Raw genomic sequence first — 122813 nt, forward strand, 5'->3', positions numbered from 1 at the left:
GCATATTCACTTTGAAGACACGGGATCGAGGTCACTGCAGAAATTTTGTCTCCGTTCATCTCCGTGGGGCCGCTTTCAAATCCTCATCCCCCCCGGCGGAGCCTCAGAGGTGACCCCAGCCGCTCACACACACAAAACCGCAAACCAGAGGGGTTTGGGATTCTACAACAGAGGCATCGGTTTAATACTGTTAATAAAGTAACAAGTCTTATTTGTTCTTTACAGTATTTATTGTACATGCAAACCCATAGGAAAAACGCCAAATTCCCTGCTGGAACCTTCTCTTCCTAAATCAGGTATAAATTACTTTCAGGTAAAGCATGTTTGTGTTACACTTTGGGTTGGGGACAGCATTACGCAGCGGTCGCCTTCTCTTTGTAAGTAGCCATCATCTTCTTGATCTCAGCAATCGCTTTGCCAGGGTTCAAACCCTAAAAGGGAAAAATTTCAGTTAGCTCCTCTGAGAAATCAGCATGTTAGAGCATCCTCCTCCCCTTGCCCCGACCTAAGTCGTAGTAAACTCACAATTATGCTGCTACTCATAAAAATAACTATAGCAGAGAAGGTGTTCAGCACCCGTTTTTTTTTTTTTCCCCCTAAAAGCTGGAGTCCAGCGCAATTTGTGCTTCCTTTCCAACACTGGTGGGTTACAGGATACCGAGGGATAGCTCTGACCAGGCAGAGCCCCGGTTTGCTGCACTCAATTTACAAGGGAAGAGTAAGCCAGCCCGGAGTAGGGACGCAGAGCTGGGAGCTCACCTCCTCTACCTGGAGGCTGAACCAGCAGCGCTTCCCACCGCTTGGAGGAAAAAAAAAACCCCACTCATTTGACTTTGGAGGACTGGTTTTAATCAGCAACGCGAGGATCAAAGAGAAGAACGAGTGGCTGAGCGATAGGAGCTTTTAATAAAGCTCAAGCAGGAATTCAACACTTTTATGGGTGTTTGGAGATGATTTCTGGAGGCAGGAAACTGCCTTGTAAAAGCTCAACGGTGACGGTACAAGAGATGTGGTTTGTCTCCTTGTCTGGAATAAAAAAAGCTGTGTATTGGAGGACACGAGGAAGCGAGCAAGAACATTAAGTCACAAGATGAAAACGCTCCTCACAAAAGCCAGCTAAGCTTTCTAAAGGAGGTTTTTCTACAACATAGACACATCATGTTGCAAAGGCCCTTAATCCTGCAGCACCGCTACCAAACCAAGCATGCCTAATCTCAAAATGAGAGGAGGATCACAACTGCCCTGCCATATCGTCGTGATTACGGCAGCAGTGGTGCGAGACAGACACCGAACAGGAATTACCCGGGTGCAGAGCTCAGCGTGCAATCTTTCAGGGCTGATCAAGACAACAGCCAGGATTAGAGCTTCCGAGTGGAAATGTGTTATTAACCATAGATGTGTCTCAAATTCGAGAAACCGTGCCTTTTCCCTCCACTACGTGCATTCCTACATACAGCCAGATCTTCAGGCGGAACCTTCACCTTTAGCTGAACTATGCTTGATGCCAGATCACGAGCTAGCTGCCTATACAAAGGGGGAATTATCTGTAGTCAGTGAATCACTTTAGAAAAATCCATGCAGAAAAAAAGATAGTCACCACGCAGCGCTCCTGAGCCCTCAGCCCAGATCTCCAGGATCTCCTTTTCCCCACGTCTGTGATCCACTCAAACATTTGCCTTCGCATTATTTCACAGCTCAGGAATTACTCAGGTGCAAGCAAAGGCTCGCTAGAAAACACTGCGGCTGGCAGGAAAGCAAAGCTTGGTTTTCTGCCCAACAACAGGCACAAGGTCATTGCAAGACGAGGAAGAGGCACGCTCTGATTTGGGAAAGCTTGCTCAGCTCTCAGAAGAAATACCAGAAAGAACAGACCAGGAAATGCCCCGACAGCATAAAACACATCCCGCAAAGGCGCCAAAAACTTGTCATAGACTTCTCCATTACACAAGTTGCACAACACATCGGGGGAGCTGCTACCGTTGGAGTTTAAGACCGCGCTGCGTGGGGGTTACACGTATTACTCACGAGGCTCACGCCACTGCTGGGACTATGCAGGACAGACTTCCCCGTACCGTTTACTGGCAGTCTCTCTCACACGCCTGCGCCCTACAGTCACACTCCTAAACCTTGGGAGCGGACAGGTTCTCAAAGCCACAGCCTTGCTCGTGAGGAAGAGATCTTCCTGCCATGTGCAACACAAACTTTACCACGGCCTCTTGTACAATCACCATCACGAGCAAGACTGCTGGTAACTCACTTTTGAGTTGCAAAAGGCTAAACAAGCCAAGCTTGAGGAAAACAATGACCTAAGCGGGCGTTTTCCTGATTGGTTTGAAACGAGGTGTGTGGAAACAAGCCAGTAACCCCACAAGGGGCATACGGACGACGCACACATACCTTAGGGCAAGTCCTTGTGCAATTCATGATAGTGTGACAACGGTATAGAGAAAACGGGTCTTGAAGCTGTGCCAGGCGTTCCTCGGTGTAGTCATCTCTGGAGTCAATCATCCAGCGATAGGCCTGAAAGTCAGAGGCATTTAACACACCAAACGCTTCTGCGAGGTGTCGTAACCAGCGGGAGATTTTAAAAGCAACACCTAACTCAAGAATTTTGGTCCGAGATCTGGAATACATAATGTTATCCCACCTCCGCTCACAAACATTTGTATTGCTTTTAGATGGGGAGCCCCCCGTGACAGGCGGGATCCATCCTTACCTGCATCAGTACCGCAGGACCCAAGTACTTGTCCCCGTTCCACCAGTAACTGGGACAGCTGGTGCTGCAGCAGGCACACAGGATGCACTCGTAGAGTCCATCCTGCACAGGGGAGGGAGACCACAGTCAAGCAGAAACCCACAAGGAAACCTTAAAACCTTGAGCTGACGAAGCGTTGCCGAAGAAAGCAATTCCTACATGCATGTCCTCTGAAACAAGACGCAGGCAACCCTCCCAACTTGACCACTATATAATAAACAGGGGTTTTTCTGTGATTAAAGGGGGGAAAAAAAAGCATTTAACTGAAGAAAAAGCATGAAAATTGCTCGATGTCCCTGCATTCTTTCCTTCCGGCCTGTCCCAGTAAGTGGCTGAGGAAAGGCAGAGATACACAACTCATGAACTGTTACAGAAGAGAAGAAAGAGCAAAGTCTGCCCAACAGCCTAGGGGTAGAAGAGCTCGTAGTTTGGCACGTGCTTTGAGAGGATCCCCAAGCTCTTTCAGAATGGGAATGGTGTGAATCTTTAGTCATTTTACCATTTTTACAGAAATTAAGGCCTTTTTATTTTGGGCACTGAAGAAGTCAAGACCAACATGGAAGCAACACCAGGCAGAAGACAGTTAAACTCTGAGGAGCAGAGGTCTCCCAGGTCTCACAGCTCAATTGCTCTCCCACCACCTGGCTTAAACCACGTATCTGAAAGTTGCTTTTGGGGACAAGAGCCTCATTAAATTTAGTTTATAAAGATTCCCGATGTCAAAAACTCCTGGGAGCTTGTAGCAAGTCTACAGCTTTAGAGAGGCTGCTCTAACACACTTTTGGAAAGACTTGCCAAAGGTATTTAAGTCAGAGTTACCTTCTCGCTCCAAGTTTGTTTTATTTCTCATTATAATATTTCAAATGATTGGCGATTTAAAGGAAAAGGTGGGAGTTTTTCAGCTGACACCAATCCCAGGTTTCTCCTGCCATTCCCAAAGCAAGAGAAACTTCAGCAGCAAGGTAACAAGCAAGTTTACTAGTTGTCAGAAAGATTCAGGCAGCTCTTGCAGCCACTTTTAGGTTTGCTTATTTCTACTTGAATGAGAAAGTGATTTCAAGGATGCCGCTTTATGAAAACCACCTGAAGGGAGAGTGCCTTTAGACCTTACATCTGGATCGGATAACATTCTGAAGTGGTGCAGGAGAACTAACCGTTGCCTTTGGATAAAGATTCTTTCAGACTGTAAAACCCTGCAGTAGTTAAGACGTCACAGCGCCAGTCGCGTGGTGCTGCCGACAACTCCGGCACATGACCCGTCTATTCATCAGATGTTAACTTCACAGCAAACACGCAATGGAAAACTTTCAAAGACCACTGCAGAGAATTAGACTGCAGCTCACGTGTTTTCATTGAATCCCCTTTAAACAGCCTTCCTCTTCGCTGTTCATATTCGCCTCTTTTTTACCTAGGCAAGAACTTACCCCCACTATAAACTTTTTCTAAAGCCATTATCTCCCAGCGGTTCAAATGGTTCCTCACCCTCCAGCTTTACACAGAAACTTTGGACCAACACCACTACATTCCCAGAAAATCCCCTCAAAAATCACACAGCGCTCAAGATGGACGCCCAAAGACTTGCACTAACACATCACGCTTGTGCCTCCACATCCAAAAGTGAAGTTTTTAGAGCTGTAAAAATCCAGCAAGCAGCAACAAGAGAGCGTCGTTTAGCATGCTGCAGCTCGACAAGACAGCGCTGAGCCCGACAGCCTACGTGCCAGCATAAACTGCAGTGCCTTATCTCCGCTGGAATATTACAAGCCTGTAGCCTGCAGAATGTTTTTACAAACGCACATGGTTTCGCAGTGCAGACGGTGGAAATGAGATCAGAGTCCCCATCACAACCACGACTGCATTTCATTAGCAAACGTTACCCCTAGCAATGCAGGCATGCCATGACACTGCATTTCAGCGAGCAGATTCCACCCACGTCGGGTTTTGCACCAGACAGCTTTGTCATTAAAGGAACCAGAAGCTACTGCATGTTAATGTTTAACTCTGGTCTTATCTGGAAGGGACTTCAATGGTAGAAAAAAAAGCAGCAACCAGTTTCTGACGGTCTTCTATGGACTGCAGGTACTGCTCCTTGCCCTGTTTCGACTCATCCTTCTTCTTCAGGTAAGGCTCGATGGATTTGTATTGTGCGTAGAAGTTACTCAAGTCCTAGGAGTCAGAAGGCAAACAGGTCACATTTAGTAAGCCAAACTGATGCATGAGGGATTGAACTCCAACAGAAGGCGGCATTTTGTACCTCAACTGGCCACATTCCTTCAAATGAGGACAGATTTAGTCACTGCTGTGAAGCTCAGACCCACCCAAACCAGAAAACACCAGCCGGAGTAACATGTGAACTGTGAGACCTGATCTTGTGGCACCTCCCGACGTTATCCCTTCCAACCCAAGTCCGAACCCCTGGAATGGCGTTAGCCCTGGTCGCAAGCTGACGGAGGCAGATACTCACCGGAACAAGGTCCTTCACCACATACATGTGGGGGAGAGGGTAGATTTTAGTGATCTTGTTGAGATCAGGGTCAATTCTTTTGATACAGGCCAGCGTGTTGCCGCCAGCAATGTTCATAGCACAAGAGCCGCAGATGCCTGAGCGGGAGAAAAAGAATAAAGCGTTAGCTCTTTACCCTCTTATCCTACTTGAGGAAAATCCTCTTGGCCCCAAACGCAGCCCCAGGTTGTCTTCAAGAAACTCTGTACGTGACAAGGAAAACGCCAGAAGTTGCCATTGGGCCAAACACGTCATTATTTAAATAAAGAACAAACACAGGAGTCACTTTCATTAAAGCCTCAACACGCTCTCAGTGCGGAGCTTCCTTCCACAGCAGAAAACAAGTGGCTTGGACACTTCATCCCTTTCGCATCATTCATTACTTTTTCCACGCTACCTAGGGCGGGGAAAACCTAAAAAAGTTTTGTTCACAAGTTCGAAGCACGAGCTCATATCGATGGGAAAGCAGCTAACGCAAAGACGGTAACATGGGAGCCAGGCGCATCCCTGAAGGTCAGGAACATCAAACAAAGTCTCTAAGAGAGAAGCTTCTCTCCATGCCTTCCGCAGCAGGGCAGACTGGTGCCATAAACTGCATTCATTAACTCCCAAAGGTGAGAGGACAGACGCTCACCAGAACAAACAGCATATAAATAGCTTAACAAATGGATTAAATGACACCGTTAATGATCTCCCAGTAATAGAAGGATCAGATGAAGCCCGGGAAAGGCCAAGGTTTACAAGAAAAACGACTGCAGAACTGTCACAGATACTGCTCAGGTCAGGAGCTCGGGTATCCGATTCAGACCGATGCCTAAAACATCATATTAGAAAGATGACAAGTGTCACAAGGGCAAAACTCTAATTTCAGAGGATTTAACACATATCAATTGATACGAGTCAGGGAAAAGCCACTGCTCCTCACGCTGATGAGCTAGTCTGCCTCAGCGCCTGATGCGCTGGCCTTCCCCTCGCTGCCAGATAAACACTGGCACTTGACCAAGGTTATTCCTCCCACTCGAGAAGCAGTGACAAGTATTTTCCAGTCAGCTGGAAAGGGAACCGGGACCGCAAACATGGACCCATGAGCATGCAACAGGAACATGTGTCATCAGGATTTGTTTTTTTTTCCCTTCATGGTAGAAAAAGGGGCAAGATTGAACCAGCCTAGCTTGAAAATCTGTCTTCAGGTTCTCAAAGAAAAGTATTCAGGGCAATTAATTCCAGCAGCTCAGGAACAGTGTTGACTACCTAAATATCAGACACCGAGAACAACATCATATGAAATTCCTCCGTCTGCTATGTGGATCCTACAGGAAATGGCTGTGTTAAAGCGTGCTTTTCATTTACAGCCAAGTCAAAACATCTTTAGGCATCAATCGCACTCAAATTTCTCCTACTTGCAAACCCACCTAATTAAATCACAAATCATTCCATAAAGGCATCCTCCCTTCCTGCATTTCCACCACTCTCATCTTCAACTTGGCATCCCAACATTACCCATGAATTAGGATATTTTTTTTAGAGGGAAAGTCACCTGGACAGGTAAGTTTTAACACAGTTAAAGAGACACGCTGGGTGAGAACCGGCCGGCCGCTCTGCAATGTAAAACCACCAGATGGCCTTTTCCTCAATCAATCATTTCGCTTAGTCAAAGGGCCAAAAAAAGATTCCTGAAGCTATTCCTAGAAGTCATAAGTACTCTTCCAGTTACACCCTTTTTTATTTCCACAGCAGCACCAGATAAAGCAGCCCCTACAATTCATTCCCATTCACCACGTCTTCCCCCTCAATTTTGCTGTTGTAATCTCTCCGGCTCGACTTCCCTACGCAGCTCGTCACTGGAGGGCAGCAAGATGAACAAGATTAGGACAGAAACAGGAACAACTGGGGCTGTTTAAGCATATTGCTCATCGCTCAGTGTTTTGCGATTACGCCCTGCGAACATGAGCTTTATTACTTGATTCACTGAGGTATTTCATACGCAACAGCTAGAAGAGGAGAGTGGTATGCTGGCATCTACCCTGAAGTTTTCTAGTGGTCACACGTATGCTGTCAGCGATACACAAGTTTAAGGGCAGTCTTCAGTTTAGCAGGCTGGAAAAATCCTTCTTACCTTCCCTACATGATCTGCGGAAGGTCAGAGTGGAGTCCAGTTCATTTTTAATCTTGATCAGAGCATCGAGCACCATAGGCCCACATCTGTAACAGCAAACAGAATCAGTGAACTTGCATAATTCCTCCTCAGCCTCCGCGCTTGATCTCTGGCACCCCAGCTAAGCAGCACCTAAAAGGACTTTGATCAACTACAATTAAAATTACACTTTGCTGGCCAATTCCCAGCCAAAAGAGAGAGATATCGAGTGAGCAGCATGACCCATTCACCTCGGCACGCCCCAGGGTTGAGGGTGGGGGAGAAGCCATTTCTTCTCCTGGCGCCCAAAGATTTGGCTCAGCTTGAGAGGGTTCAGACAGCACAACTGAAAAATGAGCGCCTTGCTACCGGTTTTCTCCTTTTGGGTCAGGTTTTGACAAGTCTGCCTGTCCTCATTAGTCACAAGAGGCTGTGCACAAAAACAAACAGTCTTGGACAACTTATGTAATTTTCTATACAGCAGTCAAGGCAACACCCAGAAATTATTAACTGGTGCAAGTCCCACAAAAATTTGAGTTTATCACGTGCTGCTTAAGCAGAGAGCTGCGTGGCTTTGTGTCTGAAGCTTTCAGAAAGGACTGGAGGTGAATCCTTCTGGCAAGAGCACAGAGAAATCGAGGCACACGTGCCCATGCAAAGGTTTCTGCACAAGCATGCAGGTGGTTACGACAAGTTTAACACGACCTGTAAATCAGAAGTAACTAAGTGTTAAGAAAACCAGGAGAATAGTTGATAAAGCTTCACCTTAGCTCACAGGTCTGGCACTGTGAGCTATACAACAGTTTCCTTTTGGAACGTGCCCCAAAATTTGCTATATAAATAAAGCTTATTAAAGCAATGAACGCATTCAAGTATTTAACACAACTCCAGGACGCTGGGAAAACCCTCACAGAAGTCACAAAACAAAGCGATCGTTGTACTGCTGACAGCTATCAAGATATCGGCACTCAGAGTACAGGGTTTGTTGTTTTTTTTTTTTATTTGCCATGCTTAGCACTGACAGGTGAGGGAGGGGAAGATAATCCCATGTGATCACAGTAAGATTTGCTTTATCACAAAATAACACCGCTGTTGCCTGTGCTGAGGACAAGCTGCTCTAACACAGCTGAGGCATCACCTCCCTGGCCACTCCAACAAGGTTTCAACAGTCCCCGAGGCTTAACGAGACCGCTGACACCTTTAGCTGTCAGCTCAAGTACTCCTCAGCCACCCTCTATTATCACTTCTCTGATAACCTACGTGCACATGCAGCCCCAGTACAAAGCCTCTCCCTAATGGGGCACACACTCACTTATTCAAATCCACTTCATACGTCTGCATGCGGGGCTTGTCCCCAGGCTTATCGGGATCCCATCTGTAGATGGCAAACTTCTTGATACGGGGTGCCGCCGCGGCTGCCGTCTGCGCTCCCCGACATATCTGTATTCAAACGACAGCGAAACAGCCTTTAGGAGCCTTCGGGTGGCTCTTAGCAGCAAAAAATAAAATGACCTGAGGCCGCGTGCTTCGGGGCGATTCCTCAGGACCCATCGTTTGTATTTGGGCACTCGTACAGCTTTTGGAAAATCCTCCCAAGGATTTGCCGGAGCTGTGCACGTGGGCCCAGGCAGCCACCTCTGTCCTGGGGCTCCCTCCTCCTCCCCAAGGCAGAGGGGATAATCCTAAAAATAACAGGCAGCCCACGGGTGCTCCTGCAGTGTCCGCCTTTCCTCCACAGCCCTGAAGACTCTCCCTGTGCCAAAACTGCCCTCGGAAGCTCCCAGTCACATCTCTAGCCAACTCCAGACGAACAACTCTCTTCTGCACCTCCTGCCTCGCCTCTTCCTCCGTCACTCTTCAACCTCTTATCTCCCCCTAAACTCTTCCAGACCCTTTCCTGCTCCTTTTGGACCTCCAGACCCACCCCAGCACCTCCCTTACACATCCTCTTGCCCCCAAAATCGACCCCTCCTCCCCTTCTCCTACCCACTCTGAACCTTCTTCCCAACCTGTACTGCATCCTGGACCCCCTCCTGCCCCCCAGCTTCCTCTGAGTGCCCCCAGCTTCCTCCAGGCCCCCGTGTATCCCCCCCAGCTTCCTCCCAGCCCTCCCTGCACCCCCACAGCGCCCTCCCAGCCCTCCCTGCATTCCCTCCGGCCCCCTCAGCCCCTTCCCCTCTTACCCAGCCCCAATCTTGCCTGCCACACCCCCGCCCCACCTCAGCCCTCCTCACCCCCTAACTCCCTTTCACACCCTCTCCAGCCCCCCCCAAGCTCTCCGCCCCTCGCACCATGCCTCCCCCGAGGGCCCCCCGCCCAGCTGCCCGGAGCAGGACGGCTCCAGACCCCTCACCGGCCGCGGACCGGCCCGCAGGAGCCGCCCGGGGACGCCGCGTCTCAAGGAGACTCCCACCACGGCCGCCGCCATCTTGGCGTTACGCAGATCCGACCCCGCTCCCACCCCGGAAGCGGAAGTAACCTCCCGGGCCATCGTAGAGCGCGGCTTTAAGAGGAAGGAGGGGCGGGGCTCTGGTGGTCGCCATCTTGGGTGTGGTGGCGGTCGCTGAGGAGGCGCCATGTGGAGTGTGGCGCTACCTGTGGGATGGCGGGGCCAGGACGCTTGGATCCCCCTCTTTTGGGCAGGTGGGAGACCAGTACGGCCCCCCCACTAATTCCCAGCCGAATTCTTTCTGCAGGGGAGGTGCCCAGGCCCTCCTGCCTGCCCCAACACCAGGCAGGGCAAAATGGAGGGCGCCGAGGGGCAAAATGGTGTCCCCCCGCCTCACCCTCCCTGAGGGCTTCCCTCCCTTTCTCTCACGATTATTACCTGTTATTATTTAATTTCCCACCTCTTTCCTCACAGCAAATGTATTTATTAACTGAATTGCAAGCAACACACGCTGAAAAAGCCGCCGGGGGCGAAGGTGGAGGGGAAAGGAGGCCCCGCTATGGCATTACGTGCCACCATTTGAAGGCGAAGGGCCGTCGCTGGACGTTGGTGCCACAGCGAACCTCCCCGAGCCTGCCGTGGTAGGAGGCCACGTCCTCGAGGAAACGGCAGCGTAGGCCCAGCGGTTCCAGGAGGGAGCGGGTCCGTCGCTCCAGGCAGCATTCGCCCCCCACCATGGGGCCGAAGGGTTTGGGGATACCCAGGTCCTTGGCCAGGATGATCATGGTGACCTGTGGGGTGACACAGGAGGAGCCCAGTGGCATCGGGACCGATGAAGCCGAAGGAAAACTGCCGGCCACCCTCCTCCATTGGCCTCACCCCGAAATGGGGCATCGACGCCGATTTTTGCAGCCGCCCTCCCCCAGACCTGCAAATCCATCATTGTTTCCCCCTTTTTTATCATTAAAATGCCCCCCACGCCTTGCAGTTTCACCACTTTGAAAGGTTTTCACCTCAGAACTACATAGTTTAACCCAACCGCAAGCAAGACGAAGCCACAAAGTTGTGGCAGACCTGGGCTTATCCAAACCTGGCTGGAGATACTTTCTGGGCAGCTGTAAATATTCTGCTTTTTTTTTTTTTTTTGACAATTTTGGGGATTCATCCTGGTTGAATAAGCTGTTTTTTGGGGAGGACCCAAGGAGCGGGGACCCCTCTCACCATGTTGGGGAAGTACGGCACGGCTTTGCCCTGTTTGTCCAGCTTGAAGAGGGCTGGCAGGTCAATGATGTCCTCCTCCATCAAGCCCAGCTCCTTCTTGAGGACATCCCTGTTCCAGTCGATGCAGCGCTGGAGGAGATCAAGAAGAGCAGGTCAAAAAGGGGGGGGACACAGGTGGACATGGTCCCCAAAACCATCTCACGCGGGAGGAGAGCCAAAAGGCAACACCTTCCCTTAAGGGTTTGCACCACCCTGGGGTGGTTATTGCAAGAAATATTAATTATTACCAGAAATATCGGTTATTACCTGGACATACTGGTTCTGTTGCACCAGGATGTCGTTGGAAAGGACCTTGTTAATGGTGATGCGTTTTGTGTCTGCCCCCGAATACCCTGTAAATGCAAAACCCCCCTGTCAAAATGAAATGGTGCTGGTAGGAGCCTGGCTTAAAACAGGGGCACAGAGATGGAAAAACCCCAAACAAACCCAAAATACCGATTCCCTGAGCTTGACGTTCAGGCTGCCAGGAGTCCCAGTTCTTAGTTTATTGGGAAACTGGGTGGGAGGAAAACCTCTGCCCATTGGAAAGAGCATTGGAAAGGTTCTATCATCATCCATCCCACAGGAGCAAGCAAGCATCCCCTCCGTGCAGAGGGCTTTATCCCTCCCGTCCCACTCGTTTTCCCAAAATAGGGCTTGAGGAGGCTGGGTATGGTGGGCAGGCATCCCGCTTGCCAGCCGTGAAGGACAACCGGGTGGGAAAATGTCCCCACGTCCCCCCGATACCCGCACGTCGGTCAGGCGCTGCCGCCCTCGGGCCGGCTGCTCTGCAGGGTGGCTCCGGCTGTCTCGAACAGCCAACATCAAAGCTCAGCTCAAGCTGCCCGCTGTCCCCTTGCCTTTGAACATGGTGGCTTCGCCCTGGCCCTCCTTCTGCTTCTCCCGAAAGAGCTTGTAGCATGCCACGGGGCTGGCCATCAGCATCCGAAATCGCTGGGGCGAGACAGGGGAGAGCAGTCACCAAAAATGCCTTATCCAAAGCTTTGGGGCACCTCAAGGGCTTATTTTGGCAAGGAGCTTGAGCTTAAACTCTTAAAATTAGGTCTCTGCTGTTATTTAGTGCCTTTTTTTAACACAGTGCCAAGGGAGTAGGTCTGAATGAGGTGTGGTGATTTATGCTGTTGGCAAATACCCACCTAACTGTCCCTGAGGGGTTGAACCACTGCTGGGGCAGGGAGGAAGACTGCAGCCTGGCTGCAGCTGGGTCCAATCCTGCCCACCCCAGGTGGGGTATGTAAAGGTGGTAGGTGGGGAGTTCTGCTGTTGTCTAGGTTGGTGTTGTAATGAGGAGAGGAATAATAATGATGCTCTGGTTTCTTCAGAGTAGGCTAAAAATCAATATTAAGGTAATTCTGTGGAAAACTGGGAACTGTGAATTTGCAGGAGCTGAGCCCTGTGTGTCCTGGCTTGCTTTGCCCTAGCAGAAGTGGTCTCCTTGGAGGAGTGTGGGAGGCTGCTTGCTGCAGTCTTGAGGGCATCTCTTGTAGGACCTCAGCACAGCCCTGGGAAGGGCAAAGGCACAGCATGGAGAGTTTGGGGGTGTCTGTGCACATAAATGCTCCTTTTCTGAACCATCTAGGTCAAGCCATGGTTTCCCCTTGGGGAGAGCAAAGTCGTGTCAGAAGAAATGAAATCCATGTTGGAGGAAAGAGCTAGCTTCTGAAAACCTCTGGGAGATGCCGAGCAGCTGTGAGCCCTGGCCAGTCTGTGTGAATATTGAGGTTTAAATTTCTTGGACTACCTTTGCAGGCTTTTTTTTTTAATTTCTCTGTGTTATTACCTCAGCAAGTCCCTTTTTGTGTTCAGAGCTCTCATTCTGGGGACAGGGGTGAGAACTTAAGGAAAAATCTGTCTGCTACTGTCAAGGAAAGGAGCTTTGGAGGCTTCCCTAGAAGGGCCCCAATGGGATTAGCTGCTCAGAAGAGAAACCACAGAGTGGTGTGGGGTTTTGGGGTACCTTTGCATCGGAGGTGGGCACAAAAGTGACGAACTCGTCAACGTGGCCGGCGGCCAGCCAGTCGGAGTAGAGCTCCACGGGAGCCTGCACTTGCTGGGCGTAGAGGAAATCCCGCACCACTCTGGTCATTCTTCTCCCTGCGGATCTGGGGGTGAAATACCCCCGAGAAAGGGAATAAGGGGAGTAAATACTTATGTATCGATATGTGTGTACATATAAATTGTTACCAAGGTGGAGGAAAGAAAGAAGAGTGTGAATGTGAAGATAGAGATTAGATGTACCCACTCCATAGGGGACCAGATTTGCAGCTGGTCAGGGAATGGCTAATTAAGGCCCTTAATATAATTTTTTTAATGATATTTAGGGGCAATCATGGTTCCTTTGCTCCCCAAAATGTGGGTTTCCTATCTCTTACATGGGAAAGCTGCTGCCGATGAGGATCCTCCCCAGGGGATACTCCTTCCCTGCCACGGTCACAGGTGGGCTGACCTCCAGGTTGCCGAAGGAGTCGAGGCTGTTGATGGTGTCGAAGAGGGGTTCTCTGCTCACATAGCCAAAGTCGGGGCCCTGGGGAAAGAGAAATCACCATGGGCTTTGCCCTGAGTTCCCCTTGCCTCTGTGCTTTTGATTTTATCCCTCCTGTTGGGCTTGGACCTGCTTGAGTGAGTAAAAAAAATATCAGGAGTGAAGCCTGACCTTGGATGGGGAGAGGCTAAAGGAAAGGGAAGAGGATAAAGGTCTCTGGGTCATCTAAGCTCAGTAATAAATGGCAAATGCCAGGGGCAGAGCTGGGGCATTGAGCTGTGGAGAGACCTCCTCTGCTATCCTGCAGCCAATGTTTAAGTGTTTGCATTAAGCTAATTAGGTGCTGGGGGAGCCCCGAAGCTGAGTTTCTGAATGGCTCTTGTTGAGAGAGATGAACTTCAGCCCTTGAGGGTAAATCTACCCTAGGCAGAAGAGCCACCCAAAGGGCTGTACTTCACTTAAATCCTCTTTAAGCTCTGATTTTCAGGGCTTAATATATTTGGGATTTAAGGTGTGGTGCATGCAGGGGTAATTAACCCTTGGTTGTGATTCGCCAGGGTCAAATGCCCCAGGGAAGAGATCTCAATGCTAAAAATGGGGCAAAAAAGGCAGTGGTGGGACAAAAATCCTGCTTTCACCCTGTCCTTGCTCTCCAGTTCAAGTCAACCTGGGCTTGGAGCTTGCAGCAGCCCCTGGGACAAGATCAAGTATCTGTTCGGCTTGCATTCAATCCCAACCACTTATTAGTGTTGGGTTTCCTTAGGGATAAACCAAATATACAAGTCAATAAAAATGAGCAGGGATGACCTGAGGGTGCATGGCTTTGATCTAGAAGTTGCTTTTTTTTTTTTTAATTGAGGGTGTTTGGAGAAGCTGGGATAGAGAGTGCAGCAGGGCTGCCTTTTCTCCAAAGCTCCCCATGTATTTTTGGGGAGGATGGCTGGGGGTCAGATCCTTTCCCCGGGTGCTACGGAAGGGACTGAGCACAAAACACCTGCTCTCAGCTTATTTCAGTTTAATAAACCATGGAGCTGGTACGGTTTCAACTGTCGAGGCGCTGGTTCATCCCAGGTTTGCGGGTCGCATCCAAGTCCTATCAGTTCCAGATTGATTTTGAGGGGCTAATTCCCTCTCGTCTCCTTTTTCCCTGGCGCAGGGTCCCAGGGGCTTAGAGGACCCATGCGTGTTGCATTTGGCTAAATATTTCTAGCTGGAAGATGAGATTGGAAAGATAGGACTGGGGATTAGGAGAGGCTTCAACGCAGAAATCGGAGTATAATGTGTTAGCAGCTCCAAAGGCTGAAATTGCTTCTCTAAATATGAAGCAAAGCAATTCCTAAAGAGGGCAGATAGGAGCAGTTGCCCGTCTTTTTGGCGAAGGAGCAGATCAGTGCGCTATTCCCATCCTGTCTGATGAATCCGGGACTGCATGTACTCATTTCAGGCATGAGAAAAGATGTATTTCAATGCTTTTAAAAACGCTTAACCTTCTCCAAAGTGGCATCTGGCAAAAAAAGTGAGCTGTCCTCTTCTCCCATTGCTGTCGGAAAGAAGACCAAGGCTGGGACTGCTGCCAGGGCCTGGCTGGGTGTATGGGGCAGAGATTCAGTGGCTACTTGGGGATGTCCTGCCCTTTCTGCATGGCAATATCTCAAAGGGGTCATTCAAGCCATCTTTTTCCCATGCTTATCTCTGCTGGGCTCTCCCAAAATGCCCTGCCCAGGGTCACTGCTCTCCCAGGCCGCTTTCTTTGCCCGCCCTGCCCATGGTTGGCCCTTTGCCTTGGCAGAGAAGCCCCACAGGGATGTTTTTGGCAGCTGGCTGCATCTTGCTGTCTTCTGACCAAGTGAATTGACTCCTCTCACACTTTCCTTTCCTCTCCTGCTTGGGAGCTGCCACATATTTGCAGGTGTGGAGGAGGAAAGGAATAAACGGCCCATTGCTCGGATACTCAGGAGGAAGAAATCCACTCCTGTCCCAGAGCTTGTCAGGAGTCTTTTGTTCCCAGAGGCGTGAGGTCCTCCTTGCCCCTCTCATCCAGCGCTTTCTGGATAAAGGGTTTTCCAGATGGCTGGGCTGTGGATTAGGCTCTTATCCTTGGGTTGAGGGAGGATGAGGCTGTTGGTGTCCTCCCAGCTGGGAGCAGACGGGGTATATCTCCATGCAGTTGCATGCAGAGGTGTTAAACTCTCATTTTTCAGGCAATTCATAGTAGGGCTTTCCAAGGAGCCAAGTGCAAGTAGGGTTTTAGGACTGGCAAAATAGGCTAAGCATAAAAACCCATAAGCTCAGGCAATGCAAGTGACTGTCCTGCTCTTACCAGCAGCTCCTTGACAGGGAATTGCTCCAGCCCTCCATCTCGAGGGGAGTCCAGCACCACTGGGAAGCTTTTGTGGGGTGCATGGGTGTAGCCAAACTCAATCTCTTCCTAAAAGAAGGGAGGAAAACCTGCATGGGGCACATCAGCAGAGAGAGAAAGCTTTGCCCCCTCTCTGGTGCCCACCTACCTGCATCCAGCGGTCCCCACGGTTGATGTAGCCAAAGCAAACCTTCAGCTCGCATCCAGCCTTGTTCACCAGGTTTTTTATCTCCTTGACAAAGAGGTAGTTGTCCTTCATGCTGGGAAAGCGGATGGCAGGAGGGAAGGGGATGAAGGGCTGCTGATGGATGGATATTCTCTACAAGCAGCTGCCTTTCCCTCTGCCCATTGCCTCCCCAGCCTGTCTCTGTGGCCTCCAGGGAGAGGCTGCGGGGCTGATGCTGGTCTGGCTGGGAAGGCATCATCCCTTGGCCTTTACCTGCAGACGAAGACATTCACCGGTGCCAAAGTGTTGGGGGTCATGATCCATGGTGCTACCTTGAACACTACCGTGTCAGTGAAGATTGGTGTATGGGGGATACCCTGGGGGAGGCAAGCAGAAATTGGGGACTTTCCACACCCTGTTTACCACTATTCCCCCCGCAAATTCCCTACCCTTGAGGTCATTTTTGGGGTAAATGAATGGGGACTGCTCTCCATTCAATCCCCTTCTCCATACTCCTTGGGCTGTTGCAGCCTCCCATCTGCACTCCTTCCCCGGAGCCCCCAGACCTCAGCCAGGGTCTCCAGGACGCTGACATGGATGGACACCAGCCCTGGGAAGGTGTCATCGGGAAAGCGGAGCCCCTCAACGAAGAAGTCGAGCTCGGCAGCCCCACTGGTGTATTGCACGGTGTGGTACAGCTTCCTCTGGCCCAGAACGTGGACGTAGCGCTGCGCAAAGAAGGGATCTACAAGAAGAGAAAGGGGAAGGTGGACAATTTCCAAAGTTATGGTGGTGGTTTCAAGCCCATTTTGCTTGTGTGCAAGGAGGTACCGCAATCCCTCTGTGCTGGAGTTTCTCTGCCTCTGTGAGTGGATACAACTTCATCTGGTAGAAGTACCTTAAAATAAGAGTTAAGGGGCTTGCAATTTTGCTATCATGCACAAGAAGGGTGAGGAAAAATGTCTCGGCCTTTCCTTGGATGGAGCAGTCACTGGGAAGATGTTTTCATGGGGTTTTTGACCTTGCAGCCCCATCTGACCTGCTGTGGGATGACAATGCCACCAACCCTGCTGACAGACTGCCTCTGCGTGGAGAGACAAGACCGAGCTACTTAACGGCACGTTTCTGCGCTGGATGGGGCGGTTTTGGTCCCAGGGAATAAACTGCTGTGCCCACAACAAGGAACAAGGAGGGGAAAATGTGTTGTAGAGTGTGTTGCCATCATGGATAAAGCACCTGGGTGTCAGGACACATGGCTTTTTTTTTGCTACTCCTTTGCTGGATGACCTTGGATAAATGGCTTTATGGCGCTGTGCCTTTGCTTGTTAATCTGCAAAGTTTTCCAATCAATTGAGAAGAGAGAATACTCAACATGGGAAAAATTTGGAGAAGGGATGCTGAGGGCGTGACTTGCTTCAGAAGTGCTATTGAAGAGCATGGAGAGGACAAGGTCAGAGATGGAAAGAAAAGAGCTTGCAGGGATATCAAAGCACCACAAATGAGGAGGAAGGAGGCAGAGCAGGAGGCGAGGAAGGACTTACTCTGCATGTAAAAGACCCCAACTTTGTCGGCATCGGAGACAGGAATATAGAGAACGATTTCATAACCCCGGGGCAGGCGTTGTGGCCCTTTGGTCCTCAAGACCATCCGAGACATGTCCAGCAAATCTGGGGTGCAAACAAAAAAAATAGTTGGTTGATGGGTGATTGCACAGTGCAGCTCTGGCTGGATTGCATGTTCCCTCTTGGGGTTTGCATCTCCCATGCCAAGAAATCTGCTCTTCCCTTGCTACTGGCCTTTGCAAACTGGAAAAACAACCTGCAGTCCTGCTAGCGAAGCTTGTGGCTTGTCCTTTGAAACAAATGCCCTTTTCTTTTTTTCCCCAACAGCCCTGGCACAGCCAGTCCCTGGCCTCAAGAAGTCGAAGGGCACCGACTCCGCGTGGTTTTAGTTTTCCAGGAACAGGCAGGTATTCCTGGCTGCCGGCTGCATGCCTTGCCCCGAGCTCCTCTCGCCTGCGTGGAGCATCCCTGGACCAAGCTCTGCTGTCTGTGGCACCTCTGCTATTTTTCTGGCTGTGCTACATGCCCCTGCTTGACTGCAATTAGTTTACGTGGCATTAAAAAAAAAAAATAATTCCCATGTAGGAAGCTTACTCAGCAGCTTGGTGGAGAGCAGCTCATGGGCAGTCGGTTCCCAAGGAAAATTTCATCTCCAAAAAGGTTAAAGAAGGGGAATAATGGAGCATTTTTTGCTTTATATGATTTTTTTTGTTGTTACCTTCTTTGCTGAATACCCTTTCGTCGTCACAGTCTGATGTCGGAGTGAAGGGGCTCTCCTTGTCGCAGCTGACGAGCAGGATGGCCCCGTGTCCCTCGGGACCCCAGGTCCAGCTTGCCTAAAACACCCCACTGGGGCTTAGCGAGCTCAGGCTCTTACAAACCCATGGACTTTCTGTGTGGTGGAAGAGGCTGAATTACCTTGTTGGGATTGTTTTTTTCCACCACGCCATCTCGATCCGCGTCGACATCTAGAGAGATCCCTGGACGGGCAGACCCCACCATCATCCCAGGGTACAGCAAGGTTGGGTGGGTGCAAAAGCCCCCCCAGACCCAGCAAATCTGGGTCTGTCTCTGCCCCCACATCGAAACACCCTGCTCCAAGGGCCCAAAGGGTTGCAGAAGCCTTCGTACTCACCAATGCCGGTGAGGAAGACCCCAGCTTGGTTGATGGGCTGCCCTCCCTCTGCGTAAAAGCTGACCGTTACCTGCAAACCCCCAAATCCCTGGTTGGGCAAAGGATGCTCTCCCTCTGTGGGGGTCCCGCACTCCACTTCTTACCTTGTTATCATTGACCTCAGTGCTGGCCCGGCTCATGCTGAACCTCAGGACTGTCCCCTTGTCCAGTGGCCACCGTGTCCCAGTGCTGGGGACCGACCCGACCTCGGCTTGGCCCTGGCACACCACCTCCACGTTCACCCCCTCTGTGTGCTTCACGCCGAAGGAGACTGCCCCGGCCGGGGCCGCCCTGCCAAAAATGCTCTGTATTTTTAGAGGCTTGCACGGAAAACACCTGGTTCTCAATGCAATTAATTTCACTGCCCAAAACACAGCCAAGACTGGGCACGCTGGCGTCTCCACGCTCACCGCTGGCACCTTTTTGCCCTTTCCTCCCTGCCTGGGAATGCTTTAAGTGTCTTATTTTAGGGCAGAACACACTATTTCAGCAAAATGAGTCTATTTTGTAGCCATCAGAGCAGATTACGATCTATAATAATCATAGCCAAAACAGTTAGTGCCCCTGGAACTGAACTTGGGTTTGCACTTCAGTGGAGAAATCCATGTTTATTTTCCAACTGAGGCAAAGCTGTTATTTAACAGCTCATGGTAATGGTGCAGCAACCCAGCTGAGAGCCTCTACCATGGGAAACTAATTTTCAGGGTGATTTTTATCCAACCCCAAAGCAGCTGGTGTTGCACCGCTCCCAGTCCGATGTGCCCTTGCTTTTTTCCATGCATCTCCTTCCCTTCCCTGGCTCCTTGTTCCTAATTTCCCTGTCTTTCCAGGGTTATTATTTTTGGGCTGCTTGCACCTCCTGAGGTGCAGACTCTCTTTGAGCATGCGTGATCCCAACACCCGAGAGCTTGCACCGTATCACTGTTACAGCATCATTTATTGGGTTTCTAGATGCCGGCAGCCCTGCCAAACCCGCACCGGCAGGGGGAGAGGAAATCTGAGTGCTCGTTTGCTGCTGCCCGGGCGTTTCTTAAATTGTTAAATTACATTTAATTATGTATGGAAAAACTGGTTTGGTTTCCTTGTTTCTGGGTTTTGGGAATCCCACCGGGAGGAGATTTGACCTGGAGAGATACCAGATGAGTTGTAACTGCGCTGCTTGGCTTGAATATCAAGGGTGAGATTTGCAAAAGCAGCACAGATGAGAATGAACCATGAAAGGAGCTTTTAAACTTTTTCCTTTGGGGGAATAATTTTCTTGCAATGTGTTAAGTTGTTTCTAGGGGTGCAGGGCTGGTGTTGTGGGGACTTCCATGCTTTCCCAAAACACTTTGATCACTGATCCTACTTTCTTCCCTTCTCCCAGCTGCATCCCCTCCTTTGCAGCCCATCCCCATCATTCCTGCTCATCCCTCCGCTCTCCGGCACCTTTCTGAGATGACACTGGATCTGTTGACCACAAATGGATCAAACCCATCGCCATCACAAACCCAGGGTAAATACTATATCGTGCAAATGCGGATGCTCGAAGCTTTCCTGGAAATTGTGCAGATTCACAAAGCCCAGGGAGGACTTTTCCCACAAATTGCATTAAATCACAGTGTCAAGGCTGTGGGTTTTGGGGGAGCGGGAGGAAAAACTGGGAGGGGGGATTTGCAGAAGGATAAACGGGGGGGTAAACATGAGGAGAAAGGTGGAGGTGCAGAAATGGAGTGGGGAAAAGGAACATTGGGGCATCCCACTCACCCGTAGACGTCAGCAGAGATGCAGGTGCCCAGCACGCACAGGGCCTCGATGCGGTTCCCGTGCTGCAGCCGGAGCGTACGGTCCCCCGGCATCTCCCCGCGCAGCAGCCTGGATGCCCTGACGATGGGCACGTGCACCCTTCCCCACCTGCTCTGGGTGGCACTGACCCCCTGGCAGTACCCAGCTGCTTCTCCTTCTTCCCTGGCACGTTTCCCTCCTCCTCCTTGACTGTCCCGGGAGCAAATCAATCTGCTTTTGGAGCTTGCAAAGGTTGGGATGACAACTTTGTGGCCTCCACCCTGATCTGAAGGGAGGGGGCACTTGGATTGGACCCTCTAAAGCCACATGAAAGCGATCTCCAAGGGGAGGGAAGGGATGGAGAGGGAGGGCAGCTGGCCGGAAGCCTGGCTGACTCCCAGCCCTGTGCAAGGAGCTCCCCCAGCTGTCCCCAACTCCTCGTCCCTCCAGCACCTCTCCCACCACAAACAGGGACAAGCAGCCCAATGGGGAGGTGATTTTGCAGTGCAGAATTGGATTTTGGGTGGTGTTTGCACCTGTGGGGCTCCATTCTGCTCTCTAGGGAAAAGCACTGACTGCTCTTGGGAGGAAGAAATACAATTTTCCAGCCCTTAGGCTACAGCGGGATGCTCTTTTTTTTTTTTTTTTTTCTTCCCCCTTGCTTATTTTCAAAGGGAAGCTGGGTAGTGAGATGCTGATGAGGGGAAATCGGAGGTGGTTTTACACAGCGAATCCGCCGCTTGCTGCCCCGCACCGCAGCAGAGCACTTCGGGAGCAATTGCTGCCCACGCAGGCATTTGCATTATTTATTAACATTGAGCTAAATATTCATTTTAAAAACCAAACTTCTGCCTCAGATTTTGGAAGCCACAAGCAATTAGCGAGGAACAGAAACATTCAGGTTGATGTTCCCTATTTATATCCCTTTTGGGCTTTTATTTTTTAGTACTCTTCCCTCTGTGGCCAGGGTGTAGGAAACAAGCTCAAATCCAGTTTCCCATCTGAAGCAGATCCTGTTTTATTTTGCTGTGACCTGAGCAAATGTGAGCGAGGGCTTTGCAAACTCCTGGGAATAAAAAAACTAATGCAGTTTTCCCGCTTTTCTGCACGTGAAAAAATGAGGTTTGTAGTGAGGGGGGAGATTTTATTAAAGACTATAGATGTTCTCCCCTAAGAATATAAGAAAATGTAAATCACTTTGTTCCCAGACTGTGCCTTTTGTAGAGCATCGTGGTCTGGGCAGCACCGCTGCTGTGCAAAACGCGATGGGGACTTGGGTTATGTGACTCCTGGTTTAGATTGACCTCGGAGCTGACCTGCCAGCTGCTGGAAAATGCTCCTTCTGAGAAGCATCATGATTTATCTATTGAATTCCTGTCCATTTAACTCACCAGTAGTAAGAAATACTGATAAAAGAGGAACCAGAAAGAGAAATAATTTAAAAAGAAAAAAAAAAGAAACCAAAACTGCATCATGTTTGCACAAGTGGGCTCTGTTCACAGCTTTGCACCTTGTGAGACTTATTTTTCCTCTTTTACCCCAAAGCAGAGCCAGCAGCTGGCATTGCATGGAACGGGGTGGCCTCACCTCCCTGCTGGGACCCGTGGGCTAGGGAAACAGAGGTGTAAACCCACCAGTTTGGAAGAAAATGAGCAAAAAGCAGCTCCCTTTTTACCATTTTCACTTCCCAATTCCTGTGCCTGAGGATTTAGTATTTCAGTTGTCAGCGAGGAAAACACACACTATTTAAAATCTTCTTTTTCTCAAAACTCCACTCCCAAACCCCAACCCCAAATCCTTCCCATCTTACAGAAAGACTCCAAGGTCACCACATCGCTTGTGATTTTTAAAATCAGCAGGAGTATTTCTAGCTGGTCATGGGTTTGTTTTATACATCTATATATAAATATGAATGGATCTATATTCCCCGTGGTCCAGCTGGTGCGATGGTGCTGGCATGGGCAAAAGCCCCTGGTACTTGCCAGGCAGAAGGAAACCTGTGGACCCTTAGGAGCAAGTGTTATCCCCTAGCAAATATGGGATTGAAACCCTGGTGGCTCTGGGGATTTTTTGAGGGTCATGGGGTTTTTTGGGGTGGCCCTGGCTGCCCAAGGGGCTGGCAGAGGCCGTTTCCCCGCCACTGCACAGGTCCCTGTCTTTGAGGGATTGGTGTGGAAGGAGGATGGGGTCTTTGCAAGCTTTCTGCGGTTTTTGGATATCAGGTTTGGTCTTTGCAAGCCTTTGGGGGTCTTTCAAACCTTCTTGGGCTCTTCGCAAGCCTTCTGGGGTCTCTCAAAGCTTCTTGGAGTCTTTGCAAACCTTTAGGGTTCTTTGCAAGATGTGCAGGGTCTTTGTAAGCTTCCTGGGTTCTTCGCAAGCTTCTGGAGGTCTTCATGGAGCAGCTGCAGCTATGCTAACAGTGGGGAAAATACTAAATCCTTCTTGCAGAGGCTTGGGCAAAGCACCCAGCCGTTGCAATGTCTCATTTGGGGAGGAAGGAGAGAGACAATCACACTGCAGAGAGGTGACTTAGGCATTCTCTCCGTATCTGTGTCCAGTGCTGGGGACAAGTGTGAGGACCTGCCTGTCCCCATTGCAACAAAAACCTGGGCAACTCCCCCTGTGAGTTGCTAAATAAACCTTGGCTTATGCTGCAAGAATGGGATTTTTCAGGAGGCAAACATGGTATTTGTGATGCAGGCTCTGCTCCATGCTATCAGGTTGGAGATCAGACATGGTAAACCATCACAGGACATATATATATATATACACACATGTTGATGTCTGGAGGCTCGTGGTTTTGTGGCTATAGTCAATCTGGTCAGAGGAGTTCTCTCTGTTTTTTTTTTTAAATCAGATCTGCCAGATTAGGAGCTGCTCTGCATAAACTTCCCCGCCACCAATGGATCTCTGCCTGCCCTAATTTCAAGGACCCAGGAACAGATCCCAGCGCTGGAGCTTGCAAACAACCCCGACGAGCTGATTCCTGAGGGTTTTCACGTGCGCATTGCTCAGCATCTCCACCCTCCGGGGAGGACCGAGCTGGTGGGTGCAAGGGGGTTTTAAGCTCTGGGGGTCCTTGGTGAGGGGTTTTGGGGTTGTTTTGCGGCTCCCTTCCGGCAGGCACGTGCCTTTTTGCAAAGAGTAGGAGGGAAATGTTCAAATGTTTCCCCTCGCGGCATCCTTTCAAGCTGACCTTTCACGTTTAGGAGGTGCAAACAGGTGCCCATCCCAATCAAGCCATGAGGCGCTGCCCATTCCTGCCCATTCCTGCCCGCGCTGCCTTTATTTTGGAAGCGGCAGGCAGCTTCGAGGAGGCGAAACAAACCCACCGGCAAGGATGAAGGAGCTTGGGTGAAGCTGAGCCTACCCATGGCTTTATTGCTCTCCGTGGAGGCGGCATCCCGCACGCCCCAGTGAGGGAGATATTTATAGGGCAGCAAATTTAATGCAAAGCTGGGGCAGAGCGTGGGCAGGGAGAGTGCTGGGGTACATGCATGGCTCCAGCCCTGGGGGAGAAAGCAGTTTTATGGGGTGCTTTGCTTTTGGATTGCCAGATCTGAAGTCTCTCAGCAGGCAGACGCCTTTATTTTGGGGAGAAGAAAGGATGAAGGGGGATTTTTGGCGCTTTCTCACCCAGGAGAAAGCGGTTGCAAAGCTAGGATGTCTTACCAGGTTGGGGACCAATGTCTCTTGGGTTTTACTGGCTTTAAAAGCATTTTTTATTGGTCCAAACCAGCCTCTTGCCATTCTTCCCTGGCTTCCAAGCTGGATGTGGAAGGCAGGGCCCCAGGAGGGACTTGATGGCTGCCTGGGATGCTCCTGCTATGCTGTTACAGCTCCGTACCTAAAGAAAATAAACCCTCACGCAAACCCAAGCGGGACTTGATAACTGGTTCGATGCCTTACCCTATTGCAAGTAATTAGGCTGACATGGCTCTTAAAAGTTCCTGCCTGCAATTACACATGCAGAGTAATAAATAAGGTGTAATTATTGGCTTAGGGAGATTATCAAACTTTCCTTGACAGAGTGGCGGTGCAGGATGGGTGAGAAGGAATGCCCCGAGGGGGTCTGGGCTATTAATGGGGTTCCTGGGGAGCACTGGGGGGTCTGGTCTTGCTCCATCATGGCTAGAAATAGGCTGAAATTAGGAAAAAGATGAAGTGAGCCCCAAAACCCAAGGCTGACCAAGCTCACTCAATCTGATGGAAAGGCGGGATCCCATCTGTCATGTACCAGGGATCTTAAGAGCAACTTCTCAGGACAAGGTGTTATTAGGAAGAAACACTCAGCTCTGAATGGGCCAGATGACTTAAAATCATCATTCTCCCTGTGCACGGGCATGTCGGCGCTAATAGCAGGTGGAGTAGGAAGAAGAGGTGAGTGTAGTTACCACCCAACGAAGACGAGGTGTTTTGGGCTTGAGTGAGCATCTGCAGTGACCATGGTGGCTCAAAATGCCATGACTAAACTTGCTGGGGAAAAAAAAAAAACCCAAACCCAAAATGAAGATGAGGTTTCGGCACGATCTCCCCATCCTTTCTGGGAGTGGATGATCCTGGATGGGTTTGGAGAAGCACATGCTCTCAAACCCTCTGCTAAAGCCTTCACACTTACTGGGAGCCTGAAACCACCATCCTCCACCTCCTTCCAGATTACAGACCGTACCAGCCTGACCCCGTGGGGATTAAGGTGTGTTCCCTGTCCGGCACAGGGCTCAAACCAGCCGAGCAGGATACAATGCTAAAATCACAGCAGACGGCAAGGTCAGCACCATGCCCAATCCAAACCAGCGCGACCAGCAGCCGTGAGTGGGAAATCCATCTTGCAGGTCTCTTTGGTAGAGATGCTGCCATGGCCAGACTCTTCCTCGGAGGATGCAGTGAGCTCCTCACGCACTTGTGCTGGCTCTACTGTGCCCCAGCTCGAAGGGTTTTAGCTATGCATGAAGGCTTGTGCTCTCCTGGGAGGGCTTGAGAACCAACAAAATTCACAAGTCTATGAACATCAGGAATTTGGCTTGTGTGGGGTTTTGGGAAATGGGGTTTTATCTAAAATCTCAAGCAAAGCGAGGTCCTGGAGACCCTGGAAATGCCGCTAGCATTCCCCACATGAGCATACTGGCCACCCCGGCAGGTTCCCAAGATCTTATTAAAGCTGTGCTTGCGTACGAGACGTGGTGCTGTTGGTTTTTTTTTTTCTGCTGCAATTAAAGTCGGAAGGAGGCCTTTAATGTAGACTGGTTGGGAGATGTTTAAAGCAGCTGGTTTGATCTTGCAGGGGAAGGTGCACGCAGGTCGCTGCTCCTCCAGCTGAGGACATGTGGCTCGGTGCAGTGGTGAGGACCGGTCCTTCTGGCTCCACCGAGCCTGCTTTTTGGTTTGCAAGGGGTCCTGCCGCTCACTAAACTGTGTTTCTCTGGGCTCCAGCCCTGTCCTGCCCACTCCCCATGAGAATGGGGACCACGTTGCCCCGTTCCTCCTTGCTACGAGGATGAACCTTGCAGCAACAGGGCTGTCGACGTGCTCTCCGTCCCCACACTGCCTTTTTCCTCCATCCTAGCTGCTGCCTCCATCCCCAAGTGTGGCGGAGCCCTCCTTTCTGGCTTCAGCGAGATTAATCTCACCCGGTTTCCCTCTTTGCAAGCAGGCAAAGTCTCCTGGGATGGCCCGGATAGAGATGGCTATCTCCGATAGATGACATCTTCCAGCGATGGGGATGTTTCCCGTGGGAGCTTTGCTGCATGCTCAATAAACCCCAGTTCCCCTGAAAGGCAAGGTCCAAGTGAAACACTGAAAACTTTTAATTTCCACTGAAAGCTGCTTGTTGTTTTGTTGTTGTTTGTTTTTTTTCCCCTTCTCTGCCTGCCAAATAACCAGTTTTCCCTGCACCCGTTTCTGCCCGTCGCGCTCCTCGGGAGTTGTTATGATGGGAAGGACCGACCTGAACAAACATTTCCTTTTGTTAGGCTTTATTCGGACATTGCCCTAATGGGGTAGCCGAGGCCGTGAGTCACCTGCGGAGAGGCTAGATGGAAAATTTGGGTCATTTTAAAGAAAATGTTTTATTTTAATGATACCATGTATTGTAATAACCCTAAACAACCACATTGTGCAACAGAAGGAGTTGAAATGTTTAATGCATCAAGCTTTGGAGTCCTTTTATGGAGCTATAAGGGAATAAAAAGGTGAGAATAAGCCCCAAAAGAGCTCGCTGCCAAGCATCTCGGGGCAGGGCTGGGTGTCACCCACCCCATCCTGCCCCTTTGCCTCATGTCCCCTCCCCGGAGCTGCCTGTCCCCCCCCCCAGGGGCTGCCTTATCGCCTCCATCTCCCCGAGCGGGGCGGCAGCTTGCTGGGTGGTGGAGGTGGAGACGGCAGGGTCCCCTGGCTAAACCCCGTCATCGAGGGAAGGAGGAGTTAAATTCCCCTGCCTTTTAATCCAGTCGTGCTGGTTTACCTACAAAGCCAAGCAGCAGCTTCCTTCGCATGCGGCTACCGTCCCCGGCACATCATGCCCCAGCGTCACGTTGTTCAGATGTCCACCAGCCACGCCAGCTACAGCGTCTGCGTGTTGGGTACCGAGGTCTTCCTTGATATGCGCCGGTAAGTCTTGCGATCGGAGTATCCCCATTGTTTTCCATAGGGTTGATGGGTTCTGGGAGAGCCCAACGGTGGTTTTGCTCTTCATTTGGAGGAGAAATAGGTGCTAGGAGGGAAATCAGAGCTCACTTTGAGCCCTCACATTGTGAGTTCATCCAAGGATTTGGCAAGCTTGTTCGGTGCATGGGGGACACATCCCACTGGGTCTGCTTTAGGGGATGATGTCCCATGGGGAGCTGCGCCCAAAGGAGGGACATCAGCTCTGGCAAACGCAAGGCGTCAAAGCGTAGCCGAGCCGTGACGATTTGCAGGCAAAGCCCATGCACACCCTGGCTGAGTGGGATCTATTTCTGGCTGTGAAAACATTAGGCAAGAGCAATTCAAGACGAGCAACTTGGCTGGAGCTAAAATGGAGAAAAGAATAAAATGTGTGGCTCAGGCAGAAAAAATCCACCAGCGGGATTTGCATGGGCGATTTCACAAAAAGAGATTTTCCTGGCATTAAATATGGGGGTTGCTTTATTGGCCAGATACGAGGCTGTATTTACCCTGCTGTTACATTGTCATTATTTAATAAATTACATTTATAATGATAGAGACTACAGGACAAGCCAGTCGGCATCGCATCCGGGGCAATTATTGGGGTTGTGTGTTGGAGCCAGGCCAAGACGTGCTGTTGTCCCCCCAAAGGGCTTCGGATTGAGCTTTAGCTGCCCTAAAAAAGTATTATTTTTCCTCTCAGCCAGATAGAAATATATAAACCCTATTATTTGCAAATTCTTCTTCCTGGATTTGGACTCAAAGCAAGTTCAGTCCCATTTTAACATGGAGCCTGAGCCCCAAAATGGGCTGATTTGGCTCCTTGGTAGAAAATTTGAGCTTTGGTCCAAAAAAGCAGATGGAAAATGCTCTTTCACCTAAAAAAAAAAAGGGATAATTTTGTTCCCAGAGAGTGCTGGCTGGGGGGAGCTCGGTGATGGATGCGTCAAGCTTAGACTGTGGTTTGGGGCAGAAAATGGAGCATGGTGGGAATCCAGTGGTGATGCTGAGGTGTGAGGGCTGCAAAATCAAGGCAAATAAACCCCAAATTGAGAAGTCATAGCGTGCAACAGCGTGCAGGTGGATTTACAACATTGCACGACGTTAAATATGAGGGGTGACAAGCAAGATGACACTTTAATCTCCCCTTACAAGCCACTGCAGGCACCAAGGATGCCATGCCAAGAGCAATACAGGGAATAAATCTCTTCTATGTTTTTTTGTTGTTGTTGTTCTCACTGTTAAAATTTACCAGCCTGTCCCCTTCTGCGTGCGACTGGGGAGTCTGGCTCCCGACAGCAGACAGGTCGGAGCACTCGTGCTCCTGGGATGGAGGTGCTGGGGCTGTAATGAGCAGGTAGGAAGCACTTCAAAGGCAAGGGATGTCATGCAGGTGGGGTGCCGGTTCTCCATGCTCGGATTCAGGCTCCACTCCAGTTTGGGCATCTCTTGGGTCAGAGTATGGTCCCATGATAACCATCTGCCCAGATGGTTGACATGAAAAATTGTCCTGGCTCTTTGTTGGGGTTTTGTTGTGGGATGCTGAAATTTTGGGGGTTTTCTTGCTGTTGTGGAGGGAGGTTGGATGCCCAAACTTCAGCGATTTGCAATCTAGGCTTAACCACGGACGGACGTGCTGCAGCTCCAGTGGGAGCTCTGCTTGCTCAACACCGCCACAGAGATAATACACATAAAATTCAGTTGATGCGTTTCATCACCTGAAGATGGTTTCTGAGTCCTTTCCACCCAGTTAAGGCTGGATTTTAATTCCAGGTTTAAGCATTTGGCTTCACAGGGGAGAACAGGAGGGACAACTTGGTCTATAACTCAACGCTGCTGTCTTTCAGATCTACCCCCAAAGGTGCCACGTCATTCGATGTCCATGCCACCTCTGCGGTTACGGTACACATCATCCACAGCCCCATGACAAAACCCATGATTAACTCCAGATGGCCCCTGGATCCTGATATAGAGGTTGTCGTGACCATTGATGTCACGAGCAGGACCATCAATGACAATAAGGTTAGTTGCTTTTTCTGTACCGAAACTGGAAAAATAAGTCAAGCTTCCAGGAAAGAAGGGAGGATTGTGGGCAGGCTTGAGCATTTCTAAGTAGAGCTGACATCAGACTTCAACTTAAACAGAATTGTGTAATTATTGCCTACAAAAATGGAACTGAAAAGGAGAAGGAGATGACATTTTTTTGCCATAAAGATGAGATAGCAGTGGTTGAAAAAAATGGTGTCAGAAACTCCATGACAGGCAGCCAAAATACTCCAGCCTTGGCTTTTTCCATGCCTGTTTTTATGCTGAAGCAGGCAGAAAATATTTGGCTGAACTATGATTAACGGAGAATGGCTTGGATGAACCCTCTGAGCACTAGTTGTATAGCGTTGGTTGGTCAACCCAACGAGTAGGAAGACCTGCTCAGCATGGTGGGACATGGGACTTGGGTCATGATCTGGTGACGTCTTCGCAGGTTAAGATTTCATACTACGGACGGGAAGGCAATGAGCTTTCGGTGGCTTGGTTGTATCTCACCTGCGTAGGTAGGTATTACGGCAACGCTTGTTCAAACCCGGCCAACCCTTTCCGATGCCAAGATATAGTTGGGTTCATGGGATGGGAGTTAAGTGGGGGGCGCGGGCTGCCCATCTGTGACGTGCGATGAAGGTTTGGGTGTTGACTGATGCTGACAAGCAAGAAGGAAATAATTAAAATGTTATTATGCTGCCTTATATGGTGCAAAAAAGACACAGGCTGGGCCGTGTCCCCACCCAACACATACACCGAGCATCCTCCTCCGCTTGCCAAGACCATTGCGTTGGCAGAAGAGGATCTAAAGGAGACCATCTTGCCCAAGTTTGGCCGGTGTCCCCCTCCTCAAACTCCGTTGCAGCTATTGGGGAGGAACAGGCACCAAACTGTAGTTGTCTGACCTATTTTAGAAGTTTAGGATGAGATGAATCATTCCCTTGAAATGGCTATTTTCCTCTGCTGACTACAAAGGGAGTCTAGACAACCAGTCTGGATGCAGAGCCTTCCACTTGGATGGATTAATTACCCTAAATTTGAGATTTTTCTAAAGCGTTCACATGACAGTCAGACCTGTGTCCTTAAGTCATGCATATGCCTCCCAAAATTGCACCTGAAGAGGCTGATGGTTTCCCACATCTCATGACTGATGGGCTCCACTGGAGCCATCTGGGGCCACCGCTGTCTGCAGAGCTTCCACCTCACAAGTGCTCTTTGCTTGCTTAGATATAGGCCTTCATTTCCAGCTTCTCCACGTCCTTCTCCCTGCATCAAGAAAGACAATCTTTGCTTCAGTGCCCGTGTTTTCCATGCGCCGTATATCCGATTTGGAGGAGTATCTGTTATAAGACAGGCTTAATACAGATTTAAGTAGGGTTTAGATGAGGTTGCTGGTAAACCTCCACTTTATTGCAGCAGAGGCAGAGATTTGGGCCGAGAAGAGCCCTTTAAAGGAAAGTCCTTCTGAAACGTTGCATTTATCTGTCCGCTCCCCCATGGTGAAAAGACTTTCATACCATTTTGGCTTCACAAAAAACACTTGAAATTGGTGAAAACACAAAATATGCCATGAAGTAGGTACGTCTCTGCTGGGGGAACCAAAATAGGAGAGGATAGCTGGAGACCGAAGGGGGAAAAGCCATGAAAAAGCCATCAGGTTGGCTTTTATATCAGTGTTTAGTTGGAGACGTTGGGTCTGGAGCAACTTTGGGACGTGAAGGTGGGGTTGGTGTTGGGTGACTCATGCTGAGGACAAGCCCAAAATGCCACCGAGAGCTCGTTCCCTTGCCACGTGGCATCCTTTTCTCTCTTGATGTTTCAGATGTATCCCTGGACGTGGACTTGAGCCGTAATGGCAGAGTGAAGAGCAAAGGGAAGGATAAGGTAATGAGAAGCTTTTGCTCTAGGCAATGTACAGGGTGCAGCTGTTTGCAGTCTCTTCCCCAAAAATCTCCAGGAGGGAGAGGGACTTGGGTGGTGTCGCTGGTGCCCAAATTAGAGAAAATAACACGGCAGATTCTCAACCTACTAATTGAGGAGGAAAAGACTTTATTTTCTTATTCCATGCCAAAATCTCCTGCCTCTCCAGGCCAGAGCCAGCCCCAGGGATTATATAGGAGAAAATACTCTACCTTATTTTCTTTTATTTCTTCCCCCCCCCCTTTTTTGGGCTTGAAACATGCCACTAAGTGAGTCAGCTGCAAGTTTTGCAAACAGCAAGAGATTTACCCCTTTGGCAACAAATCTGCATGTGCCCAAGCACTTACACCCGGGTAATTTGCGCTGCCGATTGGGCTGCAGCTAATTGTACACCGAGATGAGGTGCATTTCTAGAAACGGCATAGTGTTGTCCAGATGAGGCCTGGCAGATACTCTCTGGCTTGTTAGAAGATAAGATCTGTTTGAAATAGTCTTTGCTGGCTGTGCTAGAAGCTGAGATTAGGAAATTTAGTGGCTTGAAAGCATCGCTGCTGTCTCTCCACCAGCCTTGACTGCATGTTGTGGGTTGTCCTCCGAGCATGGCTGTGGTGGTGGGATTTTCCCCGGTCTGGGAGGAGGCTGGGATGGGGAAAATCTTGTTCCCACTCCTTTTGGGTGCTTCTCCTCCAGGCCAAGTGGACATGGGGTCCGGATGGGCAAGGCGCCGTGCTGCTGGTCAACTGTGACCGGGACAGCCCCGGTGCGGGAGGGATGGACAGCAGTCAGGTGGACATACGGACCACTGCAGGTAAGGTGTCATCTGCAGTGTGAGGGGACCCAAAAGATCTCACCAGGGTGTTTCCCACTTGTAACACCTCCATCCCCTCTCACCACATCCCCTCTCTCCATCTTTTCCCCACCGTAGACCTTCAGGACATGTCCGTCATGCTGCTGCGGACTCAAGGTCCCAGTGCTATCTTTGCTGAGTACCAGGTGGTCCTGCACGTCCCCGAGTCGGACGCGGATAAAGTGCGGGTTTTCCATGCTATCCGTGAGTATTTCTTCCCTCCTTCCTTCCCAGATATTCATGCGTGACCTCGAGGTGGGTGAACACCAGTTTTTTTGTTCACTGTGGTTAAGGACTGGGCACCCCCAATTGCTGGAAATACTCACTTATCCCCAAAGCTCCTCTGCTATTCTAGAAGATGGGTTTATATGGGAAAAATCAAGGGAAAAAGGATAAAAAAAGGTTTTTCTCAGCGGGGTTGCTGAAATTTTGACATTCCCATGGGGCGGATAACTCCCACGTGGCTCCCGGCACCTTTTCGGCACGGGTGATGACCCAGCTGCCAAAGCGGCCCATCTCGTCGGACAGCGCATTTTGCCTTTGAACACCGCGGCAGCTGGATCCCCAGCAGTTCCCCGACGAAAATCAGGTCAGGGAACCCAAGTATATCATTAGATGCTTAACTCGAGCCACGCACCTTGAAAGGGTTGGACCTGAGGGTATAGAGTCCTTTTTGTACGAGGAAGATCATGTTCCCCAGAGAAGAGGAGGCACACCTGCTCCTCTGCAAACCATGCTGGCATCAGCCACCTCCTCGCTGGTGCCTCCTTCCAGCCCGGTGGACAGGTTGGTCACCCTGGCTTGGGTTGGGTGTTTCGGTGTTTCTCCAGGGAATGACTCGTACCCCCACTACAAACCCGTGTTGGGGCCAGACAAGCTCTCCTACGTGCTGGACCATGTCGGTGGTGGAGAAAACACTTTCTACGTTGAAGGGTTGGCTTTCCCCGACGTGGGCTTCTCTGGGTTGGTTTCCTTCAGCGCCAGCTTGCTGGAGGTCCCCCATAAGGTACGTGAGGTTTGCCCCATCCCCTGCAAAGTCCCCCAATGGTGGAGTTTTCAACCACTGCTTCCCGTTTTTTTTTGCCCCTCACAGAATTCGCCGGGCACCCCAATTTTCACGGATACGGTGGTTTTCCGCGTGGCGCCCTGGATAATGACGCCCAACACCCAGCAGCCTATGGAGGTTTTTGTCTGCAGGTAGGAAGGACATCAACCCATCACTCTGCTGTCTTGGGGGACTTTCCAAGGAGGAGCTTTTGACCCTTCCTTGGTACGTAGCAGCTATAGGGTGAGCCAGGCTGTATGTATGTTATGATGGGGGCAGTATTTGGGTAGGGAGCCCGCTGGCACTGCTGCGCTCATTGCAACCCCTAGGAGAAAGGCTGGAGGACTGACTCCAGGGTCTAACCTCATGCAGGACTATTCCGCAGTGCATTTAGGAATGAGGAATGGGCTGTGCGGTTGGGGTTGGGGGGGCTTCTCTTGATCCCCCCTTGCAATGTTGACTCCTTTCTCTCCCTCCAGCATCCAGCGGGGCTCAGACTCCAATGAAGTCTTTCTAGAAGGGCTCCAGGTCCTGCTGAAAAAAGCCAACTGCAAGCTGACCATCTGCTCGGAGGTGGAAACCCGCAGTGACCGCTGGATCCAGGTCATCAATTGATGCTTGTAATACACGGCTCTCCTGGTCCCTTACAGGCTCGTAGGGTGTCCCCAACGTTGTTGGCACCCCTGGGAGGGATGAGCTGCAATGCTCAGGGAAGCACCTAGGTGCAACTGTGAACTAAAGCACAGGGAAATGCTGCTTGTGGTGGCAACCAGCACACAGGGATGTTGTCCAGGGACCCAATGGGTCATTGTGAGAGGTACCCCATTGTAAGAAACCCCACGGGACATCGCAAGAGAGGCCCCATTGCAAAAGGGACCCCGTGGAGCTTTACAGGAGGGTCTCCACTGCAAGAGGGCCCCCATAGTGCATCGCCAGGAGGACATGGAGTATGCCACGTGCTCCCTGCAGCATGCCCAAGCCCTGCCGTCCCTGCCCCACTTCCCTGCCCGTTGTGGCCACACGTTGCCTCCCAGGGGGGTGACCCGTGCCAGGCGTGGCAGTGCTGGGTGGGGTGTCATCCCCCGGCAGAGCGAGGCAGCTGCCTCCCTTGTGGTTAAGGGCAACAGCCAGGCTCTGCCAGGTTTGCCCCATTTCCTGCTCCACCCTCACCGCACGCCTCACCGAGATGGCTATCAACCTGCCAGGAACATTCCTCTTCCCCCTCCTCTTCCTCCTCCTCCTCTTCTTCTTCCCACAACAGGATGAGCTGGAGTTCGGCTACGTGGAAGCACCACACAAGACGTTCCCTGTTGTCTTCGACTCGCCGAGGAACAGAGGCTTGAAGGATTTTGCTTTTAAAAAGATCCTGGTATGTCATTGTATTGCCAACTCTCCTTCTCCCCGCCGAATTCTCCACCTGGGGGGTCCTCATCACCGCTCCCCCCTTCCCCAGGGCCCCGATTTTGGCTACGTGACCCGCGAACCCCCCGGGAAAGACATCTCCAGCCTCGACTCTTTTGGCAACCTGGATGTCAGTCCGCCGGTGACGGTGCGAGGGAAGGAGTATCCCCTGGGCCGGATCCTGATCGGCAGCCCCCTGCCTTGGTGAGATGCTGGAGAGCTTGAGCCCTCTCTCTGGGATGCCGGGGAAGCACCAAAAGCCCTTGCATGAGACAGGGTTGCACCCTTCAGAGTGGAAATTTGGGGCTGGTTCCCATCAAAATGGGAATTTTTTGGGCCAGTTCCTCTCAAATCCCAGATTTAATGTGCATCGCTATTCCTTCATCCCTGATTTTTACCCCCTTCCAAGCCACTGGTGCTTTTGCTCCGATCCTACAATGCCGTAAGCATCCAGGCTATTTTTTTCCTCCTGCCAATTAAAAGGAAAAACAGGGGAATCCAGGAAAGGGTAAAAGCCTGAATAACTGGAAATTGTTTTGCTCTGGGCAGGCAGTGCTAGGCAGCCCTGTGGGAACAACAGCGTCCTGCAAAATCCGCCACAAAGGAGGTTTTTTTCCCTAGAAAAAAAAAAACCACAAAACCAACTGGGACAAATCCAGAAGGGGTTTGATCCGGGATAATAAACGGGATGCTCCGACCCCAGCCACGCCGCAAGCTGGGGAGCTTGCTTTGGTTACGGCGGCAGGGAAATATAATTTTCCCAGCCTTGCCGGGACCGTAATTATCCCTTCTTACAAGAAGTTTAATTAATATTTTCCCAGCCTGCTGCTGTCTGTCTAAGAAAACTTCACTCTTGCACGAAGTGCTGTGTAAGGAGCGATTTAAGATTCACAGGGATGGGGGAAAATAAATCCAAAGGTGCCTGAGCAGAATAGGGGATGTGATGCACAGATGCCTATAGATATATACAGATGAGATTATATCTAATATAGATATATTAATATATGGATGGGGGTAAATCTTGCGGAGAGATGTGATGGCCGCTTTCCTCCTCACTCTGCTCCCCAGGGCCTCCGGCCGGCGGATGTCCAAGGCGGTCAGGGATTTTCTTTACGCCCAGAAAGTGCAGGCGCCGGTGGAGATTTACTCGGAGTGGCTGAGCGTGGGCCACGTGGATGAATTCCTCACCTTCGTTCCCGCTTACGATAGGAAGGTACTGGTCCCCGGAGCCACCTCTGCTCCTGCACAGGGTGTCTTCTGCAAATGCAAAAAAAAAACCCCCAACGGAACAAAACAACAAAAAAAGCCCTTTTTGCAATTGCTTGTCCTCCCCATGGGGGCTGGGTGATGCACCTTATTTTGGGGTGGCTTCCTGGAAAACAGCGAGTCCCTGGGTGGCATCCCGTGCCCCCCACACCACCTGTGGCTGGGTTTGGAGTCAGCGCGGTGTCTCTTGGCAGGACGGTGGGATAAAATATCCCAGCAACAGCAAAGCACGAACCCCTGGGCTCTCTCCCACAGGGTTTCCGGCTCCTCTTGGCCAGCCCCAACGCCTGCTACAAGCTCTTCAAGGAGAAGCAGAGGCAGGGCCACGGTGAAGCCACGCAGCTTGTCGGTAAGGAAGCGGGTGAGGGCATCGGTGGGGACCACTGGCATCCCTCACCGGTGTCCCTTACCGCTCTCCTACGGTCCCCGTGCAGGGATGAAGGGCACTGAGAGGAAAAGCATTGATGAGATCCTGTCGGATGAAGCGCTGAGGAATGACAACAGGCATGTGCAGGTGGGTCTTTGCACCCGTGGATTCGCTCTCCTCACTTGCACATCACTGCTGGGTGATTTGTGGGTGCGGGGAGCGTTTTTAGAGATCCTGGAGAAGAGCAAGAAACCGTGGCCTGAGTTGCACCGTGCGATGTGAAAGCAGGCGGGCAAGAAGAGCAGCCACGAAGGAGCCAGGCACCCTTGGATGCTGGGTCACCCCAGCCCCTTGTCCCACTGGGAGATGACTGGAGAGGTGTCAAAATCGGAGGAAAGAGGGTGCTGAGGTTGGGGCTGGGTTCAGGAGGTTGCTCAGAGGGGTGGGGTGGGATACAGTGGAGCAGACAAGGACCAGGCAGGATGCAAGGGGTCTGTGCATGGGACCTGGGGGCCTGGGGTGGCAATTCCAGGTCCCCCCTCTCCACAGCGCTGCATCGACTGGAACCGCGACCTCCTGAAGCAGGAGCTGGGCCTGAGCGAGCAGGACATCATCGACATCCCCCAGCTCTTCATCCTGAAGGGCTCCCGTGCGGACGCCCTCTTCCCAGACATGGTGAGCCCCCCACGCCTCCTCCCATCCCTTTTTTTCCATCCACACCCGATACAAACACACCTTTTGGGTGGAAAACACTGGGGTTTTTTTGATCCGGCTGCAGGTGAACATGCTGGTGCTGGGCAGGCACCTGGGCATCCCCAAACCCTTCGGACCACTGGTGGGTGGGCAGTGCTGCCTGGAGGAGCGGGTGCGGGCGCTGCTGGAGCCCCTGGGACTCACCTGCACCTTCATCGATGATTATTTCTCCTACCACGTCCTCTCTGGTGACGTCCACTGTGGCACCAACGTCCGTCGTAAACCCTTCACCTTCAAATGGTGGCACGTGGTGCCCTGAAGCACGGGCTTGGGTCCTGCAACCGGAGGATGAAGGTGCATTTGGTGCATCAGAAGATGCATTAAAATAAATGGTTTTGCCAATAAATCTGCATCAACACTGAGGGCGCAGCTCTTTCCCCTCTCCCATCCTTTCTTCCTCTGCTGTTGGGTTGAAAATATCGTTTGAAGCCTTTTTTTTAAGCACATGGTTTGTTATGGGAACGGGGGCCTCGTTGGGAGCGTGGCACATGCAAGTCAGCCGGCAAGGAGGCTGCTTTGGGGGTTTTGAGACCCCATCCGACTGCTAAAGGGTCTTACAGTCCCTTATCCCAGGTTTGTGGCTAATAATCTCAATCTCAAATCTCAAAATCTCCTATATTGGCCAAAAACCCACCTCCCCCTGGGGAGAGACCGGCTCTTTGCCCTAGCACAGTGTGGAGGCAGAGTTTTACACCTTCCCCAACACAAAAAACTTCCTTTTCCCTTTGCAGCCACCCCGGCTGCTCTTTTTCTCCCTCTTTTCATTGCAAATGAAGCGCGGCATTTCCTAGTACTGACCTGGCACCCCTGCCTGTCTCTCCTGCCTGCACTGCCCTCACCCAGCGAGAACTGGCACCAGGAACTGGAACCCATCTCCTGCCCTGGGCATTGCTTCGCCCTGTGCAACCCCAGGACCTATTATGGGGCTAAACCCACTTTTTTTGGGCAATTTGCTTTTCTAGCAGTACTTTTTGAGGTATAAAAGTGTATCTGTGACATTGCGTTTGCAAGCGGTGCTAGAGAATCAAGGGGGATGCTCCCCAAAAGTGTCTTGCGTCCCTCTTAGCACCCTTTTTTCTAACCAAAAGGATGATTTCTAACCCCAAAACTCCCCTTTCCCCACAGTTACGGCTCTGCTGATTTCCCCCAGCCCCACAGAGCGATATTAAATTCCAGCAGCGCATGACCCCGTAGGGAGTTGGTGGGGGAACAGCTGCATCGGCAAAGGGCTCTCCCACGCCGAGACGAGGACTTAATTAAAAAGAAGGACCATTAAAGCCGTGGTGGGGTCTGCTGTCCCCACCGCAGGTGACATACTGACCCCCCACCCCTGCAGTACCCAAGGGATGGGGCAAGCACCCAGCTTGCACCTTCAACCCCCCCTCAAAAGAAGAATAAAAGCCATTTTTTTTTCAGCTGGACAAATAAAACCCTTTAGGAGGAGAAATAAAACCCCTCGGAGCCTGGCGCTGGCACGTCCCCAGCTTGGCTCCGGTGTCACGCTGAATATTTTACAGCGTGGGTTTAGGGGTGGCTGGTCACATCAGTGTCTCTTTGTGCTAAGAGGGAGGGGGGGAAAAAAAATACACCTCTGAGCTTCTTAAAAAGAATTTAAACCCCCCCACTTGTGGGTGTCTTGGGGTGCTTTTCCCCCCCCCCCACTGATTCATGCTCCATTACTGGGAAGCACGACCGGGCACCGCACACACACCCAGCCCCAAAGCTGACAGCCCGGAGGTGGGATTAAGCCGGGCTTCGGTTAATCCCCTCCCAGTAGCCAGGCTTTATAAATCCCCTGGTGCCACCCATCTCAGCACCCAAGGGTGCCCCGGGGGCGCGCCGGCATGGCCCAGCAGCGCCGTGTCCAGCTCTCCGTCCAGCGTCCCACCAGCACTGTCTGCGTGCTGGGCACCGAGCTCTCCCTGGATGTCTGCGGGTAAGCGGCCGTGACTCTGGGTGGGGAAAAATACAAAAAAATCTTTTCTTTTTCTTGCTTTTATCCCATTAATCGAGCTGATAAAAATAGCTCGGGGTGGGATGGGGACAATGCCGCTGCTTCGGGTGATTTTTTCAGGGGATGCCGAGCCCCGCGAGGAAGGAGATGCTCCAAATGGCGACGCAGCGGCCTGGCAGTGACCCCTGCAAGGGGGATTTTGTAGGTTTTTTGGGTGCAAAAAGCCCCCCTCGGGAGCTTTAAACGATGCTCTGGGCTGAGGTTCACATCCTGGCGAGGGGCTGCTGCGTCCTCCTGCAGAATCGAAATATTTCCTCGTTTCGGGGGAACGCAGAGAGTGAAACTGCCACGGCGCTGCTGGCCGGGGCGTCACCTCCTGGTACCGGCTGTTTTAGCTGCTTCGCTGGCCGTGGCCCAAATTCAAGTGCTTTTTCAGCAGCAGGTTTTGTTTTGGTTTTTTGTTTCCTTAAAGCCGCTCTCAAGCAGCATCTTGGGGTTTTATTTTCCTTAATGCATCCAAACCCACTGCACCGTCGCTGCCGACAGCGTCGCATCCTCTCCCGCTGGCCCCGGGGTGGGTTTTTCCCTTCCACCCCGGGGATGGATCCGTGTTTCCCTCCTTGCGGGTCAGGATTTGTGCTCCTTGGTCCGTCGCCCGTGGTCTTTTGCACCAGGGTGGAGCATTGCGAGCTGCAACCTGCCCAACTATTGCAGCTTTGCTTCGCTCTTAAGGGGATGCAACCGGTCAGGGATCGCTGCCGGTGCTGCCATGGGGTGAAATGCAAATATTTGAGCAGTCCTATGCCAAAATACGTCCTCCTCCCAAACAGCTCCGGGGTTTTGCTGCTATGGAATGTCACAAGATTTGTTGCAATTGCATTTTGGAGGGTTTGTTGTGTTTTGCAGGATTTGTTGCATTTGTATTTTGCGGGGTTCGTTGCAATTGAACATTGCAAAATTTGGTGTGTGTCGCGGGGTTTATCGCAATTAATATTGTGGGGGTTTGCTGCAATTTCATATCGCAGGACTTGCTGTGTTTTGCATCAACCGATGCCGTTGAACGTTGCAAAATTTGGTGCACGTTGCAGTCTTTGTTGCAATTAATGTAGTGGGATCTGTTGCGTTTTGCAGGATTTGTTGCCTCTGGCAGGATTTGTGGTAATCACCTTTTGCAGGATTTGTTGTAGTCGCCTTTCGTGGGATTTGTTGCAATTGCCTTTTACAGGATTTATGGTAATCACGTTTTGCAGGATTTATTGCATATTGAAGGACTTGCTGCAATAGCCTTTTGCAGGACTTGTGGGTGGAAGGACTTGTTGCAATTGCATTTTGCAGAATTTGTTGCATTTTGCAGAATTAGTTGAATTTTGCAGGACTTGTTGCAATTGCACGTTGCAGGATTTATTGCGTATTACAAGATTTCTTGCACGTGGCAGGATTTGCACCACCTGCGAATGACCTCACACTGTATTATTCCACCGACGCCCCTCGCGTGGGGTTCTCACCGGGTTTCCTTTCCCCCCAGATCTGCACCCAAAGATGCCGTCGCCTTCCACGTGCAGGGGACGCCGGGCGTGAAGCTCTACGTGGTGCACGAGACGCAGAGCGTCAAGTTGCCCTCCAGCGTGTGTCGCTGGCCCCTGGCCGCCGGCACCGAGGTGCTGCTGGCCATGGATGCTCTCAGCAAGGACGTGGGCGATGAAAAGGTGGGTGCTGGCACGCCGGCAGGATCCGGCCCTTCTTTGCACGGTGGCGAGCACCCGCTCCTCGTTGCAGGTCAGGATTTCTTATTTCAGGGAGGCCGGCGGGGTGCCTGTGGGCAGAGCCATGCTGTACCTCACCTGCGTGGGTAAGTGTGGGGGGGGTGACCCCCAAATTGTGGCACCGCTGGGGACGTTTCCCCCCACCCCCCCCAGCATCCCTTTCCCCGCAGAGGTCTCGCTGGACGCAGACACCAGCCGCACCGGGGCGGTGAGCAGGACGCTGCTGGATAAGGTATAAAGGGGGGGGTCCCACCCCCCCGGACCACTGTGGGATGGGGGGGGGAGTGTGATGGCTGACACCCCCAGCCCTGTTTTACTCCCCCCACCTCCAGGCAACGTGGACGTGGGGTCCTGACGGGCATGGGGCCATCCTGCTGGTGAACTGCGACCGTGACGACCCCGAAGCCAAGATGCCGGATAACCACGACACCGCCGTCCGCTCCTATGCTGGTACTGGCACATACCATACAAGAACCCCCCCATTTTCCTATTTTTTTTTTCCCCCAAATTTTCCTTTCTGACACCCTTTTCCCACCCCAGACCTGAAGGACATGTCGCAGATGGTGCTGCGGACCCGAGGTCCCCGCACCATCTTCGCCGGCCACCGCCTCCTCCTGCACGTGGACTTTGGCAACGCTGATAAAGTCGGCGTTTTCTACGGTGGCAGTGAGTGCACGGCGCCGGGGTTTGGGGGGGGACACGACAGACCCCCCCAAATTATCAGGGTTCACCAAAATGCTTGCAGCAGAGCGGGTGCCACTTCTGCAGCACCCAACCTACATCCCACGGCTGGGGGGGGCTTTAGCTGATGTGCTGGGTGATTTTTGTTCCCCCTTGTGCGCACTCCACAGGATCAAATGTGCCTTTTTTGCAAGGTTTTAGCAAAAAAAAAAAAAAAAAAAAGCTGAAACGCTGCAGAAAAGGGGTCGGCTGTCTGAGGGTGGGGTTGCACGGTGCTTGCACCCGCAGACAGCGTCGCGGTGGAGGAGTACAAGCACGTGCTGGGGGGCTCGAAGCTCGCCTACACCGTCAAACCCGGCCGGCATCAGGAGGAGAGCGTCTTCTACGTGGAGGGGCTCGCCTTCCCCGACGTCGGCTTTTCGGGGCTGGTGGCTTTCCATGTCACGCTGCTGGAGAGCCCCGAGAAGGTACCGGCCACGAGGGGCGTTGGGGTGAGCCCTAACGAGGGGCAGCGGAACCCGAACGCTGTCCCCCCCGCCACCCCAGGGTTTGCTGGAGACACCGATTTTCACCGACACGGTGGTTTTCCGCGTGGCTCCATGGATCATGACCCCCAACACGGCAGCACCGCTGGAGGTTTTCGTCTGCAGGTGGGTGCTGGGTGGGCGGCTGTATCCTGCTGGGTGCTGGCTCAGCCCCCCCTCCACATCCCGTTTTTCTTCCCAGTGTGGACAACAACGAGGATTTTGTGGCGGCCGTGGGCGCCGTGGCTGAGAAAGCCAAGTGCCCGCTCACCGTCTGCCCGCTGGTGGAGAACCGCCAGGACCGCTGGATCCAGGTAGGTGCAGGATGATGCCCAGCCCCGTCCTTGCTCTGTCAGCTCCCCCCATCTTCCCCATCCCTTCTCCAGGATGAGGTCGAATTCGGCTACGTGCAAGCCCCCCACAAGACCTTCCCCGTTGTCTTCGACTCGCCCCGCGACCGGGGGCTGAAGAATTTCCCCGTCAAGAGCATCCTGGTACCTGATTCCTTCTTCCTTTCTTCCCCGGCAAGGCGTAAAGCTTTGCAAACCCATAAAAAAATAGACTAAATCTATTTTTTTCTTGCATTTTTGGGAAGGAAAGAGCCAGCACAGAGGGTGATTTGGGAGCGCTGCATTTTGGGTCCTTACGGCTTTTTTTTTTTTAACTATATTATCACCTTTTTTTTTTTTCTCCCATCCAGGGTCCCGATTTTGGTTACGTGGCCCGGCAAGCGCCAGAGGGTGCTTCCAGCCTCGATTCCTTTGGTAATTTGGAGGTGAGCCCCCCCGTGACAGTGCAGGGCAAGGAGTACCCCTTGGGCCGCATCCTGATCGGCAGCAGCTTCCCCAGGTGAGATGCAGAATGAAGGGATCAAAGCATTGCGGGAAAAAAAAAAAGAAAAAAAAAACCAAACAAAAAAAGGATTTTTATGCACCATTTGAGGCTGGTTGCAAGCAGAGTATCACCTTGGGCACCCTAAAATGGCAGCTCCTCCCCTTGTGCCCCCCCAGATTCGGCGGCCGGCGGATGGCGAAAGCCGTCAAGGATTTTCTCTTCGCCCAACAAGTGCAGGCGCCGGTGGAGCTCTTTTCCGACTGGCTCCAGGTCGGCCACGTAGATGAATTTCTCAGCTTCGTCCCCGCACCCGATCGGAAGGTAACGAGGCCCAGGAGGGCAAAAAAAGCGGGGTGCAACCTTTATATCCCCCCCCAAATCATCCCTTTCTCCCTCCCCAGGGTTTTCGGTTGCTCCTGGCCAGCCCCAGCGTCTGCTACCAGCTCCTCAAGGAGAAGCAAGAGGAGGGGTTTGGCGAGGCGGTGATGTTTGAAGGTAGGATGAAAAATGGGGCTCGATGGGTTGTTTTTCCCCTTTTTCCTGCAAAATGCAATGGGCTGGGTGGATGCACAGCACCCCAAACCCCAGCTAGTGGCTGCCAGCAGCAAGGATGGGGGCAGAAATAAGCAGAATTAATTAAAAAGCTGCACAGATTTTCCTGGGTTGGGATGGAGCTTGCTGCCAGTGACCCCCGAAACACGGGAGCTCCTGGCTCAGACCTGGGAGTCTCATCCCAAATGTGGTGGGGGAAGGATTCCTGCCCGGTTATTTGTGCTGCAGGGCTGGAGCAGGTGCCCAAACCGACGATAAACGAGATTCTGGCTAACGAAGGCCTCCGGAAATTCAATAATTACGTCCAGGTGAGGAAGGGGAGCCGGGGGTTCCTTTCCGTCCTTCTGTCCGGCCCTCCATCCACCCACCCATCCCTTTCTCCCTCTGTCCATCCACGCATCCCTCCCTCCGTCCATCCTTTCATCCACCCCATCCCTCCATCCACCCCTCCATCTCGCCATCCCTCCGCTTACCCATCCTTCCACCCACGCCTGTTCCTCCACCCATCCCTGCGTCCCCCCGTCCGTCCCCCCGCTGACCGCTCTCCCCTCCTCCAGAGCTGCATCAGCTGGAACAGGGACATTCTGAAGCGGGCGCTGGGGCTGGCCGAGCCGGACATCCTCGACATCCCCCAGCTCTTCCGAGGCAACGTAGCCAACGGCGCCGAAGCCTTCTTCCCCGACATGGTAACCCCCGCCGTCCTCCCCTCCTGCCGCAACCCCCCTCCCGGGGGTGAATTTTGGGGTGAGATTTGCATTTTCACCAGTATCCCCGTGCTGCAGGTGAACATGCTGGTGCTGGGCAGGCACCTGGGCATCCCCAAACCCTTCGGACCACTGGTGGGTGGGCAGTGCTGCCTGGAGGAGCGGGTGCGGGCGCTGCTGGAGCCCCTGGGACTCACCTGCACCTTCATCGATGATTATTTCTCCTACCACGTCCTCTCGGGGGAGGTCCACTGCGGCACCAACGTCCGTCGTAAACCCTTCGCCTTCAAATGGTGGCACGTGGTGCCCTGAAGCACCGACGCTCCTCCTCCTCCTCCCCAAATCCCTCTCCCCGTCCCTTACAAGTGCCTTCAGCGGCGGTGGGTGGCCCTCGGCCCGAGTTTGAAATAAAAGAGGGCTACAGCTTTCTCCTGGCCTCCCTCTTGCTGGGGGCAAGGTTTGAAGCTTTGTTTTCAAGGGGACGATGGTTTTTTGACTCTCTGGGCGACACTTCGTAGCGGTATGGCACGCGGGCATTGCTCTCCCAGCCCAGGAATTAAAATGCTCAAAGGAGGGGAAAAGAAAAAGCACTGAGTGGGGTCACACAGTTCTCTCTCTTGCTGCAGTGAGGCATATTGAAAAATGCACGTGCAAAAACACACACGTGCGTGCCCCGAACCACACACACTGCAAAGCTATGTGCACGTGCAGCTACGCGTGCACAAAAATAGAAACACCCCCCCCCCACGCGTCTACAGAAAAGCAGGCACGCACGCGGATGTGTGCACCGAAATAGCACGCGCACGCACCAAACCATGCCTGCATGTGCAAAAATGCACGTGCGAGCACAAACCCCACACGCTTGCCCGTGCAAAAATCCACGTGCACGCGCAAACGCGTGCACCCGCGTCCAGAAATGCACGTGCAAGCACGAAAAGCGCGCGCACGCACAAACCCACGCGTGCGTGCGTTAAAAGACGCAGAAGTGCGCGTGCTGCCCTGTTTGCACCCTGCCTGCAAAATGATAAAGGGGAAATAGTGGGAAGGGGGAATATTTTGGGATGGAGGGTGCTGCCGGCAGCAGGATGGTGCCCTCTAAAGGCTGTGGATTTGATTCGGGGGTGCTGGGCGTGCAGCACGGGGAGGAAAAAGCACCCCATGCCCTTCCCCGTGCTTAACTGAATTAAATAATGAAAAAATTAAACAACCGGGGTGGATAAAGCGAGCGGAGCGAGGGGCGTACACAATGACGTCGTTTATTTAAACATTTACTCCAAGAAATATAAAAAAAACCCCCCAAAACCCAACCCCAAACCGTGGAGAAGACAATTACAGCACTAACCCAGGACCCTCTCGGCTAAAGGACGAGTTGTTCCGAGACCCTCGGGGTTCAGGATTATTTTCTTCCTCCAGTCTCCTCCTTCGCTCGCCCGCGGCCGGGACGGGGCGGCCGAGGCGGGGAGAAATTTAATCAGGCTAAAAAATATTTTGCTGGCGGCCGGATGAACCAAAAATGATGCTTTTTTTTTTTTTTTGGGGGGGGGGTAAAAGATTTTTTTTTTTTTTTGGTGATTTCTTCACCCCCCGTTTTATTGGGGATGCGGCATCCGCTCGTGCCACAACCCTCAAAAAAACGAATATTGCTAAAAAAGCGGAATATTTGACTTTTCCGCCCAGCTGCTCTCCCTGTCCTGGATATTTTATCTCTAATACACCCCAAAAAAATCCCCCAAAATAACCCCCAACCCCAAAGCAAATAAAACCCCCCCAAAACCAAACAAAAACACCCCTTTTTTTTTTAAAAAAAAAAAAACCTGCAAAACTCCCCGAACGGGGGCGAACGCCGCTCCCGAGCACCCAGCGCGACCCGTCGAGGAGAGCGGAAAGGACTTTACAATTTAAAAAAAAAAAAAAAAAAAAAAAAATTAAAATAAACCCTAAAATTAAAAAATAAAATAAAAAAAAAAAAAATCACCCTTGGGTTGCGTGGAGGCAGAGCTGGGCTCTGCTCAAAAAGGCACCTCGTTTCTCCAGCACAGTGCACAACGTCGTAGGAGGGATTTTGGGTTGATACCAGGCAGAAATAATTAATAATAATTAAAACAAATTCAGAGTAATTCCAAGAAAAAAAAAACCCAAACCCAAACCCGAAACAACAAACCACCTTAATGATGCTTTAGGGCTTCCCCCTCTTCATACCTGAGATCTCCCTGGGGTGGGCGAGGGCTGCGATAGCGGGGAGGGGGGGGGAACCCCAAAATGATGCTGGGGATGGGTTTGGCCCTTGGGGGATGTGGGGTGATGGTTTTATCCTGAATCCCTCCGGGAAAAGGGATGTTTGGGGGGGGGGGGAAACGACACCCCCCCCAAAATTATAGCACCCAAAGCGGGAGGTATTTGGGAAAAACACCAAAAAATTGGAATATTGGGGGCAAAAAAAAAAAAAGAGGCATTTTGCAGCTGCTCTTCGGGTCCCCGATTTTATCCCGAGCCCGCGGATATTTGTAGCTGGGAAAAGGGGAAACAATACAAAACCAATGTGGGGAAAAATAAAATAAAAATAATTAAAAAAAAAAAAAAGCGCCCCCCAAAAAAATAAGCCTGGCTGTGCCAAAAGATCCTGCTACGGTCGGGAACTCAAAAAGCCGTGGGGGGGGTGTGGGGGAATAACCCCCCCCCAGGGCTTTGGAAATGGGAGAACAGGTAGTTAAAACCGCGGCTGGCTTGGAAAAGCGGGGTTTGGGGGGGACCCCGGGTCCCGGCGGGGAGGGGGGAGCCCCTCAGATGGTGCGGGGGTTGTATTCGGGCAGCTTGCGGAGCTTCTCTTTTTCGGCGTCGGTCTCGTCGCGGGCGATCACGAGCGAATGGGCGTAGCCCATGGCCACCTGGGGTAAGGGCAGAGTGGGGAAACTGAGGCACGGGGCCACGCGCTTCGTCCCCCCGCTGCTCCCGCCCCCCCCTTTAATCCAGGATCACGTTTGAGCACCCCATGGGTGTGATGAGTTGTGTACAGCCTCAGCCACCGTATTTATTTAAAGGGGGGGGGAACCAACGCACCCTCCCTCCAGCACCCCATGGGTGTGATGAGTTGTGTACAGCCTCAGCCACCGTATTTATTTAAGGAGGGGGCCAACGCACCCTCCCTCCAGCGCCCCAGGGGTGTGATGAGTTGTGTACAGCCTCAGCACTGTATTTAATCGAAGGGGAGGGCTCCACCCGCCCTCCCTCCATCCTCTGCCGGGGTCCCCCACTCACCTGCTCCGTGTAGATCCCATCCAGGGTCTTCACCTCTTGGGCGGCCGTCGAGGATTTGGGCTTGTGGTCCCCGTAACCCTGCCAAGTGCATCCCACGGAAGGGGGAAAAAATCAACACGGGGGGGGGGGAGGGGATGGGAAGCAGCCGGTCCCTCCCGCTGGGGGGGTGGTTTCGGGGTGTCGAGGGGTTGGGGGTCCCCGGTAAATCCTTCTTACCAGCTCCCCGAAGGTGGGCGAGGGTCCCCAGCTGATGGTGCTCTCATCCGCCGCCACGATGATGCTGCTCTTCCTGCAGCGGGGTGCAAGGCAGGGTGACACCGTGCCCCCCCCCCAACCGCCCCACAGGCAGCTGCACCCCAAAAAGCTGGGATATTGGGGGGGGGTTGGGACTTACCCACAGGCCAGGCTGCGGATTTTCCAGCCGCAGAGGTCCTGCACGGCTTTGGGGTACATGGTGGACTCCCGGGAAGTGTTAGTGGCACCCCAAAAAAACAAGCCGCCTGCAAAGCCCGACGTCGCCAGTCAAGCTACGGCACCCCCGAGCATCCCCAAAACACCCCAAATACAGCAAATCTGTCGTTAAAGCACCCAAATCCCCACCTGTCTCGCTGACGGCGAAGGAGCACGTGTAACCGGCGTAGATCTGCGCCGCCCCGCGGCCCGGGAAGTCGAAGAGCTTCACCAGCCGAGGCACCATCTCGTCCTTCTGCTCGGCGTGGCCCAGCCGCCCGTAACCCCCAAATCCCCAGGAAAAAACGCGCTTCTGCGAGTCCAGGACCAGCTGGGGGTGGAGAAATATCCCCCCGCCCCGTCTCCATCAGAGCTGAGACCCGACCAGCTCATCGCTGGGAAAGCCGCAGCAGCCCCAGTAAATGCCATCGATTGCGGGGCGCATTGCAAATGTTCAACGCACCCTGCACATCTTTATCCTTAAATGCACCCTGCAAATCTTTATCTTTAAATGCTCCCTGCACATCTTTATCTTTAAATGCACCCTGCAAATCTTTATCCTTAAATGCTCCCTGCACATCTTTATCTTTAAATGCTCCCTGCACATCTTTATCCTTAAATGCACCCTGCAAATCTTTATCCTTAAATGCTCCCTGCACATCTTTATCTTTAAATGCACCCTGCAAATCTTTATCCTTAAATGCTCCCTGCACATCTTTATCTTTAAATGCACGCTGCAAATATTTATCCTTAAATGCACGCTGCACATATTTATCCTTGTATGCACGCTGCAAATCTTTATCCTTAAATGCACCCTGCAAATCTTTATCTTTAAATGCTCCCTGCACATCTTTATCCTTAAATGCACCCTGCAAATCTTTATCTTTAAATGCTCCCTGCACATCTTTATCCTTAAATGCACGCTGCACATATTTATCCTTAAATGCACCCTGCAAATCTTTATCCTTAAATGCACCCTGCACGTATTTATCCTTGTCTGCACGCTGCAACTCTCCATCCTTAAATGCAATTTTTTTTCTCCTTACATGCACCCTGCAAACGTTCACCCTTAAATGCGTGCTGCCGATCTTTTATCCATCAACGCACGCTGCGGGAATTTCAGGTTCCTGCGTACCGTGTGGTTGGCCCCGCACGCCACGTCCCGCACCACCACGTTGGGGACGGGCAGGATCTGCCCATCTTTGGTCTTCTCGATGAAGATGGCCACGCGACGCGGCACCAGCTCGCAGTCGTACTCTATCCGCTGCGCCCGGGCGATGAATTTCCCATCCGAATTATGCCCTGTGGACGAGCGCCGGGATAAAAAAGGGGGTGCTCCCCCACGCCCCCCCCAAGCACCCCGTTATTTCCAAGCCAGAAACCCCCTCTCCTTTTGCAAACTCCCTTTTTCTGTGCGGCTCCCACCCCGCTATTTCGGCCGGAGGTAAAGGGGAGGGATGCTCTGATTGCCCTGATGGGGAAACTGAGGCAGGGAACACCCCCCCCCCCCAAAAAAAAAACCCCGTAATAGCTCAGAATTGTAGTAAATCACCCCAAAATTGCACCGTACCCAGCTGCCCGTACTCGGGGCACCCGAAGGAGTAGAGGTTTCCTTTGCAATCCATGATCATGCTGAATTCGGCCCCGCAGGCCAGTTTGGTGATGGGCTGCCCGTTGTACATGATCTGCGGGAGAAGCAGGAAAAAAAAGAGTTAAAAAAAAAACAACAAACCCCCCAAAAAATCGAGAAAAAAGGGAAAAAGCTGAATTTCCCAGGGGAAACCCTAAAATCCTCAAATCTGGGGTTGTATTTTAAATTATTCTTGCATTTATTTGCACCGAAGCTGCGAATGAAGCGGCATCCCTGCGATCCTCTTGGATCCGAGAGGGGTTTGGGCTCTAGTAGAGATTTTTTATTTTTTTTTTTTTTTTAATGAGAAACCCCCAAATCTGCCCTTTTTTCACCCCCCCAAAAAATGAGGGGAAGCGCGGAAAGGAGCGGCGATACCTGCGTAGGGCTGGGCACAGCGTCCGTCTGATTCCCCAGCCCCAGCTGCCCCATTTTATTCTCCCCGAAAGCGAACACCGAACCACTCTCTGCAAAAAAAAAAAAGAAAAAAAAGAGGAAAAAAAAGAGAAAAAAAGAGAAAAGAGAGAAAAAAGAGAGGAAAAAAGAGGAAAAAAGAGGAAAAAAGAGGAAAAAAGAGGAAAAAAGAGGAAAAAAGAGGAAAAAAGAGGAAAAAGAGAGAAAAAAGAGAGAAAAGAGAGAGAAAAAAGAGAAAAAAGAGAGAAAAAAGAGAGAAAAAAGAAGAGAAAAAAGAAGAGAAAAAAGAGAAAAAAGAAGAGAAAAAAGAAAAAAGAAGAGAAAAAAGAAAAAAGAAGAGAAAAAAGAAGAGAAAAAAGAAAAAAGAAGAGAAAAAAGAAGAGAAAAAAGAGAAAAAAGAGAAAAAAGAAAAAAGAGAAAAAAGAAAAAAGAAGAGAAGAGAAAAAAGAAAAAAGAAAAAAGAGAAAAAAGAGAAAAAAGAGAGAAAAGAAAAAAGAGGAAAAAAAAGAGGAAAAAAGAGGAAAAAAAGAGGAAAAAAGAGGAAAAAAAGAGAAAAAAAAAGTGGTGTTTTGGGGCAAAATGAGCTGATTTCAGACAATTTGCCCAAAACGCGGATTTTTCCCCCGCTCCCCCCCTACCTGTAAGCGCCAGCGTGTGGTTCCGGCCGCAGGCTGCCACCACGATGGCTTCGCCCCCCAGCACCTCGATGAGCTTCGGGGCTTCCACCCTCTTCGTGTCCCCGTGGCCCAGCTGCCCCTTTTCATTGCGCCCTAACCAAAAATCGCTCTTTTTTGCAGCAAAACGAGAGGACGAAGCCTTCCGGCATCACACCATGATGCAGCCGGGGGGGGGTGGGGTTTGGGTTTTTTTTTGGGGTGCTGTCCCCTCTCCCAAGCTCACCCCAGCTCCAGAGCTTGCCCTCGGCGGTGATGAGCAGGCTGTGAGCGGCGCAGGGTCCCGACACCACGCTCCGCACCTGAATACCTGAGAGACACCCGTACCTGTGCGGCCCCCACAAATTCTGGCCCAGATTCCGATATGCAACTGTATTTTAAAAAAAAAAAAAAAAAAATTAATTAAAAAAATTTAATTAAATAGAAATGCATTAAAAATAAGGAGGGGAAAAAAATTAATTGAATATAAACGCATAAAAAGCAAGCGGTGCGTTTGGTTTTGCTTTGCAGGAGATCCGGATGCTGATACGCAAGCGTTAACTGCTGCCAAAATTAACGAGTTAAAATACGTAATTAAATATAAAGGCATTTTAAAAAAAAAAAAAAAAAATCAGCAGCAAAGCTAATGAAATATAAATACGTGAAAAAATAAGCAGCGCGTTCATTTTGCTTTGCGGGAGAACCGGCGCGCCCCAAGTTCCGCTGGGCAACTGCAAAAAAAACCACCCCCCCCCCTTCCAAAAAGATGAGTTCATAAAAATATTAATTAAATACAAATGCATTAAAAATAAGCAGATAAAAATATTAATTAAACAGAAAGGCATACAAAACAAGCAACGCGTTCATTTTGCTTCGCAGGAGACCCGGCGCACCCCAGGTTACGACACGCAACTGGTTTTAAAAAAAATAAATAAATAATAATTAAAAAAAATCCCAAAATATTAATTACGAAAAAATAATTAAAATTAAATATAAAGGCATCAAAATAAGCTGGAAAAAAAAATGGCATTAAAGTAGAACGGCGTGGCAAAGCGGGGAGCTGGGCTTTGCGGGAGCCCCACCTTGCTGCTTAGGCACTTCTTTGCGGCCGATCAGGTCCCAGTTGGTGGCTCCGAAGATGAGGAGCTGCCCCCGGCACTTGGAGCCCTCGAGTTTCTGCGGGGAGCCGGGAAACGTCAGCGGCACGGGGACACACGGGGACACGGGGGGACATCGGGGACACGGGGGGTGCGGGGGACACCGGGATCATGGGAGGTAGAGGGGATGTGGGGGGATGTCGGGGACGTGGGGGAGATGGGGGACATCGGGGGTGCGGGGGGCACGGGGGACGCTGGGGACACAGGGGATGTGGGAGGGACATTGGGGATGTGGGGGACATCGGGGACATGGGGGGACATTGGGGACACAGGGGATGTGGGAGGGACATTGGGGACATTGGGGATGTGGGGGACATTGGGGATATGGGGGGACATTGGGGACACGGGATGTGGGAGGGACATTGGGGATGTGGGGGATATGGGGGGGACATCAGGGATGGGGGGGACATGGGGGATGTGGAGACACTGGGGACATGGGGGATGTAGGGGTCATCAGGGACATGGGGGGACGTTGGGGACACAAGGGGTGTGGGAGACGTGGGGACACCAGGGACAGAGGGGGGGTGTGGGGGGACATCAGGGACATGGGGGACATCGGGGACACGGGAGACATGGGGGGGACACAGGGGATGTGGGAGGGACATTGGGGACATCAGGGATGTGGGGGACATTGGGGATATGGGGGGACATGGGGGACACAGGGGACATCGGGGATGTGGAGACACTGGGGACATGGGGGATGTAGGGGACAGCGGGGGCATGGGGGGACATTGGGGACACAAGGGGTGTGGGGACACAAGGGATGTGGGAGACTTGGGGACACCAGGGACGGGGGGGATGTGGGGAGACATCAGGGACATGGGGGACATCGGGGATGTGGGGGACCAGGGATGTGGAGACACTGGGGACATGGGGGATGTAGGGGACACGGGGGGACATTGGGGACACAAGGGGTGTGGGAGATGTGGGAACACCAGGGACAGGGGGGGATGTGGGGGGACATCAGGGACATCAGGGACATTGGGGATGTGGGGAACATGGGGGACACGGGGGACACTGGGGACATGGGAGACATCGGTGGGGTGGGGGGGACATTGGGGACACAGGGGATGGGGGGACACTGAGGACATCAGGGACGTGGGAGACATCGGGGACATCGGGGTACATCAGGGGACGCGGGGGGACACTGGGGTACATCAGGGGTCATGGGGGGACATTTTGCAGTATCGCCCCATTAACGCGCCCGATGCCGGCAGCACCGTGCCCCCCCCCGCACCGTGCCCCCCAAAAAGGGACGGGAAGCCAAGCGCTCCCCTGGTTTTTAGCAACCCCTTGCAAAGCAAAACAGGGTTGGAAAACTGGGGGGGGCTTTGCTTCCGGCCCCCCCAAAAGGCGACCGAGCGTGCACGAAGTCAGGGGGTGTCCGATAACGGGGGGCAGGAGGGATGCGGGGTGCTGCTGGATTCTTTTTGCCCCAAAAAAGGGGGGAAATGGGAGCGACGCAAAGGGGGCGCAGGGTGGGGGGGGGGGTTCCCCCACTTGCGCACCCCAATATTGAATCTGGGTATTTCTCACCTCCCCACGGGGTTAAAAATCTCCCCCTCCCCCCAAAAAAAGCCCCAAAATGGGTCAATTCTGAAAAAACAACCCAAAAGGGGTTTATGGTTTCCCCTTGGCAAGATTTAGGACAAAAGGGGGGGCTGCTTCCCCCCGCCCCCAGTTTGGGGGTATGGAGCTGGGGGAACGATTTAGGGGGTGCAAATGGGGGGACACTTTTGGGGGGCAGTAAGTGGGGGCAGCGTTACAGGGTGCAATAAAGGGGGTGTGACTTTGGGGGGGGGCATTTCAGGGGCATAATTCGGGGGTACATCTGGGGGGGCTGGGGATGTGCAATGAAGGGGTGCGTTGTTGGGGTGTAATAACGGGGTGCAAGGAAGAGGACAGTAGGGGTACATTATGGGGGTGAACTGGGGGTGCACTAAGGGGTGCAATGATGGGGCATATTGGGGGCGTTGGGGGGCATTAATGGGGTGCATTAAGGGGTACAATAACGGGGTGCATTAAAGGGGCGTAATTGGGGGTGCATTAAAGGGGTGCAATGAGAGGGGACATTAAGGGGTGCAGTGGGGGGTGATGGGGTCACTAAGGGGTGCAATGGGGGGTGCCTTAGGGAGTGTAATGGGGGTGTGGTGTGGGGGTTCAGTGAGGGATGCAATTGGGGGTACACCGGGGGTTGCAGTGTGGGGGTGTGATAAGGGGTGCGTTAGTGGGGGCAATGGGGGTGCATTAGGGGTGCAAGGTGGGGGTGCGGTGGGGGGGTACGTCAGGGGGTGCAAGGCAGGGTGCGCTAGCAGAGTGGAATAAGGGGGTGCAATGGGAGGGTAGAAGAGGGGGTGCAATCGGGGATGCGACGGGGGGTGCAAAGGGGAGGTACATTAGGGGGTGCGAGGGGGGTACAAGGTGGGGGTGCAATGGGGGGATGCAATAGGGGGGTGCAAAGGAGGGGGTGCAATAAGGGGGGTGCATGGGGGGGGATGCAATGGGGGGGTGCAATGGGGGGGGTGCATGGGGGGCCGCCCTCCCGCCACCCCGCTCACGATGCGCTCCTTGCTGTGCTCGGGCTCGCAGATCACGACGCTCTGTCCCCTCGCCGCGCCGCCTCCTCCTCCTCCTCCTCCTCCTCCTCCTCCACCGGTTCCACCGACTCCCCCACTCCCGGTTCCTCCGGCTCTGCCCGGTCTCCTCCCTCCGGGGCTGCCGTCCCGCGGCCGCCGTTCTCGGGGCGCTTCTTCCTCGCTGCTTCCTCCGCTGCTCCCTCCACCGCGATCGGGCCGCGGCCTCCGCCTCCCCCCGGCCGTCGCCGGGCCGGGCCTCCTCCTCCTCCCCGCCGCCGCCGCCCCGTTGCCCGGGCCCGTGTCCCAGGGCGGCCCCGCCGCTTTCCTCCGGGGCATGGCGCCTGGGCACACGGACACGCCGCCGTCACCCGCCCGGCGCCGCCCGGCCCCCCCGTACACCCCCCCCACACACCCCCCCCCTTCAGCCGGGGCGGGGGGACACAAAGGGGAGGGGGGGGGGGGGGGCACAGCCACAAAAGCCCGGGGAAGGGGGGGGAAGGGGGAGAGCGCGGGGTGACCCCCCCCCACCTTCAAGTGCACTTGGGGAAAGTTTGGGGGGGGGGAGATTGGGAAAGGGGGGGTAAAAGGGGGGGTAAAAGGGGGGTGCAAAGGGGGGGTGTAAAAGGGGGGACTGTAAAAGGGGGGTTTAAAAGGGGGGGCAAAGGGGGGGTGTAAAGGGGACTTGGGGGGTACAAAGGGACGGGTTGTAAAAGGGGGGTGCAAAGGGGGGTGTAAAAGGGGGGGGTTGGGGGTGCAAGGGGGGTGTAAAGGGGAGTTGGAGGGTGCAAAGGGGGGGTGTAAAGGGGGGTTTGTAAAGGGGGGGTTTGTAAAAGTGGGGTTGCGGGGGTTGCAAAGGGGGGGTTGTAAAGGGGGGGTTGAAAAAGTGGGTCTGGGGGTGCAAAGGGGGGGTTGTAAATGGGGGGTTGCGAAAGTGGGGTTGGAAAGGGGGGTGCAAAGAGGAGGTTGGCAAAGGGGGGGTTTGCGGGGGGGTACGGGGGGAGTGCGAAGAGACTCTTTGCAAAGGGGGGGTGCAAAGCGGGGGGTGCAAAAGGCCGATTCGCAAAGGGGGGGTGACAGAAGGGGAATTCACAAACCGGGGGGGGTCGCACGACGAGAAACCGGCCCGGAGACAAAAACCCGCCCCCCCCCAAGGGAAGTGGGGGGGAACTGTGCGGGGGGGGGCAGGGGATCCCCCCTCCCTTCTCACCCCCAAACCCCCCCGCACCCCCACACCTGCTCTGGGGGGGCCCCGCTCGTTCTCCTCCTGCCTCCGGCCTTTTTTATTTGCCTGTTTGTTTGCGGGGGGGGACACGGGACTTTTTTTTCCCCCCCTTGGAGGGGGATGATATTTTCGGGGGGGGGGGTGTTACAAAAAACCTCCCAGCCCCTTGCGCAGCTGGGGCCGCCCCCCCCCCCCGACTCCATCCCCCTCTCTCCGTCTGCTCCCCCCCCCCTTTTTTTTTTTTAAAATCTCCCTTTATTATTGCTGCTGAACAATGGGATCTCTGTCTGGCCCCATTACACCACGTGGATCCGCCTGCCCTTTTTTTTCTTTTTTTTTTTTTTTAAGCCCCCCCCATCCCCTTTCCCCTCCTCCTCCTCCCCCCCCCAATTCCCTCTGTTCCCCCCCCCCCCCAATTGCAAACCTGGTTTTAGGGCGAAGGGTGCAGCATAAAGAAAGCAACAACTCGGGGCCTTTGCAATATTTTTGGTGGTGTTTCCTGTTGCAGAAAAAAGGAGGTAAATTTTTTTTTTTTTTTCCCTTTCCTCCCTTAGCGCCCACCCACCAGATGCACTTAAAATGTAAATATGAGCCTCCAGAACAAATGCTACAATACAAAACAGAAACACATGTATGGGCAGGAAAGGGGAAAAAAAAAAAAAAATCATCCTGTTTTAGAGAGGAAGAGGCTGCAAAGTCCAGCTCGGTACACACAGCTCCATCTTTAGGACAGGAAGACTCGAGGAGGGTGAGAGCAAAGGAAGAGGGCGAAGGGATTCCCCTTCTGCAGCAGCAAGGATGCATGCCCTCCCCTTCTTGCTAAGGGATTTAATTTTTTTATTTTTTATTTTTTTTTTTGCAAAGGAAAATGCATGCTTCATTGTAAAGAATAATTAGGATTTTTTGCAAGAGCGAAACGCGCTCGTTCCCCTCATTGCAAAGGGGTTTTTTTCTTTCCCCGAGGAAAAAAAAAGGCACGTTCTGCCTTTCTCGCAAAGTGTGGGGTGGGTTTTTTTTCCCCGAGAAATAAATGGATAGATTCCCGTTATTGCAAAGAGTTTTTGCGGAGGAAAGGTGCATTCCTTCTCCTTCGAGCAAAACAAGATTTTTGCAGCAGCGAAGACGCAAAACAAGTTTTATCCCAGGAGGAAGACGCGCTCCATCCCCCCAAAAAAGAGATTTTTTTTAATTTTTTTTTTTTGGGAGAGAAAACGTGCTCGCTGTCCTTCTTGCAGATTTTTTTTAACCAGGAGCAGATTCCCTTTATGGCAAAGAGAAATTCTGCAGGAGGGGAAGACGCGTGCGTTTGCCGCGACCCTCCTTAGCGGCTCCGGTTTTGCTGTCCCCGTGCCGCCGTCCTGTGCAGGCGCGCCGGGCTGTGATGCAGCTGCGATACGCGCTGCGCTTACGACGCGTGATGCATTTGCGAGACGCGATGCGTTAGCAATACGTGATGCAATCGCAATCCGTGTTGCGTTTGCGAGCCGGGGACCTGCCCCCGCGGGGATGCTGGTGGGCACCATTTGCAAAACCACCCCAAAAATGCGAAACCGCTGGCAAAACCCTGGTGTTAGTTAAGAAAAAAAATAACCCCCTCGGTGCTTTAAAGGGGGTTAAAAAAAAAAAATTAATATATTACTTACTGAATCATCCGCGAAGCATCTCGGCGCCGCGACCTCTTGTCCCGCCGATGCTCCGGCAGGATTTGGGAGATCAAAGGTTGGATGCAGAAAAATACGGCTGCTCTGGGAAGGAGGGAAAGAGGCACCGCGGCCTCAAACCGTCAGCACCCCCCCCAAAAAAAAAACCAAAAAAACGTTGGGCTTTTCAAAGGGCTTTTGCTGAGGAGGAATAATTTGGCAGTGATGATTCCCCTCGCTGCCGGGATGGGTTTCGGCGTGCAGCCCGAGCGCCCGGCCCAGATTTCCCTCCCGTTTACCTGCTATCGACGGCAGCCTTAAAATTTGGGCTCTTTTGGAGGGGGGAAGAGTTCTGCAGCTTTTCGCCCTAATTCTGGTAAAAATGAAAAATGAAAGCGGCGCTCCCAGGAGCGGGGAGGAATTCGGTTTATTTAGGGGTTTTCCATGATACCGGTAGTAATATGATGTCATTAAAATGCTGCTGGCACTGGAACCTGGCCGGTTGTTCCTAAAAATGTAATTTTTTTCCCCCAAAACGCTGGCCGGGTTATACAGGGTGGATGGGAAGATTTTTTTTTTTGGAGGTGATTTTTGGCAGGTTGCGTCAGGCCGTGGGTTAAACTGGTTTTTCCTGGGATAAGGAAAAACTGGTCTTACCTGTTAATTCCCAAGGGCGCCTGGGATGGGGAGCGACTCACCTTGGATAACCTTGGCCTTGCTCTGCCTTCCCCGATCCCGGATCCGGCCGGGGCAGGGGGGGGTTTGCATCCCCAGCCGATGGTATTTGGGGGCGTCCCTAGGGATGGCGATATTCGGGGTGCACCCGTAGCCATTGGAAAAGGGCGTTTGCAGCGAGACCCTCTGCAAAACTCACCCCGGCCCGGGGAGGGGTGGCGTCGGGTGCAGCGTGGGAACGGGTGCAGGGGGATTTGCATGCTCTGCCTGCAGCGAGGGAGCAAAAATCCGGCTGGTGCATCCGGCTGGAGATCGGCTGCAATAAATGCGAGTCCCTTTTTCGTGCTCTTTTTGCAGCTGGGTTGCACCGCCGGAGTATCGAAGCGAGTCGCTGAAGCTCCGGGAGGTGGTTTATCCTCCGGGTGATGCGGACGTTGAATTTTCCCAAGCGTTTAGCGCAAGTGAGAGGGGAATTCAAGGTCTGGCTTGCCTCCGACCGGCGGGACGTTGTTGGCAGATGGAGTCTCGGGAGGGTTTTGCTGCCAAGAACCCTGTTTTGCTGGGAATTGCATGGCCGGGAGATGCGGAGGAGGCAAGAGATGAGCTAAAAAAAAATAAATGACTGCATGCCTTGCAAGCTTGCACGCTCACCGCGTGCAGCTTTGGGCACCTCTGAGGGGTTTTTGGTTGGGAGACCGGTGAGCAAAACCAGCCCAGCCGCTCTCTCGCATCCTTGCGCCACGCACCAAGAGGTCTGGCGTCTTCGGCCGGGGTTTTTAGCGATGCCGTGATGCCACGGGCATCAGTTTTTGGTGCTTCCCTGCAACGTCTTTCCAAAAAAAAAAACCAAACCCACCCAAAAAAACCCCTTTGGAGAAGTTGGGAGACCTCTTGGAGAAGGTGTCCCAAAGCCTTCCCCGGGAGGGTGCCAGCAGAGGGCATCCCCGGACCGGCTCCGTCACCCCGAGTGCCTAGATCTCTATAAATATACAGGTATATATATTCGCATGGAACGGTTAGATTTAAATAAACATCATCCCTCCGCGCACGTCGCTTCTGCCCCGTATCGTACACCAGCACACGGCGACTTACGCAGATATTTAAACGCCAAATATTTAAAGTTCCTTGAAAAAGTCTCCGCTCACGCCCACGAAAACAGGTTTATTGAGTTGGCGATGCATTATATATTGTAAAGCTTTATGGGGAGGGCATAAATCCGCGCAGGGAGGGGGGTTTTGCATTTTTTGCAGGGGCAGGGTTCACGCTCGGCGTTTGCATTTTAAACCAGGCGTCGGTGGTTCTGGCAGGGGGTGGTGCAGGATGAGGCCAGCTGGGCTGGATCTGCGGTGCTGGGAGAGGAGGAGGTGGGGGCTTCTTTAGGGGCTGAGCACGGGTGGAGGCCGTTTGCTTCCTCCGATAGCCCGGGGGGGTCCTTTCCTGGAGGGGCGAAGGGTCCGGATCCTTCCGGATCCTTGAATCTTTGATGCAAGAAAAAAAAAAAAAAATTAAAAAAAATAATCCCGCTGGCAGGCAGGATTAAATCGCCGGGACCACGGGTGGGTGACCCCCATTCCTGCACCGAGCGCCCCCGAGTTTTTGTGAGTGGCTAAAAGCACGTTGCTGGAGTTGACAGACTTTTGTGGGGTTTTTTTGGCTAAACTGGGGGTTGCCCTGCACGTGAACGGGGGGTGCGTGGAATCGTTTCCGAGCAAAGAGCTGGAGAAACGTCCTTAATCCCTGCCGGTGTCTGCGGTGCTGCCGCACCGTGCAGGGGGGGTTTGGGGGGGCTCTCGGCTGGTTGCTGCGGCCAGGAGCCCCCTCGGCTTGCAAAGGAGATGACCTGCAGGGTGATATTTCATTTTTAATTGATTTTTCTTTTTCTTTTTTTTTTTCCCATTCATTTATTTCTGGGGGTTGTCGCAGCACCCAGCACCCCAGGGTAGCCCGGCCCTGCTGACGCCGGCACCCAGCCCCGGCTGAGTCAGTGCCGCCGGTGCCGACACGCCGGCCGCGAGTGAGCAAATCCCTCGTTGCTCCTATTTTTCCTGAGCACAGGGTGAGGTGTTTTTTTTTTGGGGGGGGGACTGGGAGCACCCTATGGGTGCCGGGGAGGTTAATACTCCGGGGTGCGTTGGTGCACCCTTGCAAAGGGGGTTTGCAAAGCACCGCTGGGTGCGTCGGGCGCCCGGTGAGGGGTTGCGTGCGTGCGATTCGGGGTGCGCGCCAGCTGAACCCCTTGGCCAACGCAACCGTGCCGGCAAGCCGTGCGATCGCCGGCCGGCGCTGGCTCACCGGGACGGCCCCTGTACGTCCGTGTCGACGTACGGCGGCACGACCCACGGCTGTGGGTGCGCCGGGACCTCTCCGCTGGGTGCTGCGTGCACCCCACGGGTGCGTTTCTGCAAAGGCACGGGGGGGCTGGGGGGGCTGGGGGGCTCTTTGCTCCCTTCTCGCTCGGTAGGGCCTTTGCAGGGCTGGTTTTGGGGGGCAGTAGCCCCTTCCGGAGGGCTTTACGTCCTCGCCGGCAGGTTTCTGGGGTGGGGAACGGAGGGTCGGTTCCCGGTTGAAATGCAATCTCATTTTGGAAACGGACTGGAAAAATAACTTTAATTTCTGGGATTGCCGCTAGCGATGGTCTTGCTGCTACCCAGCCCCCCCAAAAATGGCCTGCGGAGGGTCCCCTCCCTCCCAACATCGGGACAGCAAGGAGAAAGTCCCCTCCACCACGACACTTGGGTCTTGGTCCCTCTCGCAGCGAGGTTTTCGCGGCAGGGCTCAGCACCTCCGTGGGCAGCGGTACCATTACCCAGAGGAAAACCTGTTGGGTTTTCGGGGGTTTTTTGGGTTTTTTTGTTTTTTTTTTTTTTCCCGGCTGCCTGCGAGTCTTCCGAAGGGCACTGGGACATATATATATTTTTTTTTTAATTTTTTTTTTTTTTTTTTTTTTTTGCTGGGCTTGTCGAGCTGGTTTGGAGCTGTTATAAACCTGGCAGTTATTTAGTTTGTTTGCAAGGGGTGTTTTCCAGCAGGGCTGGGCGGCAGCAGCTGGGGTGTGCCGGCAGGTAACAGCCGCAGAAAACTCCTTCCCGGCAAGAAAACCAGCCCCGAACACCGATGAAATAGGTAAGACGGGGCCAGTTTGTCGTGAGGATATTGCATTTAAATAAACGCATGCGTGGCGGGGGGCTCGCATTGCTTTAACTTGGGGTTTTTTGGGTTTTTTTTGGCTGTACACTGAATTTTCAGGGGGTTTTAGGGCCTAAAAAGCTGGCGCGGGGGAAATCCCCTCGAAGGGGGACGTGGAGCCATGTTTTGGGCCCGCCGGCTGTAAAACATCCCGGAGCAAAATCCTCTTTGCCTGGAAATTTTGGAAACCCTCGTTTCAAACCCCGGGGCCGTGGCGGCGAGAGGGTTAACAGGTCGCCCCGGCGTACGGGGGGGTTAAAAAGCAAAGCGGGGGGCCAAATCCTGCTGGGGGGGTGCGGGCGTGTATTTCTTAGGTTTGGGAACACCAGGGGTGTAAAGCCGAGTTGACTGGGAAGAAGAAGAAGAGGAGGAGGAGGAGGAGGAGGGGGGGGAGATGCTGCCCAAAATCCCGGCATCCCTCGGTGCAGCCGCTGGACCGCGGCTCCCATCCGGCTGCGAGCCCTCGGCCGCCGGGATCTGGGGGGGTGTCGGGGTGGGTGAGGGGGTGTCACCCACCGTGGGCACCCGGGTGGGATTAATCCCCATCGCATTGGGGTTTTGGGGTGGGGTTTTTTGATTTTTTTTTTCCCACCCCCTCATCCTCCCTCCCGCCGGGGGCCTGCTCGGCCGATGCGGACACAAAGCCGGAGGAGACGCGGCCTTCCCAGGTCAGCACCCCCCCTGCCCGTAAATCCATCTCTCTCTCTCTCTCGAACGTATATCTATACGTTATCTCACCCTCCCGCGGGGGGAGGAGGTCACCTTTCGCCTCCCCCGCCGCCAGCGATCGGGGCTTCTGCTATATATATATATATGTATATATATATTTATTATTTTTCTAATTGCTTTTAAATATATTAGCAAAAAAAAAAGCAGGAATGGGGAGGGAGGGAGGAGGTGGGCGTCAGGGCATCAAGCTTATTCCACACCCGTTCTTGGGCTTTTTCACCCCATTTTCTTGCAAACTCTGCAACGGTTGCAAATCCCTCCTGGGTTTTCCCGGCTGGGCTTTGCAGCCCCTGCGAGAAACTGCAATTTCGGGGGGGGTGGGAGCTTCCTCCAGGAGAATTTTGATAGCAAATAATGGCAATTTTCCCCCTTTTTAGTGATTTTTTTAAAATTTTTTGTTTTGGACATTGGTTGCATTGGGGTGCAAGGTCGCGTTGTGAGGGTTGCAAAGGGGCTGAAATATTGGGTTTTTCCCCCTCTGTCTGCACCAGTTAATTTATTTTTTCATGCATTAAGTGTGTTTTAGCAAAATGCCGGGTTGCAAAGAGGAAGTTTTGCCCCCAAAAAACCAGCCAATAAAAAAAAAAAAAAGTGAATTAATGCATCTGCGGGGTGGAAACCCCAGTAATTTATGGGGTGCTCCAATAGGCATTTGCAAAACAGGGAGAGGAATTCAGAATATTGGGGAGGGTGGGTTCAAGTTCATCGGTGTCACCACCCGACGCTGATTTCTTTGGGTCGATTTTCAGGCAAAATAAAGTGACCCCGGAGCATCAGCGGGAGGAAAAAAAATCACTTGCAAAGGGTGGGAGAGGTTTGAATTTGAAGCAAACCCCCAAATTGTTGGGGATTTTGAGCTGGAAATGCTAATGGGGGGGAAACCCCCCCATTTTTTCTGCTTTTTTTGTTATTTCTGATTAAAATTCTTCCCCTTTAAAATTCCTTTCCGGGGTAGTTTCACAGTGCGTGAACTTTGCAATTGCTTTGCAAAGCGTTGAAAGGTCGAAATTGGGATAAGTGTCAAATTGGGGAGGTTTTGGGCAATAAATAAGGCTTTTTCATCACTTTTGGGGTCTCTGCAAGAAATCTTTGCGAAACAGGCTTTTTTTTTTTTAATATAAGTGCTATAATTCTGATTTTTTTACTGATTTTTTTTTTCCCCTTTCCCCCCTGCATTTGCACTTCTCACGGCGCGAGCTGGACAAGGGATGGATTTTTTCCGGTTGGTCGGCGATGTTGAAAAGGAAATTAAAAAGGAAAACGGCGGCAGTTTTCCAGGTCTTGGGTTTTTAGCTGGAATATTTGTGGGATATTTGCCCAGAAGAGCCGTTTCGAGGTGAAAGAGGGAAATGCCCTGTTCATGAAGAGCTTTCTGGCAAGGGTTTCTATAAAAAAAAAATCATCACAAAATTGCCTAGAATTTGAATTTTCATGGATTTTTTTCTGGGAAAACCCATTTTTAAATTTTTTTTTCTGGGAAAAAAAATCCATATTTTGAGGTTTTTTAGGGGAAACCTCCATCTTTTTGCTATCGTTTCATTCCCACCGCTCGCCGAGCCACCTCCACCAACCTCAACCGCATCGAAACACCCAATTTGGGGCGAATTTGGAAGACGTGGGATAATTTTTCTTCATCGGGATAATTTTTCTTCACCGGAGCCCTCGTTCCTGCACCATCACCTTCAAACCTCCGCAGAGAATTCCTTGGAAAATTGGGAAAAACACTGATAACAACCTGCACCAGCCCAATTGGGGCTGGGAAAAAAAAATATCTCACCTTATAGCAAATATTTGCTGGTTTGTTTTTTTTTTTTAAATTCTTATTTTAAAGGACGAGGATTTGGGGGAAAAATCATCCCTGCTTTGCTCCGGGGACCGCGCCGTTCTCCCTGGCAGCCCGCGCGCTGGAAATAATCTGAATTAATTCTATTTTTTTTGGCCAAGGTGATGGTGGAAAAGCCCCCAGGTGGGGCAATAAGCTTTGGGATGCGGAACCGTCGGCGGGAGGAGTGAATGAGGAGTCGGAGGAAACTCTTGGGAGACAAACGCTAATTCTTATTTCTAACCCCCCCACCCCTTATAAATAGCGCCGGGGTTATTTATAAGGAGGGATTAACGAGGCGGGGCTGCGGAGAGGAGTGGGGGGGATTCCCAGGGTAAATCCTGGCTGCATCCCTGCTGTGATATTATGGATATTTTTTTAATTATTATTTTTTTCTTTTTTTTTCATTTTGCGACCCCCTGTATTTAAGGAAAAGGGGGTCAGCGGGATGGGGCGGGGGATGCTTTAACTGGGGACCAGTCCCCCGGGGCTGGCAGCCGTCCCCTCCAGCTGGGACCTGTCGCTCCGTCGCCGCGGCTAAAAATAAACAAAATAAAGCCAAAATAGTTGCCAGCTTGCTAGGCAAAGGGTCGGGCTGGGTTTAGCAGCTGGTCCTGCTTTTCTGCCTTTATTTAGATCTAGCTCTATTTATTTATTTTTCCTCCCGGCCCGGGTTGGGAGGGAGACGGGGCTGAACCGCAGGTCGCGATGCTGCCTGCAGCCGTTTGCCGGCAGCGGGGTGAGGACCCGGCAGCTCGCGGGGGCTTTAAATCCGAATTTCCAAGGGCGATAGCGTATCCCTACAGCCGCCTTGGATTCTACGGCGTCTCCGCGTCCTCCTTGGATTATTCCGCGTCCCCTTCTCGTTATCCCGCGCTGGTCCAGGGGCAGCTCGTCCCCACCAGCTTTTCCCCCGTCCCATGGGATGCGTTTTGCTCCCGGGATGTTCCTACCCCTGATAGCAGCTTTGCTATGAAAAATTATACAAAATAACCCTTTTTTTTAAAAAAAAAACAACCCAAAACCCTTTAGTTATATCCAGTTAAAGATCGGGGCGGGTTGTTTTGGAGAGTTGGTAATTCTCCTCGGCGGCAGACGTGCTCGCAGCCAGAAAAATAAGCAGCCCTGGGACAAATCGGGCTGATGGAGCTTATGTCAACTGTCAAAATGGGAAGTGACCTTCTCCTGCGCCGCTAGCGGGATAAAATCGGGACCGAGCCGCAGGGCCCGGCTGTGCATCGTCCTCCCACTCCCTTCTCCGAATGCAGAAGCCGTTGGGTTACTGGAAGGGCGAAGCAAACCAGTAAGCAAACTGGTTTCTGGATAAAACCATCGGCGTCCCTCTGCGGGGTTTGGTTTAGCCAGGCGGTGGTCTTTTCTCCTTGCTTTCCTTTTTTTTTTATTTTTTTTAATTTTTTTGGAGGCGTCGCTGCAGAAATATGTTTTGGTTTTTGTCCCTCATGGTCCCTTGGCTCCGTCGCCGGTTTATCGTGGATTTATGGCTTGGTTGGTGTCGCGTCCATAGGGATAAAAGCGGGGAGAGAAGGGAATCGCCCGCTCCCGTGCCGATGGGAAGCAGGTTGGGTGATACATGAGAGCAGCCTTGGCTGCCAACTGCTTTCCGTTCCAAGGGTCGGGAAAAGAGTTCAAGGGGGAGGGAAAACCAGCATTCCCAGTTCCCTCTCCCAAATAAATCCCTATTGACGTGTTTATGGAGGCAACGGGCTCGTCGCAAAAGCGCCTGGAAGAGGATTATTGCGGCGGTAACGCGGGTCAAGGAGGGCGAGAGGAGTTTTATCGGTATTTTTTTGGTTTTTAGGGCTGGGGAAGGGTCGGATGGGTTTTAGCTCGATGCTTTTTGGGGGGGGGCGGTTTGCAGCGGGACGGGGTTGGGGGTGCCGAGCACTTTGCAGCGTGGGCTCGTGCACGTGTGCTGTGATTGCACGGGGTTAGAGCTCGTTTTTCGGGGGTAAATGCAAATGTGGGAGGTGGTCGCAGACCTCGGCTCCCTCCTGCTGTGCTCTAGACCTACGGATGTGTATGTACGTATATATACGTATATATTTGGCCCTGGAGCTGTACGGCTCGATGCAAACCCACGTGGGGCAATCGCACCCACGCCGCGCTGCAGCTCGAGGGGGTTTTGGCGCAAGGAGAACAAATAGACCGAATTAGCAGAGTTTGGCCCCGTTTCACTCTTTGCAGCCTCTCGGGCGTCGTTTCTCTCCGTCGCGTCGTCCCTCGGGCGCGGGGGTCCTCGCTCCGTCCTTCCTCTTCCTCTTGGTGACCTTTCGGGGTGTCGTGCTGGGTGTCTCTGGTTACCGGAGCGGATGAGCCATCGATAGCAAGGAGGATGCTTGGCGCTTCCCACCCTCCGAGACCTTCAGGCTTGGTGCTCGGGGTGGATCTGCCGTGCACGGGGTGGATCTGCCGTGCAAACTGGATCTGCCGTGCAAACTGGATCTGCCGTGCACGGGGTGGATCTGCCATGCAAACTGGGACCCGGGAGCAGCTTTCCCGCTTCCTTGCGAGGTTTTGCCGGAGCTGGATCCATCACACCTGGGGGCTTCCCGTGTCGCCTCCTCTCCCGGGGATGGATTTTTTTGGGGGGGCTGATGTCCTCTCTCAACCCGTTTCTCCTTCTCTCCCACAGGAAAGCCTCGGGGAAGGGCCCAGGCAGAGCATCCAGCCCCCCCACACCATGGCTTCATCTGAGCTGCCCCCCCACCCCGCAGTAGGTACTGTCACCCCTCCCGAGCTGCGGTTCCTTTTTTTTTGGGGGGGGATGACACACACCCAGCCTTGGGCAGCAAGGGGGGTGCAATCACCTTGGGGGCACCCTACGCATCCCCGCCGGAGCCTCTCGGGGTGGTGAAAACACGGAGGGCTGTTGCGTGTTGCGGTTTTTGGGGGGGTGATGCTTTCTCCCGTCCCCCCCCCATTCCTCCTTGCTGGGGAACAGCAGCGCCATGGCTGGGTGACACCGTTTCTGCCCCCAGGTGACCGTCTCGTCCCGGAGACCCCCAGCCCCCTGCCCCACGGGGAGGAGGACCTCGGCGAAGCCTTCGACTTTGAGGACAGCGAGGAAGAGGAGGAGGAGGAAGAAGACTCGGAAGTGGTGCTCCGGGCACCTCCTCGCAGGCGGCGTGCTGCCAGCTCCGGCGTCGGTGAGGGGGGTGGGTGGGGGGGTCCCCAATGTCCCCAGCGTGTCCCCTTTGCACCCCCGGGTGCCAGCGCCCGTTCTCTTTGCTTTTCCTCTCTGCAGACGGGCTGGTGCCGGAGACCCAGGATGGGTACGTGGGGATTTGGGGGGATCTGGGGGGATCTGGAGTGCCTCAAAGGGGAAAACACAGCTTTGGGGTTTGTGTGTTGCCCCCCCCCCATTTGGCATGTTGCAGCCTGGCGCCGTGCCTCAGTTTCCCCAATGTCTCCCTGTTGCTTGCGAAAGGGGCCGCAAGTGGGAGAGCCCCGGGGTTTTGGGGTGCACCCTGCAACCCTGGGGTCTGGGGGGGCTTTGGGTACCATCGGGGTTCTTTGGTTAGCCGGATGGCGGGGGCTGCCTCCCGCCCTGGGATGGGTGTTTGAAGGCGGCTGGTGTTCGCCCCAGCTGCAGATTTGGGGGGAAGAGATGCAAATTTGGCTGCAAGGAGGGCTTGTTGTCCCCCCGCCCCCCGCGGAGCACACACGGGGCGCAGCGAGAGGGGCAGGACCCCTGCCAGGGACGGGGACCCTCTCCCCGTGCTCCCTGATGCCAGCCAGCAATCTGAGGCTAAAAAAAGCCATTTTGGGGTCTTTTGCATTGTGACCCTAAAACCTGGCTCCCCCTAAATCCACGAAGAAGCGGACGTGTGGTGGGGGGCCATGCTGCAAGCTTCATCCCGTGCTTGTGAACCCCTGTAATGGGCGGGGGGGGTGACGGGGGGGTGAGGGGTCTGGGTGCACCCGATCCAGGGGGGGTTGGCGCCCCGGGGTGCTTCCTGACCCCCTTCCCTGCAGGCTGCCGCTGGGGGTGAGCAATGGGGAGGCTGGTGGTGACCCCCACATCGGTGCCCAGACCTGGAAGAGGAAAAGCAGCCGCAGAGGTGGGTTAAAACATTGGGGGGGAAAAAAAAAAAAACCCCAAAAAACCCCTGCTGAGGCTTGGGAGGGAGTTCTGCACCCTGGGCTGATCCTCGGGTGCTGACCTGAGATCCTGGGGTGGGGGTTTGTCCCCCCCAAAGGTGAGCGCTTCGAGTTCCCGGCAGTGGAGGACGATGTGATCTACGATGACGTCCCCTGTGAAAACCTCGATGCCGAGCAGGACGGTAGGGACAGAACTTCCCCCCCCGCCCCGCCCAACCCCCAGGGTTCCCTAGGGACCATGTGCCCATTTTCCAGCCAGGCAAACTGAGGCACGCTCCGGGAAGGGGGCGGGGCAGGGATAACCCTGGGAAAACCACTGGGATTTGGGAGGGATGAAGGCGGATGCGTTCCCAGAGGGGTTGCAAGACCCTGAGGATTTGGGGCATCGCCTGTGGGTCCCTGGGGAGGGGGATTTGCCTTTCTGGAAGGAAAAGGAGCCGGTTTTCGGTTGCCAGGCCCGGGGACGGAGCGCAGCCTGATCTACGAGGAGGTGCAGCGCGGCGAGGGGCCGCGGGCGGGCGAGGATTTGGGCTGGAGCTCCAGCGAGTTCGAGAGCTACAGCGAGGAGTCGGGCGAGGAAACCAAGCCCGAGGCCGAGCCAGCCAAGCAGCGGGCATCCTTCCAGCCCAAGGTAACGCTTGAATTTATTTATTTTTTTTAAATTATTATTATTTTCTTTTCTTTTTCCCTGGGTTTGCTTGTATAAAGGCACCGGAGCATCAAGCCCAGCTGCTCCTGCAGACGGTGAAGCAGAGGACGCTGCGATTCCCGGGGTGACCCGGTGCAAAGCCAGCCCAAAACTTCCGGAGTTTCTTTTCTTTCTTTTTTCTTCCCCCCCCCCCTTTTTTTTTTTCCCCTCCCTTTTCCTTTTGCATTTTGGCATCGCTGGAGCGTGGCTGCTGCTTTTCCCCACGCTTGCTCCCTTCCCCGCTCGAGCAAAGTCGGATTTTGGGAAGATGCTGCCTATACCGTGCTGCTTTGGGATGATTTCTCCTCCTTTTTTTTTTTTTTTTTTGTTTTGTGGCTGCTTACCTGGATCTCTTCTCTGCCTTCTCTCGCCTTCTCTGCCTTCTCCTTGCTTTGGGCTCAGCTTTCTCCAGACCTGAATAGACTAAAGGAGAGATACGCCAGGACTAAGAGGGACATCCTGGCTTTAAGAGTTGGGGGGAGAGACATGCAGGAGCTGAAGCAGAAGTACGATTGGAAGGTACTGTCCCTCCTCCGTCCCTCGTCCCTTGTCCCCCAAATTTCCTGGGGAAGGGGGAACCCTCCCGGAGTTTATCCAGCCTGAATTCATCCCATTTTATCCCCCAGATGAGAAAGAGGAAAAAAAAAAAACCCCAAAAAATTGAGTTAAGCACCACAAAGCTGCCTCTCACGTCCATCTGTCTTGCAGCTCCCGGTCCTCCAGCTGCCCAAACCATTCGCTTTTGGGTGTTTTGTGGGGTTTTTTTTGGTTTTTTTGTTTTTTTAAGGGGTGTTCGGATGAAGCAAAGTCACCCGTGGGATAGATGGATCTGAGAAGGTTTTTCCCCCCCCCGATACGGGGTGGAAATCAGGTGGGGAAGGAGATTCTTGGGAGGCGTAGAAACTTAGCGCAAAGCCTTTCGCAGCCCCCCGCCGCGACCGTCCGGATCGGCTTTTTTACGGCCAGTTTGGGCTGGGAAGGCGACGCCGATGGCAGCTTGGGCTAAAAATGCTGCGATTCGAGGTGTGAAAGGCCACCGCCACCCCCCCAAGCCTTCGCTCTCACCCCGGCCCTGAGGAGGGGGACGGAGGCGCTCGTGCCTCCCTCCCCTCCCTCCTCTTTGCTTTCGCTGCACGCTCCCGCTTTGCTCGCGCCTGCTTCGCACGCAGCCGCGTCCCCGCGGCGGGGAGCAGGGGAAGAGAGATGCTGGAGCATCCTTCTTCCTCGGCCGCGCGCCTCCTCTTCCTCCCTGTCGGGTACCGTGGGAAAACGGGGCCGCTGCTGGGAAGGGATGTCCCCCAGGGGATGGGACGTCCCCCAGGGGATGGGACCGCCCGAAATGGGGTCCCGGTGCTGCCTCGAGCCTCCCGGTCCCTCTCGTCCCCCTGCCCAGATGACGCAGCTGATGAAAGCAGCCAAAAGCGGCACCAAGGACGGCTTGGAGAAGACCAAGATCGCAGTGATGAGGAAGGTGACGTTCCTGCACCGGAAAGAAGTGCCGGGTAAGCGGGGAAACCGCCCCCCCCTTGCTTTTGAGAGCCCAAAAAAAGGCCTTTTTGAGGGTATTTTCTTTTTTTTTTAAATTCTGCATCCTTATGGCTTTCAGCTTTTCCTTTTGCTGATTTATTTTCTGCATTTTAAGCTCTTATTTGACTTTTTTCCTCTCTTTGCATCCCTGCGCAAGCTCGGTCGGTTTGACTCGCTCCTTGCTCCAAGCACCCACGTCCTTATGGGGACGGTGACCCCCACCACGCCAGCACCCATGGGTGCCCCCCTTGGACACAGGGCAGGATTTGCCCTTAAATACCGATTTTTAATTTTTTTTTTTTTTTTTTTGGGGGGGGGAGTGGGTGGGTGTGTTTTCCTAACCCTCCCGCTGTCACGTAGGGGATGGGGAACAGAGGAGGAGGGAGGCGGAAAAGCAGCCGCCTGCCCGCTGGAGCTCGAGGGTCTCCCTGGAGCGTCACGGGGGAGGTAGGATCCCGACGGGCGGCCTCGCGGCTCGGCCGGAGCTCCCCGGGGGATCCGGCGTGTGTGTCCCAACCTCGCTGCACGTCCCCGACGCGGCTTAACCTCGCTGGGGTTGGGGGCTTAAATGCTTTCGGGGTCCCCCGTGCCGAGGGTGGGATGCCGGAGAGCATCTCATCCCGTCCGCCCCCCGCCAGCTGCTGGAGAGCATCCCACCCCCCGCGGGCATGGGAGAAGGATCTCGAGGAGCCGGCAGCCGAGGGCGGCGATCCTCCCTGCCATAATTAGGGAAGGAAAAAGGTCACCCGGCTGCCAGTGCCCTCCCCTCCAGCCCAGCCGGTCCTCCCCGGTACCGGTTATTTATAGGCGCCGGGGATGGGGCCGGGGCGGCCGTAGCGGGGCGTTGCGGCCATGTGGAAGAAGCGGCCGTCCCCGCGTTGCAACGCCGCCTTGGCTCGCTCGCCCTCCTCCTCCTCCGCTGCTTCGGCCTCGGGTAAGGGATCGCCGTGCCGGGCAGCGGGCGCTCGCCTCTCGCCTGCCCCGCTTTCTCCGCGCGCTGCTCTTAGCTCCTTTTTTCCCCCCATTTTCCTTCTTCGCACCCACCCTTGGAGCGAGAACAGGAGGGGATCCCCCCCCGCCCCCTCCTTCAACCAGGGTGGATTTTTGGGGACAAGGGACCCCGTTTGTTGTCCCATCCCCGTGGGGACCTGGCTGGGTCCCCGCTCGCAGCCTGACTCACGCCGGTGTCCGGTGACAGTGGCCGGAGCTGGGGCACGGGCACGCGATGCTGGAGGACGTCAGGCTCCGTTTTCCGCAGCATCCCAGCCGAGCAGCTGAGGGGGTCTAAAGAATTGGACCAATAAAAGTCTAAAATCTGGGCGTTTTATTTGGTATTTCGTTGTTTTTTTTGGTTGTTTTTTTTTTTTTTTTCTGTTCCCTGCAGGGGACTCGGAGGAGGAGGACACGGGTTTCCTGGAGGTCACCGTCTCTGACATGAAGCACCCGCCGCCGGAGCTGGGCCCCATGCCCGAGGGGCTGAGCCCACAGCAGGTCCATGTTGGGGGGGTTTGGGGGGGTGGGTTTTGGGGAAACACGGCTTCCCCTTGGTCCCGTGATTGAGCAATCAAGGAAAGGACGAGTCAGCAGAAAGCGAAACCACCGCGTCAGCACTTCTGCAGCACGCTGTGCCCGCGTTGCCCACCCCACCCCCCCAGTCCTGGGATTTTGGGGAAGGGGGACGGGACGGATGGGGATGGCGGCTGAGCCCTGGCGTCGTTGCAGGTGGTACGGCGGCACATCCTGGGCTCCATCGTGCAGAGCGAGCGGAGCTACGTGGACTCCCTGAAACGCATCCTGCAGGTGGGGAACCCCCCTTTTTTTGGTGGGGGGGGGCTCTAGTGGGGAGCGCAGGGATGCAGGGATGCTGATGCGCCGGCATCTCCCCCAGGATTACAGGAACCCGCTGATGGAGATGGAGCCGAAGGTGCTGAGTGCTAGGAAGTGCCAGGTGGTGTTTTTTCGGCTGAAGGAGATCCTGCAGTGCCACTCCATGTTCCAGATCGCCCTCGCCTCCCGCGTGGCCGAGTGGGACTCGGCGGAGAAGATCGGGGACCTCTTCGTGGCCTCGGTAGGAGGAAAAGTCGGCGGATCGCTGGCAAACCTCCCCCCCCGGACCCCTCTCAGCGATAGCGGGGGCGGGTTGGAGGATTTCAGTGGTGCAGCCCCAACCTGGGGTACCTCCAGCATCCTCAGTGTCGCTCCAAAAATACACGAGCACCCCCACACTTTGCCGACCCCCCCCCCCCCCCCCCTTTTTGGGGGAGCCCCACGCCATCGCTGCTCTCCTCCCGCCTTCTCCCCAGTTCTCCAAGTCAATGGTGCTGGACGTCTACAGCGACTACGTCAACAACTTCACCACTGCCATGTCCCTCATCAAGAAGGCTTGTCTCACCAAACCTGCCTTCCTCGACTTCCTCAAGGTCAGCAGGACCCAAACGCAGGTGCGCGGGGCTGCCGGTCACCGTTATGGGTGCAAACTCCTCTTTTTTTGGTGTGGTTTTTTTTTTTTTGTTTTCCCCCCTGCAGAAGAGGCAGATGGCCAGCGCCGACCGGGTCACGCTCTACGGGCTGATGGTGAAGCCCATCCAGAGGTTCCCCCAGTTCATCCTGCTCCTGCAGGTACGGGCGAGGGGTACCAGCACCCACCTTGCTTTGCACCCCATTTTTTTTTCCAGCCTGGGTGCTGCGGGAAAGGGTTTAGCAAGGAACACGGATTTGGGTTGGCAGCTTGGTTGCAGCTTTGGGGACCTTCCCCACAAATCATCTTCCAAGCTTTGATTTTAGAGGCGCTGAAAGCGCTTCCAATCGTAGCATCCCCAATGGGACTGATTTTTTTTTTTTTTTGGGGGGGTGGCTTTTGTCCCCCATCCTTTCCCCTACCCCAGGACATGTTGAAAAACACCCCCAAGGGCCACGCGGACCGCCTGTCCCTCCAGCTGGCCCTCACCGAGCTGGAGACGTTGGCGGAGAAGCTCAACGAACAGAAGCGCTTGGCCGACCAAGTGGCCGAAATCCAGCAGCTCAGCAAGAGCATCAGCGACCGCAGCAGCCTCAACAAGGTGGGTCCTTCAGCCTCACCTCCTCATCCTCGTGACGGGTACGGGGGGCGGTCTGGAGCTGGTGGTTGAGCTTCCACCTTCCTCTCCGCGTCGGGGGTTTCGGGAAGCCAGAATTCCCTTTTTTTTGTTGTGGGTTTTTTTTTGTTTGTTTTGGTTTGTTTTTTTTTTTTGTTTTTCTCTCCGAAAGGATGTTGGGCAAAAGTAAATCCTGAGGCTGGCGCGGGGAAACTCCCCTCCTGGGGAAAAGAAGGACGAGCTGCTTTGTCTCGTCTGCCTGATTTTGCAACCGTTGGTGGAAAAAAAACCCAAACCCCACACTCAAACCCTTCCTAAATAAAGCTGTTGTGACACATCCTGGGCTGGGACCGGCCGTGGTGGCAAAAACCGCAGCGGGGCACCCGCCAGCCCAGCCTTGGGATCACGATTTAGGGCCAGGGGGTGAAGAAACCCCCCCCAAAAAAGGGGCTGCAAAAAGGGCGCGCTGGTCTTTGAGGGCTCCGCTCTCCGGGTGGGTGGTTGGACGTACGGGGTGCAAAGGGGTTTTTGCGTCGTGTGGCCTCGGAGCGCGTTGCAGAGCTCGGGGTCGTCGGCGCTCCCGGCTGGAGGAAACCCCTTGGGATAAGGGAAAAGCAACCCACCTTTTGGGGCAGGAGGTTTGCGAGAGCCCCCAGGCTGAACCCCCATCCCCGCTCCGTCCTTTCTGCAGCTGCTGAGCTCGGGGCAGCGACAGCTCCTGCTCTGCGAGACGCTGACGGAGACGGTGTACGGCGACCGGGGGCAGCTCATCAAGTCGAAGGAACGGAAGGTTTTCCTCCTCAACGACATGCTGGTCTGCGCCAACATCAACTTCAAGTACGTGCCGGCAGCCCCGGACCCCAAAATTGCTTTGCAGAGCGTTGACGTGGCGACCTTCCCCCTTCCCCGCCTGGATTTTGGGCTGAGTGGGTTTTGCTAGCTCTACCCCAAAGGCTTTTAAACCCGCCCCACCTCGTTTGGGAGGGGGAACCCCCCCGCTTTGGGGTTGCTTTGCCCCCCGCCCCCTGGGGTTGCTTTGCCCCCCGCCCCCCCGGCTTTTGGCATGTCTCCCTGCAAAACCTCCGTCCCCTGGTGCTGTGGGGTCCCCGGGTCGGTGCGGGGGCCGGGAGCCTGCTGGGACCCTCGGGGTTTGGTGGAGATTGATGCCGCGAAGGGGGAAAAAAAACCCAAACCAAACCCCAAAACCTCCTTGAGCTTCCCGTCGTACCTCGTTAGTAATCATTTTCCCCTCTTCCAGGCCGGTGAACCCAGGGTAGGTGCCGAGTGTGGTCTGCTGTGGCTGCGTGCCCCGCGTTTGGGGGTGCAGGCATGCACCGGTGCACGACGGGGGGTGTGTGTGTGTGTGCAAACGGGGCTGGGCATGCGAAACGCGTTTTGCAAGAGGGTGCAGGGCGAGCCCCCGCGCCCGCTGATTTATTTACGGCGATTTTTTTGCATCCTCCCTCGGCAGAGGCCAGCTGGAAATTAGCAGCCTGGTGCCCTTGGGTCCCAAATACGTGGTGAAGTGGAGCACGGCCCTCCCGCAGGTGCAGGTGGTGGAGGTGGGGCAGGAGAGCGGCGCCTACGACAAGGACAACGTCGTCATCCACAACGCCGGCGCCAAGAAGCACGCGCCAGCCGGGCAGGCTTCACACAGTGAGCACCCGCCCCTCCATCCCGTGCTGAGCTGCTTTCGGTGGGGGTGGGATGGAGCATCCTCCATGGACCTCGTGTCTCCATTTCTCCATCCAAGATAAAGTCTACCTGGGGCCACCGCGGCTCTTCCAGGAGCTGCAGGACCTGCAGAAGGACCTGGCGGTGGTGGAGCAGATCACCCTTCTCATCAGCACCTTGCATGGCACCTACCAGGTACCTACGTACCGAAGCAGGGGCGGACGTAGGGTTTGGGTGGAACCAAGCTCGGGCGCTTTGCTTGGGTTCCTTGGGGACGGCTGGACACCTCATCCTCCAGAGCCCCACGGGGGAACTTTGGGGACGATTCAGGCCTGTTTTGGAGTCGCTTCCATGATCTACGACTTTCCTCCCCAGAACCTGAACATGACGGTGGCCCAGGACTGGTGCCTGGCCCTGCAGAGGATGATGAAGGTGAAGGAGGAGGAGATCCACTCCGCCAACAAGTGCCGCCTCCGTCTCCTGCTGCCCGGGAAGCCGGACAAGTGAGTTTGCAGGTCACGGGTGGGCTCTTCCCACCCCAGGGAGGAGGAGGAGGAGGCTGAAGATCGACCTGGTGATGCTTTCCCTGCGCAGGTCTGGCCGCCCCATCAGTGTCATGGTGGTCTTCATCACCCCAAACCCCCTGAGCAAGATCTCCTGGGTGAACCGCCTGCACTTGGCCAAGATAGGACTGCGTGAGTAGCCCCACGGCACGTTGGTTGCCATCACCCTTGCTTTGAAAAGCCAAATTTGGGAGCAGAGGGGGGATTTGCGTCGCTCAGAGCATCATGACACAAAACGGGGCAGGAGAAAAAGCGCAGAGCGAGGGGATGGAGAACGTTTTGGGGGTTTGCATGCTGGAAATGACAGGAATTGGTAATTCTGGCTCAAAAAGCTTTGCGTTTCGCTGCTGTTGGGTGGCATCTCTGGGATGGCGTGATGTGGCGATGGATTTCTGTTGCCTCTCGTGCCGACGGTGTCGGTGCTGACCCGTTTTCCGTTAAACGGGATGAATGAGCAAGGGAGGAGCTGGCCCTGCTGCCACTTCCCTGTCCCTGTTCCTATTTAACTCCACCAGCCGCTGCAGCAAAAAAAAAAAAAAAAAAAAAAAAGTTTAATGGAAGAAAGTAAAAAAAAAAAATCATTTGAAATCCGATTTGAGTGCTCAGATCTCCCCGGGCTGGAACGATTTTTGATTCTCTTGTTTTTAACAGTTTATGTGGCTGTTTTGGGGTTGTTTTTAATCTGGGATGCCTAGGGGATAATCCTACATCCGTGAGTTAGAAATGAAAACACATTAAAGCCTAATGTGAAGAAATACATTAGGATGGTTTGTTTGGGTTTTTTTTTCCCCTTTATATATAAACTATTCGGGTTTGGGGGCTTTTTTTTTTTGCCGCTGCTCGAGGCGGCCGCGTGCTGCGATAGTTTGGAGGAAAGGGGTGAGACGCACCCAAAGACTGCAGATGACGGTGGTTTGGGCTTGGAGATGAGCACCGCACCCCAAATTACTAATTTTGGGGTCTCGCTGGGGACGGAGAGATGCTGGGGGATGTCTCGGTCGTCCTCGATCTCCTCCGCTCGTCGCAGGGGAGGAGAACCAGCCGGGCTGGCTCTGTCCCGACGAAGACAAGAAGAGCAAAGCTCCCTTCTGGTGCCCCATCCTCTCCTGCCACATGCCTGCCTTCTCCTCCAAGGCCCTCGATCTGCAGGTAGGAGCGATGGCCAACCTCTTCTCCAACCCCCCCAATACCTCCTTCCCCTTTACTTCCCTCTTTTTCGGGGGAATAGAGACGGGAACCCCGCAGTGGGTGGGTTGGATGGGGTCACCAGGCTGGTTGCGAAGGTAGAAATTGGTGCAATCCATCCTGAAAAACTGAAAATACAAGTTGGGCTTTGGATAAATCCTGATTTTTTAAATTTTTTTTTTTGGGGGGGTGGGTACGCGGCGATACCTCGCACACGTTGGGGTAATTTGGGGGCGTCGTACCCCCGGTCTTTCCCGCAGCTTGGCGCCGCAGTGCACAACCCCGTGCAGTCCTCGCTGCTGGGCTTCTCCGCCGTCAGCACCTCGCTGCCGCAGGGCTACCTCTGGGTGAGCAAAACGACCCCGAAACGGGGCAAAACCCGCCGGGTTTGGGTCACGCCGGCTGCAAACCCCCTCTCCAGTGCTCGTAGCTGGTGCCGACACCCATTTTCTGGTCCCCGCAGGTTGGGGGGGGCCAGGAAGGCGCAGGGGGGCAGGTGGAGATCTTCTCCCTCAACCGCGCCGTGCCGCGGACGGTAAAATCCTTCCCAGTGCCTTCCCCGGTGCTGTGCATGGAGTACATCCCCGAGGCGGGCGAGGGGGAACCGGGAGGCAGCCAGGAACCCCGACCGACCGCCGAACAGCCCCCCGCATCCCCTCATCCCACCGTCTGCTTGGGATTACGGGACGGCAGGTGAGCTCCACGTCTTCCGCCTCCGTCCTTCCGTGCAATCGCCAGCACCAAAACCCGGAGGACCGGCAGGACCTCCCGCATCTCCTCCCCGTTTCCTCCCCAGCATCGTGGTCTATGGCAGCGTGGACACGGGGACGCAGTGCTTGTTGACCTGCAAAAGCCCGGGCATGCAACCCGTCCTCTGCCTGAAGCACAGCCCCGAGTACCTCTTCGCGGGGCTGCAGGATGGGACCGTGGCCGCCTATCCCAGGAGCAACGGTGAGGGCACCCCCGCCCCCCGCGCGTGCTTTCGGACAGGCTTTTTGGTGGGACACCCTAAAAAACCACGGAGCGGGCGGTTCTTCCCGCCAGCGAGATACGCTGGCTGCTAAAATGGTGATAAATCCCCATTTTTTTTTTTTTTTTTTTTTTTGTTTTTACCCCACTATTTCGTTCCTCCCCTTGCAGCCCGGGGTGGGGGAAGACACTATTTTGCATTGCCAGGGTGAACGCGAGAGGGGCTTATTTTGGGGGAAAACATGTAGAAAACGGTCCTGGGGAGGGGCTGATCCCGCAGCAAAGAGTTTACTTGGGGGGGTGGTCACGCTCAGGGGGGCCGCGGGAAGGGTCCAGCGCCGGGATGCGCCAGGACTCCGAGCTTTTGGCTTCGAATAAATCATCTTTTTGGAGCTGACCCCCTCCAAACCCCATCCACGCAAAAGCCCTCTCCTTTATTAGCTCGATTTTGGGGTTTATTTTCCCCGGTTCCAGCTCAGCCCAAGGCTGCGGCTTGCTGAGAGCCTTCCTCCCCGGGGGACTCCTCGCCGGGGCTGTCGAATACCTTTCCTTCATCGCTAGAGGGTAGGAAAGAGCCTCCAATAATGCGCCGCGTTGGCCTATTTTTGGACAAAACCCCCTCATTTCCTCTGAGATAACCCGCAGCGAGCGGCGCTCAGGCCAGCCCCGAGCTGGTAAAGCCACTTAAATTGCATTTTGGGGTGCTGCGCGTCCTCTTTCCCACCTCGTAGCAAGCGGGCGAGCCAATTAATGAAGTGGCTTTAATTTAATCTCGATTGTATAAATGGGCGTCGAAGGTAGCGAGCCGCTGGCAGGGCTGCGGGGTGGGGGTTTTTAATCTTATCCTCATCTTTTTGGAAGGAAAAAGCTTTCCTGAAATAATAGTTCATTTTTTACGGGGGGGGGGGGTGTGGAAATTAGGATTTACTGAAAGACGGCTCGGTTTGAAACTCCTGCTGATGGGAGCAGAGGTCTGAGCCTCCAAAGGGCCCTTTTATCCTTCGGATCTTGTGGTTTTATTTAAAAATAAAAAAATAAAATATTGCATTGGAAATAAGAAAAGGAGAGCAGTTATCTATTGAAGCTGCTCAGGTGCCGCTGGGGGTGAATTCATCCAAATCCAGATTGGATGCTGTTCACAGAGACACTCCAGATCGGCCCCGGATGAATCGGCTCTGGAGCGTGGCTTCAAGAGCAAATAAATCTCAAAAAAAAAAAAAAAAAGGAAAGAGAAAAGGGAAAAAGAAAAAAGAAAAAAGGAAAGAAAAAAAGGAAAAAGAAAAGAAAAAGAAAAAAGAAAAAAAGGAAAGAAAAAAGGAAAAAGAAAAGAAAAAAGGAAAAAGAAAAGAAAAAAGGAAAAAGAAAAGAAAAAAAGAAAAAAGAAAAGGATAAAAAGGGAAAAGAAAAAAAAGAAAAAGACAAAAAAAACCGGGGGGAGCATTTTTGGCTTTTTCCAGCAAGGAACGTGCCCGCGTGTTGCAGGCGGCCGGTTGTTTGCTGCTAAAAAGCCGTTTGCGCAGGGGCAAAGGCTCCCCCCCGTCCTTTTGGTTGTGGCGTGAAGATGCTCGGGGGCACCCGAGGTGACGCTGGGGACGCGAGGGGTTTGCAGCTGCCCCCGGCAGCCGTTCGGGGTGCTTTCAGCTCTCATCGAATGCCGCTTTGCCTTTTTCACCGAGCACCCTCTTGTCTCACACCCCCCCCCTCCAACCCCCCCTCCCCACATCTCCGCTGCAGGGGGGCTGTGGGAGCCGGCGGAGCAGCCCACCCGCCTGGCCGTGGGTACCGGCCCCGTACGAGCCCTCCTGACGCTGGATGAGACCCTCTGGGCCAGCTGCGCCAACCAGGTCACCGTCCTCGATGCCACCAGCCTCCGCGCCCAGGTAGGGAGCAGCGCCGGGACCCCCGTGCCGTGGCCGTTGGCAGGGGGGGACGCGGAGGTGGCTTTGGGGCGGGGGGGTCGCGGCGGATTGAGCCCCGAAGGATGCAGGTGGACGGGGGCATCCCTGCCTGCGCCGTGCCCAAAACAACCTTTTATTGCTGCTTTTTTCCATCGCTTTTGGGCGCCTTCCCTCCGACGTTGGGTCACAAGGAGGAGGATGCTGAACCATCTCCTGCAGCCGCATAACCAGGGAATGCTGAATAGTTGCTTTTTTCTTTAAAAAAAAACCAACAAAAAAAACCCCAACCAACCCTCACCCTTTCTCCCACCTTTAATTTTCACATTTAGTGCTCAAACTTAGTTTGCATGTATTAGCTGTCGTAAATCCAGCCTAACGGCGGTGCCGGGGATGAATAATGCATCGGGGACTGGATTCGTTTTTCAGTCTCCGATTTTATTTATGACAGGAGCCGGGTGGGAATTTTTGCAGAACAAAAGTGATGGGGGAGGAAAAAAAAAAAAAATAAAATTAAGGGAGGGGGATACTGGGGGATGGTGTAAATAGTATTTGATGGAGAGCTGTGTAACAGGGTCTTGGGTCTGCCTGGATGGGATCGGCGTCTCGGGAATAAACCATCGGGGAGTGAATCCCACCTCGGGTGGGGAACAAGGGGGACACCACCACGAAGTGTCTGTTTGCCCCCATTTTGTGCAAGTTTTTTGGGGGGATGCTCTATGCCGGTCCTCTCTGGGAAGGCGATCGATACCTGCTCCTTTTTTCTTTTTTCTTTTTTTTTTTTTTTAATATATAAATCGAATTTTTAAGTTTAAAAAAAAAAAAAGGTTTCAAAGCCATAGGAGAAATGAAGGCAAAGTTGCTGTGTGCAGGTTTCTCCCCCAGTGATTTAATTCTTCGATGCTAATATGAGGGGTTTGGTTTGGGAAATCTGCAGCAGGGGTGATTTTTGATGGGGAAAAAGGTGGTTTTTCCTGCAGTTTGCATCCTGTGTCTGACAGGGAAATGCTCTGACGGGGAGCTTGGGAAGCAGCTGGACCGGTCCGTGATGCCCAGATCGCTCTTGCAGGGGGGCTGAGCCTTCAGTTGCTGGTTTTGGGGGTAGGGGAGAAGCAGGAAGATCTCGTTCCATCTTCAGATGGGTTTTGCAGATGCATCCAGTTTAGCGAACAGGTCTTTTAAAAAAGAAAAAAAACCAAACCCCGAAACCCTGGAGGGGTGGCAAAGGCTGTGTTATCATCCAAAAACCCCCAAACAACCCCAACCCAAAACCCAAGAAGGGTTTGATGATGGGTTGGTTTTGGGATCCTCTGCCCAAGCTGGAGCTGGCGGGGAGGGCTGGGACCTCGAGGTCGCTCTGGTCCCCTCCTCGCGCATCTCTGCAGCCCTGCCGCAGCTCCCGCGGAGAGCCCGAGCCAGCGGTGGGTTTAGGGAGCAACCCTTTCATCTCCTTTTTGCGCTTCCCCCTCTCGGCAGCAAACCTTCGAGGCCCACCCGGACGCGGAGGCCAGCGTCACGCACATGATCAAGGCGGGCAGCGGGGTCTGGATGGCCTTTTCCTCGGGCTCCTCCATCCGCCTCTTCCACACCGAGACGCTGGAGCATCTCCAAGAGATCAACATCGCCACCAAGACCACCTTCGTCCTGCCGGGTGAGCTGCCCTTCCCCCCCCCACCCCGGGCTCTTAATTGCAATTAACGGGCAAGCTGGGGCATCGCGTTGCTTCGCTTTGCGGCCGCGCTGATGTGCAGAGAATCCGCGCGAGGAATTTCTCTGGCTGATGGCGTAAAGGTTTGAGCTTGGACCTCTCGGGTTTCCCCTCGCCGCCTGCGGAGATGGAGCTGGTGGCATCTCTGCATCTGCGCGTGCATCCACGCACCCCACCCTTGCACCTCTGCTCCTGCACGGCCCCCTTATCCCTGCACCCCGTCCTTGCACGTGTACGTGCATCCGCTCAGCCCATCTTTGCACCCGTGTATGCGTCCGTGCATCCCATCTCTGCGTCTGCGCAGCCCGTCCTTGCACCCGTCTTTGCACCTGTGTGTGCATCCGCGCACCCCACCTTTGCACCTCTGTGCGCCCCGTGCTTGCACATCTGCGCGCATCCACGCACCCCATCCTTCACTCGTCTTTGCATCTGTGTGCGTCCTTGCACACATCCACACACCCCATCTTTGCACTGCGCGTGCACCCCCATACCCATCTCTGACCGGTGCCGGCATCCTTGCACCCCATCCTTGCACCTGTGTGCATCCTTGTGCGCACCCGTGCATCCCACTTTGTGCCTGTGTGTGCATCCTTGCACCCCATCCTTGCACCTGTGTGCATCCTTGTGCGCACCCGTGCATCCCACTTTGTGCCTGTGTGTGCATCCTTGCACCCCATCCTTGCACCTGTGTGCAGCCTCGTGTGCACCTGTGCATCCCACTTTGCGCCCGTGCGTGCATCCTTGCACCCATGTGCATCCTTGTGCGCACCCGTGCATCCCACTTTGCGCCCGTGCGTGCGTCCTTGCACCCATCTTCACCCCATGCATGCATCCTTGCACCCCATCCTTGCACCCGTGTGCACCCGTGCATCAAACTTTGCGCCCATGTGTGCATCCTTGCACCCCATCCTTGCACCCCATCCTTGCACCCATGCGCACCTGTGCATCCCACTTTGCGCCCGTGCATGCGTCCTTGCACCCATCTTCGCCCCCGTGCGTGCACCCTTGCACCCCATCCTTGCACCTGTGCACGCATCCATGCCCCCCCCCCCGCCATTGCCCCGTGCCCCCCGTTCTCCCCAGCTTACCCCCCAGCACCATCTCCCGGCCGCGTCCACCCATCGGGCTCAGCACCCCGGGGCTCGCGCAGTCGCCTCTCCCCTTGTTCCAGCAACTGGGCGACGTAATTGCGTAATTAGTTATAAGCCCGATACTCATGTAAGGCGCTTTTTGCTTTTCTTTTTTTTTTTTTCCAGGGCACGTTAAAATATTTATCACTTCCTTTTCTTCCTGGGCGAGCGAGCGTTGGGTATTAATGCGTTTTTGAACTTGCGCTCCCTCATCCTTTTTAACTCGACAGGCCATTAATAAAGTCCTCCTGGAGAAACCGGAGTTACATCTCCGCAGATATATTGCTTCGCCGAGTCCGACGCCACGCAGCGCTAAGTCCCGCTGATAAAATATTCATTTGCCATTAGAAGCCTCACTTCCCCCCCCGCTTCTTTTTATTTATTTATATTTGTAGCGCTCTCCCCGGCATGGAAACCTTCGTGCAAAGGTGCTGCTTGGTTTTTTGGGGCTTCTGGAGCGTGTTCTCCATGAAAAATCCACCGCTGTGGGGTTGTCTGGGAAGACGCTGCTGCAAAATCACCCTTTGCCTTTTGTTTTTAATTTTTTTTTTCTCTTTTTCCCCCCTCCCCCGTCTCGCAGGTCAAAAACACGTCCGTGTCACCAGCCTCCTCATCTGCCAGGGTTCGCTCTGGGTGGGCACCGACCAGGGCATCATCGTGCTGCTCCCCGTGCCCCGCTTGGAGGGTATCCCCAAAATCACCGGTGAGCACCCAAAAAAACCCCTCCCCACCAGGATGCAGCCTTATGTTTGGGCTCGTTTTTAGCAAAACCCCTCATTTCTTTTTTTTTTCTTTTTTTCCTTTTTTTTTTTCTTTTTTTCTTTTTTCTTTTTTTTTTATTTTTTATTTTTTTTTCTTTTTTTTTCTTTTTTTTTCTTTTTTTTTTTCTTTTTTAATTTTATTTTGTGGCAGGGAAAGGCATGGTGTCCCTCAACGGGCATGGCGGCCCCGTGGAGTTTTTGGCGGTGGCGTTGAGCACCCTGGCCCCCGACGTGCTGAAGGGCGACCAGGAGGAGGAAGAGGAAGGTGAGGAAGAGAAACCCCCCGAGCTGGATGGCCCCCCGCCTCGAGAAATGAGAAAAAAAGGGATTTTATTGCAATATCGCCTCCGATCCACCTCCCACCTCCCCGGGCAGCTGCTGTCGGTGCGGGAAGCGCCGGTCGGCGGCACGCCGGCGCACACCGAGGAGGACGGTTCCATCTACGAGATGGCCGACGACCCCGACGTCTGGGTGCGGAGCCGCCCCTGCGCCCGCGACGCCCCACGCAAGGAGATCTCCTCGGTGGCCATCGTTTCGGGGGGACGGGGTTACCGTAACTTCAACGCCGAATCGCCGCGCCGGGGTGGCGACGCTGACAGCACCCTGCTCATCTGGCAGGTCCCGCTGATGCTATAGCACCCTGGGACCCCCCCACCACCACCCACCTGGCACCTACCTCAAAAAGCCACCCAAAAGCTGCCGGGAATGGTCCTGCCCTGGGTGCGTCGCTATTATTTTATTTTATTTTTTTTTTTTAAGGAGGACAAAAACTGAAAAATGGGCTTTTTTCCCCCCCCCCCCAAAAAAAAACCACCACCAGCTTCGCGCATGGGGAGAAGGGAGTTTTTAACGGCGGGAGCGGTGACCTCCCTGCGGGCTTTGGAGGTGCCGGCTCTTTGGCCGAAGGAGTCTGTGTGTCTGTGTGTGAATATCTATATATATATAAAAATTATATATATATAAATATGATGTATATTATTACCTGTATAAAGAAGGAATCTGTATATATTGGGGCACGTGGAGATGCAGAAATAGCGGGGGGGAGCGCTCAGCGGGTGCCGGCTGCGCCGAAACGGGGGTTTTGGTGAAATAACCATTTTTTTTTTGACTGTGAATCGAGGCTATTTGGTACAAAAATTCCCTGTTTTGGGGAGCTGAGTACGCACGGTTTCCGGAGGAAAGGAAATTTTGGGAGCGTGGAAATAAATCCTATAGGAATCAGCGTGTTTCCTTGCAGTGTTTTGTAACTGGGCTTGGCTCGTGCAAATGTTTTTTCTTTCCCTTGCTTCGGTGGCAGCGTCCCAAGGGGTTAATATACCCCCTTGGAGAGCTGCACATGCTCAAAAATCATTAGGAAACCCCCAAATTCTCTTTTTTTCTTCCCCCCCCCCCCCTCAGAAATGGTGCAGGATGGAGGGAAGATGGGCAGCAGGATGGAGCCCATCACCTGCACCTCTGGTACCCAAAGTTCTCTCCATCCTCGATGGAGAAACCAGGGGCCGGGGAGGTGGAAACTTGTCCGAGGACTAAATCAATTTATAATGCGATTCTCTAACCGGCTTCAATTTGATTTTCATTTGTAGCATTACAATTATCAGATTGATATTCTCGATCATTCAACCTTGAAATGGGACGGCGTGGCTCCTGCTGCCACGGAGCGAAGATTAGCTGCCTCGCACCGATTTCTGAGTATTTTCCTAATTAGCCATCAAATGTGCTTTGCTGGGTTTTTTTTCTTTCTTTGCCCTTAAAATCTTTTCTGATGAAGTTTTCTCCCCATCTTAGTTACATGACACAGGGGTTGCCAAGCGTCCGGACCAGCCGTGCAGCGTGCCGCAGCCGAAGGACCGCGAGCATCCTCGGCACTATCAGTGACGCCGGTGGGAAGGGTTTCAAGGAGCTCGTGACTTTTTCCACCCATTTTTCCTATTTTCCTTTGCAGTTTTGCTGCCTTTAGGGTCGATGTGTGGGAAAGCAGCTGGTTCTCAGGGGATATCACTCCGTGGCGTGGTAGGGAGTTCCCGTGCTATGTGATTGCAACCGCACAGTTAAAAAAAAAAAAAAAATATTTATTGCAATGCTGTATGTAACGCCAACCATGGAGTTTGCACTTTATTTAGCAACGGGATGTTATAAAAACAATTTGTGGGACCCCAGACGCCGTCCCTATGGGCTCACCAGCCATCTGAGCTACGATTTCATTTAAAATACCCCAAAACGAGGATGCTACATCAAGCCGTGCTGCTGCTCTCAAAGCCCGGAGGAGATGCTGCTGCAGATGTTTTCCCCCCACGCATGGCCCGACGGCACTGGGAGGCTGCTCTACCACCTTGGAATTTATTTATTTTTTTTCCCCCTCATCCCAAATTAATGTCCTGTAGCTAACGAAGATGTTTCTCGAGCTTCCTGCTCACGGTGGGTGTTGTGCCCCTGAAAGGAGACGGGAACCGTCAAAGCCAAGGGGACTCGTTGCCGCTGCCTTAATGAGCCGCGTTAATAACCCAAGCGTGGTCTGACCCCATCCCACCCCGTTTAGGGACAACCCTGGGCAGAGCCACCACCTTCTCCCACGCACGGACGGCAAATCTTTTCTGTTTTTAACTACAAAGTGCACTCAAGGCTTTAAACGCAAATATTTCTACGCCGGTACCCTTGAGAAGATGCTTTTTTTGCAAGGCTTGAGCCCGTTCCCCCTCATCCAAGTCCTGCACCCTCATCTTCCCAAGCTTCTTATTTTATTTTTATTCATTATTTCCCTTTTTTCTTTTTGATGTTCTCTGTATCGATCCCTTCCTCCAGCCTCATTATCTCACCCGGATGCTAACGTGCCAGGGCAGCCGGTGAGCTTGTTGCAGGCGATGTTTGCAAACTCCCAGCAAACGCCGTTAAGCAGAAGGCTCCCTTTAACGACTCTGCTGACAAAAACGAATATATAAAACTCCAAGGCTTTGGTTTAGGCAAGAGTTTTTGCTTATTCTGTGAAATAATTATCTTTTTGATTATTCTCTGCTTGGAGCAGCCCCCCGGCTCCAGAGAGTTTGCAGGGAGGAGTTTGGACTTAAAAATGGAGATTTTTTTTTTTTTTTTTTTCTACTTTGCAGGGTTGGTGTGGGGGGTTTTGGTGGGTTGGTTGGTTTGGTTGGTTGGGTTTTTTCCCTTTCAGATGTGTTTAAGGAGAAACAGGCTCGTGACCCTCATGCCGGGGGGATGCATCGCGCGTGGAGCATCTGACATGCAAGCATCCCTGCAGTCGCTTTTGCAATGGTCCACGGAGCATGAGAAGAGGCGTTTGCTGTGCCAGCATGGCCAAAACCAGGTAAGGACAGTGGGGACCTTCCTCCATCGTGCTTTTAACCCCTGAGGATGCGGAAGCCTCCACCCAAATCAGGCTCTTTGCCCATCCGTACGCAGCTGGAGTTCTCTTTCCCACCTTCCTCTTCCTCCATCCTCTTCGGTTGGCACCAAGCCCTGCCCAGATTCCGGTGGCTGGGAGTCTTCAGCCCTCATCCGTGTTGCAAAGAGGATGGAGAGTGATGGCTTCATGAGCAGCCCCTGTCCTAAATCTCCTCCCGAGTGATTGAAGAAGGTCCTCCTGGTTTGGGCTGGCCAGTGGCCAATGCCACACGGCTCTCCCTGGCCAGGGGATTAAGTATGTTCCAGTCGTGCTCTTGGCTGAAGCTCAGGGGATGAACTATCCGTGGAGCATGGCCTGGAGTGTACCTGGGCAGAGAGTCATGGATGTGCCATGGCCCAGGTCCTGTGGTGGGACTGTGGCTCGGCCACCAGCCCAGAGGTTGGTTGTAGGCCCTCGGGATGAGATCTTGCTATGGGAAAAGGTGTGGGGAGCTCAGTGGGGTCCCTTGGCTTCCCTGGAGAGCTGCTGTGGGGAGGACGTGTCCCCAGGGCATGCCATGGTGATATGTCTCAAAAGTCCCCTGGTGGCATCTACCAAGGCTGCTGTGGTGGCACCTCCAAGGGTTGCCGTGGTGGCATGTCCCAAAGGTGTCCTGGTGGCGTCTCCCACGGTTTCTGTGGTGGTAGGTCCCAAAGAGGATGGAGATGTGAGGCTGTGATTGATGGAATCTCTGTGGCTTTTTTCTTCATCTTAAAGAACCTGCTCTGCCAACGGAAGGTCCCCTCGCAAAGGGAAGAAGCGTGGCTGGAGCAGCCGCGTCCAAGCAGATGGTGCCTGCACGGGCAATAAGCTGGGTTATGAGACACCTGAGCCGGCCGTGACCACGGGAGGACAAATTTCCTTTTCCCCCCAATATTTTAGTGTGGAAAACAACTCTGCGAGGTCTCCAGGAGGGGTACGTGGTCCAGACATGGGGTTGCAAGGTGCAAGCAGCCTTGCTGTGCTTTCCCTCCTGGATTTTCCCCCCGCTTCCTCCTTGCAACTTGCGAGTGGAGGAAAAAAAAAAAGTAGAAATAAAATCATCATCATCATCATCATCATCATCATCATCATCATCATCATAACAAGCAGCGTGGGAGCCCTGGGTGGGAGAAGGAGCAAAGGAGAAATTGCTTTGAGCTGCGAAGGCAGGACAGCTCTGAAGATCTCAGGGCTCGCCTGAGATTTGGGATGAGAAACCTGCCTTGCAAGGAGCAATTAAAAGAGGAAAGCAATTAAATCGCCGCAAGAAAAGCGGGGTGCAGGAGCTGGCGGGGGGATGGAGAGGGCTGGGGGGGTTGCATTGGGTGCCGCAGCCCTGGCAATGCTCCTCGCTCCTGCGTTTAGGAGCGTTCAAATAATGCGTGTACATGCATTATGTATTTTATATGTGTATATAAATATTTTTACAAAAGAGATATATGCAGCAGGGAAGGAGAATATTATTTCCATGGGATGAATTTAAGGTTTTTCTGAAGGTGTTTGGTTATTAAGTCCTGAGGAAGTGCGGCGGCCGGAGGGTTTTCGGTGTGGAAATTATTCCATCAAACGCAACAAGTGGCTGCTGGGCGGGATGAAAGCAAGCTTTGCTTAAAAATAAACACTCGCCAAAGCAGACCCCGTCTGTAAATGTTCTCCTGGCTGCAGCAAGCGATGAAATCCCTTGGGCTCAGTTTCCCCTCCCTGCTCGGCCCATGCCCCCTCCTCAGCACCCGTTGAAGGGTGATATTTCCCCCTGGCTGGGCATGGGAGGAATTTAGGATTTAAAATCTTTCCTTGCTATTAAAATCTGTTTGGGTTTGGGCTTTTTTTTTTGTTTTGTTTTGGTTTTTTTGTTTTTGTATGCCCCCTCCTCCCCTGGTTATAGGGCAGGGGAGGCTTCACTTCCCCCCCCGCCCATCCCTTTGCTTTTGGCGGGTGCAACCCCATCTCTTTATTTCCGAGGGTCTCTTTGCACTAATAAGACCTTAATTATAGAATAAATTAATCTTAGGTTGGGCTTTCAGCCAGCTTCTCTCCCCCATGCTGCTTGGGGCAAGGAGTTGGGAGCCGGTATATATGCATCTATAATTATATATATTTATGAAAAAAACCCTCGATTTGGGACATATTTGTCTAGAATTCACTAAATTTAGTGCAAATCCTCCAGGATCCTGCCCTTAAACCCCTCTCAGGCCGGGCTCTGCGGCTGCAGAGGCTCCAACCTGCTTTTCGCAGCAGCCCCGGTGGGAAGGACATTGCCACGCACCTGCTCCCCCGCACGGAAATGGGGATTTGGGGTGGTTTACGTGGGAATCAGCCGGGTTTTTTTTAAAAAAAAAAACCAAAACCCATATCTGAGGAGTGGTTACATGTGTAAAGCAGCACTAGAAAGGCTTATGCAGCACTACCTCCTCCTATATATATATTTTTATATATATATATACACACACATATTTCCCATGGCCATAATGCACAAATGAATCGGCTGGCGATTGTCACTCCCAGGCAGAAAAGCTCAGAGAGACTAGTTTAACTGGGGGGGGAGGGAAAATCCCTTTTTTATTATTTTTTTTCCTGGAATGGGAGCTTTGCTGGGAAGGAAGAAATTGCATTTTGTCTCCTCTCCCTCAAGCTCATCAAAAAATAGGTCAAGAAAGTTGCAGCAGCCCTAATTTACGCCTTCGCCCGGCTCCTTTGGGGGTGACAGCCCCGACCCCCCCGGTGCTGTTCACCCCCACCCGTGCCTTCCCTGCCGTAACTTAAACGGCAATGATTAGCCAAATAAAATTTCCATCTGTTGAGGACTTTCTGGGAGTTATTACCGGCAATAAAACCCATGCGAGGCAAATGGTGTATCCGAGGGGTAAGTGCCTCCATTACGAGCAAAAGTGACTTTTAAATAAGGTTACGGGCTTCTGTATAAGCCTGAAAAACACCATTTTGGACCACCTGGAAGGGGCGTCCCCTAAATCCTGGGAAAAATCCCCCTGGGAATGGCTTTCCCAGCTCAGCCGGGCTGGATATAAATGCGAGGAATTAATTGCTCCAGCTTGTTGGAGAAGGTTTTGGGTGCCGGGATGCTGCTGCAGCTCTGGGCTCCCTTGGGATGCGGCACCTTTTGGGACGGGAGCTTGCAAACCGCGGCCACGAGCATCACTTCATCCCCTGAATCTGCTTTCCCTTCAAACCAACTCAAGGAGCCGGCGTCCTTCCTTCATCCCTTTTGCTCATCTGACGTGATTGAAGCTGCTGGGGTTGGACGTGCAAATCCTCACCCCCCCCCCCCTTAATTGAAGCGGAGGGTTAACGGCTGCGGCTCTTTGCACGCTCTCCCGGCGGGGAAATGGCTGCCTGTTTAAAAAAGATGGGATGCAGAGCTGTTTTTTCCAACCTCTTCTTGCTCTAAACGAGCTGGTAGGAAAACACGGTGCCCCAGAAGGGTGGCTGGACGCTCCCGTTAAAGCCTTTTTAAAGGAGGAGGAAGGATTGCATGCAGCAGGATGGGTGCCAAGGTGCAGAGCCGGTTGCAGGTGGATGGCTGGACGCTAAACCCAGCTGTATTGCAGGGGAATTTGCTGCCCTGCAGCAAAAAAAAAAAAAAAGGGGGGGATATTTCAAAATGCAGCTGCATCTCTGGCTTATTTTCCCTCGCACGTGCGGCCGGCTGCTGCAAACGCCGAGCCGTGCCCCGGTTGCATCGGTTTGGTTTGCAAAAACCATCGGGGTGTTTGCACAAAAAAAAAACCCTTCAGCAAAACAAAGCCGCGGGGGGCAAGGGGGGAACTGAGAGCGAGCAGCGGGACGGAGTCGCCTCCCGCAGCTGACAGGCAATATTTGTGCCCTCTTAATTCCTCCAAGTGAATTTTTTCCTCCGCAATTTGGAAGGATTAAACCCAACTGAACAGCAGGTAATAATCCCAATGCTGGCGAGCGCTTAACCGGCCGCCGGCAAGTCGGGGTTTTACCCTGCCCAGGGCATCTCCAACGCAGGTGAGTCGCATCCCGGTTCGGCAGCAGACAGGAGTTGGGGGGCAGCTCACCTGGGGATGCTTAAATTCCCCGGGATGCTCTTTATTCCCTGAGGTTTAGCAGTGATGGGGAGCAATTCCGAGCGCTACGCCTTTATTTTCTCACCTTTGTAACCGCTGAAGGGCAAACACGCTGCAGCATCACCCACGCAGGGCGGCTGGGGGGGCGTACCCGGCACTGCAAAAGGGACAGCGAAGGGGTCTGGGATTTGGGGTTCGTCCCCTCGTCCTGCCCAGGAGGTAGTTTGGCAACGGCGGGGGCTTGCAAAAGCCGCGCTGCGGCTCGGCGTTAACCCGGTTTGGATTTGGCTGCCAGCCCGGCGCCCGGCTTAGCTGGGATGGCGTTCAGGCCCTGCTCAACATGCTCTAATTGCCTCGAAACTGGCTTTAGCCTCCCCCTTGAGCCGGGCTTTGCTTTCCTAAAGGAGCTGGGTCCTGCCCAAAACGCCCCGTTTCCTTCTGCTGTGCCACGCACGTTGTTTCTGCTGGGGATAGAAAAGCAGTTGGGGCTCAACCCAGGCTGGGATTTGAGGTTTTTAACCCAAAGAGGGGGGAAAAAAAGGGATAAAAAGCCGTGGGAAAATTTGGGAAGCGTCCATGCACCTTCCTTGCCGGTCTCCCGCCGAGCTGTCAGCCCTGCCAGCGTCCCCGGCAAGGTATTTATTTGGGGTTTAATGTGCTTGTGACACCCGAATGGATCTTGCTCTCACCATTGCCCTGCCCGGGACGTTCCCAAAGCCTCTTTAAGGCAAGATTTTTCTTTTTTTCATTTACCTCCTCGCGGGCGACGGGGAGTTTCCCTGCGCGGAGATGTGTTACCGCTCTGCGGGCAACTGCAAGGAGCAGTTTAGAGGAGCGAGGAGCAAAAGCAGATGCTGGTTTTTGGGTCCCCGGAGCCGCGGAGTCAATCTGGAAGGGGTTTCGCTAAATGCCGGTACCTATCCCCGGCTTTTGCACGTCCCCGCGCCTCGCATGCTGAAATCCTCTTTGCAGAGGGACGACCTGGAGCTTTGCTCGATGCTTTTTGCAGCTCTTGCTGGGTTTTGCGCCTGCTGCTGGGGTTAAGGCAAGGCCAAGCGCCGCTTGCACGGGGCGAGCGTGCTCTCCTAGTGCCCATAGCCGCCGAAACAAGCTGCGGGCATCGCCGGGAGCAAACGCAGACGAATTTCAGATGCAAAATATCCCTCGTGGTATCTTTGTCTCCGGCTTATAAAGCAAGCAGGGGAGCTAGCGACCTGCCGGGCTGCGGTTTTTGGTATCAAAGCCCAGCTACACGGCTCCGGCACAGAGAGCAGCCATCTCGATCCTGGGAGCGATGATAAAAAAACCTCCAGAAATTCATGTTCATTCGCGTGCTTTCCTCCGGGCTCTGTCCCCTGGGAGCCGACAAGTGAGAGACATCAAATACAGCAGCAGAGAGGAGCAGAGCAGAGGAAATACGCTCTTGTGAAGCTTGAGCCTGAGTTTGGGTTCAGGCTTAGCAAAGCTGATGCACAGACCCACTGCAAGAGCATCGCGGATGGAGATAGGGGCGCTGGACTAAAAACCAGGATTAAATCCTGCTCTTTGTCCCCACTTTTTTCAGCTTGGTGCTGTGCAGCAGAGCATCCTTCGCTGCAAGCAAAATAAATACTATCCGCTAATTGCTTCTGCAGTGCAATACTTGTATCCGAACCTTAACGAGGTGACTAACGCTGGAGCAGCGGGACAGCCCCAACCTCTGCTCCCGGTTGGCTCCTGCCATAAATGAGGCATTGAAGGACATCTTCAGCGTGACCCAAGCTGATGGCTCTCGTTTTATCACTCGCCGTCAATTTTCAGAGACACCTGACCACCGATATTAACCCTCCCCGGCTCTTGTGGCTTCGAGTGGTTTTAATTTAATTAAGTGCAGTAATTGGTGCAGAGCAGAGGTAGGAACGAGTTCTCATCCTGTGCACTGGTGGTTTGCTCCTCTGGTTCTCCTGTCCCAGGTCGTGTGGGGTTTGCAGCCCCATAAGTGGCTCCAAGGGAGGGATGGAGATGGGGGGGTGATGGGGTTGTCCCTTTTCACGTCACTTTTGGTGCCTCAACCGGCTGCTTCTCAAAGCAAGGGGAAGCCGAGCTCCGCTGCTCTTATTTTGCTCTTGGCCGAGTGTTTGAGCTTGGAAACAGTCACCTTGAGTTGGGCGGAAGGGAAGCAAAACACTTGAGACATGTCAAAACACGGGCTGTTCAAAAGTAATTTGCTAAACTAACAATTTGGGCTGCGAGAAGAGCCGTGATTGCCCTCTTCAGATATCTTGGATGGGTTTGTTTTTCCTCCTGGCTCCACGCCCTCCAAGCAGGATTTCAATTTCTGACTCCTCCCAAAACCATGGGGTGGGGGGGAAAGGGACCCCAATTTCTTCCCTTTTTAGCCAATAGATAAAGATGCCGAAGCCTCCGTGGCCGTCTCAGGTGCTCGTTGGGGATATTTCACCCGACTTTAGTGCTGTCCCTTGCCCTCGCACGGCCGGGGGATGCCTCTCGCAGCATCATGGGGATCGAGCGACTGTTAACGACCTTGGTGGCACGCGGAGGAGCGATTGCAACCCCAGTGGGGGTGATCCAGCCCCAGGGGCTTAAATTACCCTAAAAAGGAGGTTTTTCTGCTCCCGTGCTTGCTTGAAACACCTCGATTTGCTGAGCTAGGGGCTGAGCACTTATAGCCGGCTGTATATCGCTACGAGGGCAGTGCTACCTTTCCTATAGGTGCTATGGAACGTAGAGTTGCTATAGGCGCCCTGCCAGGCTCCGAATTTGGGTTGGCAGGTTAATTTCAGGGCAACCCTTGTTCCTGACTTGACCAGGGCTATTGGGGCCGGCTGCCAAGGATGCCGTTTAATAACCGCGCATCTTTCTTGAGTGGCCAGCTTGCTAATATCAGGTGCCATTAAATGGCACTTAAACGCTTTTAACATTTCACCCTGGCACGGCTCAGCTGCTTGTTTGCCCGTTCATGCTGACAAACACGACTAGTCTGCATCCAGCCAATTTCATGGTCTGATTCCTGCGCACAAGCACAACACAATAGCGTCCCCGGCTAAAAATAATGCAACGTACGCTATATTAAAGGCTGATTCATGATGTCTCTATGAAGCGGTTGCTTCGGTACCTTCCGTGCAAGGAAGGAGCTGGAGGATGGCGCGATAGCCGGAGTGTACGCGACTCGTGTGGTCTCGTCCTGGGCTTTTTTTAGCAGCGATACGGGGATGCTGAGCAGAGCCCGAGGGTTGTCCTGCTCCTGGCTGCTCTTTTGGAGGACGCGCTTGCCGTGCAAACACCTTTCTGCTGCCGTCCGCCGTGCCGGCGGGCATGCGGGGAAGGGCAAGATGGACCTGAGATGCTTCACATCTTGTTTCAACAGGAGCTGGAGCTGCTGGGAAGAGTTTCCCCTTCCCAGGGCAGGATATTAGGCAGCTGCCTTAATCAGGCATCATTGTTTGCAAGAGCTGGACCTCCGCACGCGTTGCTATTCCTGGGGATAGGGCTCTGCCAGCAAAGGTTGCCAAGAGAAGTTGGGTGAGCTGAGAAGTAGCTGCTGCCTTTGGGGAGCTTTGCTGCAGGCAGAGGTTTGGGAAACGGGGAGGGTGAAGCCAACCCTCGCCTTCAGCTCCGCTATTGCTGGGGGTCAGGATGTGACCCTGGCTCCTGGCAGTCTCGTCCAAAGAGGTGGCAAGAGGTTTGGTGATGCGCGGCAGGGCTGGTTGCATCCTACGCAGGACCAGCTCCTGCGCTTTAACCCCCTGGGGGTCATTGCATTCACAGATGGTCACAACTGGGACCAGTAGGGCTGGAGAACTGGGCTGGAGAGCCTGGTGATAACTCCCTGCTTGCTGAGCTTGCAACCCCAAAACACTGGGATCCGAGTGCTTAAATCCACCCAAGCCAAGGACCCGCGGCTTCCCTGGGTGAGCTCCTCGTACCCCTGCCGAGAAGGAAAAATCTAACTCAAGAATGTATTAGTCTAATTACATTTTCCTAATGCGGTTGACCTCAGCCGCTCAGCGGAGTACTTATCAAAGCTGCAATCTCCCAGACATTATTGGACTCTTAATAAGAGTCAATCGGTTGCCGTTCCTCGTCGGGTTGGACGTAGCTGTCCCCTGGGAACGCGGTCGCGGCGGCGGCTTTGCTTTGGCATCGCGGTGCCGATGGAAAGGGCTGCGGAACTTTGCAGGGGAACGGAGATGGTCCTGCTCGGGGGGAGGGGTGGGGGCCGCGATGCCTTGCAAAGGAAAGAGGGCTTGTATCTCCCTTGGGTATGGGTTTGGGGGTCCTGGGTTGCTCGCTGTGGTCTCATCCCCGGCTCAGGGATGTAAACCACCCTAATAGGATTGCAGGCTGCGAGCGGCGAGGGGAAAAGTGCTCTCGCAGGAGCCTCTCGCAGAAACAAGGCTTAAACGCTCTTTGTGTCAGAGCTTTTTGAAGTCCTTGTCAAAAATGACAATTTTCAGGTTGTTAGCCAAAACCCCCCTCCGACAAACCCCAATCTGTCAAGTGGACACGTCCTTCCCCAGCCGCCTCGACAAAGCCGTTTTGATCCGCTGCCGGCGCCGAACCCCGAACGCCTTCGCTGGAGCAAGATGCTGCTGGTGACGCTGGGTCATGCCGCATGGTGGGAATATTTTTTTGGGGGGGGGAGACACAAAAAAGCCATCCCCAGGAGAAGATGGAGACCTGGGGGTGAGGACGTGCCCAGGCTGAGCTGGGACGCAGCAGGGCAGGCACCTCCTTGGCAGGGATTTGAAGCCCTGGGAAGGTCAAATCCTGCTCGAGGCAGGAAAAAACCTTGTTTGAGAGCGGCCAGGTCCTTTGCCCTTTGCTAATGGCGATGCTCTGCCCCCGTTTGGGGTTGAAGCGTGGCGGGGTTGCACCCCTGATGTTTCCTTTTGCATCCTATTAACCCACGTTCAGGCCAGAGGTTAATGGGAACTTGAACCCAGGGCTGAGCGTTGCGGCTTTGCCTCCTTCCAGTCCTCTGCAATTAAAGCTGGAGGAGCAAACGAAGACGCTAATGCAATAGGAAAAAAACCCCAAACCCCTCATCAAGGCTGGCGTTAATTCCCCAGCATGGGGATGGTGGAGGCAGCGTTGGGTTTGGGGCTGCGTCTCCCCCTTCTCTGCAGCTGAGGGAGGGGAAAAAAGTGATTTTTTTTTTTTTTTTTTTTTTTTTTTTGGTGGTAGCTGCTTTTTTTTAATCTGCTGACTCGTTTTCAGGGGTTTAAGACTGCAAAGATCCCGCCTGGCTCAGTTTCAGGTTGCCTGACAGGCTATAATCTCCTCTTCTCCAAACAATCGACAATCTCCGAAACGGCACAAAATAGCCATCTGCAACTTTCGAGGGGTGCTGGGAGGGGGAATTTTTCCCTTTTTATCCCCCAAAAAGGTTGTTTGCTGGGGGCGGGTCTTGCTGTGCACCGAAGCCCGGGGAGGGTGGACTCATCCGCTGCCTGATGGCTGTTTAACTGGTTTATAATGGTTTTGGAGAGTATCGGTCGGTAGATGCTGGCTCCGAGTCCTGCTCCGGCTTGTGGAATCCAACCACATCCCCTTTGGCTTGCTGAAAAAGGCTTTCCTGCCCCCAAATCCCGCTCCTGAAGGGTGTTTTGGATGTGGTCCTGGAGCAGCTCTGTGGGGCAGGATGTGGCCCTTTGGGGTGGAGGATGAGCGTGGATGCTCCCATCCCACGCCTGGCCGCTCGCGTGGGCTTTGCAGGGGATGCAACAACGCAGTGGTGGTGATGAGCGGCTGTTTCGGCCTTTTGGGGCTATTTTTATCTCCCTTCTTAAGCAAAAGGGCCGTGGAACAAGATGTGATTGAATTTGCTTCCTCCGGGCTGGTTTTCTCCCGTCTTTATTTCCCTGTCACTCTGATCTCCCTTGAAACCGGCTTTAAGGCCAGTTGCTGTCCGAGCTTAAACTCTCACAAAGACTTATCCCTCCCGTACTCCCGTTTTTGACAACTCTTTCAAGTCACGCAACTGCTCCGCATCTCTCTCTTTCCTAGATAATGAGATTAATTACAGCCAGATTTATGTTCCCTGCACTGTTTTTTTGGAGGAACCAGTTATATATGTTGATGGCTTTGCGTTCCCCCTCCTTCTCTCCCCGGCTTTGGGCTCCTTAATAACTTTGCTTGGAGCTAATTAGTGACCAGGAGGGTGGAAGATGATGGTGTAAAACTTCAAGGCTGGGAGCTGGGGGAGTTTGGGGGGTATTTTTGCAAAGCAGAGCAAAAAAGCTCTCGGATGTTGGCAGGGGATGCTGGAGTCATGGCCATGCCACTGGGCAAAGCCAACCCATAACAATGCCGATCCGTGGCAAACCCGTAACGATGCCGATCCGTGGCAAACCCTTAACGATGCTGCCCCAACCATCCCATCGTGGTACAGCGCCAGCGGACCCTCAGGGATGCAAAACAGCTGGTCGGTGGGACGAAGGTGTCCCCATCCCATCCTTGACCTTCAGGACGTCCAGGTCCACCTTCAGCCCCATCCTTGCGCGCCCTTGTGCTCTAATTACGACCGCTGTGTTCTCATTAAGGCTCGAGCCCAAGCTATTTCTCGGCACCGGCATCCGAGCCGCGTGCAGCTGGGGAGGAGGTTCGCCGGTCCATTCATAATTACAGGGCCAGAGCCCGCGTGAACATCAAACCATTAGTCTAATTTGACTATCTAACAAGGAGCTGTGATGTTTTATGCATGGCACCTAATTTTACCCTCGCAATCTCCTGCTATATTTAACATCATTAATCATTTATTCCCATGGGGCTGGAACCCTGATTAGTGTCAGATGTATTATGGGAGGAAAGGGATTTAAAATAAAACCCCTCGCCTTTCTCCTGGGGGAGATGAAGCCGGTTCACCGGTCCTTGGCTCAGTTGAGTCTACGAACGCGACTGGAAGAGATGGGTCCTTTGCTGGGCTTTTTGATGACGTTTTTAGGGCAAGAATAGGGGAACGCAGGCAATGTGTGACCATTTCCCCCACTCCGCTCCCTACCCCGGTCTTATTAGCTATGTTTACATGGCAGGGATGTCAAGCGATTAATTTTTAATGACTTGGTTTATTGCGGGTTTGAACGGTTTATTGAGTAATTCCCACATTTAAGTGATTAATTCCCCAGGGTTGGGAGCGACTGGTTAGTTTTACATTAATCAGCCCGTCTGGATGCCAAAGGAGGGACGATCGATCAATCCCCACTGCCAGCAATGGGGATGTTGAAATACCTCAAGGTGCAACGAGGTTAAGAGAAAGGAGTAATTAAGACTCTGAGTCCCCTTTACAAAGCTGGTCCCCGGCCAGCAGCCGCCTGCTCCCGCTTTCCTCCCGTTCTCCGAGCAAAACAAACCCCCCCTAATTAATTCAGAGCCCCAACGTTTGTCGCTTAATGTGGTTTTGTAGGGTTGGTAACAAGACCGGGGGGTTTTACGTGCGCGTGGGAGATCTTGCCGCTATCAAATCCTCCAACGCCTGAGCTGAGATCGATGCGAAACCTCCTCAAGGTCGAGCGTTTTAAGTAAATGACACTAATTACGGCGAGAGTACTTCTTCTTCTAGTGCTAATTGCAGCTTGCCGGTGACGTGCCAGTGGGATGGGGGGGATGCCACGATAGTTTTGGGGGGGGCAACCATCTTCTGCAGGCAGCTGGTCCTCAGCCCGCTGCCGTCTTCTTGAGTCGACCGCCCATGAGGATCTGCTCTGCCAAAATTGTCCTTGCAAGAAATAAATAGTTTGCAACGTGGGACGGCGGATTGCTTGGGGAGACGCTGAAGACTGGTTTAGTCCTTCAAATTTGATTTTCTTTCTCCGTGTGCATGCAGAGATGGGGGCTTGGGTGGTGTCTATGAGCCTCTTCCAGCTTGCAGAGACGCCAAGGTCCTGCTTTTCCACCGCCCCACTTGGTTTGAGAGGTTTATTCCTCCTTGTTTAGCTCCATCCCCCTGCTATTTAGCGCGGAGGCAGCCCTCTCCGCTCCCGCACGCTCTTTTCTTTTTTTCTCCCCAAGCTGTGCAAAACCCACCTGCGAGAGAGGTGGCAAAGCAGCAAACAGGTGCTTTGCAGCAGATCTCCCATTGCTCCGGGGCTGGCAAGCAAAACAAATGACACAGGTTTATTTATTCTTTTTTTTTTTTCCCCATTTTATTTATTTTTTTTTTTTTTAACACCTCTGCATGGAAAAGGAGCCGTTTGCTGCCAGCCAGGCAGATGCAAGCTGCTAATGACGGCTGCCGAAGGCACGGGGAGCCGCTGTCTCCTGCCTCATCAAAGCAGGCGGAGGTATTTTTAGCAAAGGCTTTGCGCTGGCGCTGCGACTGAGCAAGAGATGTGCGTGTCTTCCCCCCCCCTCCCCTCCTCTCGAGGCTCTTTTTACAAAGGATGTTCAGAAATCAAACCCCGAACAGGTAAAAAAAAAAAAAAACCAACCAAAAAAACCTCAAATGTGCGTCCAGCCGGCATCAGGCATCACCTCCTCGCCCCAAATTTGCTGCTTCTGTCCCCGTTTTGGCCTCGCAGCTTGGGAGAGTTGTGGGCTTGGTTTTTGGGGAGCATCTCTATGGGTTTGGGGGTCTGTCCTGCTGTGACGAGGGGGGATCGTGACCCAGGGATGTGCACGAGGAGAGGGGGGGACAGGTGGCGCAACAGGGTCCCACACCCCCTTGGGTGCTGTTTGGTACCCGTTCGGTATTTCCCATTAAACTGCCCCAAAACGGGAGTCTGAGCACCCACATCCTGGGCTGGGGGGATTGTGGGACCTGCGATCGCGGAGTTTTTCTCCAAGGCGGGGAAAAAAAGAAAGAAGAAAAAGGGGGGAAAAAAAATTAACGAAACAAGGGATGCAATCGCATCTTCCCAACACGCAGATGGTGCAATTAGAGGACAAATCCTTCGCCGAAGATGATACCACTCCAAGAAAGCAAACAGTTCCACGGGGGGTCCCTTCCCTGCTTTAAAAGGCTGCCAGCAGCATGCGATTCCTTGATGGAAATTGTATATTTAAGTACTTAAGACGGTTACGAGAACAGCGGAGGACACGGAAACGAGCGTTTTCCACCCTGCGAAGTTCAACAGAGCGTCGTTCTTGGGGTGCGCCAGGCTGGGGTGAACCCCAGGCAGAGAATTTTCGGGAGGCCAAAAATCCCAGGAAAAAGGAGAATGCGGGTGCATCGCCACCCAACCCAATGGCTGCAGGTGGATTTGGGGTGCAGCAGACTCAGCCCCACCTCCCTTCTCGCCTCCATCCATCTTCTTGGGTCGCTGACTCAGGCTCCGGAGACCAGAAACAATTTCCCAACGCTTTAAATTAAGTGCTTCCTATACGAGAGTTTAATTAGCACATTATAGGACAGTTACTGGGCATTAGGAATTTTTTTTTTTAAATAATTATTAATATCCTATTAAACAATGAATTATCACGAAGAATTAAAATTAATTACATTTCTCCAAGTTAATTAAATTATTCCTATAATAGGGAGATGAGTGTGCTCCACCGTAAAAATTAGTGTCCCTTGTGGGAAAATTGAAGAACATGTCACTGGTGGGAGCAGGGAGGGGGCTCGGTGCCCCCAAATGTCACGTCTCTCCTAGCTTCCCTTATTTCCCTGCCCATCCCCGTCCCATCTCCGCGTCCTCCCAGCATCTTGCTCCGCGGGCTCGGATACGCCGGGTTTTTCAGATATTTCTCCAAGGAGAGGTTAAAACCTGATGTCTTTGCTGAGTTCTTCTATGGGAAAAAAGGATTTTCTTTAAAAGAAATGGTGATTTTTATCCAAGCGGCTGGAGGCAGGTCTCGAGCAGAGGCTAAGGGACATGCCCAGGGTCACCCAGGGGATGCTGTAGCAGAGCATCAGTCCATAGTAGCACGTTTCCAGCCCAAAACACCCTTAATTCGGGTGGTTCCCCCCTTGCATGACCTGGGCTCGGATATTCCCGCACCAACACGGGTTTAGAAAATTGCTCGTCGCCGAGGGGGCATTTTCAGAGGCTCAAAATCCCCTGTTCCCCGTGAAAACAGCCGCTGTGCGCCAGGATCAGGCCGTTTGACCTTCCTCGTTCTTGCCTGTAATAACTGTTATCCTCCATAATCGCTCCAAAATAACTCGGGGGTCATTATGCACCTTCTTGCAATTTTCCCCCATTTATCCGACGGTGGCTTGTCCTGGCCAGGCAGGGATGGGATGTAATGGCTTTATTTGATTTTTTTTTCTTTTTTTTTTTTTTCTCTCCCTTTCTAAGATGGGTTAACCCTTCGTGGGTTAAAAAAAAAGGAGATATTGAGGTTTTTCCACTCTGCTCACGAGTTGGCCAGTCCTCTGCAAAAAAAATAACCTCAGGGATAATTCCTATTTGGGAACAGCTCCTGCGCCTTATTTCTTTTCCCTTTTCTGAGTAAATTTGTAACTGGGAACTTAATAGGGAAGGAGAAAAAGAGAAAAGCTGCAATTAATGGGAAAAAGGCATTTTTTTTCTCTCTCTAAGTCTATAACACCCCGAGATGAAGCAGTGCAAATCCCAACAGGACGGGATGCTGCAATGGGATGAAATAAGCACTTTTTTGGGGGTGTATTTAGTAGCTGGGGGGGTATCTCAGCCCCCAGAAACCTGGTTTTAGCTCCCTTGCCTTGCTCAGAGCCTCTCCCACTGCTGGATTCATCCCCCTGCCCCAGATTTATTTACTTCAAGGACTTTTCCGCTTAATGACTTGCTTTAAATTGTCCCTATATTTACCCCATCTGTAATGTTCCCATTACACTGACAAGGATAGAAAAAAAAAAAACCCACAACCAACCCAAAAAACCCTGTAGATTCCCAAAAGACACATAAACGCAGAAAAATCCCACTCAAACCCAGCCAGCAAAGCACTTAAGCACTTCCGTGGCGATGCTAACGCCGCTGCTGTGATTAGCAAGGAATAAGTGCCTGAATTTTGGCCGGATCCGGCCCCTTTGCAGCTGCTGAGATTCGAAGCGAGGACCGTGGGAGCAAGTCCCCGTGCTGGGGTGACAGCCTGCCCTTGTTTTACAGCCTGACCTATTTGTTTCCAAGCGAGCATCCTTCTCCTATTTGCATCGGTGTCACTGAGGTGGTGACATGAGTCAGAGCCAGCCCGGGGAAATGAAAGAAAAAAAAAAAAAAAGAAATCTCTGTTAATAAAGTGCTGGGTGTGCTGAGGATGGCCCTGGCTCTGCAAAAACCTTGACTTTATTTTAGCAAAATGTTGCGATACGGTATATTTTGCTTTGCAATAGGGTTGAAACACAAGGAGAAAAATCCTTTTCTTGCAAGAAAACTCTTTATTTTCCCTGCTCCCCTTTATAATACTAAGATTTTTATAATACTAAGATTTTTATAATACTAAGATTTTTATAATACTAAGATTCTTATAATCCTGAGATTTGGCCCTTTTAGAGCTGCAATAGGCACCTCAAACACGTGCACCCAGTCTCGCCGCGCTGCTCCCTCCTCCCTAACCATTTAACCTCAAACTTTTTTCAAATGCAATAAGGGAGAAGAGTTTTGCAGCAGGGGAAGAGCATGGATGGGGGTGCAAGGAGCTCACCTCAGCCTAGGATGGATTTAGGTGCTGGATTTGTCCTCAGCAGGAGCTGGAAATCCTTCCCCAAGGGGAATTCGCAAAAACAGAGGATTGCTCCTGCAAGAAGCAGCTGCTTTCTGTGGTTTCCTCTTAATTTTTGAGGTTCCCCCTTAAGTTTTGTGGTTTCCCCTTAATTTTTGCAGGTTGCCCTTAATTTTTGCAGCCAAATATCAGTGGGGAGGCAGGAGTTTATCTGCTTCAGGTGGGGCATCACCTGGGGCTTATCAGGAGCTGGTGGTACCTGCAACGGTTCCTGGACCGGAGAGGTTATATGGGCTCTTGCTGTTGGTCCTGTTGGTCTTTTTTTCCCCAAAAACTAGGGGAAAAAATAGTTTCACTGAGCCTGATCCTCCCCACTTTGCTTTGCCTGGTTGTGGGCTTGTGGCTGGAGGAGCCGAGGTCCTGGAGATGCTGGTTTTGGAGAAGGAAAGCTGGGACTTGTCTTGCAGCTCCTCACCTCCTGCACGGAAGGAAGCATGGTATGTTCCTCGTGTGATTTAAATCTGGGGGTTTTTTTTTTTTGGAGATGATGATTTTTAGGAAAGAGATTTTTATTTTTTTTAATGAAGGTTTCTGGCACAGGTGGGTCTGTGCGTTGTAGGGTCTTTTGGGGAAGGTGGGCTTTAGTAATGGGTTTTTTTTGACCTTACCTCATGGACTTTCCTCTCTGTGATGGGTTTTGCACTCAAGGGGGGATTTACATCATCTGCTCCGTATATCCCAGCCTGGTCTGGAGCTTTTCTGAGCTGCTGGGGTAACCGCGTTGGCTGCGGTCCCCAGGATGGGGGACGTATCCCTGAGGGCATGTTTGACGTCCAGACCTGCTTTTTGGGGTCCCCCCATGACACCGGTGTCCTGGTTTTTGGGCTCTGCTCTACTTTACCCTTCCTCTGGCCCAAGAAGCAGTTTAATTAGCGGGCCCTGCAATTAGGGCGTTTATCTGGGAGGTGGGAAATGTGTCCTCTCTCTGAGGATGCATCGTATCCCTCCGGCTGCCTCCCGTGCGCCAACTGTGCTGCATTGCCCCAGCTCGCACTTGCAAAACATGCAAAAAACCCCCAGATTTGGGGGGGGGGGAATTAAAATCAGCCTTTTTTTTGCTCCCTTTCTACCACCTTGAACATGCCTGAAGCACCGGTGCTGGGTGAGGTTCAGCAGAGCAAAGCTGAATTTTTCCCAAAGCTCATCCCAGGGCAAGGAAAGAAAGATTCCATGCAAACTCTTTTTTTTTTTTTTTTATAAAATCTTGAATTGGGCTGCAAAAGGAGGAAAAAACCGCTGCATTTTCTGTAAATTTAGGTTCCTCCTAAATGCAAAACATAGTTGGCCAGGAACTGGTGGTGCCGTTTAGAGCCGTTGCTAAAAGCTTAATTCATTTTGCTAATGGGCGTGAAGGTAAATGGGAAGGAATGTAATGGTGTGGGTTTGCCGGAGAAAAGTCACGGGGTTTCTGTAAATGGGGAGGAAAGAGTAATTAATGGGGTAGTTTTGAGGGATTTGTAAGCTGGCTAATGGAGGTAGTATGGCATGGTGTGCTCGTTTAGGACTTGAGTGAAATCAGGCTGGTTTTTCCCCAAAAATAGCTGTACAGTTGCTACATTGAATTGGAGGGTGCTGGTGTACGCGTTGGGAGGAACTGGGTGTACTGGGGAGCTGCCACCAAAGTCTAGACCAGGCAGCGTGGCTTAGGGGCGATATTGTGAGATATTTCTGATTTTCTGTTTTTCTGAAAGAATAACCATCCTTTTTTGATACCGTGTGTCCTTCGTTGACCTCCCACTCCGGCGTGGCATCGCTCGGCTTTTTGGTGTGGTTTTCCTTCTTCCGTGCCCCAAAAAGGGATGAGGTGGGGATGCCTTCTTCCCGATGCTTGACCTTCCCCACTCCGGGGCTGGATATTTGCCTCCCCGGGGGTGCTGCAGACCCCAAATTTAGGCTGTGCGGGGAGAAGATGTGCGGGTTGGCAGGGATGGGTGTGATTTTATTGCTCCGGGAGATCTTCCGCCTCTTGCGCCCGAAGCATCACCCTACCTCCCCCACCTGCTCAAGCTGCTTTTTTGAAATCTGCATTATACAGCTATTTTCTCACTCTTATTTCCCATCCTTGCACCAACCAACGGGGCTGGGAGATGCCGGGAAGGGACGGCAGAATTGCTGCCGGACCCATTTCCATCCCATTTATCCCCCTCGCCGCCCATTTATACCCTCTGCACTTTTTCTTTTCTTTTCTTCCCTTTCATTTTACCAGAACACCGTGTACTTTGCTCGCTGCCAGATCAGCACAGGTATATATAGACACCGGTGGAGTTAATTTATAGACAGCCTCTCTCATCTCACCCTTGACCGTGAGCATTTCTGTTGGCACTCCCTTCCTTGCACCATATAACTTGCAATTCTCTATTATTGCCTAGGGTTTTTTTTTTTCCCCCCTCCCCTACTTATAGTTTCAGTGTTTTATACCGATGTCCTCGGTTCCCGGGTTGAGTTGCTCGCCTCAAGTGTTACGAGGCGATGACAGGAAATAAATGCAAGAATCGGGCTTTTAAAGCGGGAAGAGGAAGAGTCGTTTCATTAAATTAAAATCCGCCAATGTAAATACATTTTTATTGTCAGGAGGAAAAGTGCAGACAAGGCAAAGGAGACTTTTAAAGATGAAAATGTCTTTATCTAGAGGTCTGTACGTGCCTGGGGCGGGGGAATGGGAATTGCAGCGGGCGAAGTCTTTGCCGGTCCTGCTGCGGCTGGGAATTGCTACTCTGCGGTTTGGGAAAAGCCGGATATTTCCACGCTGCTCCGCCCCTCCGGACCCCCGATGGGATTTTCCTGGTGCTCTGCGAAAGGAATAAGGGATTAAAGGTTTTGCAAGGGGCCGGGGGCTTTGGAGGGGTTGAAGCCAAGTGGTGGGCAGCACTGCTCTGTCTTCTCTCCATCTGGATGGAGAAACTGAGGTCTGGGGGGGCTCAGCAAGGGGGTTTGGGTGCCCCAGTGAATAAATCACAAACCTCTTCTTGCCTTCAATCCTCAGATCTGGGCATGCACCGGGCGGGGGGGTTGGTTTTTGGGTTTTTTTTCTTAACCTTAAATATTCCTTTCCAAAACCGGAGCGAGTCCTCGGTCGCGAGTCACCGGCTCGGCGCGGGAGATGCCGACCCCGGCGGGGATCACGGGTGTGCCTGAGAGCCGCCCTGCCTAATCTGGTTAGAGGGGAAAGGACTAAACGGTCCCTCCGGACCTGCCGTTTCATGTGGTAAATGGTTTAGCAGTGGCTTGGTGGGAATTAGCTGGGCTCGGAGATAACGAGGAGGAATTTCGGCATGCGGAGGGTCTCCCCGTTTATTTTCTGGCTTGGGTGTATTTTGGTCGAATTCTCATGGTTTTCTGTGAAATCACAAGGGGGAGAAATTCACATTTCTCTTCCCAAAGCCTGAGCCGCTTGTGCGGTGATGAGATGCCAGGAGCCTTAAAACCACAGTAATCACAAGAGCTGTCAAACAGCACATTAAAGTAAGTAATTACAAGCGTGGAGGGTTCCCAATTCTGTGCAAATTTTAGCTTAACACAATTTTTCATACCAAAAAAAAGAAAAAAGCAGATTGAATAGATTGTGGCTGGCTCCACTTGCAGCCTGTTTTACACCTGCATGCCTGGTGCTCCAGGGATCGATGTTTCCCATCCTCCGAGCGGAGATGCTGTGGGACATGGTTGGGGGGGGGGGTTAAAAACACAGGTTTGGGGATTTTTATGCCATAAGGTTTTTTCCTAGACTTCATGGTCACAAGGAGAAGTTTGGCTACAGAGCCAAATGATCCCATGATATATATATATACACACATATACACACACACACCCCCCTCTCAAATATAGACTCATAAGTGGTTCAGTTTTCATAAAAGATCTTTTGATTTGGGAGACAGAAGAGCAGCTTAAATTTTGCCGGTGGTTTTGGATGAAGCTTTTTTTTCTGCAGAGTGCCTTTGTGGAGGTAGGGAAGGGTGATTGAGTGACAGCAGCACCGCTTTGAAGACGTTACGGAGTGATTGCAATAGGTTTTTATGTTCTGAAATTGTCAAAATGGAGCAGCTTTGTAGTTGCAAATGATTTGCTTTGGAAAGTGAAGCCGGTGATGGGAGGAAATTGAAATCGGGAATGAGCAGAAACACACCTGGGAGCTGGCACGGCTCTAACCGATGCGAATCCATCACCCGTCGTGGTCCTTTAGCGTGAGCCTGGGTTTACCTGTTGGCTCAGGAGCAACCCTCCGCCCTCTTCTCAGGGATGCTTCAGGTGACGACGGGGTTTACGTGACCCCAAGAGCTGTGACGTGGCTTCTCCGTGGCCTTTTGGTGGCAGCATTGGTGGTGAACGTCCTGGTGAGGCTGCAGGGAGCTGCTGGCTCTTGGTTGCACGCCCGGCTCTGTTATTTATGTCCCAATTTGGGGACGTTTCTGCTCATGGCAAGGAGGTAGCCATGCACTTACCTCCTCCACCAGGATTTTGCCTGTGAAACTCTGTCTCCTTTCCTTTTTTCCCAGCAGAGGGAGGTTTGCTGGTGCTCAGACAGCAGAAACCACCTTCTTCACCATGTGGTAGCTGCAGAAAAAGATGCAGCTGGGTAACGCAATGATCTATCAGCTTGTGTTTTGCCCAGAAGTCCCAGATCCCCAAAAAAGCTTTGTGCAACTGAGCTCAAGAGCATTGATTTAGCATTCAACCCTTGGAAAGGCTCCTGGATGACCTTGGTCGTCTCTCAGCCTCTTTAGCATCTGGGAAGGAAAGAAAGGGAGAAATAATCCTCAGTAATTTGGGGATAAACACACTAACAGGGTCGGAGGCTTCGGAGGACCCGAGTACCCCCGGTACCCATGCGGGATGTGATGCAGACCCCATCCCCACCTGTGCTAAGGTCATTAATGATGCTTTATACGCACCCTTCCTTGTTGTGTATGCTGAAGAAACAGGGAAAATAAATTAAAATGAAGTTGGGAGGCTCCCGAGTACGAGCAGCAAGAGGCGAAGCCCCATTCAAGGCTGTTTTTTCTCCTGTCTTAAGCGGGTGGGATTTGCACGGCTGTTTGCTTTACCCGCTCTGCGTTGTGTGGATTTAAGTGGTTTTGGGTGAGAGGAAAAATATTCCATGTTGAAACGTATTTTTGGAGAATAATTACTCGGTGTGAGGCTTGTGCTGCCTGGGGTCCTGTCCCATCGTGTGCTGGGTCTCTCCTCTCCGCAGCACCCCTCGTTTGTGGTTTGTTGGGGCTGGTTGTGGGGGTTTTTTGCAACCCTCCCCCCATGCTGCACCTAACACTCGTCATCCTCCGAAAATCAGAGCGATTCCCTTGTAGGAAGGGAAAGCTTTGCTCATCCCGGAGCATCGCACTCAGACATGAAGATGGACCTCTGGGAGCCAGGGCGAATGCTTCCTCCGGCCAAAACCTGCTTTATTATAGATCTGTATTTGTTTATAATTATTTACCTTTTCCTTCCTTCTTTGGCAGCCAAGCTATTTCCCAAATGCTTTTCACCCCGCTCTGCTCCGACGCTACTGCCGGACCTCGTGGGATCCCCGCCGCACGCGCTGGCGATGTCGCATCGTTCTCCGCATCTTGCACATGAATTATTCACGCCGTTTGCAGGCTGCCTTGTGCAACCCGGACTCATCCCGCCGTTGATTTTAAGGCGTCGTGACAGGTTGAGGACTGGATCGGTTGCGTTAATACACGGGCGTGGGGCACGGCAGCACGGCGGAGCAGATGTCGTGTAAGTCACAGCGCGTTAACGCTGCGATGAGGCATTGCGATGACACCACCCCGGAGAGTAAATGGGACGTGGTGGTAATTAAGGATGTTCCGTGTTGCGAGCATCTCCGGTGGCCGTGCTCTGTTAAATCCCGGTGAGGACCCGATCCCTGAAGCTTTGGGAGATGAGATGCTGCGGGAGGAGGATGCGCTTTGCCTGGGTTTAGGTGCCTGCGGTGAAGATATGGGTACCAGAGCAGGTTGTGCATCTTCCCGTAAGGATCAGCAGAGAGGAATAAGTGCCTTTGGGGTGCTGTTATCCTGGGTTAATGTCCTTTTTCTTTGCTTTCTTGCTCATACATTTCCTTTTTTCCCAGTTGACTATTAAGAGCGTGAAGGTCGTGGCCAAGATATGACTATCTAAAAGATATCTTGGGTGGTGAAGGTGAAGCTCACCTTGGGTTTCTCTTTCGGTTGCGTGCCAGGATGGCCAAAAAAGTCAACGCATGACAGGTCTGCTCCCCTTACTGCTTGCAAACTGCCTGTATCCCACTGGCAGCTTTGTGAGGAGCAAGTCAACTGGAAGGAAGCAAAATCTTCAACTTGGATTCAAAGCAGAAACCAAGCTCTTTTGGTGCCAGGCTTGGAAACGCTCGCTTCTGTCGCAGCGTGGGGGTTTGTCTTTGCAGCCTTCCCTGCCAAAAAAAAAAAAAATCAACTCGGGATTACTAGAAACCTCACGCAGGATGGCTCGCGTTATTTCCAGCTTCTTCACAGGAGGATGGGATCCCATCCAACGCCCTCACCAGCATCCAAGGTCCTGATGAGCATCTCCAGTTGGGTTTAGGGGTGTCTTGGAGCCAGGTGAGCTCCATACCTGGCAGAGAGGGATTTGAGGAGGAGACAGCATACAATTTTTTTGCTCCAGCTCAGTCAGCTTGCCAAAACCCTTATTAAAATTGCATGAGCTTGGCAGTATATAAATATGAAACTTGGACAAAGACGTGGGTTCCCCCCCCAAAGTACAATCAATTCCTTCAGTCTAAGTAAGAGCATCTATATATAGCGATGGGAAGATGCTTAAGTATTGCAAAAAAAGCTCTGCTTGGGGGGTGGGTGCGCGCGTATGCCAGATGTGAAGAAAAGTCTCTGAGAGCTGGAAATTTGGGGCTAAAGACACCTTTTTTTGTGCACTGGCTCCACAAAGGCAGCTGTGCATCCTCTAGCACCAGTGGGGATGCTGCTTTGCTTTGCTGTAAGAGGTTAGAGGAGCCCAGCAGCTCCCAGTTTGGAGGAAGTGAGGGTTTGGGTCTTAAAATTTAAAAAAAAAAAAAAAAGGCTTTTTATTTAAAAGAGGTATCTGTGAGAAGCAGAAGTCCATAATGGGGTTAATGACTCAGTCGCTGGTTCCCTGTGAGCTGGCAATAACCTGATAAATTGTTGAGTACACTCAAGCTTGCTTCGCCCGAGTCCCGACTCAGGTTATTTCCTGCACGGTGGAGACCTCCGAGTAGGTCATTACTGCCTAATTACCGCCTAAACGCTCTCATTTGTCCTCCCCTTGTCAGCCGAGGCGTAGGACCGTGCCGCCAGCAGCGGTGGAGATCCCTTCTGGCCTCATCCTTCTGCATTTCCCAGGCCAACAGAAAACAGGGAAAGAAAAATAAAAGAAAGGATTTTTTTTTCTCTTCTACTTTGCGAACAAAATTAATTCCATCCCATCATGTGCTGGAGCTTTTTATTTTTGATGCAAGCCAGGAATGAGTACGTTGCCTCTCTCGTGCTTGCAGCAAGGCTTGTCGCGTCTTCTCGCTTGCTTCTCCTCTTGCCTTTGCTTGCTTGGGTGCTCTTGCAGCCCAAACCGCTGCCAGTTGAGGAATATCTTCCCAGGTTTCATGTTGTTGGGATGGATCATCAAGCTTTGGATGGGTTTAGATTATTATTTTTTTTTCCTCTTCTTACTGATTTTTTTTTTTTGCATTGCACTCACAGCCCGGCTTGTTGTCGCTGGGTGACAAGTTGATGAAAGCTGCTCTGGAAAGAGGGCAAGGAGATAGATTGGTGCGGGGAGGGGGGAAAGGGAAGAGGAGGGAGGGGAGGAGGTCACGGGAGGAATAACAAGACGTTGAGATGCCACTTCGCTGCCAGCGCTCGCCTTGATTATCTGATTGCAGCTCTTTGGAGCTGGAGTGCGTGCCGCCTCCCTCCTCCTCCTCGTGCGGCGTGATTGATTCCCTCCTCCGTTTCTGGTGGCTTTTCCTATTTTTGTATATATATGTTTATATATTTTTATATATATTTTATTTTTATATGTATATAAGCAAGAGCCATCTGGGCGCCAGCTGCATCCATGCAACATGGGGATGGGAAGGACAGACGTGGGTCTGGCATGGTCCCTTCCCCACGTCAAACCTGCAGCATATAACGTAACAAAAATATCTCCAGGAGGGCTGCTGACGGCAAAATACCAGGCAAAAATGGATCTTTTGCTCAAAATAATGCTTTTTTTTTTTCCTCCACCTCTGGAGAGGGTAAGAGCTTTGCAAGCTAAGTTAATAAAGTTTTTTATTAATAATACAGTCTTGAGTAGGGGCTTGGCTGTGGAAAATGGTTTTCAGGACTCGGATTTCCACCCATGGGGCAAAGCGTGAGGGGAATTGCGGTTGGATCCGTGGGGCTGTTTTCCCCACACTTCCCTTGGGGAATCAGTCAGCGGCCGTGTCCTGTGTCTTGTCCTTCACCTGGGTTTTGGGGAGCTCTGGCTCCCCCAAACCTGAGCCAACAGCATCGGTGCACCCCAGTTTTGCAGCAAGAAGGAAATTCCTCTAAGTCCAGCTTCCAATTTTGTGGCGTGATGTTTTTGCAAAGGACGGTGTTTCTCTGTGCGGGTGAGAGACGATGCAGAAAAATGTTAGTATCTTTTTTTTTTTTTAAAAAAATATTATTTTATTCTCTTTTTTCCTCTCTTCTTCTTACCTTGCACTTCCCCCAAGCTGTTGCTGCAGCCGCCTCCTCCCCAAGGCAGCGGCACCTGTCTCCGGGATTATTTTTACCATCTCTTTTTGGCATCGCTATCTCCTCCCGCACAAATCCACATCCTATAAATAACTCCAGCCTGCGCTCGTGCTCGCTCCCCCCCACCGCCCTCGTATCGTTCCATCTTCCTTTCTCCTTGCCTCGTCTGTCCCCTCGCCTGCGGAGAGGAGATGCTTGAAGAGTCTGGAGCGGGGGCTCGTCTTATCCAATGCCCTCGTGAGCCCTGAAATCAGCCGCATCTAAGGCACGTGGGGGATGCCCTGTAATTGGATTATATGCAGAATAACCCACCCTAATTTCCTCCCCAAGCCCCCATAACGATCAACTCATATATGAGATTGACTTTACTCTCTGTCCTCCCTGATGTTCTCAAATCCAGGCAGCTCCTCCCTTAAGATTTCCCCCCATCCATGTAATTACCTGGTTTTTCACCCAAAACCCCCTAAAGCTGAGCTTTTCCTGAAGGAAAATGCTTGTAATTGATGTTTTTCAGCCTTTTTTGTGCATGCTAGAACCTGGTTCACATGGGGGGGGAATAGCTGCACGTGGATTATGAACGGGGTGCCTTGGCCCGTGGGAATATATATTTCCAGAAATAATTGCTGGGTCTGGATGAACACATGGAGTAAAAATTACCCTGAGGAAAGCGTGCTAATTTTTGGACCCATCGGAAAAAGCTAAAATGAGCTTGAACTGGGGGAGCACGAGGGATAAAGCCGGGTCTGGGTAGCAGAAACTTTGCACCCCGTGCAATCAAAAATCAATTTGGGAAATGACCCGAATCCCTGGGGATTGCATGGATTGCAAATTCAGCTTTTATTTTGGGTTTTTTTTTTTTTTTTCCAAAGGGAAATTTGCTGGGGATGGTGGCAGGGTAATGAAATGCTGCTCACGCGCCCTAATGAAGTGCCGAAAGACTCAGCGCCGGGCTCCTGGCAAATTAGATCTGGATTATTGGAGCAATGAGAATTGAACGATCCAAGATGTTATCGGAGGGGGTGGGAGCGCTTCGCCTCGCAGCACCAAGCGGTGTGTATTTAATTACCTGGAAGAAAATAAAGGGTATAACTCCCCCCCAAAAAAATCTGGACTCGAGGAGGATGGGAGGGGAGGGACCATTGGCCATGGTGGGGATGCTGGGTGAGCAGGGATGCAGCAACCGAGACATGTAAACGGGGCTCTCCGAAGCACCTCCAGTTTTTCATGGGCTGCATATCTCCAAATTTGCTGGCAAGGGAGCTTTTTTCCCAATTCCTGGCTGGATTTGGCTCTGTGCTCCTTTCCGAGAGGTCCTCAGGTGCATTTGCATCCCGGTGCGTGGTCCAAGAGTGATGCGTTTGGGAAACACGATGCTTGGGCATGTGTGTTGCTTGAGTTCCCCAGAGGGGGGAAAAAAAAAAAGCTTCTTAATCAAGTTTACACCCAGTTCAGCCCCTTTCACGTATGGGTGCTCACCCATGCACCAACATGCTTGCGTCAAGCAGGATCCAGCCGGCGTGTTCCCCCTTCTCCCTTGCAACCTCGGCCTCTGGGGAAGGAGGGTACGTCAGAGCATCCCCCCCCACCCTGTAACGGAGGCTCGGAGCTCATTTAAAAGCAGAGAACAAGCAGATTTAATTAAACATAACCTTCCCTGTAGCAAGAAAATAAACCACCTTCTCTTTATAGAACAATTAGTATTTACAGCCCCCCCTTTTGCTGTGCTTCCCCCCCCCCCCCGCTTAATACCTCTCCTTTATTATCCCTGGCTGGGAACAGGCACCGTTTGATTTCCATGAATTAGCATGAGGAATTTGGCGGGGGGGGGGGGGGGAGAAAAAAAAGAAGCCAAAAAAAAAGCTGAAAAAGTGATATTTTCAAGCAATGAACTTGCAACAGAGAAAGAAACGATGACGGTCCCCGGCTGGAGGAGGGAGATGGCAGGAGGAGGTGGGAAATGATGTGGGTTTGTTTTTTTTAAAGTTCACCCGGTCCCTGGTGTTTCTCGGGAGATAAAAGCTTTTGCCGGCCTGGGCAAGGAGCCAAAATCCGTGTTTATCTGAACACAAATATAAAATATGATCTGCACGACAGCCGTTAATTCCTTGGGTTGTTTTTTGTTGGGTTGTTTTTTTTTCCATGGGGAGGATCTGCTGCTCTCCAGCTTTTCTACATGGGGCGGAATGTCAGCTCGAAGCTCCCGGGTGTTTTGGTGCGAGGAAAACCCCTCCAGTACCGCCGAGGTCGAGCTTTGAGGATGGGATGGGTGACAAAACCTGCGGGTTTGGAGGCTCGTTTTGCTTCCAGACTGGTTTGTGCTGGGGGATTTAAGCGAAGCCCCGTCATACGAGCATCACCCAAGCGGAGAGGAGGATGCTGAGCGCCGGGAGACCGCAGTGATCCTATCTAAGATGTGCACGTGGGTGATGCAAGTTCAATAAGTCAGATTTATCTGCGTTGGGTATATATTGAATAAAAATGACTTAATGTCAAAGTCTGGACAGGAGGGGAAGGCTGAATGCCAAACTCGCTCTGTCCTGACCTTAAAAAAAAAAAAAAAATCTATTTAATGTCGTTGCAAAGGTGACCTGCTTTGCTGGAAGATGTCATGGATTGACAGAGGATCATCAAGATCTGGGACTTTTGCTTTTTATTCTTGGTTTCCAAAATGGCTGTGCTGTAATTACAGAGGAAGGACGTGCGGTACTCATCCCCATGGCTTCATCAAGCCCCTCGGTCCCCAATTTCTGAGCCTCAGGCTGGAGCTGGTGCATCAGCAGCTGATGCTCCTCTGGAAGGATGTCGTTGCATTGCGTTCACGTGATGTCCCCACGCAAAGCGTTTGCAATTGCAAAAAATATTTGCAGTTGCTGGTTTTATGGGTCCTTCCAGCTGCTTTGCGATCCAGCGATGGAGAACTGTGCAAGGCAGAGCTGGATGGTGCATGCTTTTCTGGGTAGTCTTCCTCCTGATGAAGGTTTCTAAGGGTTAAGAGCTGGTAGAGGTCTTGGAGTTGAGGAGATGTTGGGATGATGCTTGAGCCTGTCCGTTGCCACCAGCTGTCTGTAGATAACGGATCTTTGCATATCTAAAGGCTTCATGGTGATGGACCGTCGTGCACCTCTAGATCCCGTATCTAAATCCCCTATAACACTTCTGAGATGTTTCGCTGGTTGTTATTTGGATGTCCTGATGAAAAGCTGCTTGCAAGAAGAGCAGCTCGGCGGGTTTTCCATCCCCGGTGCGAAATCGGTCCCTCGACCCGTCTCATTTCCAAAACCCAAATGGTTTTTGGGCAGAGGTGGATGCGGAGCAGCTTTGGGAGGGGGATTGCACCAAATAAGCCATTTCCTTCTTTCCTGTGTCTTAAAACCATTGTGTTATTTGTTCACTTTAATATAAAACCCCCCACTTTATGGGTAGCAAGTGCTATCTGCAGTGTATCTGTTTACTGTCTTATCCCGAGCTGTCAATCAACCGTCCCGATTATGTAGGTGTGATTGACGGGTGCGTGGAGGTGACATCACATCTGCTCACAATATTTGGGTGGGGATAATGAATAGCTTGCAGTGATTTATGATGACGCCGATCGAGGCGCGTAGTCGCGTTGAAAACCCCCGGGCTGTTGCTCAGCCCCCCGTCTCAGCGGCATCCGTAAGACAGAATTAAATCTGCAAGATTACGGGCGGTTCAAAAGTTACCAGTTTATGCATTTGAGTCTGTTTTGAGGATGGGGGATGTGTAAAACAGCTGAAACACGTAACCGGATTTGAGAAGTTATTATCGGGACACCAGGACTCAATCTACTCTCGCCAAAGAGGAAGAAATTCCCAGAAAGTCAATTTAACTGACACGTCTGAATGAGTTTTTAGTTAAAATCACATGTAAATGCCATTTTCTTCTTTCAAATGATCTCGGTGAAAGACGGCTAAACTGACATCGGGTTTTTGCTGCCCGGTTAGGCCCTTGCCTGTAGACATTTAGAGACAGCAGTTACCGAAGTTGGCTTCCCCCATAGCTCATCCCGCGATGGAGAGACGTCCGTCGGGGACAAGGGTAGGAATATTTCACGGGGGGGGGGGGGGGTTGCTGCTCTTTCTCCCCCTCTGAGGCATTTAGGGGGGCACTGGAGCATTTTTTCCAGCTTTCCTTTGATTTTCCAGGCTGAATTCTTCTCCTTCCCCAGGAAATTTTAATTTGGGCTGCCAATTTGGGGGCGTTTATAGAGATTTATTTTTTTTCCCCATTTTTTTTTATCTGGGTTTCAGTTTGCTTTTCCCTCTGGAAATCAAGTCCTCTGTGGCAACGGCAGAAAGAAAATGAGATTTTAGAGACACCCACCCCAATTCTTCCCATGGTCCCCTGGGTGCACACACCACCCAGACACGGAGAAGAGCATCCCATGGGGAGAAGAAGAAGGAGAAAATCATCTTCAGCCAAGAGATGGGGGGCGGGGGGAAAGGGTGGGGAGCTGAAAGCTGGAAAATGCTCCTTTTTTTGGCACACCACCACACTCAGCATCCCTAAAACTACCCCATTTCCCCTCGATTTGTAGAATGTTGGCTCGCTCCTGAACTTGGCCTTCCTGTTTTTATTTTAGTCCCTATCTATTTTTATATATATATATATAAAAAATATATATAAAAAACTAAATATATATATTTTTATATATATGTACACACACATCTTTCTACATGTGCCTGTAATTTCTCCAACCCTCTCTTTTTTTTTTTTTTTTTTTTTAAGCGAGTTGATTTTTTCGCTTGATAATCCTTTGAATGTCGCCTCTCTTCCCCACACAAATCCCCGCAGCTGTTAGGACTTCAAATCCTTCATCCATCAAGAGAGGCAAGGAAAAAGGCGGGGGACTAGGGGGGGAGAATGAAAGAGCCGCCCGGCACGCACAAAAGCACCAGAGCCTGGAAAAAGGCGCCGGCGATGCGGTTGATGCATAAACCGGGGAAAATTTCTGGCGCTCGTCGTATCATTAATCTGTCTAAATTGGCTTTGATCTCTTCTGCTTTAATTAACTTATAATTATAATGTGATTATATTAATTTTTTTGCGTAGGGGGTGAAGCTGTTTTGCAGCGGGGATGGGCTGAGCGTCTTCACCGTCCCCATGGGGATGGGCGACCCTTTCCAAGGCACCTCCGTGCACGAGTCCCTTTGGACTCAGTATGTCTGGGGGATTTAACTTAAGATTCATTTTTGTTGAGCATCCTTTGAGGATTCGAGCTCCAAAATACCTTCAAAAAGGTCATTTAGCAAGAAAACATGGTGATTTGAGGTTTGGGGTCCCCCATCTCAGCACCAGCAGCGATCTCCCCGGTGTCTCCCGTGCCCGCGAGCAATTCAATTTGGGATTTTTGGCCAGTTCGTTGCAAAAACCTGGGTTTTGCAGCGATGAAGCGATTCGTGAATTGGCCAAATGGCTAAAATAAGGGGAGGAAAAGAGATTGGGGTGAGGCTCGTGGGGCTGCCCCGAACCCCCTGCCCCGTGCTCCTGGGGACCTGGACCACAAACAGCCCTTGACAGGAGCAACCGTCACGAGGATGAGAACCATCTCGTGCTCATCACTAGTCCGGTGCAGTTTTTAAACCTCCTTTTTGGGTCTATTTGCCTTTTTCCAGGTCTCTCCATCTTCAGATTGCTTTATAAGCCTGAGGGTGGATATTTGGCTTTTCCAAGCGGGACACCTCTGCCGCGCAAATTGGTTTCCTTTAGGAAGAATTAATGGGGATTGTGAGGTTGGAGGTGCAAATAAAAAAAAAAAAACCCCAAACCATCATTTTTGCAGGTGCTGATGAAGTGCGTTTGCCCTGGGAAGGGGGGAGAGGCAGGATGTATCAGATGATATCTCTTTGGGTGAGATATATTCCCTCCCAATTGATGTTGTGCCGCTGCTTTGCACCAGCACCTGGGGTTTGGTGCTGCGGGGAACATGGAAAATACGGTAAAACTGGGATTTGCACGTTGTTTTTTGTCTGCGGTGATGCAGTGCTGCTTTATCCTGAGTTCGTCCTTGTCCTGCTGAACAGACGAGTAGTAGAGCAGGGATGGAGGGGCGCAGAACCGTATGCCTCCCTATAAAATATGGGGGCATTTAGCAGCCCCTGCTAAATCCAGAGCCCAGATTAAGGTTGGGTTTGTGTCTTGCTCATCTTCTCTGACAGCCGTGCCCATCTCTCCAGCCCTCACCGAGCCCTCAAAGCCCCGAGAGCTGCTCCCCACCTGCTTTCGGCTCCTATTTTTTTTTTTTTTTTTTGTCGACGCGTGAGCGGTTTCTGCATCCAAATTGCAAATTAACGCGGGCGGTCGAATGAGCCGGTATCGATCCACTTTGTGCATCTGAAATTTTGCGTGTTGGTCCGTGGAGGCAGATACAGGCAGGGAAATTAGGGGGTTTAGTCTGTAATATCTTCAGCTATGAGGTTTGGGCGTGCTGGTGGATGCTCTGCAGGGGTTGCGCAAGGAAAGCAAAACCGCATCCCTCCCAAAACCTCTTTGGCATGACCAAGGGCTAAAGGCAGGACTATTTCCTTGGAAACGTTTGGAGCCAAGAGCTGGCGATGATGGTTATTTACGGGACATACCTCTGGCTGGAGGCTCCTGGGTCACCTGCATCCATTGCATCGTGTAATCCCCGTCCTTGTGTCATAGAAAAATAAATTCTAACTCATGGGTTGCCCCAGGTCTTCCCCTTCTTGCGATCAGCGCCTGGACCTGCTGGTTGTGCCCGAAGCTGGTGGCAACAGCAAGAGGATGCGGTTTGGAGGGGGTAGGAGAAAAAAAGTGAGATTTAAGTGATTTCAAACTATTTTCATTGATGAAAGCATCTTGCCCTCAAATCCACAGGCTCTTCGCCTCACCAGAGACCGGACTGACTCGAGTCGTTGGCTTGTCTGACTGGGATGGGACGTCATGTGTCTGTCTACTCCGCAGCCCCTGTGCAAGAAGAGAGGTGGAAACAGCTCCAGCTTTCCTGCCTGGCTCAAAAATTCAATTAAAATGAAACGCCTATTGATTTTGCAATCAACATTTCAGGAGGACTCTTCTGCTTGCTCGCCCTGAGATAATCAGCCCCGTAGGAAAGCTGGTGCTGCGTAGCCAGGAGGACTCAGTAAAGAGCAGTTGCGTTGTCTCCGTTGCGTGCACGCGGTTGTTCAAGATGAGGAGCATGGCCAAGACATGCACCTTGGCCTCTCCTGGGGATATTTGATGGTAATATTGCCCTTGGACCACGGAAAATTTAGCTGTTCCCCTCTCATAAAGGACCGTGTGGTATGGTGGAGTCCTATCCCCAAGCCCCAGGTCATGGAGGAGCCCAGCTGGTCAAAGCTTGAAGAGTTTGGGGTTGTCCCCAAGTGTTTGGAGGACACCAATGTCAGCACCGGGGTGGCTGTGGGACCCGGTTGAGCTACTCCAGCTGTGAATACTGGCAGCGTGAGACTCTCCATCAGGAGAAATGCTGCTGTCACAGCAGCACAGCGCCCATTTCCAAGGCTGTGACATCTCACCAGAAGATGCTCATGGACAAGGTTGCGATGAAGATCTCATTCACACCTGACAGGCTGGGAAATGGGCACCTGCTAGCGGGAGAAATGCCGTATCTCACACCAAAATTGTATTTATTGGTGGTGGACAGCACTGGGGCCGTTGTTGGGTGGCAAGAGTGAGACCAAAAATCCAGGGGCAGTTGGACCTTCTCCTGCTTCGTGCAGGGGCTGCAAGAAGGTCCCATTTCTAAAAAACATCACTTGAGTGTCTTACTATATTAGAATTACAGCTTTCAAAACCGAGGAGCTGGTTCCTAAAGATGCATTTGGGTCCCCAGGCAATTCATGTCAAATCCAACCTTGGAGACAGACTTCCATGAAGGTGGCAGAGAGCTGGTACATCTAACAGGAGACATCTCGATTGAGTTATAATCTATTTTTAAAAAAATCCCCCTACGTTGCAAAAATGCTGCTGGTTTTGCCAGGACCCTGTTTGGGGAAGAAAAGTCTGGAGAGAGCAGAAATGCTTTGTTTCATCTTTTTTTTTTTTTTTTTCAAAACCGAAACACTTTATTTATTTAATTCCCCCCACTTTGAAGCGTTTGGATTTCAATTTGGTTTTGAAATACATAAGCTGACGTTTCAGAAAAGCCTAAACCAATGCTTTCGGAGGAGTTCTTCTCCGGAGAGATGGGGGAAATCTGGATTATTTTTTTTTCTTTGATTTTTATTTCTTTGAGGACATCAGTGAAATCCAATTTTCACGTTTGCAGGGCGCGAGTTTCTGAACTTGGTGGCTATCTGCTCGGGATAGGTGTTGCTCATCGAGTAAAAAACCTGGATTTCTTTGTGCTGCCTGCTGCACGCAGGAGATTACAGGTACCCCAAGGAATTTATAGCAATACAGGTCACCGTGCAAGGGGAAGGTGGAAAAATCCTCCCTAAAGAAAAGATAACCAGCTCTTGAGCTTTTTTTCCTCTGTGCCCAGCCGTAATATTTTTTTTTTTTCATGAGATAAATTCAAATTTTTTTTTTTGGTTCATATTTTGCCTTTTCTCGAGGAGCAGCTCCAGCAAGAACAACTTTAACCCATTGCATCACTATCCAAAATTAAATAAAAGCAAATTTCTGTTCCTCTTTTTGGGAATAATGCCCAGTTTGATTTATTATGGAGTTGGGATTTATTGATATTTCTTGATGGACTGTGATCCTCCAAAGTCAGGCGACAGATATAGAGGGTCCGTTCCCCCAACAGGTGTAAATTGGTGCTGCTCCTTGGCAATCAATGGGACCAGAGTGGATTTACACCAGGTACCACTCTCGCCCGTAGCAGACTAAAATTGATTGATTTTGTAATATTTTACCTAGGTTTTTTGTGCCCTGCTCCATAGCAGCATGTGCCGGGATAGGGAGGGGAAATGGGTGTTTTCTTGCATTGCCCAAAACTACCGGTTCTTGCGCAATTTGGCCAAGGCGGGTGGATGTCGAATTAAGCTGTGCTCCTCCTAAGGGTACCGGGGAGCAGAGGGACCACTGGATCCCAGTAAAAATCAGGTTACTGGGGTGGCTGAGCCTGAATTATGCTATTTGGGATGAAGGGGCTCTGCAATGCCCCTTTGGTGCCCTCAGTGGGAAGTACAACAACAACAACAACAACAAAAAAATCCCTATTCCACAGTCAGGAGAGATGGAACCTCCCAAACACAGCAACGACTTTCATGAAAAAAAATAATTTTAAAAGGCCAAAAAAAAGGAAAAAAAAGGCTGAGCTCTTGCAACCTCAGCGTAAATCCTGGGGTGAGCTGTTACGGGGTCTCGCAGCTCGGCGCCAAATTAAGAAGCAGATCAATGCTATTTATTTTTATTATTATTATTTCTTTTCCCCCAGGCAGAATTTGTAAGGTTTTATGGCAAAATTGATGCAAATCTCCATGAATAAAGCAATGGCATGGTTTAGAGAAATAAGGAGGGGGGAAACACCAAAGCCATCCAAGGGCACGTCGTGCTTGGAGGAAGAGGTTTTGGGGACCAGCCTGGGGAGTAAGTATGATGCTCAGCCCCAAAATCACATCCCTACCTCCGCTCATCCCTGGGGAACTGAGACCGAACCCAACAGACGGGATTTTTTTTTTTTTTTTTTTTAGGTGAAACAGCTCCTGCAGCTTTCAGCCCTAATTTCCAGCTTTTTAACCCCAAAATACTTAGCGTGCTGGCTCCCTGGGATGGAGCCGTGGGATGCTGGGCTCCTTTGCAAGGGCGGTAGGAAAGTGTTGCATGCTCTTGCCTGGAAATGGCCAAAATAACCTGAATATTCATAAATCTGGCTACAGTTTGCAAGTGGGCTTGGGGGGCTGCCATGCATCAGAGGAGGCTGCCGCAAGCTTGCAGAAAGCCTTATTTTTAGGAAATCCACCCTGAATCCATGCGGAAAAATTAGTTGCATGAGGGTTAGCTCCTGGGAAATAGCGACACGTTGCATTTTTCCTGTTAAAAACACCCCAAAGCACCAAAATATCCCAAGGAGGGATGGGCACGTTGGGATTTTGGGTCAGATCAAGATCGAGGATGGAGCCCGTTGCGATGCCTGGCGCTTGCTTGGTGAACTCTGCTGCAACTTGTTAAAAATAAAACTTAAAAAAAAAAAAAATAGGATTTTTAGTCTGCAAAGACACTTGCAGGCTTCAGCTCATGTCCGGGAGATAGCGATCGGGAGCGAAATACGGTGTCCCCGCTGAAACGCGGCAGATAAAGCAACGGGTGCCGATGGAAATGCGGGAAAATAGGATGGAGATGGGATGGAGGGGGGATGCTCCTGTCCTGCTGCCTCCTCCCTCACCCCGGCTCCTGCTCAGCCCGCGTCTCCTCCTTATCCATCACGATTAAGTCTCGAAATTGGCCAAAGACAGGGGAAAAGGTGCCAATTAGAAGCTTTATTTCGGCTATCCGTCTTCCTTTCAGGCCCTCGGCTTGCCGGAGAGGGACCGGCGGTAAATGAAAAAAGACTTAAACGTCCCCAAATGACTTCCAAAATGTTTAAATAAGACTTCCATTAGTCTTCCCCCCTTTTTTTTGACCTGGCGTTTCAGCAGGCTGGAAATGAGATGATTTACAGCTCTATGGCTCCCTAATGGGTTCGGCATCGTCCCCGGCAGCTGCGGGAGGGGAGGAAGAGGAGGAGCGTGGGGATCAATGAAGGCTGAAGGTTGAGGGACGAGGGTTTCAAATTTGAGGAAAAAAGAAAAAAAATCCATTTAAGGATTTTTTTTAAAAAAAAAAATTTCTGAGCACCTGTGTTTAAAATTTGGGGTCTTTTTCCTTGGAAAAATAAAAAAACTCTCCAAAGGCGGGGGGAGAAGGGAAACAAAATGATTGAAGCCACAGCGAAATGCATTGATTGAACCCATCATTTTTAAAGCTTTCAGTATTCAGACTTTCTGGAGATTTTATATATATAAATATAAAATATTCCCCCCTGATTTGGGGCAGAAACATTTATCAATATCCTGCAGAGAAACCGCTCCCCTGGTCCTGTCCTCCTGGGGCAGAGCTGGGCTTTAGGAAGCAGAAACCAGAGGTGTTTTGGGACGGGTTTATCCCAAAATTTGGATTAAACACAACATGTACGTCACCCAATTAGTTTCTCTCTATCACCTATATGGGTTTTTTTTCCTATTTCTTTTTTATTATCCCGTTAAAGACAAGGTTGAATCTCTATTAACAGGATTTACCAGGCCTGGCTATGTTTGAACCCTCTCCTTGCCTTAACGCTTTGCCTTTAAAATGTGAATTTTTACCCTGAATTGCCACCCAGTAGCAGCTTTTGTTGCTCTTCCCTCACCACAAATAATACGCAAAAGCAGATATTGGAGGAAAATTGGGAAAATCGCTGCATGGTGGATGACTGTAACCACCTCCGAGGTCTCGGTGACGGGGGAACATTGGGAATTTGCAGAAAGACAGGATTTTTTTTAAAGGCTGAAGGATTTTTTCGCCTCTACCAACCCCTTTTGCCCGTTGCGCTTGTGGAGCGTTGAAAGGAGAGCAAATCCTCTGGTGACAATTCCCGAGCCGGGATCATCAGTAACAGGAACGAAAGTAGCCGGAATAAATCTTGTTGGGAAATTAAAGCAGCTTAGGAAGAGACAGGAAGGGTCGGGGGGGAGAAAAAGGCCATTTGCAGAGTTTAACCTTAAATGAATGAATCCCAAAGAAATGCAAAGAGGGGGGGCTGAGATAAATGCAATTTTTCTGTCCAAAATGAAGGCACGTGCTGCAGAGCAATATTTGAGTGTGTCCCTGTGGACTTGGTTCAGCTCAACTCCGATTTATGCAAAATTTAACTTTGAAGCTTTCCTTAGCATCCTCCTCTCGTCTCTCCTTACCCTCCCCAAGGCCAGATCCATCTCCTTTCTCTCCAAATCCATCTCTTTTCTCTCCAAATCCATCCTTTTTTCTCCCCAAGTTCTCACATTCTCTCTTGTGGCCTCTCCACCAACTTGCATGCCAATGTTGGGGTGGTTTTGGGTTCAGAAAAAGGCTTTTTGGGTTTGAAGAGCAGCTTTTTGGCTCTGGAAGAAGGATTTGGGAGGGATGGGGAGGTTCTGGGTGGTTTTTATTCTGTGTTCATAAAATCATAGAGTATTTAAGGTTGGAAAAGACCTCTAAGATCATCAGGTCCAACCGTCAACCCAACACCACCATGCCTACTAAACCATGTCCCAAAGTGCCACGTCTACGCGTTTTTTGAACACCTCCAGGGATGGTGACTCCACCACCTCTCGGGGCAGCCTGTTCCAATGCCTGACCACTCTTTGGGTGAAGAAATTTCTCCTAATATCTAATGTAAACCTCTCCTGATGCAACTTGAGGCCATTTCCTCTTGTCCTTGAGGCCATTTCCTCTTGTCATCTTCAGATAGAGCTCCTGAGTGGGACGGGCGTTGCAACCTCACCCTGGGGAGCAGAAAGGCAGCTGACCCC

At 52.2% G+C, this 122813-nt stretch overlaps 6 protein-coding genes across 13 annotated transcripts; 3 read left to right on the forward strand and 3 right to left on the reverse strand.

Moving 5' to 3' along the window:
- Positions 1-211: 211 nt before the first annotated feature.
- Positions 212-9859, reverse strand: SDHB (succinate dehydrogenase complex iron sulfur subunit B). The gene is made up of 8 exons (XM_054849856.1): positions 9746-9859; positions 8705-8832; positions 7375-7460; positions 5220-5356; positions 4805-4921; positions 2717-2818; positions 2398-2520; positions 212-431 (listed from the first exon to the last, which is right to left on the reverse strand). Exons 1-8 carry the CDS (start codon positions 9818-9820, stop codon positions 354-356), a joined length of 846 nt encoding a protein of 281 aa, XP_054705831.1. The 5' UTR covers positions 9821-9859; the 3' UTR covers positions 212-353.
- A 479-nt stretch (positions 9860-10338) lies between these two features.
- Positions 10339-20649, reverse strand: LOC129215885 (protein-arginine deiminase type-2-like). Its single transcript, XM_054849855.1, has 16 exons — positions 20552-20649; positions 18910-19096; positions 18767-18836; positions 18550-18611; positions 18350-18467; positions 17611-17736; positions 16636-16814; positions 16343-16446; positions 16052-16163; positions 15865-15972; positions 13435-13586; positions 13020-13164; positions 11902-11995; positions 11309-11394; positions 11003-11131; positions 10339-10572 (listed from the first exon to the last, which is right to left on the reverse strand). Exons 1-16 carry the CDS (start codon positions 20641-20643, stop codon positions 10339-10341), a joined length of 1998 nt encoding a protein of 665 aa, XP_054705830.1. The 5' UTR covers positions 20644-20649.
- Positions 20650-27083: 6434 nt separating this feature from the next.
- On the forward strand, positions 27084-37104 carry LOC129195183 (protein-arginine deiminase type-1-like). Its single transcript, XM_054801021.1, has 16 exons — positions 27084-27175; positions 29059-29233; positions 29691-29760; positions 31068-31129; positions 31856-31973; positions 32091-32216; positions 32843-33006; positions 33106-33209; positions 33537-33660; positions 34319-34426; positions 34511-34662; positions 35527-35671; positions 35980-36073; positions 36159-36238; positions 36641-36766; positions 36870-37104. The coding sequence occupies exons 1-16, from the start codon at positions 27084-27086 to the stop codon at positions 37101-37103; spliced, it is 1974 nt and encodes a 657-aa protein (XP_054656996.1). The 3' UTR covers position 37104.
- A 1581-nt stretch (positions 37105-38685) lies between these two features.
- On the forward strand, positions 38686-44228 carry LOC129215856 (protein-arginine deiminase type-3-like). The gene is made up of 16 exons (XM_054849773.1): positions 38686-38780; positions 40324-40504; positions 40575-40647; positions 40732-40793; positions 40894-41011; positions 41102-41227; positions 41531-41709; positions 41789-41892; positions 41969-42080; positions 42153-42260; positions 42467-42615; positions 42777-42921; positions 43002-43095; positions 43381-43460; positions 43710-43838; positions 43935-44228. Exons 1-16 carry the CDS (start codon positions 38689-38691, stop codon positions 44166-44168), a joined length of 1986 nt encoding a protein of 661 aa, XP_054705748.1. The 5' UTR covers positions 38686-38688; the 3' UTR covers positions 44169-44228.
- Positions 44229-45608: 1380 nt separating this feature from the next.
- RCC2 (regulator of chromosome condensation 2) lies at positions 45609-55846 on the reverse strand. Of its 3 annotated transcripts, none has more exons than XM_054849797.1 (13): positions 55638-55846; positions 53974-54332; positions 51341-51434; positions 50506-50649; positions 50244-50375; positions 49570-49658; positions 49132-49246; positions 48697-48863; positions 47712-47892; positions 47506-47611; positions 47328-47400; positions 47112-47189; positions 45609-46741 (listed from the first exon to the last, which is right to left on the reverse strand). In XM_054849797.1, the coding sequence occupies exons 2-13, from the start codon at positions 54325-54327 to the stop codon at positions 46637-46639; spliced, it is 1638 nt and encodes a 545-aa protein (XP_054705772.1). In that variant the 5' UTR covers positions 54328-54332; positions 55638-55846; the 3' UTR covers positions 45609-46636. The 3 variants fall into 3 exon arrangements, with proteins under 3 accessions (XP_054705772.1, XP_054705773.1, XP_054705775.1); XM_054849798.1 differs by lacking the exon at positions 55638-55846 and adding an exon at positions 55225-55240; XM_054849800.1 differs by lacking the exon at positions 55638-55846 and adding an exon at positions 55086-55108.
- A 4721-nt stretch (positions 55847-60567) lies between these two features.
- ARHGEF10L (Rho guanine nucleotide exchange factor 10 like) lies at positions 60568-83773 on the forward strand. Of its 6 annotated transcripts, none has more exons than XM_054849792.1 (29): positions 60568-60651; positions 65919-66003; positions 66265-66432; positions 66531-66558; positions 67262-67347; positions 67486-67569; positions 67843-68018; positions 68478-68594; positions 69469-69577; positions 69963-70049; positions 70987-71093; positions 71325-71402; positions 71491-71670; positions 71906-72022; positions 72129-72221; positions 72488-72661; positions 73368-73513; positions 74148-74332; positions 74430-74545; positions 74726-74853; positions 74945-75045; positions 75941-76062; positions 76359-76445; positions 76562-76791; positions 76895-77049; positions 78802-78947; positions 80439-80613; positions 82381-82503; positions 82713-83773. In XM_054849792.1, the coding sequence occupies exons 2-29, from the start codon at positions 65967-65969 to the stop codon at positions 83195-83197; spliced, it is 3840 nt and encodes a 1279-aa protein (XP_054705767.1). In that variant the 5' UTR covers positions 60568-60651; positions 65919-65966; the 3' UTR covers positions 83198-83773. The 6 variants fall into 6 exon arrangements, with proteins under 6 accessions (XP_054705767.1, XP_054705766.1, XP_054705768.1 ...); XM_054849791.1 differs by lacking the exon at positions 60568-60651 and adding an exon at positions 61171-61382; XM_054849793.1 differs by lacking the exons at positions 60568-60651; positions 69963-70049 and adding an exon at positions 61172-61382.
- The last annotated feature ends 39040 nt before the right edge of the window (positions 83774-122813 follow it).

The sequence above is a fragment of the Grus americana genome, chromosome 21 (assembly GCF_028858705.1).
Source record: "Grus americana isolate bGruAme1 chromosome 21, bGruAme1.mat, whole genome shotgun sequence".
In the NCBI taxonomy this organism is placed as follows: Eukaryota; Metazoa; Chordata; class Aves; order Gruiformes; family Gruidae; genus Grus; species Grus americana.

Coding starts and splice junctions, on each gene's coding strand:
- SDHB (XM_054849856.1), bottom strand. CDS start 9,820: ATGGCGGCGGCCGTGGTGGGAGTCTCCTTGAGACGCGGCGTCCCCGGG. Junction 2,819..4,804: donor TAGAAGACCGTCAGAAACTG/GTTGCTGCTTTT, acceptor TCCCCTGTGCAG/GATGGACTCTACGAGTGCAT. Junction 432..2,397: donor GCACAAGGACTTGCCCTAAG/GTATGTGTGCGT, acceptor TTTCCCTTTTAG/GGTTTGAACCCTGGCAAAGC.
- LOC129215885 (XM_054849855.1), bottom strand. CDS start 20,643: ATGCCGGGGGACCGTACGCTCCGGCTGCAGCACGGGAACCGCATCGAG. Junction 18,468..18,549: donor AAAAAAACAATCCCAACAAG/GTAATTCAGCCT, acceptor GGGGTGTTTTAG/GCAAGCTGGACCTGGGGTCC. Junction 17,737..18,349: donor AAGGGTATTCAGCAAAGAAG/GTAACAACAAAA, acceptor TTTGCACCCCAG/ATTTGCTGGACATGTCTCGG.
- LOC129195183 (XM_054801021.1), top strand. CDS start 27,084: ATGCCCCAGCGTCACGTTGTTCAGATGTCCACCAGCCACGCCAGCTAC. Junction 29,234..29,690: donor GGACCATCAATGACAATAAG/GTTAGTTGCTTT, acceptor ACGTCTTCGCAG/GTTAAGATTTCATACTACGG. Junction 36,074..36,158: donor TGAAGCCACGCAGCTTGTCG/GTAAGGAAGCGG, acceptor GTCCCCGTGCAG/GGATGAAGGGCACTGAGAGG.
- LOC129215856 (XM_054849773.1), top strand. CDS start 38,689: ATGGCCCAGCAGCGCCGTGTCCAGCTCTCCGTCCAGCGTCCCACCAGC. Junction 42,261..42,466: donor TCCCCGTCAAGAGCATCCTG/GTACCTGATTCC, acceptor TCTCCCATCCAG/GGTCCCGATTTTGGTTACGT. Junction 42,616..42,776: donor ATCGGCAGCAGCTTCCCCAG/GTGAGATGCAGA, acceptor GTGCCCCCCCAG/ATTCGGCGGCCGGCGGATGG.
- RCC2 (XM_054849797.1), bottom strand. CDS start 54,327: ATGCCCCGGAGGAAAGCGGCGGGGCCGCCCTGGGACACGGGCCCGGGC. Junction 48,864..49,131: donor CCCCGAGTACGGGCAGCTGG/GTACGGTGCAAT, acceptor GCTCGTCCACAG/GGCATAATTCGGATGGGAAA. Junction 47,612..47,711: donor CTTCGCCGTCAGCGAGACAG/GTGGGGATTTGG, acceptor CGGGCTTTGCAG/GCGGCTTGTTTTTTTGGGGT.
- ARHGEF10L (XM_054849792.1), top strand. CDS start 65,967: ATGGCTTCATCTGAGCTGCCCCCCCACCCCGCAGTAG. Junction 76,792..76,894: donor TTGGGATTACGGGACGGCAG/GTGAGCTCCACG, acceptor TTTCCTCCCCAG/CATCGTGGTCTATGGCAGCG. Junction 82,504..82,712: donor GGGTATCCCCAAAATCACCG/GTGAGCACCCAA, acceptor ATTTTGTGGCAG/GGAAAGGCATGGTGTCCCTC.